This window comes from Ischnura elegans, chromosome 11 (genome assembly GCF_921293095.1).
Source record: "Ischnura elegans chromosome 11, ioIscEleg1.1, whole genome shotgun sequence".
Classification (NCBI taxonomy): Eukaryota; Metazoa; Arthropoda; class Insecta; order Odonata; family Coenagrionidae; genus Ischnura; species Ischnura elegans.
Genome location: NC_060256.1, coordinates 75,508,688 through 75,630,583, shown reverse-complemented (window position 1 = coordinate 75,630,583; position 121,896 = coordinate 75,508,688). Strand labels below are relative to the sequence as shown.

The 121,896-nt window shown below is 41.2% G+C and overlaps 1 protein-coding gene across 3 annotated transcripts; it reads right to left on the bottom strand.

Annotated features, from left to right (window-relative positions):
* Positions 1 to 1,727: 1,727 nt before the first annotated feature.
* On the bottom strand, positions 1,728 to 118,544 carry LOC124167864 (homeobox protein prospero). Of its 3 annotated transcripts, none has more exons than XM_046545915.1 (6): positions 118,476 to 118,544; positions 60,965 to 65,685; positions 53,588 to 53,742; positions 12,845 to 13,004; positions 10,731 to 10,906; positions 1,728 to 9,368 (listed from the first exon to the last, which is right to left on the bottom strand). In XM_046545915.1, exons 2-6 carry the CDS (start codon positions 65,321 to 65,323, stop codon positions 9,194 to 9,196), a joined length of 5,025 nt encoding a protein of 1,674 aa, XP_046401871.1. In that variant the 5' UTR covers positions 65,324 to 65,685; positions 118,476 to 118,544; the 3' UTR covers positions 1,728 to 9,193. The 3 variants fall into 3 exon arrangements, with proteins under 3 accessions (XP_046401871.1, XP_046401872.1, XP_046401873.1); XM_046545916.1 differs by having other exon boundaries at positions 12,860 to 13,004; XM_046545917.1 differs by lacking the exon at positions 1,728 to 9,368 and having other exon boundaries at positions 9,674 to 10,906.
* Between the last annotated feature and the right edge of the window lie 3,352 nt (positions 118,545 to 121,896).

Here is a 121,896-nt window from a genome sequence, read left to right as displayed (position 1 = left end):
TATGTAAAGTGGTATTTACGTTGGAATGCAATAAAGTAAAATAAAAAAACGAAATGAAAAGGGATGTCTTATAGCAGCCAGGTAGTGAGCAGGCAATTCGATTGGGCCATTTAGACATGGACGATGATGGTAACATAGAAATCATATTTGGAAGTATTGGAAATGTGGTTTAAAGAAGAATGATTAGGATTCAATGGATTGATTGAGTAATGTGTAAGCAGCAAGAAGAGTAGCTAATTTGAACTTGGGGTTAACTACAAGGACTTTGAGGACGTTTAAAATAAAAATTATTGGTAAATTTCCCAGGAGCATTCATCTTTTGAGAGTTTCCGACAGCAAAATAATAGTTAAAATAAGTGGGAGAATAACAGTAATTATGGAGAGGAAATTCGGAAATGACTCTTTTAATATGATATCAAATCAAATAGTTTATGCATAGGTAACAATGGTAATATAAATTATAAATAGGTAATAATGGTAGGTAATAATAGGAAAATAATAAATATTTTAATCACCGTCTTTGTCGACGGATACAAATTTTCTTTGTATTTAGTCTCTATCTCGTAGGATGAGCTCCTTTATCTTGCAGTTAACTAAACTCACCAATTGTTTCTCCTTACCTCACGGTTGATTCATCTAAACTGTCGTTGAAGATTACTCAGGAACACCTTCCATCCACTGTTTGAAGCCAAGGTCTTCGAAATGACCGGTGAGGATCTTAATGTTTGACGTATCAACCATGAAAGTTGCTTCCTTAAAGTTTGCAACTCTCACCAATGACGGCGTATTGCAGCAGTTTATCGCTTGATATACCAGGCTCATATAAATTAATGTCTATACAGAAGCCATGGCTTTTAGCCAGTAATTTCTTCCAAAGTTTAGTTCTTAAGTGAGAAATGGGATCGCACCCTGTTAAGTTTCATATGAAAATACCCCCAAAATGTAATGAATAAATCACACTTTGTTATATGCGTATACAATATATATCTCTGTCATGCCAGATTAACCAGTATAGTTTACTAACTTAAGGTTCAGTCGCATAATGACCTCCAACTCATGGTGCAATCACAAGAAGGTTATCAAAATCAAGCAAATAAATTTTCTTAAGGTAAACGAAGATTGCAATCAATATCAAGTAATGAATCCAGTACCATTTAAGCACCAAGTCGTAGACCCTTTACTTTGCAGTGCCCCCTATAGTGCAATTCGTAGTTGAATGGTCGCATATTCGACTTTAACTTTAATTTCGGCTCTGTTGATAGCCAAAGTTGAGTACTATAGATAAATTTTCACAGGAAAAAATAATGTTTAAATGGTGGATAATTTTCGACTGATTTTTTTAAATTCTCATTTTCTCGATCAAAACAAATTAACTGCAGAATTATCTCATAATTTCTGAAGATTAGTGACTGGCTACTGTTGTTATCCATGTTTTTACCCCTTAAATATTTTTCCAAATATGGACTTTTTACGTTCTTTGTTTGAATGATGTCAATTTTACAATTTAAAAAGGCGAGTATACCATTCATAGTTTTAAGGCTAACTTACAGTGGCATTTCACCCAAAGTTATTTTCAGTTTGGTATGACTTTATATATTTAATAAATACCATTCCTGGGTGGAGAAATGTAAAAAGTCTTAGGAATTAATAGTGCTGGGGGTTCTTGTTTTACGGAATGCGTTTTATAAAGATGTGTTATGCAAAATAATGGAAATTAACGAGTAAAATATTTTGAAATCTTTTTACAGCTTTATTACTGTAATCACCAATGTATTCACATTGATATCAACAACTCTCTCACGCAATAATATATGCAGACAACACAAACTTCCAAAAGAAACTTTTTGTTACATGAAATAGGCTTTTCATTTTAATCTAACATACATTGAACATTGGAACTTTCTAACAACAGTAATTGCACAACGACACGCTTTGATGGAATGGAACGTTTTCAATCTTGTTCGTCAAATTCAAATTTTTTAACACAACAAGATTAACATTCAAGAAAAGTAGTTCAAAACATTCACTGTATAGAAAATCTATACACTTTAAAAATTTGTACGTATTTCTTCTTTACAAAGTTAATGCCACATTTTGGCGACAGTGCATAATCACCTTATGTTCATGTACCATAATCTCATGTAAAGATCACCAGTATAAACAGAGTTCTCTGCTATTCTGTATGTATATTTATAAAAATGTGCATAATTTCCTTGACAGGAAAAGTCCAGTTTGTTGATTACTCACTCCCTGTTACTTCAAAATGACTATAACTACAACCATTCATAGGATCCTTCGCTTAAATTTGACACAAAAAAACAGTGCACACGCTTTTTTCCTCATCCAGAGAAGCACTTCACAGTTAGAAGCAAATAAAGTGAGAGAGACCAGATATTTGAAAAACAGATCTATCGGAGTAGCATATTTCAAAAGAGTGTCTTTAAAGCTAAATTTCTTGGGGTTTTACGAAAAATATTCCGATATCATCGGATGCAAGTCTCACACATTTACATTCACAATAATTGCAGGCCTTGCATAAGTTTTTTTCATTCCTAATAATGCACGAGATATCGGCACTTTGATGATTATTTCTCATCCCTAGATACAAACTCAATCAAAATGATCTCTAAACTACACAATCCCGGGCTAGCTATACACAGCGTCTTAATATTCGATCTCATGCAATCACCGCTCCTATATCGGTTTAAACATTCATCGTATCCCAAATGTAAACATTTAAGTATTAATAATTCATCGCCTTTTGTACAGAAACTGATCCTGAAGCGAAAAATTATTAATAGTCGGACCAAGAATAAATTCTCATCTCTGACCAACGAGTTTTTCTCCTATCCGACCCACTTATTTCCTCCTCATTACCAAACGTACGATTTGAGCCATTTGAAAAAATCCATATTTTCATTTGTACTCTTTGAGCTTAATCAGTCGCTACATCGGTAGACCCGGCGACAATCGTAAGCGATAGAATTCACTTTTCGCGGAGAATGTTAGACATTCCTCTGCAGATTTTTTTGAGTTATTTGTCTATAATTTTCTAGATATATTTATAAAAAACTTTCAGCACCAATCGCTTCACATTTTTCTTTTAAAAATATATTTACAAACACTATGGTCATAGTTTCCCTATGGAAGTAGCATAGTTCAGTCACGATAAAACGGATTTTTCTTGATAACTCATGCAAAACATTCGATCCTAATCTAACATTAGGGGTCTTATTGTGCGTCTAAATAAATAATGGTTATGAGATGTTGCCAAAATTGGCATTAACACTTACATTTGCTGAACCATTGGCTGCGGTTAATGGGAATAGCTACATGTTTTTGCTTAACCTAGAATTTTACATTTACGTTTGAATGACCAAGTCACTGCTTTCCGCCTATTGATTAATGAGCCTTGCGAATCATATCATCATTCATCCTACAGCGTAGTCCATTCACCAAGGTTTAGTTTACACTGTGAACGTGCGGCGATGTGTTTGTGGAAGGCATATGGGTCACCTTTTGCTACATCTCCACATGGATAGTTAAGAACAGACTATGACATATGCACATAGTTATGCTTGAAGACTTCAGAGTGTCTCTGAAATTCTGGGGAGTTTCATTACTTTACAATGACTTATATACCTGGAGGTGCGGGCTGCACAGATTTATGATTAACGATTCTATTATTTAGGGTAAAATTATCGCAAAACGTGGAATCATAACTAAATATTTCATGACATTATTTGTTCCAATAATAATATATTCCTACCATCTAGGATATTCCTAATCATAAATATATGATAACTCATGAAAAACAAACTTTGACAGTTAATTGTTCAAGTTTTAAACGAATATAATTAATTTCATTGAAATTCTCACTTGACTGTGGCTATTATTTTTCATGTATCTATCAATCAACATATTCAGATTTTCTTATCAGGAAATGTAAAACGAGCTCAAAGCATTTTTGCTTTTGGTTATCTGCATGAAGGCGAAGTGTTATCGGGATGAAAATGGTCTGTTTTGATGGCCAAACGGTTTTCGTTTTCGTATTTAAATCCGCGACTGAATGCCAGCTGTGACAGCTTGTCGGCCATGAGGAAGAACTCTTGACCTGCTAACGCCTGTGAAAAATGGGGCGGCTCTTTCTTACGAATTCATCAAGGGCCCTTAATATTTTTTCTTTGAAAAATAAGTAAATTTTAAAAAAGGATTTACACTTTTTCACTCATTTATCTTTTTTTTTAAATTCGAAGGCACTTTATATCGGACGCACGGGCCCTGTAAAAATGTTAGTACGTAAAGAGAGAGTTGATGTGTATGGATGAAATGGTGAAATGACCGTTATTGAATTGTCAACATGCTGTTTTAACGTTCGCTGAAGGTCATGTATTAGGTGAATCGACACCTATTTGAAATTTAATGAACATTTTTGGGTCCGGTTTAGAACTACTGTACTTTCCCTGTTATCCTTTTGGTCGGTATCTGCCTTCTGTTCCTGCTATAGTCACTGAAAGGTTTGTAAAAGTGAATTGGTGATTCAATGCAATCGCTATTAGGGCGAGCAAACTGTTTGAATTACTTCCCACGGTCAAGATGCATGCCACAGTGGCCTTTATATCCCTCGATTCCCGTCGATTTCTCCGCAATTTGCGAATATTTTTCATTCCTCAAACCTTTTCCCTCGAGGAGAATAGTGAAGTGAATTAGAGTAAGAAATACTGAGTTTATGCCAACAGCTACCTAATAAAAACATCTCACAATGGGCGGTGACGTCGCGCATACCATTCACTCATATGTATCCATTCACTCTCATTTACAAATTTACAGAGTTATTAAAAACTCAATAGGGGTTAAAATTTTTTCTAGAGCACTGGTATTTTGTCATAAGTTTTACCATCGTAACAACACTTTGAGGGGAATGTAGGTTAACTTTTGACAATCTGGGATACAAACTAGCATTATTATCTGTAGAACAAATGCCTTGAAATTATTTCATGTCCGATGTACAATCTGAGAGTTGATTCGAAAAAAGCCTGCCGGTGATGGGATGATAAACTTCACAATATCGAACTTTTTCTTCACCTAAGACTCGGTATAATACATGCAGTGAAGGTTCTGAATGGCCACATTGTAAGAGAAGAATAAAATATGCAAAGCAAACTACATTTACAGGAAAAACGATCTTCTGGTTACAAACGCAATATCAGCTTGTATTTAAAACCTATCCAACAATATTGCACACAGAATTCGATATGAGGACTTGTAGTCCATGGAATAAATAAAAGATTTTTTCGTGTTAAGGTAAAGCCAATGGGATTGATCAAATTATTAAACACTCGTACATGGATGTTTGAATAATTTAACCGTGTAACGTAACAATCATGGACTTAACAGAAACTCCTCCCATCCAACAACTTCTATGAATTCAGGCAAGAAAAACAAATTCAAAATCGCAATTAAAATAGCATTCCTACTTGCACAACCCAACATTTTAACAATAAAAAGGAAAATTTCAACTGTAATGAAAACAATTGATACTAACCAGTTTAGCAGAGTTGGTTGTTTTAAAATTAATTAGCGTTTAAGTCTTTCAAATTTTGATTTTAGTGTGCTTGAACGCTGGATTTGGTAACGTAAAAGAAAATTCCGGTTTTAATTCATTTTCTTAGCCTAATCCTGCGCTTATGCTTATAATTATTATTGTAAGAGATAATGGAACACGGCTTCACTAAAGTAGCTATTAAGGAACACTGAATTCTGATCGAAAACGTAAACATAACTGTCCAAGAACGATAGCTTAAAGAGCAACGATATCACAACACTTAAGTAATGTGAGTCTATCACCAGAAAATTATCTGAAATATAGCTAGTTGAAAACTTGAATTAATCATTTAGAAGAGGTGATCGGAAACAAAATCAGTGCCGTTTAAAGCATTTTATGAAAAAGTCACCCAATTTAACATTTTAATGGCAAAACTTTCAGTCTCATCGAGTAGTTCCACTTGTCAAAAGTAACATTGCAAATGAAAGACATAATAATATTTCACCTACTAAGTAATAATGGTTCTCAAACTAACATCGGAGAAGAAGGTTCATCACATGATGCAGCCTAAATGCGGAAGCTATATACACATTCTCACTCATTCAATTGAAATTTTCATTTCTCGCGCTAACTATGCATAATCGTTCCGTTCATCTAAAATAAAAGTTTCTGGGCACACCATAGTATTTCATAAATATGTGTATGTATACGCCATTTATGTACAATATATAGATCCCATTAAAAATTCACTTCAATGGCTTCTTCGATTTATCGATAGCTGCATTCATATATCTTTTAATATATATTCAATTTATTTATATATTTATAGGATTTGGAAGGCTTGAGAAGGCACTTCTTCTCATTGTCTTTTTATGCATACGTTTTCTTTTGCACACAAGTCGGAGGATGTTTTTTTATACTGAATTTCTTCAGTGTTTCAGAAAGGAAAGAGACACAACTTTTAAATTAGGGAATGAATTTATATATATATCAAGGTATATAGAACAAGGAGGGAAGTAGTTTCACTATCAACCATAGATATATATATATATATATATTTATACTTTTTTTGCAGTCCAAATCTGCCATGTCCAAATTTATATGCATGATTCAGTAAAAGCACTTCCTATCTTTGTCTTCTAGTGGCTGAAGTCTGCGTCTTCATGATTCCTCATCTCAGTTCATCAGACATAACCACAAAACAGCCGTCCATCACTTTTTTCTTTGACTAAAAGTGCCACACGTAAAGTTTCCACATTAGTCTTTTTTATTTGTCGATTATAAGTTATTCACGCACACGCTGTTTTTGACTACCCAGTTCACTCGCAAAACATTATAACCAGCATACCAGATCCGGATTCAGTTTATTACAGCAATGAACGGGCTTGTCATCCATCACTAAACCCGCCAAACTTCAAATAACACGGCAAACACAACGCAAAATATGCGTTCTCCTGTCTCAGGCACACACAAGCATTCTTATTTTTTTAAATTAAACAACACAAATGGAATGGTTTGTGTATATATATATAATTATATATGATATATATAATTTTGGTGAAATAATAATATACAGTGATAGAAGGAAAAAAAACAATAAAGAACCATCAGTAAGGTGCCAGTTCATACTTTTTTGTACTTTGAAGCTACCAAAGGACTCGTAAGGTATTATTACCCATAATGAAAATAAACAAATGTCATCTAGTACTTCACTGTACAAAAAAGTAGATGAGCTTGCAACCTTAAAATAATATATATATTTTTTCACGTGGTGAGTGCAATATTTCTTTAAAAATTTTGACACGCCACGGAGACTAGTTCAAAAAATTCAGTCACAAAATGAAACATAAGATTGCAATACAGAATTCGGACCGACACCTCTTCAGACTTGAGACAGTCAATAACCTCTTTAGTTCCTGATCCATTTTTTTCCATTAAAAAAAAAGAACCATCACAAGGCCTTTTCTTTCAAATAAGCATTCACTTAAGGACATATTTTTGAAAAACTTATTGGATCTAGACGGTTTAAATGAAAATATATATTTATATACTCGTTATTTACTTTCATCTTTGATAAAAATATTCACCCGAACAAAAATATCAAGTGAAATTTTTTTTTTTCGAAAAAACTCGTCTTCCTATTGCCAAAGTCTCTAACTCTGAGCAATGAGATGACCAGCTAAAAACAAGTGACTGCTCTTTTAAAATCTTTTCCGATTCATGAAGGCAATTTGATTTTTTTTTAAAAACCTCAAAAACCATCATCAACACACTCTTTTTATACAATCCACACACTCATTCACAAACACCTCCTCTACATATAATTTATCATATAATAATATTGATAATAATTAGGTAATGACAATAATAATATTAATAATAATAATCTTTGGTTGTGAACTTTTTCAATAAAAAATCTCTCACTCGCTAACTTTTCCATCAATCTGTCACATTCTCCATCTCCCTTCCGATAGTATTTCAGAGGATAATTGGACTACTGTCTTGTTTTTAAACGAAACTCATCCTTTTTCCCAATGAAAATAGTTTGTTTTACTCAACCATTTTACTCAAAAGAGGAGACGAGCTAGGTAATTCTATTGAGTGGAGGAAACAAACACAACGTCTAATCACACATTAAACAAACTATCTCTTCCACTGAAAAAATGGAGGAGCAATCATTAAAAACTGCTAATTTTTTGCGAAAGGAGCATAATGAATCGCCACAGTGCCTCCTTTTTTTTGCATCACTTCAGAAAACTCGTAATAGAATTCTCAAAATTTGGGAAATATTTCTTTTTGTTTGCAATGTTTAGGCTTGTCTAGTCTATCCCTGTTTGTGATCGCGAATTCTCCTCTTCGCGTTGCAGAAATTCGATTGATCCTTTTAAGACTCCAAATCGTCTTCGTCTTTGACGCACTACGTTCCGAGTCCAAAGACACCCGCTGCCAAAACGTTTCGGTAGGAAATGCGTGAAAAACTTGCCACTGTTATATCTGAACTGTTTTTTTTGCTGTCGTTTATCACTAGACGCATTTACTTTTTCACAGTATGCATCGTAATAAATAAGAATGCATGTATTTACAATTTCTTTCCTTTGCCCCACAACTTCCACAGTTATCTTTACGGAACCGTCATATGTTCCCACAAGACAGAAACATACCACGAGCCGTCCCGCATCCACGTCCCCATAGATATTCTATCATCCGGTCACCAAAAACGTTTTGCAACAGAAAGGCATCGCTCCTTCACTGGTGGACTCGTAGGAAGGGGATACCTTCTGGTGCGGAATTTTGGCGACGGTCTCTTGAAGGGAATGAATAAATAAGGGGCCTGTGTTCCGATTTAGGGTTCTCTGCGGAACAAGGGGAGATTGTTGAGGTTCAAAAAACCGTGGACAGGTAGGGAGGGGGAAGGTTGGTAGGGAAGGTCTGGAGCAAATTCTTTATACACCAATCCTGGTGGTCTTGGTGAGTCAAAGGCTGCTGGATCCCCACCAAAAGCCACTTCCCCAAACCCCCAAACACAGTGTGGGTGGCCCGCGAACCTTCCAGCTCCGGGATTGGAAGGTTGGCGCGGGGTGGCCTTCAGCGTTCCTCAGGGTCCGGCCTTGGTCTCCCGGGCGTCTGCAGAGGTGTCGTCTGCACGGCTCAGCCGGAGGATTCGTTCAGGCCTCCCCAGAGGCCCACTTTCATGTCTTCTTCCTCTTCTTTCCTCTCCATTCCTCCTGCACCACCACCTTCAGAACCCCAGCACTCCAAACGCCTCCTGCCAACCTTTCTCTTTTCCTCCAGTTCCCGATGTCGCCTCTCGAGCACGGACAATCTGCACGGCAAATACGGTTTGGCATTAATTTCTCTTTCCTCCCATTCCATCCCATTCACAACATTTCTTCAAAGTGATTTTTTTGTTTTGGTTTTCTCTCACATTATTTCTTTAGTTTAGAATTCATATTCAACAGCATTTTTTTATCATATTGTTGTGGTTCAAGGTGGTAGTAGAAGTTTTTGGTTTTTGCAGTTGTAGCATATGACACACATTTTGTTTTTTTTCGGAAGCAGGAAGATGAAGTGGCAGAAGTAGAAAGTTCATGAACACTTTTATGGTCTGTGCAATTTTTTTTCTGAATGTGACTACAAGACTGTTTTTATATATATTCTTTGGACATCACCTTGAGACCCTAGAAAGGTTCACTCAAATCTTGGTAACATGTGCATGGCGCCTTCTTGCGCACTGTGCCCGTAAGGAAATTTTCCTGGACTATGGAGAGGTCTTTGGGACATAACAGGAAAAGGAGAGAGATTGGATAAACCACAGTTTCAAAGCTAGAGAATTGTAGCCTCAGTGTTGTGGCCTTTTTAAGGTATCAAGATAAAAGAATGAGACAGTAAAACCAAGAAATAAAGGAGTTGCTAACCAAAACTAACAGCTCTTCATTTTTCAACCAAAATAAAAGCAACACCACAACTTTCATAAATTGAAGCTTATATGTTGAGAAAACCATTGCAAATAATGATAGTGAATACACTCACAAATAATAATTGCACGTATAAATACCACAAAAAATTCACCTAGACCTAGCACCATTGACAAGTGACAGATAGGAAAAGGGAATTGTTTCATAGAAAGATAGAGAATAGTAGCGATAGAGACAGATTTCAAGTTCAAAGCATAGCGAGTGAGAGCCCTAGACAGTGTTACCGCTGTTAATTTTTTTCAAAATGATTTTTTTCACTTTAATACAAACCAAACTTAACAGGTTATAATATTAGATAAGTTTACATATTTCACACCAAAGTGGATGGAAGGCATTGAACATACTCCACTCCGGTCACTGTTCAGTCCATGCTTTTTTAATGACTAGCCATAGAGTGTTTTTGACTGATAATGTTCTCAGTGGAATAGCATATGAAATCCACACACGCACATTCGACAAAGTTGTCATCCTGTTAACAGTCTCACTGTCTAATTACTATAGTTTTTCACAGGGCAGTGTACGATCCACTTAACTTATATGGAATGTTTGTAGTACTAATAGGAATTTGTGTTTGACTTGTCTTTACACCTCCCATTTCCAAAAGATAACGGGTTTGTTTTCTTTTGTCTGTTGCTTTCTCAGTGTGCTTGTGTTGTGAACGGCATTATTGTGTTTACTATGTCCATTTTCCAACAAACAAGTCTCCTTACTCTAGCTGTTCCAGAAAGTTTGGAGATTTGAAGTACTCTGGTACTGGGTCGTCCAGCCGAGAGATAATCTTGTAGATTGACTTCTTCCACGACTGTTCTGTGTCCTTTCCGGTTTGAATCGCCTTGAAAAACTCTTTGAGAGTCTGCTCGACAACATACCGGAAGTTTGAAGGGACCTGAAAATATACAAGACAAAAAAAATCAAGTCACGATTCACCCTATGAAATCACCGGACAAGGTATTAAATGCTAACTAGATAATACCTGGTATTTGCAAGTCATTTGTTCCTTTAGAAGCGTGAACGACAATTCAATCAAAAATTGAAAATAATATTATTGGATTGGAATTATAGAATAAGGTTCAAGCATTAATTTTTATGTGTATTTGCATAAGAAATTTTTGCAATAAAAGTAATTGGATCAGTCTATTTACATTTTGGATGCATTTTAAATAAATTTAGAGACAAAAATGAATTAGGTAAAAATCATAGTTGAACGAAAAGCTATAAAAAAGGCAGTTATAATCAAAAGGTACATAACTTATTAGTGAGGGTGGATTATGAGAAGTGAAGTATATATCATTATGTCCTAGAAAATATTCTAGCGTTACTTGCACAATTGGATTGGAAAGACATGTACAAATAATACAGAGTAGAATTCGATATTATGATAAAGCTATGCTGTAGAGAAGCGTGATTTCGATTAAATGATTTTGGCTTTATACAGTTCTGAACTTGGAACAGATGCGAGTTGAGAGCAAAGAAACAAATAATCGATCATTTATAATATGATAAGATGAGCATACAAAGAAGGAGAAGGCTAAATTTATTTCAAGAATAAGAAACTAAAAATACTGCGAGATATTTTGAGCAAGAATGTACACATTTCCCTAATCCTAATTGTGCACAGTGACTTTACGCGAAAAATACTTGCGTTAGTTTCTCTAATGGGATTTGAAAAAAATGTGAGAATGACCTATTTAAAATGGAGAGGAATGAATTGATGACTTTTACTCTCTTCAGAGGATAATGATGCCGATGGTGAATCGTTGAAAGTTAGCATTGATGGAACGTGAATAAATATTTACGACACTGCCGTCCGGCAAGACGTTTTTAGCGCTTGTAAAAGGACGTGGGTGGTGGCTCCCAATGTATCCGATTAAACTGACCGTCACCTCACCCCCACTTGCCAGGTTCCTTTCAAGGCGAACAAAGTGGCACTTAACGAGAAGAGCAAGAGTGGGGAAAATTGAGTGAGCTGACGGTGTAAAAGGTCGGTTGGAGGGCGCCAAGAAAAGACATCGCCTCCACAAAGGTGAGGAGAAAAGCTTCGTGAAAGGGTGAGAAATGGGAGTTTAAGTCCGGCCTCGTGGGAGAGGGAGGAATCAAACTGAATGCGACTAAGTGGACAGGAAGACCTCTCCTCTCTGTAAAGTCCACTCCATTTACGTGAAAGGACTGCCGCTCCCCTCCTCTTGCGACTATTTCCTTCAAACTTTCACCAGAGGGCAAGAGAGTAGCCTTTTTTTTATTAACAAAAATAAGGGGATTTGAACTGGCCGTCTTGAGAGAGAAAAATGATTACTATGCCATACTGATTCATTGCTCTCAGATCTACAATATCAAATGATTAAATCTAGTAATACTGATGACTTCTGACGTTGAATAATTCCTGACTCATTGCTTTGCATTCCTAACTTGGAGAGAAACGTGTATCTTATTGTGAGAGTAAGCGTTTAGTGCTTTGGGTATACATATGATCTCAAAGTATCCTTTTGATAGAGCTAAATAATTTGGCTATAGAAATCCTGCATTATAAAAGTGAGTCAGATAGTTATGAAAGCATATCGCCAACGACCAAATTTAGCTAAAAAAATCGTCAATGATTACGAAGAGGGATTGTAAAATAAAACACAAAAATATTTATGACACGAAATCGTTCAAACATGGTACTTGAAATCGCTTTTGAATTAATTTTACTTTTCGACTTCAATATGTGCAATTAGAAATTCGCGGAGGAGACAAAAAAACTAGATATTATACGTGCATGATTTGTATGTTTTAAGAGACATACGCGAGACAGACACTGAAGAGAGTTAATTGAGTTTTTTCGCACCTGTGGTCCCCATACCTCTATGTGATTGTTACGATTGTAGTGAAGATTAAGGACGCGGTAGATTTCAGATTCAAGGGTGACGACCAATTCTTCTGAAGTCTTCACGCCTTCACTCACAGCTTGTCTCGCATACTTTTCCATCTGGATGTAGTAGAACTCCCTGGAAAGAGACAAAAATAAATTTGTTTGAGAATCTTAAAAATAACACCGAAAATATCGTAAGTACCCTAGAATTGTTTGTGCAACAAATTTTTTTTAGCAAAATCAATAACATATTCAGGACAAAGAAATGGTACATATTGGTTAAATGAGACATAGCAATAAATCTACTGGATTTATTTTAACACGACGCGTTTGGTTGTTGAAAAAAACGTTATCATGATATGGAATGCGTCGTGTTAAAATAAATCGGGTGAGAATGTTGCATTGTCTGATTTAACTAATATTAAGAACGATCTCCACGTCGTGATGTATACCATATATAAGATACTTATACATGATATGCGGCATAAAATAATTATATATGATATGATATTTATAATATAAGATATAAAATGGTGCATAATCATCGATTCCCAACATAAATATATCATGATTACCTATGAAAAATTGCAAAAAAATGGTTAGAGCCCTACAGGATGAGCACATTATCGATTATATTTATCTACAGCTGGAGAAAAAGCATTCATAGAAACTCGTAAGTACAAATAAATTAAAACACCTTACTTCACATGCGTTCCCTCCCTGTAAATCCAAGCATTGCGCTCACCTTCTGAATCATGTATCCAAGTTTATGAACGACGAAACGATACATAACATCTAAGCATTGCGTAAACTCTAACGCCAATTTTTTTTAATCGCTGGCTTAAACATTCAAAGAGAATTGCATAATGCAGCAACAACATTGCCGATGAGGAAAAGAAGTTGGCAAAGCTTTCGCATTTTTTTTCGTCATAATTTTCGCTAGCTTCTTTTATGAGGAGCGAAAAATTTAATGAGGCGCGGTTCGTCACATCGAGAAGACGGACGGGGATAAACTGCACGTGTGACTTATGCGCAAGAACGCGACGGGAATAGCGCAACAAATGCACGCCCAAGCGCTCAATTAGGGAAAAATATTACGGGAGGGAGAGACAGAGAAAAAAACCTTGGGCGCATGTAAGGACTCAAAAACACACAGATAAAAACACAACACATTCCCTGAAGCATTCCTTTTTTTTTCTTTCAAATGCCTACTAAAAATGAATTTTCAGTGTTGGTTGGCTCTCAAACTCTTTTCGATGCCAACCATTCGTTAACCTGCCCCAATTGGAAAAATGTCTGGAAAGTTCCTTTCAGGACAATTGGGGAGGAAAATTTTTTGATATACTACTGCGAGAAATGAACAATTGGGATAATAAAATGAGTCATTAATCGTTTTGGCTGTTGGGAGTAACGGGATCAGCCAGGCTCAGCAATCTAAATTAAGAGTGGAAACGAATTTATAATTACGCAGTACTCACTTTCTCTAAAGACTACATCGCTCGGACCACAAGAATTCAACTGTCCGATACCAAAGATAATGGAGACTGCTCCTTAGTTTCTCGGCGAAATAAAAATTGAAGTCGAGCAAAAATAAATAGGGCATATTAGCACGGAGAGTACCTTATTTTAATTATATCTTTCCTCACGCTCCGGAAATAATTTGCTCAAAACCTTTGTAAAGTTTTCACCTTGTCGTTGCAAATGGCCGAGGGATACTCATTAAGCTATTAAGAACAAAACTCACGAATTAAAATCCACAGGAAAAGCATGATTTTTGAAAAAAATAAAAAGACGCCATACTTAAAAAGCATATGACTTAAGCACCCAGGAGAAACACCCGAGTAGATGGGATCTGAACATGAAAATACGAAACGTTTCCATTCCAACAACTCATTTTGCGTATCTTTTCATCATTCCATTATAAACCAATGAAAATTAATGGCAGAGCGAAGTTGTTTGCGGCTTAAGAGAGCTTCGAGTTCCCACTCATTTACCCCTGGAGAAAAAGCGAGTCTCGATACATATCGTTTATCCCATTAACTCATCCTGAAAAACATAAAAAAATCAAGGAAAATAAGCGACAAGGAAGGAGGGGTAAGGGAAACTTTTCTTCTTCCTTCCCGCAGCCACTCTCCTAAAAGACACCAAAAATTAAAACTCAGGCAGGACAAAGACAAAGGAAGCTTGACGCCCGAAACTTCACGGAGACCCATAATATTACGGAACGGTAGGGAGACCTCTTAATTCTCCTCCAGCAAATCCCCTTCATTTGTTCCCTGCCCAACCCCTAAGAGTCTCTGAAATCTTCTGCCAGATTCTTTCCCTTTGAAGGTGTAAGGGTCTCGTAATTAGCATTTTTAACAAAAAACAAACCCACCTACAGACTGCCACCCATTCCGCCTCCTTCACCTGTTCCAAGGAGTTGACATACCCTTTACGGAGGCCTTTCCCCTTCTCCGCACACAAAACCTTATTTCCCCCGCCTCTTTCTATTAATTAGTTGCGACCAATTAGCGACGAGAAATTAATGGACAAAAACACTGCCCCCCCCCCCCGTAACACAGGCCCCTTTTTCCAAGGAGTTCTCTCAGGGTCTCTTTTGGAACCCCTACAACACCCCCAGGTCGTGGGAGGCGTTCCTCAAGGCTCTATTTTTGTCATTAACTTCCTTCTCTCTCCAGCTATCTGGAGAGCGTCGTATGAGAATCAAATCTTGACTTTCCAACACCGCTTTTTCCTTTCAAAGGTTTTCATCACATTTTAATACACGCACTTACTCTTAGCTGAAATGCCTTGGCAAGCCTAAATACCATTGTGGCATCAGGCAGCGTAAAATTGAAAATAAGTTAAATTTAATCAAATGGGCCAAACAATTCAGCCGTAAAGAGCCTACAAAACTAGGTATTCGGAAAGCTTCTATTATTAAACAAATAGGGTATTACTGTAAAGAAGAGGTTGATTGAAATTTTACTACCTGTATTTTAATTCTCAACTATGGTCAGCAAGAAAATTCATGACTCAGCTATGGTTACCGGATCTTGGAGTTGTACTCCTCTGTAGTTCAGTAACGATTCCCCCTTAATAATAAATTTGCGCAAAAAATGAGCTTATTATTATCCAAAGACACCTGTGATAATCACGTAGAGGCTCGAATCTGATTCCTACACTAGAGCTAGCCTAGAAATACGGCCGATCAATCCAATTACCTCAGCAATTTGCTTATAGTCTCCCTACCTTTTTAATTTTTCGAGACGTTGGAAGGTGGGGTGGAGCTCACGGAAAAGTATGGCTATAATGGGTGCCCTGAGATAGGGTCGGGAGACAGAAACAACGAAAAGGTGGGGATTGGCTCGTCTCCCCATTGTTACATGCAGGGTACAACGGAAAGCCGAAAAAGGAAGGATTGCAGTGATACTTCGTCCCAGCAAAAAGGCTTGTCCCACAGAGTCACTTGGGGTCGGGCAGAACGCGAAAACTTCATGGTGGTACCGCATGTGCTCAGAAGAAAAAAATATTCGGAGGAAACAAAACTTCAAACCTACAGGTACCACGGCTTTCACCCTCAATGGGTGCCCCAGACAAGGATTATTTAAGCGGATGCAGTCGCTGCATGCAAAAAAATTTAAAGTTCCGAAAACGCCGCCAAAGGAAGGTAAATGTGAAGTTTGGACAGATTTTTTTACTACAGTAGGAGAGGTCCATTGCGATTTTAACTACCGGAAACCACGCCCAAGAACAGGCAAGCTGATGAAATGAATAATAACTAGGGTATTCTGTGCCGTCAAAGACTCATAAATGAGTTGGAGACAAGAGATTTTAGCACGAAAAATGGATTGATGGAAGTTATCTTCTTGATAAAATACACTGGTGGACCCAAAGTTAACCATCTCGTTGTACAAAGCTCGAACTTCATATTCCCTAAATTCTCCTTCATTATCTTCTCGCCCATTGCGATTTTCACCACTCAAAACCACGCCCAAGAGCAGGCAAACAGGAGAAATTAACTATGAATAGGGTAACCTGTGCAGTCAAACACCAATAATTGAGTTGGAGATGCGATTTTTTGTACGAAAAATGTATTGATGTAAATTCTCTTATTGATAAAACACACAGCAGGAACCAAAGTTGAGCACCTCGCTGTACTAAGCTCGAATTTTATCTTCCCTAAAGACTCCTGAATTATCTCCTTAGGTCCTTTTTCTTTCTCGCACTTTCGTTTTCCCTTACATTAATGAATCCTCTCGCTTCGTCCAACGTCCTTTTTCATAAAAAAAACAAACTGAAGAGTGGGACGGAATTCGTCCGCTACAACGGGACTCCAAATGAGGGGATCGATATGAGTGAGGCCGGTTGAGACATGAAGAAGAGCAGAAGGCAGAAGTGGAAGGAAGCCATCTTAAAAACCTTTCTGGACGAAAAGGAAAGGAGCTTGCAACCTTTTTCTCCGTAAGTGAAGAGAGGAGATTGAAAACATGAATAGGATGGAGACTCTAGAGGCTTACGGACAAATGAAAAAGAAGGCATTTAATTCATTTTATAGACTAAGTCTCCACTGTTATATCCCCTTAATTTCGAGCACATTATTAATTAATTTCTTCGGATCACGGTACGCGGAGGTAGAAGGGGGTGAATGTGTTCATTCTAAACATACCTGTACGTCGGAACCAACGTGAATTAATTGGTAGAAAACTCAGGGAATTTACAATGCTAACGAATAATTGAAATACCAAAGATATAAAATGAATTCTATACAGAGTCAGAAGACATACCAACAAGAATAAAGTATTAAAAGATTCCCTCGTGTCCTTTTCACCTAATTTGGAGCTATAGGCAGACTATTTTCTTTACGATTTCGCTAAAAATTACTCCTCGTTTAGGGACATTTTCGTGGCTAGAGAGCAGTTGAATCCACGTCCTCATATCTTCAACACTGTGGGCACAAGCTTTAAATAATTTTCAACAAATAAAATAAAAATTTGAGGAAGATATGAAAAACTACAGCCTCTCGCGGAACGACTTCGACCGTCCGTAGCTGTTCCATTAGTCTGCTGTTCTCACTCGTATACGCGCACGCTGTGCGGACAGACATTCGCCTCTCTTCCCCGAAAAGTATCTGGACGGACGCGAGAAAATTAAAACGTTGAGATATATATCTTCCCCTCGCTCTATTTGACTTGCGTGCACGCGTCTCGAGTGCGAGAGAATGTATGAGGCACGGGATGGATGGGTAAGAGCGTGAGAAATTCGGGTGTGGGAGGTCAAAATGCAGGGAAAAGGGATTTGGCCCGGGAGAAAAAAAAATTGAGGGCGTACGGGCGAAGGGTGATGTGCGGGGGGAGGGTAGTTTTTTTGGGGGAGGGAGGGGGGTAAAGACTGAGAGTGATATTGAAGGGAGAAGGAAAGAGATGAGGAATACAGAAGGGTTGATTCACGTCGAGTTTGGGAGTCACGGAGAGCAAAAAGCCAATAAGGTGGGACCTTGGGTAAAGGGCTAGCGCGCTTAAGACTCGCCGAATGTTTAAAGGGCAGCGGGAAATGGCAAGGGGAACGGGGAAGGCAAGTGAATGCAAAGCAGAGCACGGAGAATTTGAAGGTAGTGAAAAAGGACTGGTGGTTTAGGGCAAGGGAGGAAATAACCAAGCAAAGACCACGCTACTACCTCCGGGATAGCAGGAGAAAGCGAGCGAGCGGGCACAGATAGAAGGATACACGGGGAAAAGCACGTATTTGTATGCACGGATCCCGGTGGTGATGAGGGGACAATGTATCTGAGGTACGGGTGGATCGAAGAGCTTTACGGTTTTCTCTCAACGGTCGTAACCTGCTCAGATACAGCTCACAGCTGACCATGTTGTGCCAATGGCTGAGATAACACACTTATTAACATTTCTCTCCCGAAAAACAGCAGCTCACGTTAGCTTTTTCCTGTTATTTTTTATGAATACGATAGAACGATGCCAAACACTTATAAATTCTGAAAGCTATTAAATCACCAGGTACAAAAAGTAATTGAGATAAAAGTCAAAAAAGTGATTTATAATGAGAAGGTAAGAAAAAGTAGTTTTGAAACAAAAAAAAACTTGATTTTAGAGGAAATAGCAGCAGGAGGTTCTGACAAAAAATAACTTCTTACACATTGGTTGCTCAAGTATACTAGGTTTTTAAATGATCTCATAGATAAAAGAGCCACAATAATATTTTTTGGGGCCTTGCGGCACCATATTCTCCAAAACTATGAAAACGTTAATCTGCATAGCAATTAATTTCACTTAAAACACGATATTAAAAAAAAGAAAGTTTAGAACTCATTCTTAAGAATAAGTTTAGGATTTATTCTCAAGAATAGAAAATTCAATACTTCCTTAGAGGTCGAAAACCAAATCCTGAATAAAAACTTTCCATTTCGTCAACGAGATAGTACGGCTGCCTAACATTTCGCGGACTCAACCAAGCGCCTTTGCCAACACGAACTGCATACCACCCCCGCACCCGAACGCAAGAGAAATTAAACCCCGTGAAGGAGGCGAATGTGAGCTCGCTGACAGCCTTATCAAACCACCGGGCATCATAAACCCTTCACGAACTGGAAGCATCATGGGGTACCGCGGCCATTCGGATCCTGTCCACGTCAACGCGAAAAACTTGCAATAAACTTTCCGTCTCCCGCACGGGTTCGTTACACAGTGCTGATCCGGGGCGTGTAATGCCAACACACCATCTAAAGCGAGTTGCTTCGGAGGTAGATGCTGGTTGGCACACCCCCTCGGAAGGGGGAGAGAGCCGCTATTGGATGTATTTAAGTGAGATTTACCCCGGAGTCAAGGGGTAAAAAAGGTTTGAGGAGGGGGCATGACTCGTTATAGAGACAAGTGACAAGTACAATTGCGCCTGACTTGGAAGGGGGAGTTTAAGGATTGACGTAGTACAGGAGAAAGGGTTGTGGAAGACAAGGGTGGAATGAAATGGTGGAGGGCAGTTGATATCAGGATTGGGGTTTTGCATTTAGGAAGGGATCATGTGGGGAATATTTCAAACAATAGACTACGTTAAACATAAATTATGAAGAGTAGGATAGGCCCTAGAACTTTAACCTCAATACCAACGACTTTGCATGGAACGTAGACGAAATGCATGTATTTATACAAAAAAATTTAGCTTTGGTTGAATAGATTTCCAAAATTGGAATATTTCATACGGAAAAATTGGTAGAAAAAGAGCTCATCAATTTTATTCCCCACACAATTTAAGAATTAAGTAGCTCAAAATGTAAGAAATATTAATACTACATTTCACGATCGCTCTCAAAAATTCGGAAATAAAAAAAATTGGAACGAATTAAATGTTTAGAAACGGATTGCAATAGTAATACATATGCGCAAAAAAGAAGTTTACATTCACGTGACACATAATCAGCGAGAATATTTTTCTAAAATATTTCGAAAAGCGACGGTGAGAATGAGAGCCATATGTGGGCGAAAATTTAGGTTCATTTCACATTTTTCACCAATAGCTTTATGCGTGCAAATATGCACGATGTGGAGGAATGGATTGTTGCAGTGAAATATCCTCCAACATAGCCGGAGTTAGTGCTCAAAACTTTTGGGAAAAATCGATGAAGGCAGCGGGGGCGTAATAGGAGGTTGAGGGAAGAACTTGGAGGAGGTGGGGAGTAGGTATGGGTGGAGGCAAGTTGGTTTGTCCGTCAGAGGCTTTCAAAGCTGGAGCGGGTGTGGGGTTGTTGGGCATATAATGGGGGGAGTGAGGATTTGGGAGCGGTGGAAAGTAAAGGAAAAAGGGAACTCGTGGAGAGGGTGCGGATGGATGCAGATGAAGGTTGGAGGAAGGGGTATATATATAGAGGGTGAGGAGAAAGGAGGGGCCCGAACCAGGGTCTCGAGAATGCATGGGGAAGTTGCAGGAGTTTTTCCGCGGCCGATGGAGGAGGAGAAGGAGGTATAAAAAAAAACTCGGAGCGTGGAGTGGGTACGGATGCATGTGTGGTAATGGCGGGAGACGGTTGGTTTCGTGCGGTGAAGGGTGGGAAAAAATTCGGGATTTTTTCAAAGTTTTATTTCGGAAGCTTGCGAGCCGTGGAAACTCAAAATGGTAGGAGAATATTTTTTTCTTCACCCTCCACCACCAACCCACGGAACGGGTTGGAGTCCATGAGAGACGCCGGGTTTTTTCGGTTGAGGTCAGAGAGAAAGAAGGCTACCACCCTTTCCCCTCAATTCTACGCCATTTTTCCGACTTCTCCACGTATGCGTGAGGGAAGGGTAGAGGGATGCATTACGTTTTTGGGAGATCTACATGCTTTTTCCTTTCGACCGCTTGCACTTTTTTCCCCTCCCCTACTTTTCGGCGAAATTTTTAAGGGTGTGAGGGAATTAGGGTTTTACTCTTTTAGACATCGGGGGGAAAAGAGTTTAAATTTTTTTAAAATAGGGTTGGAAATATTTTTTTTCAATTTTCGACGAAGAAAAAAAAATTACCACCCCTTTCGGTGGAATAGATGCATTTCTTACCACCCCTACGCCTCCCTCATGGAATTTCAACCCCTCAGAGATGAGAATCAACCACCCTTAGCACCAAAACTACCAACCTCGCTGGTACCAATGCATTCCCTTACATCCCAACCAGAGGAAAAGTTTCCTAAAACACCAGCACCCCTTTCCCTGCCCCCTCCACAGGAATTAAGTTTCCCTTCCCGACTACTTACATGGTCCACCCCCTACTCTTACATTTCCCCCATACCCTCCCCCTCTCAGAACACAATCCTCCCCGCAGTCGAGGCGCATAAACTGCCCTCCTACCAGCCTCGGACGTTGCCGGTGCAAGGGGGATGATAAATGCATGTTCTCAAGCCTCCTTCCAATCGATGCACTTCCGTTATTACTCCCGCAAGCCGGCTACGGCTCTCCTTCGTCGCGAATGGCGTTCACGAGATCTCTTGCGGATGTGCCAACGCCTTGGGGCTCTTGAGATGGCACAAGCGAAATGGAGCGAAACGTCTATGGCGTTGTATTCCGCTGAATTAAATTCATCGCTCACTTCGCAAATCAAACTGTGACCTCTATACTAATCCTCAAGAGTTAGCAACATCATAAACCAAGATACAAATAAAATGTTAACACCTATTCCGTATAAAATATTCCCAATTTGATATCTTTTCAAGGATTTATAATATTTAAACGATGTAGGATAGGATAAAAGTCTAACAGGGATAATTTAAATAAATATTACTTTAGTGAATTCGTCAAAAGTTTGGGTACAATAAAGAAAATAGTTAAATAATAAATGAAAAATAGATATAAAATAGTTTTGCAATAATCACTATCGACCAGATTGCGACCGTGAAGAAAAAGTAAACGAAATAAATATATTTTCCAGCCTCTAATTCTATTTATCCGCAGGAGTATTTTAACCATGTTATTCCCATCAAAAATAATACTTTCTCCTCGGTAAAGCAGACAGTAAGTAGGAAAAATTAGCTAAAAGCAAGACATTTGATTTGATCCATTCTACTAAAACAAATCTTGCAAACGAATTAGTAAATCAAAGAAGTACTTACGAGCAAAAAGCATTATTAGTCTCACCCCTATAACGAGCAACTGATTGTATTCAGGCCGTTCCGAAATTTGACGCCTAAATTAATTCTATCATAGCATAGGGGGCGAATGAGAGATTCAAATATTTTCCATCTAGAGGGCGCTTAATGCCTCAATGAATATCCCCCGACCAGCAGTGGGAACTTTATTTCTCCGACCAACCCACCCACTCGGAACACATCGCGAAAGAAATTAAATCGCTTTAGGACCCCTTTAGTTCGCGCGCGGGGGGTACTGTGGATGGGGTTATTACCATTGGCAGCCTCTTTTTATTCCGAAGGGCGATTGGTTCTCACCAAAAGGCGAGATGGAATGAACCGGCTCGCCCTACAGACCCGCCCTCAAACATCGAATCGATGGACGGCAGGACATGGAGGCCTTATGAATCACCAGTTCAAGCGTGAGATGCAAGAGACAGATGCCTCGTAAGGCGAAGGGAAGGCCCTTTTCCTCTGGACGGTCTAATTTGATGGTAATGACAAAACGATACCAACATCGATTGCCGTCGACTTCGGGTTGGCGAATGTGAATGGAATTGTAATTTTAACCTTAAAAATATAAATTATTTTTAATGATTACTATAGTTTCCATGCTACCCTTTTATTAAACATGTATCATTCTCAAGTTCACTTTAGAGACTGATTAGCAGGCGTCTAGAATAAATAGTAGTTAAAAAGTGGAAAATTGATGTTCCATATGGAGATGGAACTAGATGTAATTGACAGCAAACAGTTTCATTGGGAATATCGATTCGAATTCCGATAGCCAAATGATTATCGAATAAAGACTAGAGATCTAATGACCACTCAAGTACAAACAAATAGAATTCATGGAGGGCACACCGTCAGGGACTATTTGAGGCGTTATGGAGGAAATATCAGTTTTACCGTTTTCTAGTCGGGGCTAGATGGACACCAGGGATTCAGGAAGTGTGGCTAGACCTCTTTTGAGACCCAGAAAACGGCATATGGGTCCATGGGTTGGTAGAAAGGACGACCCTTCCTTCCCCCTGGAGCCTATTCCTCCTTCCTTCGAAAAACTTGCAGATGCGCAGATGTTCTCACAATCCAATAATTCCCCATGGTGACACGACCCCGCAAAAACCCTACTCACACCCCATTGATGAATCGACAGGGGAGATTCCATTTTCTAGCGGCCTTTAACGGGAGGCCCATTGTTGTCTGAAGGCGGAAACATTTCGTGGCCACTGGACGCGTGTGGCTCCATATCGGGAAGAAATCATGGGAGGGCATATGGCCGTGGTGTAGGTCGGGAAACCAAAGAAACGGTTCTGGTCTCTTAAACGATTGCTGAGGATGTGCTACAAAGCGGAAGGTTGCAACAATTCCCAGCCTTTATCTCCGAAATTATTTACCGTAATCTCCCTAGTTTAATTACGTGGGACCAGAAATTTACTTATGGCCACTTTGGCATCTAAAACACTTGGTTTTTATCATGGAGTATCGTATAAAAAGAAAATAAATCTAACATCGTTCATATTATTTGCTATGATTCACCTCCAGTTTTACTGGTACTGTATTCATAAGAAAATGTTAATACTCTAACATTAACGCGACTCACTAATGATGTCAAACCAACTGCAATTTCTTAAGGTCATCGTTATACTTTCAGGACAAAGCATCGAACTTAATAGACAATTTTTCAAAGCTAGCAGATATTTCCATTGAAAAGTGATATTATCACGTAAATAACAGGTACCAGAAGAATGAATATTCCTTTTATTTTTCACAGTAGTACGCGTATTGAAACGCGTACAACTTAGACCAAAAACTGTGAAAGAGTACAAAAACGTCTTCCTCTTGTCTTCCACGTATCTATGCGTCCTGATTTCGACAATTACATAAAAGGTATCCAACTAAAAATATTTTTCCTAGCATCACAGCGATGTTAATTAACAAAAGTGCCATTGCGACAAGATATACGGTTAAAAGTATGAGTACGAAATAACCATTCTGCCACGGTAAAGAAGCGCAACACCGTGGACGCATCGGCGAGTTCACTTGCAATGCACGGTTCCATCCCACGCTGGCGCAATCCCTCTCCCTCCACGGAACAGGCCTCGCGAAGGGTGAGGGTCGGAGGGAGGGGTTAGGGGGAGAGTTTCGAAGGGTTCCTGGGTAAATGATGAAGAACGCCATGTTCCTGCCGGGCTTCGACCTCGGGGCCACTCCCCCAAGGGTCCATCCGCGGGAGCATATCGGGAGGAGGGATGGGAGGAGAGGTCCGGCCGACTCTAAAGGCTCCTCCTACTTCTGATTGGCAGGGGGAGGGCGGGGGGGGGGGGGGAGGGATGAGTGGGTGGTGACGTAGGAGGTGGGGGAGACGTAGGGAGGAAGGGGGAGGAGCAGTGATGCCAATCTCACGGTATTTTCTGCGGATTCACTCCCCACTTGCCGCGACGGTCGTGAATCATCCATTGTATCTCCGAACGCTTGGCCCTTCCGAATAAAATAAACGCGTTCAAACATGAAGACTGCCCTCGTAAACACTCTGAGATTGTTCAACCGATATAAGTAAGCGTTACAAGGGACACAAACTATATATAATATCTTTTGAATTTTAGCAGTTCATCCGAAGGGTGGAAAGTTGAACGAGGTGAGATGTGATACAAATTTTCTCTTTTTTTATGAATAAATAAAGATTAAACTTTGTTTTTTCCACAAAATTTTTACTGTGTAAAAACAAAGTTTACATTTTATTCATGAAAAATGTTCAGTAATTTCCATAAGTATCGCCAGAAACTTGAACTTTGAAGAGATTAGAATCAAAATAAATATACACATTCAATGCACCACGAAATTTTCGAGAGTGCAGCAGTATATTTATTTAGACGGAAATCGCGCTCCTTTACAAAATATATGATTCGCTTCCATTCGTGATATAGAATTGTATTGGCTTACGTGAGCGAAAAAGGATTATGGAATCTTTTAATAGAGATAATTCATTATAAATATATCATAGTTTGACAAGTATTTATAGGCTTAATGACACATGATGTGGTAGTATTTATGTGGTCATATAATTGTAGAGGCTTCCCCATTCGTGATAGCTACTGAGGGATAGGTCATCGGCTACGGAGAGCTCCAAGGATGAAAAAAAGGCAAAAGGATTAGCATGCGAGAGGTAGCATGCATGCACTTATGGGTACAAAATCGGATTTTAGGGTCTCCCAAGAGTTAAATTAGGCGAGACATGGCTCTATTGCTGGACTGGTAGCAGGGGGGGACAAAAGCGAGGGTTTCAGGGTTCAATGAGGGTAAAAGTGAGCGGAGAAAAGGTTGGATCATGGTCTGTTTTTGCACAAAGGGTCGTAGATGAATCCGTGAATGCATTATACGCTAAAATTTTCATTTATTGATTTTGCGAACTTTCGCTCACAATCAGTAGGAAAATAGCGTTGTGGAAAAACTATGGGCCATCTTTCGTTCATATCAAACCACAATTGTGTTGTTGCAACGGTTAATCTGCTTGTGTTAGAAGCAGTGTTCCGGTATAAAAGGATTATTCTCTCAAAATATTTATGAAAGGTTATTTCCTGCTTCCATTCACTCTTGTCGTTGCTCCTAGTTGCTAACAAAAAAAGTTAATCTCCAAATTAGCGTGCGGTTAATTTACTTTCTTTACCTTGCATAATGTACATCAGTACAGTTTTGTTCGGGATTTTTGGGTCTCTACAAGTCGAAATTAGTGAATAGCTTTTTGCTAATGCAGAGAAGAACTAATTTGTTGGCAAACTACTCGAAGTAGGAAGCGAGTAAAATTATTCTATCCGTTCGTTCCGCTAGATCAGTATGATTGTGCAAAGCATGAGCGAAATTTGCTGCCCAGCAAAATACAAAAAATGGCAATAATAAATGCCCCCACAATGGTAAAGAATCTTTAAGACCCCTGAAAACCTTCCAATGATGTGCAGCAAATTATAGACTGATTTATGAAGACAAACTCTGCGAGAATCCAACTCATACTCTACACCGTTCTCGCCATTCATATTATTCATTCGCACGGATTTAAAAGAGAAAATGGAAGAGAATTTTCAGTAGAAAAGAGAAGAGAGAAAGGATTCATACTCCCTCTGTTTGGAACGTGACGTCGGAGGTAATAGGATGGCCATCATTAAAGAGATGATAGGCGGAAGGTTTTGTAGGTATGAGTATGCATCGGTAGGATGGGAGAACGTGAAAGATAGCTGGAAAAACCGTATGAAGAATTCCGTCCCTTACGAGAGGTAGGAAAAAGGCCCCCGGTGGTGGGAGTTGGAACAGAATAGGCTTAAGTCTAAAAAAAAGTGATGAACGTATGTGCAGGATAGGATACGGAGAAGCATGTACGCAAATGGGATAGGTAGCGAGAGAAAAGAACAGTTGAAAGAGTTGAGCTCTAGCGGACTGATTTTCCGTCGGGTGCATAAAATAAAACTTGTCGGAGGGGATGAGAAAAAAACATCTGGGAAATAAGGGGATGTAGGAATTATAGGAAAGGGGTGGAGGAGGCTGATTAAGAGGGGTGGGGAAGTGCACAGGCAGAGCCCGGGAATAAAAAGCTCCGGGTTCTAGCCCAGGCAGTGACCACGCCGTAGGAGATACCTGGGCGCACGCAGCCGTGCCCGCCCGCGTATGTTCGCAATCGCCCTCGGTGCTTGCCTATCCGCGGGATATGATGGTTGATGCGGAGGCATGCATATATTCTTCCCTTCCTCACATCCACGTTCGCGGAAAAACTACCCAGAACCACACGCGCGCCGGCCACCGTATGTGAGCTTCGCATATGTGAGGTTAAGGGTAAATGCCGATCGCAGCAATTTTTATGTACACGCTCTCCATCACATGCCAGTCCACACTTTCATTTCTTCTCTCTCATAACTTCACCACATTCAAAGGATTGGTGATAGGTGGGGTTACGATCGCTGGGGTATATCATGAATGTTGGAGAGAAAGATGCGAAGGTCCAGCTAACTCACGGGAAACTGATGTTTGACCTTTATGAAGCTATGCTCAGTGTTTGGCGATGGTAGAAGCAATCAAAACCATCGCTCCGAAGCTATAGACAATGCAATGGTAAGTAATTCTGAATGCATTAGATAACCTAACATCGACGATTGAGTAAACCGATAGACAAATGTCAGCAGAAAAAATATCTTTCAAACGGTTATAATGCCAATATTCATTCGATAATCTATTTAAAATTCATGACCAACGAAAATCGAAGGCAACCAATGGTTATCGATATCCACCACTCAAAAGCAATGCAATATAAATCGATCTATGCGAAGAACTAAACCAAGATCGTTATCATATCAAAAAGCGTCAATCACGCTGATGAAATGGCAAAATATTACTGCTATGCCGGCAAAAAAAATATTAAAGCGCTTATATAATAACAAGGATCGCAATTGAGACCTATTCCGTAAAACCTATAAGGAAAATTGAAAAAAAAGATAAAGTTAAAAAAATTATTGCGTATCTGGTATGTGGAGTTCCTAGTGAGTTCTATTCCTACGAACGCATAATTATGTGAGTGGCGGCCTGGGAGTGGGAGGTGGGATAGGATAGGGGAAGCATCAGAAGCGGTGTAGGCAGGAGGAAATAACTCTTGATGGCAAGTCCTCCTTTTCATGACCGGCACACACACGGGTCAGAGCGGTCAATAGTAGTACTCTGCACTTGTATTCTGACGTTTTCAACTACTTACCCCCCTTCCCATTAACTCTCTTTCTCTCTGTGCTCCGAGATCATCCAAAGCCAACCCCTTCCCCAATGCTCCTACAAAACCTTCTATTACCCTTCACCGATGCAATACACATCATCACTCGTCTTTCCTACGGTACCGCCCAACTCACCCCATGCCATACGCCTCTTCTCCCCACCCGAAATCACAATCCTTTAAAAAAAAAGGAAGAAAAGGAGTCTAACTGCCATGACGGACCCCTCCCACGCATATCTATTTACTCTGTACGCACTCAGTACGTTGGTCTCAACGAACGCCCAGATCATTCCGCACCCTGATATACCAGCTCCCCTCCACGTTCAATTATTTCCCAATCTCTTTTTCTGTTGCTAGGTTACTTCCTTTTTCCTCAAACCTTTCACCTGCCCTTTTTTAAAGATCTCGCTACATTATGTTTTTGAAATGCTTCAATTTATTCACCTTCTTCCAGTGCGTACTTTGTTAATAAGTGGCTGAAAGGGCGTTTCCAACTGAAGAGCACTCCAAGAGAAGAGATAGTTGACATTTTGCAGTTTTATGGAAAAGGGTGATCATGGTTATTTCATTGGGGATTCAGCACTACATACCAAAAAGCCATGCACGGTATTGTTGATAAATTTATGCAATTGTCCTCAATTTTATCATGACTAACAGCCATCCTATTTTAATGAACTGGTGAAGGACTTCTTGAAGTTGGCATTATCTTGAGGAGATGCAATTTTTAAACGGAAAAGAGTTACGCTCACAATAGTCGGAGGCCATTCAATATTTCTATTGGCCCTGATTATACTCTTATTTAGCTTTTACTCTGCCACTAATTTTTAGCTCCTGCCAATTTGGTATCTGAACTTTCAATAATATAAATAATGATTGGAGTAAAAATTGACAGTAAGAAATTAACATGCGTATTCAAAATAAAATAGCAATGCCCTCAAGCCGTGTAGCACCTACCTAGTATGCCAATTTGATGCCTGAATTGTCTATGATTTTAATATCAATTGGAGAACAGAACGGCTATATGGAATAATTCGTTGCCCTCAAACTGTGGTGATGATTAATTACACTTAATTATGAACTGATAAATTCCATTCCCGGATTCACTGACGTTGATCCCCGCGAAATGGGGAACCCCTGGAAATCCCACGCCTTACCTCTAGAACTCCCCAAGGTTCTCCAATCGGATAGATCTCAGACCCTCCACTCGCCTAAGCGACCGTCGCAAAGACATCACTAATCGCCGCACCGTGCTGAAATCTGGATGAATATTTCACGGGACTAGAGTCCCTCCGCTAAGGGTACACGCAGTTTTGGTGTATCCAAGTCCATCCAAGGCCGGCCGATGCGATCCCTTGAACCCCATCCTACCTAGAACGTGGCCTCTCTCCCGGGGATACGATCCTCGAAGCCTCTGGGGGCACGGTTACAGCATTTCCGGATTCCGTTGGATTTGGTGTGGGGTTGTGGGTGAGGGAGGAGGGGACTCAAAAGTGATGTGCTTGGTTAGGGTAAGGGGGTGGAGATGGACCGCCAACACTGTGATTCGTGGGTGCGCCGATAGAGGCGGGGGTGTTCCCAAAGGATGGATGGTCATAAGTACAGATTGGCGTAGGAGAGAGAGAGAGAGAGGCAGGAGACTAACGGCCAAGAGTGACGTCCAGATGGGAGATTTGCATCCACGTCCGAAAGCGCATGGGCTTGTAAATGCACGTTAACGACTGACAACTACCCAAACAGAAGGCATGCATGCGTACCAACCCTCAAGGTTTTACACCATCCGACCCCTTACGAGGGATTTCTTGATGTGCCATGGGAAAAATTTGACGGATAAATTAATCTATAAGATTCGGATTGAAATTATATTCATCGAAAAATTGAATAATGAATAGAATATTTTCCATAGCCGATGAGGATGGATTATCGATGGGTTAGTGCCCATTTTCGTCGATAACAATTATTCGAAGACGATAATTAATCGTAAAAATTTATTCCCTAACATGTTTTATCAACGTCTTACCGATAAATAGTCGAGGGCATTCGATAATTGGTTTTGATAGTTTTCCGCTAAACACAACCGAATAACAAGGCAATAAGAAGCCATCATTAATCGGCGTTCATAAGCAGTTGAATAAATATTATTAGATAACGAATACAGAGTGACAAAATATTTCAATAGTTTTAAACACGGAAAATTTTTCATCTACCACTCCCTTCATGAGAACCCCTGAATTCTATCGTCCTGACCCCTGGCACATGCTAACTTCCCATCCCATAATCTCCAAAAGCTGTCCACTCCTTGCGGGCAACCCTTCCGCAGATCACGACAGGGTAATGAAAGGTCCTTGATTGATTCTGTCTTTGCATGGGTCTCGTCTGTCCGGTGACCAATATCCCAGAGGAGCCCTTGGGGAAAAACGACTAACCGGCTGAGAGGGCAATAGAGAAGGGTTGATCGACTGGTCTGGACTCCAATCTACGTGTACTATGCGGCTCTTCGGGGAAAGCATGAAGAAGGCATGATGCGATTCGGATACATTCGCCCAATAGAGGGAAGTGCACTCCAATCATTATTTTTTCCTGTACACTATCCAACGAAGTGACGAAAGACGATGAAGATTCAAGAAGCTAAAACACTACGGGGGAATATTTTCTCAATCGTTTTACCAAGGCTAGACTAAAAGGCTTAAACTTAGTCCTGAAGACTAAATACAAAACCACTCGTTCTCAAAACACGAAAGGCAATGACATAACTTTATGCTGGAAATTTTTTAGGTTCTTAAGTTACAACTTAGTGCTGAAGAAGATCGCATTAAGCCGTAATTTTTTCACGAGATATTTAGAAGAAAAAGAAGTTATCAAGTGAGCGAATTCGATTTAGAAACCTAATCTGGTCAATTTGAAATGGCAAATTTGCCGCTTAATTACGCTCAGCCCATGTTCATTTACAGTCATCGTGACCGCTGTAATAATACAATCAAATGCCATCATACGAAGAGCAAATATTTCACTTCCTCAGTCATGTTTAATGATTTTAGTGAATAAGACAGGTTACATAAGGTAATAACATGCTCGTTCTACAGGTGACGCGAGTTTAAGAGTGATTGCATGCCGGGAAACATAGAAGTGAGAGTGATTATACGGTAGATTATATTAAGAATTCTAACATATAATTTCGAAGACCGAAAAGAACAGATAAGAAAGGATTAGAAGCATGGAATTGATGACCCGTTTGCCGATAAACCATGAATAATTTCATCGCACCGTGGGTAGGGGGGGAGGGAAACTACAAGAGGAGAGACCACCTGTTATCCTCTCCGCAAAACCAGAAGCCATTGCGGTCGCTTGATTACGTCATAATCTCTCCTCGAGTAAACGTGTCCTGGGCTAACGCTGCTGGCCTTAATGCCGTCCTGAGTAACGTCTCCGCTTCCGGCCGCACCCGGGGTCGGGCGGAACGGGGAGAGAGGCCATCTGATCGCGCGGAGTGGGAGCGGCGGCCGGCAGCCGGCGGAGATGCACGGCTTGACCGCGGGACTCCAGTCCAGCCACCCGGCCTACCGACACACGGACTCCTAGGCGCCGTCGCCGGCAACAAGAATCGTAGGAGTTGAAGGAAAAAAAACTTTGCTTTCTCTAGATGGTGATTAACGTGAATAAATCACCACGTGGCTCACCAGGGGTAGTTAGTACAAAAATTATTTATTTTATACCACTGAAACGATATAATACGTACTAATTGGGCCTGTAACTTGTACTTTTTAAATTTAACTAGGATCACTTTGTAAACAGCTATCATAGTCACTAATATTAATGCAAGAAAAATTTTTTCATTTCACCAAATCGATTTTTTGCCCCGCGTAAAGCAAAGTTTCTATTCCTTCAACTCCTACAATAAGGGATTTCCAACAAGTCTCGCCCACAAGGCACAAGGCAACAAGAAAACCTGAATCCAGACGAGATTTCACTTAAAATCAAATTAAACGTGACCAAGCTCTAAATATACATCTAATCCTCGAATTCGATTAAAATGAGGTAAATATAATTTCAAGTGAAGTGAGTATCGTATGTTCTACTCTGCGTCCCATCGTTTTCGTAGTTTTGTGGGACTTAAAGATAAAGCTGAGATGCTGTAATACGCTCTAAGTGAGCTATAGCATGGACTTCATCATTTTATCTAAGATCAGTATGTAAACAACTATCACAGTTACTGAAATTAACGCAAGCAAATTGTGTTTTTTTAATTTACCAACTCTATTTTTATATCCACAGATTTACCGATAAGATAATTATTCGCAAGAGCAATATTCTACATCTAATTGCTTCATTAAATCTCACGGGATAGACTTATATTATTTATTCTCATGGTAGTAATTACGGCGAGAGTGCTAAGGGGGAAGTAACTCCATGCAAGACGGTAAAAATTCAATACTTCCGATGAAATCTAGGTGTGGCTGGACAAAATTTTTTATTCATTATTTTATAACATTGTAATAGATTGCAGGCACGAGATCAAAGGTGGATGGAAATTAATATCGGCCAGTCGTATGACAAGGGTAGTGTGATTTTTTTATGACTCGCGATTTTGAAAGGAACGTGAGAACCTACTGAGTACCCCCCTTACGAATATGAAACCAAGAGAGAGAAAATTTCAACCTTAATAAGTGCTGATTTTCTCTGCGACTCCATTTACTTGTCTACCAGTTACGATTCTCTTTTAGCCGTCCAAGAAACGAAAGACGACGGTACAGAAAAAACCTCTGGCTGACAAGGGACGAATACAAAACATATTTCACCGCTGCTCTCATTAAGAAAAAAATAACTCGGACCCTGGTGGGTATATTGCCAGGAGTTGGCTTTAATTCTGTACGGCACCCACATGCGCGCATGTGACCACACAAACACGTAAATAACCGCCTTTCCCATACGTACACGTGCACCTCGGAATGGACCCTTGGTTTTATTAAGTCACGACCACAACAATAGGCACTGAGTCGACGACAGTCGTTTTAAATTTCCTTGTCACCGGAGTGTGGGTATGAAAAACTTGCGGACACCAAAGTGGTCACTCGTTTTGCCAGTGGTGTTTTTTTTCCATTTACTCCGACGAGGATATCCCTGCCTACATTTCGTCACGTGCTCTTAGATGGCCAATGAGAACTGGTTCAGGTATTCTCACTGCCTTTCCTTTACAACCACCCAAACCTCACGACCAAGTGCAGCCTCCCTCTCAAGCCATTCAATGATTCCCGCGTATAAATATTTCCCTCTCTTACGCCCTTAATTTTTTTTTTCAAATCCACATTTTACCGAAAAATGTCGTGTCTTCGACTTCACCTTTTAATTTTCTAAAGCACGGCGGCTTTTTCTACCGTTGAAAAAAATTAACTTTATTCCGCGCCACTTATTACCGTTTCTCTTTACCTCAAAAAGGTGAATTTTTCCTTATTTTTCAAAATATTACCCCAAAGGTTTAAGTTAGAAAACGTTTCTGGTTCATTAAAAATCTTCCAACTAATTTCTTCGCCTTTATATGCAAGATCGGTCACAAAAGTGACTCTTTTGAAAGCCCTGAGGGAAAACGCACATGGTTCCAAAGCTGGGGACTTATTACGATGTTCATGCACCACGGGAACTATGAAAGGTTTCGGCGCGAACGAAGACTTCGTGAATGGAGTAAGGCACTCCTTTATTTTTGACGGGGAAATTAACTTCTACCGGGATGACGGAGGCCGCCTATGTAGCGTCACAAAAAGGAATGTCAATTAACGGATTAAAAGAAAACTTGCAGTCTTAGCCCAATCTGCGCCACCTGTATACGTCTTCATTAGGGTAGGCGCTATTCTACGAATCCGAGATATGGGTGAAAAATGTGAAACAAACGTTGACTCGCAGCCCACTAAAAATAAAATAATAAACCAAGACATGTGAAAATCAAGAGTCAGTAACGTTCCTTGTTTGAAAGATGAAATTCATTGTATTCTGAAAAAAATCATTTGAGGATATCCTTTAACATATATTTTTTTAATATGGGTGAGTAAAATTAGTCTGAGAAAATGTCAAAAATTTATGTACAACGAATTAATACGACTAAATGGAAATGAATTATTTTCATATTTCATATAAAATCTCACTGGCAATTGACCACCTCAAATATAACCTTATCTCTACGCATATATTCCTGAAAACTATTAAAAATGGCATTAATCCTACTAAGGATAACACTTTTTAAGCATGCATTAATATCATTATGCATGATGGTACAGTGTGGGCCAAACTTATTATTCTTGTAATAAAAATCACATGTAAACAAGGAAAGTCGAGAAATCAGTATTCCTTGAATGGCAAATTGTTCACAACTGGAGAATATTCATCGCCACCCGGTCTACAACGAAACTATAAGCTGCGAAAACACTGTCACCGATAAGATTACAAACGAGCGAAACAGCACACGACTTTGGGAAGCGATTTCTTTTTTCCCGAATCACCAAGTTGATCTGGTGGGCGCGAATTTTCCTTCGGTGCAGTCACGGAAACGGGAGGGGGGGAACTTTGCATCAAGTTCAATTTGCATCGACGCATCTTGCCTCTCTCCACTGTAGGAGAGAAAAATGCAAGTGACGATCGTGTGGCTCCACCTCCCCGAAAAAAATAAAATTAGGAAACAAAGAAGAAACGACCTACGTATCACCCGCTCAAGGCTAACGGTTGGGCGTCCTGCAGACGGTAACAGATGAGGGGGGCACGTTTTTTTTAAGCTTTCGCGACAATAGATCGGAGTCGAAGAGTAAAGATGCAGAAATCGTTCGCAAAAGAGGGAGCGGGGGTGCGGATGAAAAAAAGTGAAACGCGGGAAGAATGCACGAAACAAGAGCGGAACGAAATGCACCAGGTTCGCCTAAGGACCGGAGTTCGTAAGGATGACAAAAGGGTATCCACCCTCGATACCAGAATGATTTTCGAGAGTAAACGTTGGGCGCGGGAAGTTTTTCCCTACCGCACCTCGCGGAGCAATTTCTTAAAGGTGTCGAAATCGTGGAATTGCTCGGGAATTCCGCGCGATATATCGACGCGATTTGGATAGAGAAAGGGTGCATTCCGCGCCGTGGGTAGAGAAAACAATAGGGTGTGAGGGAAGCATAATGCAGTTGTCCCTTTTTGTCTGAGGAAGTGTTCCTGCTGGGGAATGAACGGTTTTCTCATCTGATCAATAGGCGAGGCTCACGAGGGAACTGCAAAGGTAACCATACCAAACTGTCTCTTTTTCCGAGCAAAATTCAAATCTCACTCCTGCCGGGGAATCGCACGGGCGGAGTAAGGAATTCTCACAGATTTATCGAGACGAGCACACGCAAAAATTCAAGTCACTACTTACATGAAGATGAGAAGTTTTTCCTCAATTAGTTATATGTAAATAGCGATGATATTTAATGGGGTAGTTTTTATCGCAATCTTCGGGAATGACAAGGAAGAAGGGATTTTTGATTAGTGACTAAAAGATATAATATATACCAATTGAATATTAGGATATTTGTCAATGATGACCATGAAAAATATACAAAAAACCAATTTAATTAAAATAAACTCGAGGATACCGCCTTAATTTTGTAGCCCAAACAGTATTTTTTCGCGCATCATGAGTAATAATTATAGAATAATACAAATATACAGTAAAATACAGTACATTTGCGGGAGCTTATAAAGTTTTAAATATTACAGCTGCAAAGGCGAATTAAAAAATTGTTTATCTTGCAATGAATTACTTGGCTGAATGGCTTAGTTCAAGAAAGACTCGAAGGGAGTCTTGAGAACGGCTTAATTTTTTTTCGATGCGACAGGGTTGGAAATGCAAGCACAAACCTTCGCGTGACCCAAGATCGTTCACCAGACACTATATCCAAGAAGTGCATGACCTTAAACGAGTCCGACAAGGTGGCCAGGATGGTGATTTTCCCGTGGTCTTCAACCGGAGAAGGAGCCGGAAAGTTTAATTAATCCCAAGTCATTCCGTTCGCCAATTTCCCCACATCCTTTTTCCCTCGCCAAAGATGTCTTAGGCAGGAAGGGCCACTATTCGGAACAAACATCACGAGGGAAAAGGAAGGGAACTTGGGAGGAATTGCAATCGATAAGCAAAATCGTGGCTCATAAGAATGATACCGTCCGACCCACGGACGAGATGTCAGAAGGTAAATCAGCCGTGAGGCCTTTGCTAATCACTTCGGCGCAAAACTTTAATTTTCCATCGTCATTTTTGAAGGTTTTATGTGTGAAAGTTCGCCAGTGAAATCTTTCATTTTCAATCTTAATGAGATAGGAAGGTCAGTATAGACACGGAAAGATAAAATGTTTAGCACCGTGAGAGCCAAGGAATATAATGAAAACCCAGTAAGAGACTGAAGAAATAAAGAAATTCTCAACTGAGATATTTGATAAGAATTTAACAAAGATTAAGTAAGAGTTCCAACTAGAAATTACTATTTATCTGCACTATTTCGATAGCTTAAACTCTTGCCTAAGATGTTAGAAAGATACGCGTAATTCCATGAAAAGGAGAAACATCAAATTTCTCTAACTATGGTAAAATATTTAGTAACCACTCAACCATAAACGTCTCTTGACGGTTTGGATTTTGGATTAACGCATGTATCTCAAAAAGCGTAATAGAACACGCGAGATGAATCAACCAAACTTCCAAGCAAGAGAGATACAGCCCTCGTGATAATAATGTGCATTCGTTGATACCAGTAACACAAATTTAACTAACTGATTTAGGAATAGTAATAATTTAGGAAAATCGCGAAGATTTCAATTTTCATTTATTCAATTTGATGAGGGCTCCCAAAATATAAATTAGTGTTTGAACTATTAGACCATCTATATTTCATCAGTTCTTACAATCTCGCGAAATAGGTGAAATCGTCTAAAGGAAGAGCTGAATTTACGTGCCTTTTCTCTCAGCCGTGCAAGGGAGGGTTGAAGAACACGTTAGGGGTGGGTTTACTAGTGAGGGTGAAACGTGGTATTTGACTCGACGTTTAAAAGGAATCAGCCATAGTAGAACGCCGGCGTTTGGGCCTTTCAAATTATGAGGGTGCGTTAGGGGGGGAGACGGGTGTGAAGGGCCGCGTGGGGCACAGAGCGGGGGTGAGAAAGCTACCGAAAAAGCCCGAGATATGTTTTCCATGAGTTTGTTTACAGGAATGAAAGAGTATGAGATTTGAAAGTCTTTACATCACAGGACAGCTCGAAGATTTACAGTATTTAGAAATGCATCATTCTGACGCATCGCAAAAAGTTTAAAGTGCAAGTACTTTTGCATTGGTTACAGAGGATAGAGTGGAATGAGTAAAAATAAAAATATTTACATTAAACTTCAATTGAAAAAATGTATATGGATTCGTATGATAGAGATGCTGAAAATAAATTGCTCTGAAATATCCATGGAAAGCTTAGACCTGTTCAGCCAAAGAGCTTCCTAAACATAATATAGGAAGTATTTCCTGTCGGCGGAATTCGAACACGAATCTCCTAAATTCTCGTCAGGAGTTACAACACTTAAAATATCAAGGCATCCTGTACTGAGTTGGGGGAGATCCGGGTTCGTATCCCGTCTAGGAAAACTATTTCTTTCAATGCGGAATTCTCGCATTAACGTTGACTTTTGCTTGACATCATCATCCTCTACCGTGTTTCGGGAGATCCGACTTCGTATCCCGGATTAGGAAAAATATTTTTCTACGTGGGACTTTCGCACTTAACAACACTTTCGGCTGACTCCAAAAAATTCATCATTGGCTAGTCGGCGTTTATTTCCTCAAATAAGGGTAATGAAAAGGCCAAAAAAGATATGAGGTAGCATGGGTTTAAAGTGCTTGCGGGTTGGATTTAGCTCTGGATTGCAACGGGCGCGCGTTTATGGCCGCTTGCAGTACATGGCTATGCGCACGTCTAAGAAGCGAAGGGCACACGGGAGAGTGAACCCGGCACGGCAAGGGGCGGCGATAAAGATGGTTGGATGCTGTGCTGGACCGCCGGGCGAGTGGTATGGGTGGCGTTAATGGTTAGGACGCCGGCGATGGCGAAGGGTAGCGGTGCAAAGGGAGACGAAGAAGGGCCGTCAAGAGACGCAAGAGAATCGGGGAGGTGGGGAAAGGAGGAAGCATGTTCACTAATTAGAGCCAAGTCGGTAATTAAGTAATTTTTAATTAAGTGACTCCTGACTTGGCAATTCTGCTCCTGCTCACGGTGAAAGGGTGGAGTGGAGGGGGAGGGTAAGGGGGAGGGGTTTTAGGGCTTGGGCAGGGAGAGAAAAGTGGAGGTTGGATTGAGATTTAAGGGTGGTGTAAATGTGGTGAAACGAAGAACCGTGGACTGGTTTCGGGAAGGGAATAAACGGAGAAGTGACGGTGAAAGATGCATTAAAAAACCCAGAGGGTTGAAAAATTGAAAAGTGTGGGGGGATGAGGAAAAGTGAGGAGGTATGAGGAGAATGTTGGATGAAAAATTTCGTTCCCACCTCGTAATACAGCAAAATAATATGGGAAGAACAGTGAGGGATGAATTTGTTATTCCTCAACGATGTTAAGGAGAGGGATCCTAGAAAGAGTTGCATGAGATGCGAGCAAGGTTTAGAGAAAAGATTAAAAACATCAATAGATGCGAAGAGAAAGTCTGAATGAAATTGATAGACAAGAGGCAATCGTCTTAGTGTATGGTGTACTCAAGCAAATGGAGAATTTGCAAGTGTTTCAAAATAATTTTCATAGATCATAAAGTGGTAAAATGGATTGACTGTTAAATAAGTCAATTTGCGGGAATGAATGAGTCCAAAACCGAAAAAGACAAGTTGGTCACGTTAAAACCAGAAAAGCAAAGAAAGTAGGAAAATTCCGAGGCTTAGAAATGCTTACGGAAACGAACTTATGGTTTTCATACAATTTTACAGGGAACTCTACTGGATGCTAGCGGTACTTTAGTCATATTTTTATAAGTTCAAACTTGTGAAATCTTATTCTTGTATTTCTGAGAAACAAAAAGTGAAATCATGCAACAAGCTAATACGGTCTAATATCTATATAAAATAGACCATTTAAGTTTTTTTATGGCGTAATATTTCCTTGTGATAAATGAAAAACCTGCATAACTGCAGGCAGAATAAGACGCGAAGGGAGGAGAATGTGAGTAAAACTCGGTTATGAAAGAGAAAGCCCTTAGACCTAGACGAAAAGCTGCACTCCCTTCCCTCCGCTTGGGACCTTAAGGACCGGCGGGACCGCAGATTTGCAGGGGCGATAAAATATTAAAATATTAAAGAAACCATTGAAGAAAGAACAGCAAATAAAAGTGGGAAGCGTTTTTTTTTTTTCAAATAACAGGGGTTGGAAGCAAGGAAGTCGAACAGAACAAAGTAATGTGAAGGAAAGACCGTGCAGTAGGAGGGTTACAAGAGGTGGGTTAACTCTCGCGAATCGCACGGAAATAGCAAAAGAATGCGAGGGGGTTGACGATTGACGATTCAGGAAGGAGAAAACGGTGTAGTCCGGAGGAGACGGTAGTTTTGAGGGTGCAAAAAATCTTTTTTTGCCATCATTCTCTCTTCATTTCAACCCCGTTTGGGGAAGAAACCTGAGCGACTTAGGAAAAGGAGAGGTGGTGTGGGAAGGTTAGAGCGCGTAACGGAGAAGGAAGGGGTTGCTTACCGCACGCAGTCGAAAGAACCGAGGGGTTTGTATCACGGAGTATTGGAGTGCGTTTACGCAGGTCCCTTTTTTATTACTACAAGACTACGGCGGCAAATCTGTAGAGGGTGTTCATGCCGAGGAGGAGAGGCGGTAGAAATATATGACGCGGAGTCGGATTGTCGATGAGAAGCTGGGTGTGGGGATAAAGAGTACCGTGGAAAGAAATTTCTGGGGGAGGTTATACCGCATAAGGGGGTTGGTTGTTCGAGGGTTGGTATTATTCGTGTTTTTTTTTATTCCTCGAAGTGGCACGGAGGTAGGTAAAGGGGGTTGAAAAAGTGCACAACAAAAGCGAACGAGGGTAGGTTGGGAAGGCTTATAGCAAGAGAGAAGGCAAGCTTATAAGGGAATACGGGTTCTCGGTCGTGAAGTCAGGGTTGAAATAGCGAGGAAGGTGAGGGAAATCTCAAGATCGAGCCATGTGATGTGGGTTAAGGGATCTAGCCTGTCTCTGAGGCGTAGGTACGCGCTCGTCTGAGGGGGTACTCGCGGAAAACCAGGTCGCCATAGGTTTTATGCTCGGGCGCAAACGTCTCAACGGAATGCTACGGCTTCGCGTCGATATTCGGGCCGCATAGGCAGCGGTGCTGGAAGAAAGGTTTTCCGACAGCTGTATTTCTGTAGAAAATAAATAGCTACTACTATGCTTGCCGCAGCGTCATCTCAATAAAAATGCTGTTGATCATTAAAAAAAAAAATCTCAAAACATCATATCTTCCCCGGTGAAGTTATAAATGGAGCCTTCTCGAGTTCGTGACATGGTTAGGATTTTTAAAGCCAAATTTAATAGGTAACTAACTTGACTTTTTTCATGATAAAGACACATTTGGCTCAAAGAACAGAAGGTAAGTTGCACACTCAAATGTCGACCAAAAATTGTTTATCACTATTTCAAACTCAAGAAAGTTCTTTTATCCAATAGAAAGTAGTTGAGTAAATAAATTTTTACAAGTTTAAAAGGAAACGCATGGTCACACAAAGATGTAGTAGAAGATATCAAATAGCCGACAACAGATAGAAACAATGTATATGATAAATTAGGCATTATTCCTTTAACTATAGTACATAAAATTTTAAAAGGCATCAAAGACAAGCTATTAAGAGGAATGCAAACTGAGTAATAAGTTCTTCCAGTGGGGAAATTCACAAAGAAGGTAGAGCCTGCACAAATCGATACGATACGACTACATGGAAGGGCAGATACACGCGGAATCTCCTATGGGATCGGCTGGGAAGCCTCAGATAGCAAGCAGTCTTGATATCCTTATTCTTACCTGAGCATAAACAAAAGAGGCATTCCCTTAGCGCCCTCTTGCCTGTATCCCGTATCAAACAGACACCCTCACCAACGCCTTCATCACAAACACTTAACGATGAAACAAGTGACTGACGCAAGGACCAGTTTTCCACTCGACAAATTCTGCCTCCGTCTCCTCCCATTCCGTCCAAAAGGTTGCTAAGCACCCTTCATCCGGCGGATCCCTTAGAAACGATACCATTCCTTGCGAAAGCTGAATCCCAGCCGCTTATCTAACGTTCAAGCGAAGCGGCATACTTAGCAGGCGAGGAATACCGAAGAGTGTCGCCTAAACAGCTTCCGAAAAACCCCTTCCCCTCGCGAACAGAGGGCTCGTGAGGAACCTCGCGGGTGCCGCCAATTTGCTTAACAGCTATGGGAAGCGCTGGAGCGTTATATATGTGCGGCGTGGAGCGGTTGAATAAATCGCGCCCTCCATCTCGCCGTACACGCAGGTAAAAAAAAACTCCCCGCGCGTCGGAAAGTCTGATTTTTTCTCAATGTTTCCCTCAAACCCCAAATGCTTCTCCTTCAGTTCACCCTAATCCCATGACACACCTTATATCCCCTCCCTTCCCTTCTTCCCAACATTCCAATGTAATCCCCGGAACGCCTTCAAACCACCGAGAAACCGAACAAGCGAACGCGGGTTAAACAAAAGAACAACGGCAATGTCTCGTCAAAAAAATATGACAGTATAAAAAAGATTGGCGATGCATTTTCAACTCCCACGTTGATATTACCCTTGTATATTTTTATTTTAAATTATGATCATTCCACCCCCTTTTCCCTAAATTTGAGAGATTCCTTCGTTCGCACGCCCTGAGTCATTTGTTCCCGCCTTTATCTCCTCGGAGGTTTTCGAAGTTTCGTCCTTTCCGCTGTCGATAGTGGAAAAGCGCGCGAACCCACGCCTCTGGGACAGTATGTATTTTCGGGAGACGCTCATAAAAATATACACCTTTGGTGGGGAGATGACAAATAATACGCAATCTTTGGTACACTCTTATACGGCTCCTCGCAGAGGCTTGGTCCGTAGAGACGACGGTTTCCAAACGACCGTGAAAATGAACCGGAGAGGAATCACTTCTCGTTTTGAATTCAACCTGCCTATCCGCAAGAGACCCCAGCGGTTTCTGCACAACAATTGAAGTATCGTCGAGACAGGTTTCCCAATATTGTTCGACTTATTTTTTTTTACTTCAAGCGCGCGACGGGTTGCAGCGCTAGGAAAGAAACAAAAAAAGTGAGGAAGGCGTGGAGAGATGGAAAAGTGGTATTTAAGAAACAACGATGGGGTCTTTAGATGTCGAGAGATTAGAGTGCGACAGAACCTCAGAGCTATTAAAACAACAATCAAAGATTGAATGGTGCTACTGATACTAGATTTCTTAATTTACAGCACTTGCATTCACTTTGCAAATAATTTTTAATGCTATTTTGAAATGAAACGTGTGAATTAAAAGTGAAAATGAAGTGGTAACTATAAATGAAAAGGTTACAGAATTTAACGAAATAGATACTGTCTTCTAATTAAAAATATTTATCATAAATCCCGAAGAAAAGATGCATACAAATATATAAAAATCTGATAAATGTAACATTTTTATAACCATGAAAATCTGTTTGACTTAAATTTCAAATTAATTTTTAAGGAACAACATCAACGATCCTTTACGATCTCAACGAATCAAGCCGCCAAAATGAGGTTATGCAGACTAAAGACATACGCCTAAACCAGAAAATAAGAAGCTTTTCATGCTCTTTGGAAATAAAACAAAATAACGTATTTATGCGAGGCAGCAGAAAGAGACGAACTTCTTTGCCCTATTCCATCTGGCCTCCTTTTTTTTATTATTTATCAAACCAGAAAGAAGCTGCGCAGCACACAAAGACGATGGGGAAGAAAAGTCTGCGGCCGACTTTGAGGAGGAAAGAGTTCAAAAGAGTTTTAGACGTCAAGGCGGGGCCTCGCAAAAACGCGAAGGCGCTGGCGGGGAATCGAGGTGGAAAAGGGAGCAAGTTCCCTCTACTGCCGCAAGGCGGGAACTCCGCCGAGGCGCTGGGATCGGGGAATCTCACACACAAACGGAGGTTGCGGTAGGGGTTGCGACGAAAGAAGATTCGGCTCGGAGCAAGCAGGCGGAGACAATGAGGGTAAGAAGAAGAAGAAGTAGGGTTTAGGGGAGACGAAGTCAGATTGCCCCGGGAACCCTTATGGTAAGCCACTTTCTTCCTCCGAACCTTTTCCCAAGCTTCCATCATTTTTCCCCAGGTAAACAAAACAAAAGAAGCGAGCGCGGGAAAAAATATTCGACTGTCTAAATAAAAGGTGCTTCCTCTTCCGACTCTTATAACTCTTTTGCCTTATTCCCACCCTTCATCACCTTTTCCACAGCATCTTCTCTCCAACCCTTTTTCTCTCTTCTCAACGTCTTTGTCTGCTTATTTATTTTCTTCTTTTCAAATTTCCCTCCTCCTTCCCCTACGGGCGCGACCAACCCCAACGACTCTCACCTCCGCAACTCATTTTTTTTTGTTTATTCCGATGCCCTTTTGTTTCTTCCACGCCGTGATTCCCACCCTGCTCCCCGCTTCACTCATTTCTTCAACCCCCTACCTTATCCTCTTCACGAAGATCTTTTGTGAGAACTTCTCTCGCTTACCGACTCCCCTCTCCCGCCACTGCAGACCTTAAACTTGGGGAGGGGAAGATGTGAAGTCTTTCTTTTGAGTTTTTCCCCTCCAAAAATCTCTACAGGAGTGGGAAGGACCCTTCCCAGTGAATATCAAGCCCAGAGTATGGGTTATTTCGCAAATTTTTTGCGAAAAAAATAAGAAAAATTAAATAAAATATGGTTGGGCTCACACACAACCTCAGTAACGAATTCTTTGAAAAAATCGTTAGAAATATTTTTCCTCCAAGTTGGTGAGAAAAGAATGGATGCTTGCAAAGTTGAAGCTTAGATTTCCGTTTAAAACTTTTGCAACCCATTTCAACTCCAGGAGCTTGGCCCATGAGGGCTATTTTTTCCCGAGGATGAGGAGTTAGAATAAAGTTTATAGTTTATTTTTTCCAAGCACAAGTTCTTTTCCCATTAAGGGAGGGATGCGAAAACTTTATGCTCGCAGAAAGTGAGAGGTGGTCTGGGAAGATTAAAAAGAAAGAAAATTCAGCTCCGGGAGTTGGTACGTATGCGCTGGGAGGAATGCCATACTTTTGCGTTCAGGGCTCATTCTTGTCTTCGGGAAGAATAAAGACGAAAAATAAAAAGACGAAACTCTCGCGGCTGAGGAAGGAACAATCCGAAACCCCTTACTCGTCTTTCGAGGCGCAGCTAACCTCCATTCAGAATCCGTTCATTAGTGAGTGAGCTCAGGTAATGGGGCAGGGGTGGTGCTATTCTTCTTCTCATCTCGCGGACTAAGACTTTCTCATTTCCACGACCTGCGCCTAATCTTCCACCACCCTCGGACTTGAGAAGGCTGAATATCTTCCGCAAGACGGGATGTGGGGAAAGATATCTCTGGAATAGACGCAGCAGATGAGGCAAAGAAGGATTCCTTATCCTCTTCTTACGGATAAGACGAGGAAAGCGCATCTCGAGAGATTTGCTACTTCTTAGGAATACAATGATGGAAGAAAGGGACATGAAGCGCGTTTTTGCATCATCAAAGTTTTGAGATACAGTTGAATATAAGAAATCTAATGAGGTTATGCTAAACAACATCATTTACATAAATTATCGATGAGTTCAAAATTTTAAGTGTGAAATATTTAGAGCTTAAACATAGAAGAAAAGGCTAACTTATACTTCAATGTTGTTTTAATGAGCTAAGACTTTGGTTTGGTGCCCCATCATTCATCATTTTATTCCTATTCAATACTGAAGTCATGAAATTACCGTAAACTCTCACCCTAAATTATCTGCAATAGTAAAATGTGCCTAGGATACACGTTTTCCTGTTTCATAAAATTATGCTTCATGCTTTTCACTAAAAAATAACGTTCACACAATTTACTGAAAGCACAATATTCGTAGAAAAATCTTCAAAGCGAATTTTATTATCAATTCTAGAGGTTGTAAATAGTTGGAAAGATAAAATATATAGCGAGTTCATTAACTAAATAAATCATATTTAAAAAAATCATATGTAAAAGTGAGCGTTAATTTAAAGATCAAAAGTGACAACTCTTTCCAATCGCGTATCATTCTGTCCTAATAATCGTTTATCGGAAAGGCATTAGTCATTTGAGCGTCTTCGAGGTGAACAGAGCTTTAAGTCTCGCCAAAGATAAAGGAAGACAGAGACTTCTTCGATTTATTGGACTGCATTGGGATCTCCTGACGCAAACGGAGCACTTCTCGCAGGCCTTTGTCTCATCATTGGAAAGCAATCGAGCACTCAAGGCAACGGGAGACATTCTTAACGACTATTGGACAGAAAAAAGAAAAGCGTTCGTACCACACTCCATGAGAAGTAGTTCGGTAGATTGAGGTGTTAAAATTTCGATCAAATTTACGGTTTTACGCTAGAATAATGCATCATAATGAAGATAAAATTTAAAAAGCATTTATCGCTCAAGGTTAACAAGATCCGATTGATTTTGAATAAAATCAATGGTTAATTGAAAACTTAATGCAATAACTATGAACGTCCTGGTTTAACAACCTACTTATTTAGGATCAGGTGAAAAAATGAAGAATCAATAACCAAGTACATAATTTTATGGTACGATAAACTGAGTGGGAAACATTAAAATTTACGGAATATTTTAGAATGAACTTAGCTACATCTAAGAAGAAGCCGTATTTGTTGGGCAAAAACCTGTGGAATGCGACAAACATCAAAATTCGAGTTAAAATTTATACTGGCTTTGATTTATAAGAGCACAAAAATGGCTCTAAAGATCGATAAGCCACGGCCGAACAGGTGGGGAGTAAAAAGTGAACACGATCGAAGAATCGAGGGGAGTAGGGATATTTATGACATCATTCGTCGCGTGAGTTTTTCATTATTCCCGTGCAACAATGCCGGATGCAAGGGTCACGCTTGGCTAAGTCTCTTTCCGCCGCTGAGGAAAATAATAACACACGTAATAGGAGAAGAATGAGCGTAGAAATTAACGATCCCCCGCTTCATCCGCGATTTATGGAATTCTTCAGCTGAAAACCTTCATGATACTGATAGCTAGACCACCGATCCCAAGCAGAAGTTCAGAGATGGGATGTATACCACATGGCAAGTGGAAGTACCTCCATTTATGCACGCCTTTGATCCGTTTGCCAACACCAACATAGCCGTTGCGAGAGTTAGAGTAGGGGTTGAAAGGTCTGGGGAAAAGAAATTGCCACGATAAACATAAAGAAAGATTCTACGGTGTTCAGATAACATGACTGGTTTATCATATCTCAATAAATGTGATATTATTTTTTTCCACCAGCGTTTTTGGATGGTCACTGTTTTAGCGTGTAAGTAAACCGACGGAAAAGAATTTTGTATAACTTTCTCTTCTTTTCAGAAGGCTACAGACTAGTTCAGAAAATTTTCTGGGGCAGGAGGATAAGGCGAAACGAGTATGATCATAATCATCGGGCCTCATACTTGGCATGACTCTCAGTCTTGCCCCAGAAATTTCCGACGAGGCCCGAGGCATGATCACTGAGGTCTTGTTTTCAATGAGGGGAAAAAGGACGGAGAATCCAGCAGTGATCAATTTCGGAAAATCGGAAGTTAGTTTTGATAAATTGTGATATCCTACCAGCGTTAAGCCACATTTCCTACACTTAACCATTATACCTTCTTTATTTTAAGTAGTTTCTATAAATGAGTACTAAATAGTGATCGAAGCTCAAATTACTTTGATAGAATAATGAAGTTAAATACTTGAATTATTAATATTGGACAATGAATGTATAAGTAATTTAGAGAGTTTCCTAAATTTAAACAAGAAAATATGCCCGCTATCGCATCTAAACCCTTACAATGTCACTTAGCAATCAAGTTTGATGAAATAACATTTGAAACATAAAAAACGTCGTTTGAAATAATAAAATCCAATTAACTTGGTATCCCGTTTTCGATGTATCTATGTTTCGCACCATGAATTACATAAGAAGGTAAAAAAGGATAACTTTTGGATAACACTACATAGGATAAAAAAATGAAGTACCTTCCCCAAGTAAAATCATGAGGGAATAAAACTGGCTAGTATTGAAACAACCCCAGAAAGCCATAGAGGGAACTTGGCTAACACAACGCTTCACCCGAAACTCCAGAGAAAGTTTTAATAGTTCCGTGTGCTCTGGCTAAATGTACTCGGTGGTGGTACTGGAAAAGCGATTATTTCGAGTGAAACAATTGCGATAAATCTTTACTTTTGCCAGAACTGTACGAAGGAATTTATGTTTACTGCCCATGAAACTAGGCCCTTGTATCTGTATCAAAACTCCAATGGTCCAAGACGTAAATTACGGAGAGTATGCGGAAGAAATGTCGTACACGTCGCAATAACCACAGGCAATAAATACGGGTAAATACTCTTTCCAAATTTTCTATGGTATTCCTACTAGTTACGAGTCAGTGCACTTAAAGAAGTGCGGAGGAAAACAAGTAATTTGGTGCAATCCGAAGCGATACAGTCAGTGGCCTAAGCGATCTTAAATTTTTCGCATATATATTTGAAAAGGATTTTGTCTTAGTTAAAAAAAAATATTTGGTCAGTAAAAGAATACCTACTGAAAAATAATAAATTTAAACAACTTAAATCATAAATTTCAGATGAATTTTCCCGTCTCTGCACTACTTCGGGACCACGATAATTAAAAGCTTAAAAATGTGGTTAATTCAAGTAAATTAAAAAGAATTTACATATGAATTAAGTAAAAAAACTTCGTGAGGCCGGATACTTGTAATTATACTGAGTGACCAACTAAGGGATCCATTGCATTCCCTCTAATGATGCTTGGAGTGCTTGAGTCCGGAATTTTAATGAACGGAATAATACAATAATTTCAAGAAGGGATTAAAATGTGAAACATGGATTAATTAACGACTTGACATGATGGCCGAGGGCACAGTTCCGCATTTATTTCGTGTTTTCGTAAAAACTAAATTCTCTCTTTAACATTTCAATGTAACCCTTAGGGACTGGTCATTTACACTGAGTTTCTGAGTCAGAATGGCCACTGGCCTGTTTCATTCCATTTGAACTTACAAAATAAGGGAGCCGAATTTTTACCATATCGCAGAGGAAAAAGTTATTAAAAGCATAAACTATAATATTGTTATTATTTAATTAAAGCTGCGATGATGGCCAAAGTAAACATTATTAAGGCCTTAAAATAACTTGAATGGTCTATTATGTTAATTTAAAGATTAAAAACTGAGAATATGAAACCAGATGCAACTCAGCATTTAAGAAATTATGCATTCTTAATTCCTTTCATGCATGAATAAGCTAAGAGAGGGAAATTTTACAAAACTTCGAGTTCATTGACTCGTTTATTGTCAACTATGCAAAGAGTATAGCCCTTCCTCGCGACCAAAAGCCATTCTTAAATCGAAAGGTTAGCTGCAGAAGATTGTCCTCAATGCTACAAACGTAGTCTATATCCTTTCATAAGGAGCGGTGAAAGTCTTTTGAACTATTATCCTCGAACTAAGTAATCATTCCCCTCAACGTTTTTGAGCCTACAACCTGATAGAGATGACTCGATCGAAAACGAGGGAGAACAGAAGAAGATCGGGATACGAAAAGGCTTGCGCATACCGCGGGCTACAAAACAATCGAGGATTGCAAAAAAAGGCCATCGTGACGTTAGAAATGCGAATAGAGAGAGAGAAAAAAATGTTTGGGGCCAGGATAGCAGCCTTGGGGGACTCCATCGAAGAAAGCAAAGGAGGGAGGGTAGGTTGGGTGGGTGGGGTAATAGGGGGGAAGGCAAACTTTTTTTTAAGGGGAAGAACATTTCTCCGGTGACGACGTGCCATTACGAGCATGTACGTTGGTACCGCATACACGCAGTGTACAGTACTATCCCCTCCTTCTTTTCACGTATGTAACTGCGGCTGGGCCCCAAGGGTACGCGACCTGCCTGCAGAGCCACAAACTCGGCAGGGAAGAGGGAGAAAGCTTGGGTTACCGGGAAGCACAAAGCGGTCCCGGGACGACACATTTTTTTGTGTCAAAGGTTCGGTTTGGGTGGGGTAGAAGGAAAAACGTGAACGACTGGGGAGTTAACGTTCCTTTTCTGCCGTTTCCGATACGCAAAAATATGAAAAAAATCGAATGCCAACTCGCTTTCGGTCTCTCATTCTTGTGAAACATTCCTTTGTTACCGAGCGCTACAAAGATGGACGCCTCCGATGACTTCTGCAAATATTGGATGGCAGGAATTCCGATTGAAAGGGACAAAAATATGACGATTGGCCGGCGGTTTTTTCCACTTCGCTGACATTCTGAGGCATAGAAATGTCAGAGAAAGAAAAGAAAGTTGACATATTCACTCCTATGGGCAAATTTTCTTTAAGAATACTATCAATTGGGGGGTAAACGCAGCTAACTGTATTGAAACGTAGAAATTTTGCGCCAATATTTTGTCATCCAAGGTAATGAGATGATTTGCACGCGTTAGAGTTTTTCAATCTTAGCCCCATAAAAATTTATCCCTGCTTCAACTTTTTCATGCATAAAGTCTGCTTCAGACCAGTAAGTTCCTTTATAAAATAAGCGCATCACAGAGTAACTATTGGCGACAATAAATAGAAAGTTAATGGCAAAAAAAAATATAACTATATTCAATTCTGAGAAAGAAACACCAATAATAAAAAAGCAACAACGAAAAGAGTCCACGAAATAGGAATAAAAAAAGGATCCCAGGTAAAAAAGCTAATTATATCAATTAATGAAGGTGGTTTCACTTCTCTGCGTACCATCTATAATTAAAACTTACAAATCCTTTGATGGACACGTGACGAGAGAAATAGCGTGGCTGGAGGGTGGAGGTTTAAAAGGGGTAAAAACAAATCAAAATGAAGAATTTGCCTTAAATCGGGCCAGGTTTGGCATTAAAATGACGGATGGAGGGAGGAAAGGAAAAGGAATAAGGAGACATTTCCTCGTAATCCGGAACCTATAATAATGGGAAGATCCAGGGATCACTGCTCGAGGGATGAGGGTAAAGGAGTAGGAGGGGGTACCCTGGAAGTTATTAAGGAGCAAAAGGGGAAAGGAATTGGAAGGAGACGCCAGGAAAAGAAAGTTGAAGGTTTTTTTTGAGATATTGGTACGGGGTGGTGGGGTTTGCATGGATTTTTCCCGTGGAAAGGGATTTAAGGGGAAATTGCAGGGAAGAAAAAGAAGACGGGGATGGGTTACAGGCACCAGACAGGGCACCCAGGGGGACGGGTCAGGATATATTGATATGAAGGGGAAGGGTGAGGGTAGAAGGAGTAGAAAAAAACAGAAGTTCTCGGGTACATCACCGGTGATAAAAAAAATTAAATCGCCCCAAGAAATTTAAATCGACGTTCATCAAGCTTACCGTGAACGTCGGATGAGAAGGTTATACCATCCACACCCTCTTCTCCGCCACCACCTGAAAAATACCCCCTTCCTTCCCCCCCTTATAAACCATTTGGCCTCCCACACCCCAAGGATCACTCTCCCTGGCTCTCATTAAAAGGCTTTCGTAGTCGAGGGTATGGGAGGTACGGAGGGGAGGGACAGGGTTCCAAAGTAGGATGTAAAAAGGAGGATGGGACCCTGAGGGTGGCTGGATACGCTAAGGCTAACGGAGTTGGGGAAGGTGGCGAGGGAGGTCTTGCCCGAAACGTCCGTGCATGTGACGCTTAGTAAAATATGAATGACCCTTTTTTATTTAGCGATGTCCGCAAGTCTGAGCGTGCCAACGGGCGCGGACTCTAGTGTCCACAAGCAGGAAACGGTCCCGTTAATAATATCGGGAGAGAAAACTGCATTTATATAAATTTGAAGATACGAAAAGGAAGTGAATTGACCAAAACCTTCGATATAGTAATGCATAAAAATAACTATTTTCGAAGATTATTATTAACCACGACAGTCACCCCAAGGAGATCTAATCTCAATGACGTTGAAAGTAATAGCTTTCATCTATGAATGGCTTTGAATTCTTTTGTACTTCATTAAATATCAACATAATTTTTTTCCGGATATTGCTACGGATGCATAGCAAATAGCATACTAAAGGAAAAATCGCGTTGTCTAAATATTATCACTGGAATTCATTCCAAAATAGCAAAGATTTCTACCACTGACAATTTGCAAAATCAACTACTTTACATTGATAGAAGTTCCCTTCAAATCTTCAAAATGTTGTATTTATCCCTTGGAATAGAAAATTCTTTTTTTATCTTCCACGAAATTAATTTATTATCGAAGGTGATTTCGAAACTTATGTGATTATCATGATTATACGGTATTACATAAAACCATTTCATTTTCATAAAGCGACGTAATGTTTGATGCCATGGCTGGTAGCAAATTGAGAGGGTGAAACGTGAACATTGAATTTTCTTTCCTGGTGTACTGGCTCCGCAAAATTGAGCCGCAGACGCTATGCAGCATAATACAAATTTACTCCTCAAAGGTATCAAAAAGTAATTCATTGAAGAAAACGTTGTCCGGGATGAATTCAGCCGCGGTCACTTGGTGCACTATTTCACCTTCCCCCACGACATGAGGTCTTAATACCACCAAACCCCTTCACTTGCCCCCCATCCCAGTGCAAAATAAAGAGAGAAAAAAATACGACAGCTCTCCTCCCATACCCTTTGTCTGCCTCATCATTCACACCGATGGCGTCCGAAGGGTGAGATAGATGCATTCTTAACTTCCACCTCCGGGCGGTTCCATCTTGCGAAAACGGATCGAAAATGACGTCATCCGCGGGGTTGATTTCTTGAGGGGAGAGGGTAACACTTGTTCCCTTAGGAGTGGGGAGAAGTTTAGGAGCAAGGATATCGCGGAGGTCATGGATACTTTTCCAATACAGCTGGACGAAAAGAACAGAATAGCGATCCTATATACAGCAAATTTGTAAAATTCGTAAATTAATTTTTACAGTATTTCTCAGAATTTCTAATAAAAAATGGACTTTTTTTGTATGTAGGTTTTCACAGCTTCTTTTATCAATGTTGGTGGTGGCTTTCGGGAAATGCTGCGTAGGTAACGTTATCTATTATCATCATGCCCATTCTCTTGAAAGCGATCCCAGTAGGAGGAGTGAAACGTCGAGCAGATAGTGCTATCTATGCAGCATTTCCCGAAAGCAACCACCAACATTAAAAACTGTACTTTTCCGATAACTATAATATGAATATTTATTTCCCTTCAAAGACCGATAAAAGTACCCATGTTACAAAGACATTCTCTCCCAGTATCTGAGTGTAAGTGACTGATATTTCTGAAGCGCAAGAAAAATCTACAAAGGACATGAATGCATCAGCTAAGCTATTATTAAAAGGAACTCAAACATCCTATATCCGAGGCGCTTTTCATATTTTACATCACTCTGAGTTCAAAAAAAACTAATTTTCTATTCCAAGAAGGTTTTGACGTCAGTAAAACGTTCTATCGCCTAGAACCTTAATAATTAAGCCTTTCCAAGGAAGGAATATTAAAAAAATACTCAGTATAGGCGCCATAATTGTAGTCACTGCAGTGGAAAACGTGGAGACCGTAGTTCATTTATAAATTTTGCTTTCCCATCGCCAGGGGGGGTCACATGTTTACTTGGGTCATGCACTTGAGAACGCAGGCTGGCATGCTAATGGGGGTCATAGGCTAAATCCTTTCCCGGTACGTATGTGAGGCGGGCAATGTTCAGTGACCATTAGCAGCAGGGTGGGCAACGTACGGGAAAGTATTAGTAAGGCATATTTTTTTAAGGAATCAAAATATTCCTCCACAAAAAAGCATGACCCAAATACAAAAAAATATGAAGGGGTTACTAGAATTCCTGATGCACGTTTTAACACAAGCCAACTGTTAATAAGTGACGGAAGAAGTTATGATTAATTACAGGATCTCAAGACTGAACCTAAAATTCAAACAAAATGTTCAGCATACCTTTTCTATATTTGTCGCAACATAGATTAAATAAAACTCACAAAGAATAAACCCATACACAAAACAACACGAACAAAATTCATAGGTTTTATAGAACCTTGTTATCCCGAAGATAGGAGAAATGGTAAACAAATAGCCAAATGGTATTTGATCTGTTCGAGGTAATAAATATTCAATCCCCAGAAGTTATGAACAAAAGGCAAGAATAAATAGGAGTAGAACTTGTTTACTACTTACCGGAAGTTGGAGAACCACTTGACGAGTTGTGCAGTGTTGTTCTTGTTGAACTTGATGTCTGGGAAGTACATTTTCAGCACCGCAGAACTGGGATACCGTACCCAGAAGAACATCAGCTTTGCTTTCCTCAAATGCATCGGCGTCAATGTTGAGGAGTGGGCTTCAGTTAAGGCAAAACGGGGAACACTTTGTAAAAATAACGCTAAATATTCAGGCAACAATAAATGCATATATAGAGAACATGATATGAGATAGTGACTCCCTGGTGTCATCACAGCAATGAGACAAATAATGGATAGAGGAGATTGTTTGTACAAATCTCATTTGGAATGTATTCACTTAAGAATATACTAATTGTAAGTATACAGCAAAGAAAAGGAAAATAAGAACTTCAAGTATGCCAAGAAACATGCACAGACAAGAAAGATTGCAGTCGTTGACAAACACAATGTTCTTGCAGACGAGTTCAAGGATATTGAATAGAGGTTAGCTGTCAAAGAAGAAATATCTCTACACAATGGCTACATCTAGTCGCTGATGAATGAAAATACCCAACTGTTTTTATGTATCCTAAAAATGAAAAAAAAGTTGCCAACATTCTCCTTTTGCGAGAATTAAAAATTTTACGCGTGAATTGTCCAACCCACGTCGAGGATATTTGACGTTAAGAAGTTGTAAATGTATTCGATGTGTCCGAGCAAATATTTCCCATGTGAAATTAGACTCAAATTCTCAATTATGACAGTAAATAAGATGAACCTCGAGTGATGAATGCTATTTTAAGTGCCATTCTGTGGTATCGTCACCTGCCGACCTTTGTTACGCAGTATCAACCCCGTTTGACCCCAGGAGATGACTTACAAATGCGTAGGAAAGAGCAGAATATACGCTCATTGCAGACGATCCTTGAGGTCGAGACGGGAAAACATAGAGGGAGAAAAGACTTGTTGGGGAGTGGGAAATTTTCCCTACGTAGTCCGACTCCCCCAACAATCCTATGGGACATTATATATCGTGGCCATCACTTGGCAGCCATCCTTCGGTTGCGAGGAAACAGAAACTGACACCCTATCTCTCCCCCAATCCACACCTTTATCTTCCCTCGTACGACTACCTACTGGATTTTCCTACCAAAACACCCTCTATTCCTTCTGATACCTTTTTATAAATACCTTCTCGTCTCGGGGCGAGAGTAGTAAGGATTCATCAAAAAAATCCTTTTTCCCTTCCACGAAAAATACCAGACAACGAATGGGGAGAGAAAAAATATAAAGAAACCAGTAAGATTACCGCAAACTGGGAGGATGTCGCAGACAAATTCTGCACGCTTAAACAAAAAATAGATTAATATCTCCGAGAGAGCGACAGAGGAAAAGGTGGTTCTGGTAGAATTGGATGGGATTAGACATTCAGTGGAACTATTCCGGATGCCAAGGGGTGCTTCCCTAGGGGAGAAATTGGTAAGGGCTGTCCCCACAAGGGATTCGGTAGACACCTCAGCGATCCCTTTTTACCCCTTCCCGACCTCCCCCCCCCCCATGGATTTTTGATAGGGCTTCAATTTAGAAGTCCCAGAGGTTGCGGCTTGCAGGAGGAAAGGAAATGGAATGTGATGAGAGGTTAGCCACGAAGGATACCACACGGAAAAAGGGAAACTCAGAAGATTGAGTAAGATTGTGCTGTGTCCTCACAGTGAGAAGGGAAGAAGCGAAGAATAATTTCATACAAAGTATAGATTGCAATTTTATCATCTAGATATTAAAAATTGATAATTAAAAAAGAGATCGATTAGAAAAGCAAATCTATTTCCGATTAAAACGGCAATCAATGAATGTAAATGCGAGCATTTATTGAAATCGCTCTACAATTATCTGACAAGACTTAGAAGTATTACTTACGTTCGTTTTACCTTAAGTAAGATATTTCCTAAGTTATTTTATCTACCCATAATTTTCACGCCATCATTATGAAAAGACGGATAAGATTTCATTCTTAAGAAAGATGTACCACTGTCCAATACAGTGTGTAGTGATGAGAATGCATTTCTACGATCATTCAAATTTGAAATTATTACGCGTATGATTTTATCGTATGCCTCCACTTAGGTCTTAATATTTATAATCGAATACTGCTTGCAGATTTTATCTTTTACGATTTGAAAATTAATTATGTATTACTTTGGTTTTCGAACCATGATATTTCATGACGCGACTCAGCGCTATTTATTCCCGCCTCCTCCGTCACAATGACTTCCATCTTCCTTCAACCTCCTCCGTTATACCCGCCAGGCAAATATATATCACCGCCCGTTCCTTCAGCTGGTCGAATCCACTTAGGAGAGACCAAAGCAAACAAACACCTAGTCCTCAGAGGAAGCCACATGAGTGACTTAGCTTCCGTGATCGGTTGAAAAGGTGGCCAAGAGGGAGAAGGAAGGCTAGGGTGAGGAGATGGTATTCGAGAGGTCACATGATATAAAACCTTAAGCGGATGGGAGGAGGTGGATTCAATGCCCCGAGTTGCAAGAGTCCAATGCAGGAGGGCCAGACAGCAAAATACATGGAGGACGTACAAATTGGATCAGTGTTGGTAATTTGGCAGGGAAAACATGTGATGCGGTAAATTATCAATCCTTATCATTCGCGGGATAAATTTCTTGAAGAAAAGCCATTTTCCTTACGTATCTACCCTTCCAAAAAATGGCACAAATTTGGCACATTTACATCAATCTCTCCTTTAACATTGAAGCTCTAATTTCTCTAAAATTAAGCTGTAATTTCTCTAAATGTCAGATAAACTCATTTATTGCAACGATTTTAATAATTAATTTGAATGAATGTCACTATGCACAGAGAAAAACTTAACGAAGCCCTAGAAGCGAATTCTGCAGTGATAATAGCTTAGAAAAAATATCAATTTGACTGAAAAATCTATACCTACAATTGCTTATTTGACGAGCACAACAGTTGAATCAGGGACGAATATAAAATATTCATTCTTCTATTATTAAGGGTTTTCTTTTTTTACTACTAGTACGAAACATTTTAAAAGAATTTGATATTAATGTTATCATAAATTGATGAAGGAACTGGAAATGGAAAAGAGTTCATAGAAACATAAATTCGATATATATGGCATTAAAAATGAATCAAAAATTATTAGTGACAAAACACAATGACTGTTATTTTTTTTCACCTTGATATCGAACATAGAGATCCAAGTAAAAATCTTTCGAGGCGATGAAGAACCAGCTAAAATTTTGAATAATAGAGTGTCTCACCCCTGCATAGCTCTCACTTGAATGACGCAATGAATGAAGAAGAGGAAATAAGTGAGAATGGCAAAGAGATGGAAGAGGGAGGTATGATGATTTTTCATTCCTCCATCGACCCAACCCCCCCCCCCCCCCGTTTTGGCCCCGTCCTTAAATTAATAATGCGTCAATAAACGAGTCATACGACCCAAAGGATGCAATCAACGTCTCACACCCGTCCAATTTTAATTTTTTCCACCCCCTCCCGCTTCTTCACCATCGACGAAAGGACTCTGCTGTGTGCCTCACGATTCACCCCTCTTAACAATTCCTTTCTCTCTCACTCCCCTACCCGGCAGCAATCTTCAGGATCGACTCACGAATCACCCCCTTCCCCTACGTAACCAGGAGTTCTTCAAAGACTCATCCTTGCCCCCCCCCCTCTTCTTCTATGGTGTCTTCCGAACATATCCAGCTGCCGCCCCTATTTTTTCCAGCCCTAGGGCCCCCTCAAGCCCCCCCTCTCTTGCAGACCCCACTCCAGGGACAAAAAAAACCTCTTCGATTCACTATACGCAGGCCCTCACTCCCATCGTTAGCCCTACGTCCTTGTGTTTTCCCCTTCTCCCCGACGACACCTTTCATTTATGCCACCTATTCCGAATGAAAATAAATATATATACAAAAATCGCGTGGAGAAATATTGCCGACCTTCTCCACGACCATTCTTGTGACTTGATCAACGGCAGGAAATAAAAGTGGCAGAAAAGACGAGTTCGAATAGGAAGACAGAAAAAAAATCGGCGATGCACTCTGCATTCATAGGAGGTGCCAAAAAACTGGAGTGCATTCAGTTGTTTTGAATGCTTGCGTGCACTTAACGCACCGTTATGCTCTCAAAAGGCGTGAAGAAAACGGGACACACTCCGGAGTTTATGGATTCAAACTGAGAAACGTTTTGGACAAAATGATGAGTGGGTATACTATTATGAAGACTGTGACTTGCAATTTTTATTGGTAGATGAGGGCGAGAGAATATTTTCCATATCACTGATTATCAAAATTTTAAAAAATTAATAAATTCTAGATGCGAATCAAAGTCAAAATGAATTGTTCCTAAGTATTTTTAGACACATAAAGGTTTATACAAAAGAATGAGTGATAATACAATGCTTTCTGCTTTTACAACCAGAAGTCGAGTCAATTTCGATCTGATATGTATACTATTCGTTCTACTACACTTGCTTGTCAGTTACATCTAGAAGTGATGTGTTTCATATGATTCAATGTGGTCTTCATAAGCCTACTGTTTTATGTAAGTAAAATTGCACTCATCTATTGATGACGTTCTGTGATGAAATATGCGGAGAATAGCGAGTATTAATGCTGGGTACCAAAATGAATTATTTTTGTTGTTGATGATTCCCGCGTGTTACAATGCCTATTATTGTAGTCTAGGGCCCTAGGATAGTTTTTTCCTCCCATAGCATTATATTTACCGGAGGGAGAGCGTCTTTTTAGCTTTGTCTTCTCGCCAGCGTAACCCCGACAACCCTTATCTCATCATTGCTTCGCCATGACGTGTCCTCCAATGAAGCGAACATCGACAGAGAGCCCGTGATTCGTGCACAGCGGGATTTCAAGAGGGGAGAAGGTTATGGAGTAGGGCAGGGGGTGTGGATTGGTAAATCAGGGTGTGTGGGGGGGGGTATGCCAGGATTGAGACGTCGTCTGTAGAAAAAGGGTACGAAGACCCACCACCCCCGCCTAACCTCAACCAAAACCATCTAACCCCTTCCAAAGTCCCCTGAGGGGGAGAGGCCGCCAAAACCTACCCATCCCACTTCAGACCAACCACCCCTCCCCAGAAAAAAATACAACCCCTTCTCAAAATACTTCCTCTATGCCACACTCCTTTCTTTTGTCATCGGGATGAAAAAATTGTCCCTTTCTCACCCCTACCCCTGTATGCTGTATGCATTTTAAAACGAGGACGAAGCCGACTTTTTATCCCTCCAAGCAAGATCTCTAAAATCCTTCTTCCTCCCCCTCCACCCTCACCGTGAAACGTAGAAATCATTATCGCAAATCATTTATTCCCTTTCCCGATCAAAGTCTATCATTAAATTTTCTGGCTGCCTCGTGGCTCAAATCCTCTCGACGGCGCTGAATAATGATATCTGTATGGCCACCTTGGGCACTCGACGCGCCCCTATAATAGCCAACAGTGCGGTCAAATTAATTTGTTTCGCACTCGTTGAAATATACACAAAGTATCGACCTGTAGGGTAACTTACCCCAATTGGGTGATGAGCGTAAGAGCGTATTATTAGAGTCATATATTAGCAATCACCCCCACTAAAAGGTGGATTTACGCAATCTCAGGAAAATTTAGTAGAAGTAACATGCATAAAAGTGTGCTTAAGATTGTAGAAGTACGTATGGTGAGTAAAAATAAACCTCGCCTTACAAAAAACATTGGTTTAGTATGCATTTGAGGCGGTGGAAGCTCAATTAGCACAAGATTACTTGTACTATATTAGGCCAAAGGAATCTCAGAAATTGTGTTAAATTTATCATTGAGTATCAGTGATGAAATAAACAATAGCAAAACTATGCCCTGATACAAATAATAAGTAATACAGATGAAGATTGAATGTAGATAGCAGCTAGTCAGACATAAGTGGACTCGTACACTTAATCTTTTTCTTAAAAAGTGATGCGATCTCCCTAGCAACTTTTATCCTCCCTTATGCGCCTGTTCAACATCTTTCCTCAAACAAAATCCTAACCCCCCTCATAGCTCTAGCGGTCTCAGTTAATCATATGGGTACATAAGGCTCGCAAAGAGGAGAATACTCATTCTACAACGACCAGTTTCTTCATGAACCCTACCTATTTATCTACATGATTTCATTACATCACACTAAAATTCTCCGAAAGCCCTTCAAAGATGGTGAAAAAAAGATAATGCAAGGATGTAAATGGAAAAGATAGGAGTGCTTACTTATCCCAAGACCCAAAGTGAGAGTGGGAAAGACAAGATTGTCAAAACCAATGTAAACTGACAACAGCTCTTTTATTACGAATGGGAGGGATTGAGCGACGAATATTGGACTGTCAAAGTGTGACGCCCTCGTTTGTTCACGGATAATGCGGCTTTCAGGAAACAAAAGAACCTTCGAAAGGCGCCATATGCCTAAGACATCATCCGATGTGCAAACGAATCAAGAGGTTGTGAAATGCGAATCTTAGGATTAAACTTCGAGAAAATCTTTATTTGAAAAAGGAACATGACCAGAATCCCAAGGTATCATTTACGAGGCTTTGAAAGACGGGTTTAATAAAGAAAATATGATTTTTCAAACCCAAAGTTGAAAGATAGTGTTGCGAAATTATCATTTGGCAAGTCATAGAAATATACGGAGCAATTTCGTCCATCAATTCCATTCGGATTAGTTATCCCTACTATAAAGACGATGCAAACAATTAATCATAATATAAAAGTTAATATTTATTCTGGTGCTCGTGAAAAAAACATGCAAGCACTGTGTATGAACAAAGTATTAGTGAATTATTAAAACATATTAGGAGTATAGAATAAATTGGCTACAGAGACGCTTTACTGAAAACAAGCTCAAGACAGATATGAAATATTAAAAAAATAATCTAGCAAGAACAATGAAAGAAGTGAATGTGAATTTCTAAAGGAAAAATTTGAAATCAACTCAGATGAATGTTTTCTTCTACCAATGCTACAACAATATTAGATAAACTTATTTACCCAGCTAAGATTTAGGAAGTAGTCATGTGTGTGATCATTACAATGTAGAATAGGCGTGACAAGGTAAGCATGAATAAATAAGTATATCTATTAGAGTAAAACATCACTACATAGCAAATTAAGAAACCGAGATGATGAACGGAATGAATATTCCGTGATTGAAAATTCGAGCATCACAATCAAAGCAAAAACGTGCGAGATTATTGCAATAAAAAAATGAAATATCTTTGTCTAGTGAGTAAGCAAAAACTGTTTTATGAATTTATTTGCATGCAAATAGATGGGCAAGAAAAAAAATTGGCAAAATATGTGAGTGTGAGAATTTAGCAGTAAAGGATATAGTAGGCGTAATGCCGTCGTATGGACCATCACCGGAATTGCAGTCGGAGACGCGGTCCACGCTGTCATTACCGGCAGCCGACGCGCCGATGCTGGTGCGGAGGTGCACATAGTCGGGCGAGCCGTGGGCCGCCAACAGCGCCGGGTGCAGCATCGAAGGCGGGTGCGGCGGGATCGGGCTGTCTGCATCTCGCGGCGGCCGCTCCGGAGGACTCGCGGTCGAGTGCAGAGGCCCCGAGCTGCCGGTCGTGCCGCCGACGGGCGCGGAGCTGCTCCCTCCGTAGAAGGGGGAGTAAGGGGAGAACACCTGCGACTCGTGCAGACCAGGGTTGGGGATGGCCACTGACGTCGGCAGGGAGACGGGCAAGATTGGTGGCGGCGGTGGATGGTAAGGCCTCGGCGAGGGCGATTCGCTGATGGGGCCGGACATTCCGCCGGGGACTCCGCCTGACATGGGCCCTCCGACGACGGAAGGCCCAGTGGGGTTGGGTGCGGCCACGCTGACGGGTGGCATGCCGGTTACGGGCATTGTGGTGCCGTTGGGCCCGCCGGAGGCCAACAGACTAGCGTACTTGCTCTCCAGAAGGTTGCTTGGCACACCGCTCGAGCTGACCGTCGTGGGGACCACGCTGGTAGGGGTGCTGCATACCTCACCACCGTTCGTCATTGCTCCTGCAGGTGGCGCCGAACTTCTAGACGGACTTTCTTGCGAAAGAATCCTGCTGACGGTCCTCGGGGTTATCCTCGTGTCCGTGACCTTATGCCTCTTCTTCTTCGGCGTCACCACTAGGCTGAGAGCTTCGTTTTGCTCAGGTGCACCACCTTCCCTGGGTGCTCCTGGAACACCTCCAGTGCTGGTTCCTGTTGGCGTCACCGCACCAGTGCTTCCGGAACCGCCCACGCTCCCTGCGCTTTCTCTACCACCTGCACCACCGCCGGGTGCGGCAGAACTGCCTTCAGGGATGCAGTAAGGGTTTGGCTGGGGTGGTTGGGTCATGCCGCTTAGAGCGTAGAGGGCGGATGCAGAAGTTGTGGTGGGTACAGTGCAGACGGGTGGTTTGGGGGGAGGGAACATTGAAGCCACGCTTGTAGGCGGCCTCAGGTGCTGCATACCCATCGGGTTCATCGCCTCCTGACCGTGCATCGAATTGGTCATTGCCATCGGGTAGGCCGTGCCGTTCACCCTTGGTGCGGCTTCACCCGGGATCTGCGCTCCTTCCGGATGTCTCCGCAGGCCCTCGGGTGCCGCCGGGGGTCGAACCCCGCTCCCCCTGTCGATCACCTTGGTGCGAGGGGATTTACGGTCCAATAGCTGCGAGGCCATCATGAGGTCCTTGTTGAGCTGCTCAGCGGCGGCGGCTTCCGTCGCCGCGGCCGCTGCTGCAGCCGCCGCAGCCGCGTGGTGGTGGTGATGGTGGTGGTGCTTGGCGTTCATGAACCGCCTCTGCTGAACGAATCTCGCTACGACCGAATCGATGAGGATCGCGAGCGATGCGGATATTTCTGATTTGAGGACGTCCGCGAGGCCTTCCAGGTCGGCGCCAGAGATGGGTGCGGCGGCTGCAGTGGCCGTCGCGGCAGCCGCTGCCGCAGCTGCGGCCGCGTTACGGAAGAAGGAAAATCTTTCGGAGAAGTCCGATCCGGGCTGACCGTGCGGCGGCTTCACCCCCATCGCGTGCTGCGGGGGTTGTGGGGGCGGGGGAGGTGGAGGCGGGGGTTGGACGACGGAGGGAGAGGGGTGGTGGTGCGGGAGGGACGGGTGCCCCGGCGCCGACAACTGGTGCGGATGGTGCGGCGGTGGGGGTGGTGGAGGTGGCTGGTGGTGAGGCTGTGCGGGGTGCGGTATTTGCGTGGGAAGGTGGGACATGGTCGGGTGCGGGATTTGACTCGCCTGTGGCTGGGATGCGGCTGCGTGCTGCTGGGCTTGTTGCTGCGCCTGCTGCTGTTGTTGTTGCTGAGCTGCGGCGTGTTGTTGTTGCGCGACCGCTTGTTGTTGCTGCTGTTGGTGCTCGGCGGCTACCGCAGCAGCTGCGGCCGCCGCTGCAGCAGCCGCCGCCTCCTTGGCCATCCGCGCCTCCTGCTCAATCATGAGCTTCTGGCTGACGCCGAGGTACATGGCGGCGTTGGGGGCGGCCGGGTGCCCGTGATGCGACGGCGGCTGCTGGGCTGGCGGGGGAGGGGGTTGGTGCGCGGGGTGATGTGGGTGGTGCGCCAAATGATGTGGTGGTTGCACTTGGTGCTGGAGGGTAGCCTGGTGCTGGGCAGCCGTAAGCGAGGGCACTCCACCATTAAGAGTTGGGTGCTGGTGCTGTTGGAGGGCGTGATGCAGTTTTGCTGAAGGGGGCAGCTTCGAGAGGGGAGACTGCATTACCACTGGGGGTTGGCAAGGAATTTCCTTCGTGGGGGTGTGTGGGACATGGGGTGCAGTGGCCGCAGCCGGTGGTGGAATAGGAGGGATTGGTTTTGTCATCACGGACACTGGTTTCTCGACGGGTGCGGGCCTCGGAGGGACCTCTACCTCGGAGATGTCTTGGTCCACAGTGTTGGATGCGGCTGCCGCCGCCGCAGCCGCTGCGGCCGCCGCGGCTGCAGCCAGCTCTAGCGAGAGATCGCTAGTGTTCTCATCCGGGCAGTCAGATTCCATCTCCATCCTGTTGCACAACTGCACGTATTTTTGTTGCATCTCGGCGAGTTGTTCTTGCATTGTCCTCAATTGGGTTTTGAGCGCGTCTTTTTCCACCCTCTTTTGACGCACCTGTGGGGGTTCCTCCTCCTCATCTGGACCCTGATCGTCGTCGTTGGCGGCGCCGGCGTTTGCCTGAGCCATCAGCTGCTCCTCATCCTCTTCCAAATCCTCCTCATCCAATTCCTCCTCCATTCCTTCCATCATTTCCTCCTCCTCGTCTTCGTCATCGTCGCTTCTCAACAGGAGGCCGGAGGCGTGGGAGGCGTTGGTGGTGGAATACCTGACGGCTCCGCTCGAGTCGTGCTGCTGTGGGTGGTAAAGTTTCCTTTTCTTGCACCCGTTGACCTGCTGCGCCCCCGTGACTGAGGTGGGCAGCAGTGAAGGGCTTGAACGCATTGACGACACAATGTTTTCGACACGTGCGCGTTTTAATTCCAACGTTTCCTTTTGCTCCTTTGGTTGCGTCGGTCCACCGCCGGGAAGGCTGGCGCCACCCGCGGGGTTCTGCTGCCCCACGGCAACGCCCCCCGGCACACCTACGCCCCCGCCGTCGCCTTCCTTGGGTGACTGGGGGCCGGGCGAGGGGGCGGACGAGTTGGACTCAGAACTTGTCCCCGCCCCGTTCATTGCATTCATACCTTCCTCCATTTCTTCCTCTTCGTCCTCCTCCTCACCGTTTTCCCTCTGCCTCTTGCTAGACTCGCGATTCATCTTTTCCAACGCGGCCTCTTCGTCATTCGAATCGTCCTCGACACCTAGACCACCGTTCACCGTCACTTGTTCCCTCTTGATCAGCCCTTCGGGCAACACGTCACTTCCGTCGGCGCTGAGGCCGTTCTTACCACTGACAACACCACCACCCACGACACCGTTTTTGAGTTCGTTGTTATTGTTGTTATTATTGTTGTGTAGGGCACTATTGTTGTTGGGGGAATTGGTCAAAAAGTCTCTCTCCGCCGCTTGGGCACTGCGGAGCTCGGCCTCGAGAGCCAAAAGTTCCTTCTTACGCCCCTGAAGAATGTCCCGGAGCATATGAGCGTTGTCCACCAACGTACCGGGGGCGGAGTGGGGTTGCGGGGGATGCATCATGTGGGGGATGACCGCGGCACCGCCTTGGGTGCCGGTCGGGGGCGGGCTGCCTCCCTCCTCCATGCCCCGCCTGATCACACTGGTCGCGTTGAGGCCCTCGAAGGCCTTGTCCGTCGCCGAAGCGGCCACCGCCGCCGAGACACTACCGGCAGGGGGTGGCGAGGAAGCCGCCGAGTCCGTGCGAGACACTAGGGCAGTACCGCCCGCTGAAGCCGCAACGCCGGCCGGTCCGTCGCCCGCGATCGCTACAGCCGCTGCCGCGTCGGCAGCCTTCGCTTGCCTGCCCAAAAGCTCGTTGAGCATCTTAGCGGGGGAGGCGTAGGCGGGGCCCCCAAAAAGGCCTCCGAATTGTTGGTGGTGCGCCTGCTGACCACCACCGAAGATGGCACCGTACAGACCACCGCCGGCACCACCTCCAGCTCCGCCCGCAGCTAAGAAACTCGGCCTCGAACTGAAATTCGGAATGGACGAGTAAGAATTCCTCGGCTCTCCTGCGTCCACACGCTGCCTCGTCCTCTTCGCTTTCTTCACTAGTTTATCTCCATACAACCCGAAACACTCGGCATCCTCCTCCGATGACATCATAAGAAAGGCCTCTCCTGATTGGACGAAGGTTTTTTCGGAGGGCCCCCCTCCACGCGGCGCAGAGTCCTCCCGTCTTCCCCTTCCCCTGGCTTCCTTCGAGACTCACGCAGCCGTGAATGGTGGGAGCGGGGGGGATGAGGAGTGGGGGGGATGGGGGGATCACGTGGCCGCTGAGAGCCGCCGTCGAGAGAAGAAGGGGCGAGCGGCCAGGGGTGGCAGCTCGTAGCGCGCTAGGGGAGAAGACGGAGCAGGAGGGCTGTCTCCTCGCTCGCATTCACGTCGGGCCCTGGCTGCGGGGCGTGTGTGCCGCACGCGGCTCGGTAGGTGCTGCTTCACCTACTCCTCTGCCTCCTTCCTCCAACCTAAATAGGGGAGAAAAAAATTGATTGCAATCATTACCTCGAAGGTTCACATATTATTTTTCTCTATAGTTTAAATAACCTACACTTTGACAATTGTCTAATTGATTGAGGCGTAACTTGGTGAAAGCGATTCATTATTAAAATTAAAAAGAAGAACTTTTTGCTTTCACATTAATATTTAGGAAATGTGTGAATAAATATTAATGTGAAAGCACAAAGTTCTTCTTTTTAATTTTAACAATTGTCTAATTGTCAAAGTGGAAGTGAGAGCAGCAAGGCGTTGTGAATAATGTCAAAAACCAGTTCCAGATTTTAGCATTATTCAGAAAGCCTTGCTGCATTTCTTTTCTAGAGCAATTCATGTTTCTAACTCGCTATTTTAAATTCTATCGTTATATTAGTGGCTGAAATTTTCTATAGGAATTTAAAAAATATACCATCACAAGTACAGTACTTCTAAATTAACCCAGAGATTCATTCATAAAGGAATATTGATTCAGACTTTCCATCTTAGAAATAAATACATTAAATGGTTAAACATTTTCAAATACCATGGTATTTTTTTTTCAAAAACTGAAATTATAACTTTCATCAATGATGTGATTAGGTTATTGATTGTTTTTTTAATTTATTTAGTTTACCATATTCATAGAAGTTATAAGAAAAACTGAAATTATTTTTATGAAAAAGTTTGCAATTATGTTTTAGGAGCTGCGTCTCGTATTTCATGTAGATACAATGAAGTACAACAGGAGGCTATTCACAATAATGAATCCAAGAAGAAAAACTATTATGAAACATTTAAATTACTCTTTCCTGACCAATTTCACTCTTTATTTGGGGCATTTAGTGATAAAAATACGATATAACTGTTCTTTTTTCACAATTTTTTTTATTTTGTAGTCTTCCTAGCAAATAATGCTTTAAGCGAAGAAATTGAAAATCTCGTAATTCTTTTACTATACAATTTAAATGTTTCAGCACACTTTTTCCTCGGCTCAGTAGAACCTTGATCATCCAAAAGAGCTTTCATGTTACTGCTACATGTGTAAGCTGTGGAAAAACAATTGAAATAGAAGGAAAATCATACAAATCGAAAATATATTTTATTTTTGTACTGAATTTCAAGTAAAAATTGAGCTTTTACATTTTCTGTGCGACTTTACAAACTTTTCATTAAGTCATGCCAATTAGAACTAAAACGGTAATTTCAGTAGAAATCATATTTCATTCTTAGTATTAAAAGGCAGAATAGGTGAGCCTAATATATGGCACTTCAGGCAATATAGCATGATGAGAGCGTTTAAATAATGAACTTGAAAAAATTGGCTTTCACCTAATTTCACTCATTTTTTTCAAACTTTGGTCGTATGCTCTTATCCGTAACGAACGCACTCGACCCTGAATATTTATGCAAAAAATACACTGATATTAAAATTGCTTCTGAAAAAGGCTTCCCGATGCGGTTGAAAAAATTAACTGTTATCATTTTTATCCGGATATTATGAATGAAAAGCACTCAAATTAACATCACATCGAGTTTCGCAGGAGAATTCTTAGAAAAATCCACAAAATCCGTTGGAAAACGAAAAACTCGGGGGGTAAAAAAAATTTAGGCTACCGGGTACGTGACGCAACAGATCGCTTGGATACGATATTCCCGATCAGTAAGGAATAAAAAAATTTTCCCTTTCAACCCCGAGAAGAGACGAAAAATCACCAAGAACCGTTCGGAAAAGCAACAGGAACTGTACCAGATACGATTATCTGAGGGTCGTCAGGGGAACAGTGGAAGGGGGTGGAAGAGGAAGGGGAGGGGGTGGAGTGGGGGAGCTTAGCACCTGTCCCGTGGGGCAGTGGGGTGAGGCACCCACAATTCAGCAGCGGAGAGGGAAGAAACTCCTGCCTGAATATATGTGGGCTTTTACCCCTCCCTTGAGGGTAGCTCAGCGCAATCCGCACACCTAAGGTTTATACGGAGGAAAGAGGGAGACCGCTCCACTAAGCTACCTTGAAGGAGACTCTTCCCCTCCGAGACTTCTGTCTCCAAGTTACCCACACCATTAATCCATCTGAACTTCTTTATACCCCCTACTCCTCTGATGCATCTCTTCGGGCCCCTTGCTTTTGTAGTGCGGGCCCCCCTAACGGCTGCACAGCAGGGCCTTCCTGAGCAGTCTCTACGCGTCAGGGGCCCTTGCAATGCTGCGAGTATAGGTGGTATGACTCCCGCCTTCAGAACCCCCTCAAACGCCAAATAAGTCCCCTACTCCGAGCCTGAAAGTTTTCTTTCAGCATTTCCCTCTTCCCTGACTGCATACAATGATGCTTGTAGATCAAATCCAAATCTCTCGCATTTCTCCTGGTTTCATATCGTATTTCACCTCAGTTTCGCTAATTCGCGTGCCAATGAGTCCCAATACTTGTCCGCAGGACTGTGGAGACGTGAGAAAAGAAATCATAGATTTGCGTTCATGCTAGCGGGTATCGAATTGGTTGGGTGACATGAGATGAAAGTACTTGTATTTTCAAGAGATACTAAAAATATATGAACAGAGTGCTAATAAATAAATTTCTATAAATATCACAAGGAATAAAATAATTCATTACAAGCAAGCCGCGAAGAACTTTTTTGCCTTTCACGGGTATCAGAAGAATGGCCAGTGGTTAGGAAATAAAGGCCCCCGCTCAAAACTATCAGTTATTTGACCGTCCACAATTCATTATTCTCCTCCAAACAAAAGCGAACAAAAGTGTGATATTACAAGCTAAACTGTGTTAGAAAATTTATAGTAAATAAATATTTTTTCATGGTATAAGTATGAAAAATTTCGATTAGTTTGGACTGAAGTTGAAAATTGCTTTTCAGATATGTTTAAATTCAGCGTTGATGTTAGAAATTTATTATTGCTGACATCAATGGTGAAGTTAAAAACGTTGATGAAATTTTAACACACCCCCAGCTTCATTTTGTAATTAGAATTTACTTTGAACAATGGGCAAATGGGCAGCAATGCATAGGGTACGATTCTAGTAAATGCCGTCAAAGTAAAGCAAATGGTAAAGCTAGACCGATTCATAATTCATTGATCATGCTCCAGAATAATCAATTGGAATAACAACAGGAGTTACCTGGGTTGCCATTATTTCCGAGATGAACAATAGGCTACGATTGGAGGATAATTATTTTTAATTGGCTCTGTTCAGTCCCTTTTAAGAGGTTGATAATGTCACTGAAAATTTACGCAATCCTCACACTAGTGGGAATACCCCCTTGAGGATGATATTAGGCATCAAAATCGCAAATACAGCGGGTCACGAAGTGACACAAGCAAAATTGATGGCGGCACGTCAATCTCAAAACTATTTGGGACAGCCTATTGCCTCCCACGAAACAGAAATGATTTACTTACTATGGTAAATTAATATACACCCATGCCGCAGATTAAATGGGCACATTGATAAGTCTGATGAAAACGTCTGCGAATATGAATAATGTGCATTTCCCATTCAGAAAAATAACCATACTGTTTTCATTTGGGACACCTCACTGCCTTGGAAAATGATGTGATTACAAACAATACGCGCGAATGATTTAATGCTAATTGAATTCACTAATTGCGAAAATGGAATACAAAATCTTCAAAAATTTTCATAGGCAGGTTTTCAATCGCATTGTATGACTCGGCCTAGGCCAAAAACTGTTCTCATGGATAACATTACCGTTGAATTCTCCACGGCATCGCGAGATATCATGGGAAAATACGCACTTCGCTGATGTTACTTAACTGGTTTCGCTTGACTCCGAAGCGCTCAAAAATAAGGACAACCTGACACCCTAAAAAAAAATTCTCGCGCGGCGACCTACCGAAAATTTCAAACTAGCGTGCAAGAGATGATTCCATACACGTGTATGAGCATTCTGCTCGTCGTCTAACGGTTTATCTTTCTAGGTTCCCGAAGAGTTGACTTTCCTCTTGGGCACCCGCGCGAAAAAACCTCGATGTGGGATGAGCGAAATTACGTTTGGTTAAAAAAATATAAAAACAAATGAGGCATGCGGGGCGTCCTAATTGGGCTTGATCTGAATTCGAGCTTCGCTAAGGTTGCAAAAACACACGCGACCCGGAGGAGAGGCAATGAAGGTGACAAGAAGCGTGTGAGGTGTGAGTATTATTACGAAGGAGGTTCGTGTGTGAGGAGATATCAGGGTATAGTCCGTGACTCGCTTGGAAGGAAAGGTTGAAAACCTTTCGACATATCCCCACCCCGATATCGCGGTCATTTAAAAAAAGGAAAACTCAACACGTCCCACAGTATCAGCTTTGAAGCGTCGTCACAGATTGCAATATCCCTCACTACCTTCACAACCTCCTTTAGCTTAATTAGCAAAATATAAATGCAGTGAGTTAGCTAAAAAAACGGTGGGGTATTACGAAAAATGTCAATTATTAGCATGGCGAACATGATAAACGAAATAATGTATAATTGAATGCAGATATGATCTTTCTTTCGTTTTATATTGAGTACTTCCTTGAGATCCTTTTCGGAGCCATACTATTGTGGGCCTTTCATTTATAAGAGCGAAATTCAATGACTAATCTTACGCAGTTCCATAAATGTATGCATACTGACTTGAGCTTATCGACATAGACGGTGCTGGCAACATATAGAGATATACGGATCCAAAAAATCTCATGGAGTATGATTTTTCGCAAGAGAAATGATCGTGCTTATCTCTACCACTACGCACTGCTACACGCTGGCACCTCAATTATTTTTTCCCAAAATAACTGGCTATAAAGCTAAGAAAAAACACCTATCAAGCAGAAAATAGACAATTTAGCCTAAAATTTCTTTCAATAGCAATCCTGTGACAGCGTTGAGGAGTAATACGTCATTAATAATGACACAAAGCATTTAAGACAATCCAACATTCTAGAAGGTAAAACTACACCCGGCTGTTCACGAGAACATTATTCCTCGCGTTCACGAAACCGCGGATGGGGGATGAGGTTTTCGCATTCGTTTTATCGCCGAAGCCGAGGCTGCCACGGAGCCCGCATCGAGAGCATTGAGGTGACGGCAAGAATGGGGATAGATCGGGGTTAAGAGGTGGGGAAGGGGAGGGGGTAGAAGAGCCTGGAGCGTGCGTTGTGGGGTGAGGGGAAAGGATGTGGGACCATCAGGGTTAGAAAGAAGGGACGGGCAAACATCTTGAAGGGCTTCGGAGATCGGTGAGGGCAAAAAATATTTAGGTCTGCAACGGAGGGAACTCCTCGTGTTCTGTCCTTACAGGGTTCCCCCTTGGGAATTTAAATGGCTGCAGGAGCTCGAGAAACAGCTTACGGAAGCCAATTTTTAACCACACGCGCTCTCGGCTATGTAAGTGCGACCGAAATATAAGTGTTTCCAGAAGAAAATCGAGCCTCTCGGAATACGACGGGAATAAATACGTTACGGCTGCGATCTTTCAATTGGAACGAAAAAAATAAGCGTAGGAGTAGGAAGCTGGGTATTTAACATAACCTTGGAGACTCAATTGCCCCATCAATTCGAGGTTATCAATTTGAATTGTTATTATTGACATAAATGTAAAATTTTCAATATTTCATAAGTTTTGCTGCAAATAAGCTCCCTTTCTTGAGAATTTACATTGATAATAAGGATCCTATGATTATTTTCGTCGAAAAAGTAATTCAAGTTCATTCGTCACTTAAATGGAATCCAAAATTTGCTGATAAAATCTAAAGCCAGCGTTGCGGACATGAATTTCTTCGATAAATATAGAGACAAATCAGACAACGGTATAGAACGCTTTGATGGGCAACGCAAGATTTAACTAAAACACTCGCACAACTCAAAGACACACAGAATTTTACAAACTTTTATGCACGTTAAAGATGTGAAAACTGTTTTTCTTCGTTATAGTTGACATTAAAATCCACATCCATGAGTAATACCAACTAACGAACTACTTAAAAACATGTATTCACGTAAGGAAATGTAAGCAAAATCCCTCAATTTCTATCTGTTCTATTTGTTTGTGATAGAGAGACGATTTAATACAATGCCGTTTTTGTACGCACTGGTCATTCTTATTCTCGGAGCATTACACTTCAACAGAACTCCGTCATGATACAGAAATCAATACGTTAAGTGAGTGCCACTCATATGAGTACGGTACAAACGTAGAAAATAGCCATACAAGGTACAGTCGGTTCGCAATCCTGGCCGTAACGAATTCCTTTTTTGCTTTCTGACCAACTTGATATTCACATTATTCCGATCATTCATTTATCAGCCATTTCTTCGGCACAAGAGCGTTCTTCGCTTGCACTATACAACTCCATTCACCCTATCATCCTATCAGGCAGTCGCCTCATTGGGGTAGTAATTCAAAATGGCAGAGCGAGGAAAAAAAGCTACATACTGAAAAGCTACTAAAAAGAAAACTACATAATGTAGAAAATGAGAAGTTCCATCGCAGAGCTTTGCAGGGATTAAAAAAAAAGGTTGCGCATCCTATCTTTCATTCTCTCTCGTAACAGAATCCCCTCTGTTTGCATCGAAAATTGATTGAAAAGTTCCAATTAGCAGAGATCTCTCCCCCACACATACCGGAACGGGTCTGCCCCGGGAATCGAACCGGACACACGAAGCAAAAAAGTAAATGAAATCGGGAAAAAAGAGGGGGAATTTTCAGAATAGAGAAAGAGATTGATAAAATAGCGAACAACTCGGGCCGAGAACTTTATGCGAGAAAAAATATAAATACATCTGGGTACGTATATGTTAGGGATGAGTCGATTCCAGAGGTCGATTCTCGATTCCACCGATTCTCGACCACGGAATCGGAATCGAGAACCGATCACCTATAGTCGATTACGATTCCATCGTTCCCATGAGGATAAATACTTTGAAAATGGACCATAAGCTTGGGGCATAAAGGCCGCCACACACCTGATCCATTGTACACTATTGTGAACATTATAAAAATTAACAATTTATTGAAATAGTTAAAGTCTTTATTATTTCATTAAAAATGAGAGTATATTAATACGACAATACTAATTCGCTATTTTTAATAAATATACTTTTTGGGCAACGTAATTGTATTCGTTAATATATTCGTAATTGTACTCGTTAATATAATTTGTTGTCCGCAATTTGTGCACTAAGGGTGAATGTATCATGAAGTTATCACCATGGCTATTCCCAGTGCACTTAAGTAAAAAAATATTGCATTCAAATCCAAAATTTTAATGACAGCAATGTTTCTGACAAATCAATACCCCATAGATAGTATGAATAAGAATCTATGGAATCGGGAATCGATTTGAAAGAATTGTAATTAGAATCGAAAAAAAATGTGCATATGCATTCTCCCGAGTAGAAGTTACGCCCACTGAAAAGTATAGGGAACTATTTCTCCTCCCATATTCGCCGCCCGCGCACACCCTTCTGGGGGGAGCAGCCTAGATACTTCGGGTGCGGGGTGCGGCAGGTTGGAGGAAAGAGGGAGGTGGTTTAGAGCGGGCGCCGCGCATGCGAAGGAGCCGAAGAAGGCGGGATCTCATACAACAGCCGCGCTGGCGATCCCGTGGAGTTTTCTGAAGGAGTTGCTTCGTAGGTGCAGCCACCGCGGTGGGCCTCTGGGAAGGCGGTAGGGGGAAGGCGAGGAGGAAGAAAGGCGTGCCAGATAGGGAGGAGTGGAAGAGGCGTGGCGGAGCGCGGAAGGCGTGGTGGTTTGCCCTGAGAGTGGAGGTGCTCTTTCGTAGACGCATGGGAGGGATGGAAAGTCCAGCGGAGTACCTTTTATCCAAGCCGGATTATAGAAAAAAATAAGCAATTAATTTTAATTCGCACTTTACGAAAAATTATCCTAATAGTTATCAGCTAGTTATTGAAAAAAATAACTTGTACTCGTCACTATAAGTCATTCTTATGCAGAAGTAAGCGATGTCCCTTCCCTCATAGTCGGATTATATTAAAAAAATTAGCAATAAAGTTAAACTCTGCATTTTACGAAAAATTATTTTAAATAGTTTTTGGGTAGTTAATGAAAACATTAACCCGCACTCGACGCCACGTATCATTTTTCTGCAGAAGTAAGAGATGTCCCTTTCCTCAATGCTGGATTATATAAAAATATAAAAAATAATCAATAAATTTAAATTCAGCACGTAACGAAAAATGGTCTTAACACTATTGAGACAGGTAATGAGAAAAATTAACTCATACTCGTCAAATTCGGCCCTTCTATTTGTCTCGCTGTTATGAACACTATTTCTATGCTCATATCAAACTCGAAATTATCATCCTAATATATGTATTCTACTCCAGAAGAAAGGATCACCAGTCGCTCACACCTCAGACCCTTCCTGCTGTTTGATGCCCTTTATCTTTTCAACGGACTCCAACGCTTCCAACCCCCACCCCTCTTCTTACGCTCCACGCTTCCTTGGCAGGACACACTCGAGTTGTCCTCCCCCACACCAACGCCTTTCTTGGCTCGTGCCGTCGCTGGGGGGAGAGGTGGGGTGGGTAGGGCTCGCGCCGTAATACCGTTCCGAGCCATCTCACAAGACGGTTATACAACCACGACCTCGCTCGGCTGACTCTGCACTCTCCCCCCATCAACACACAATGATTTCATCTACTCCACCTCCTTGAAGGAGTCTCAGCGGCGGTTGGGAATATTCCCCCAACCTCTTCTTCTTCCTCGCCCCCCCGCAGGCAAACGGTCGTGCTGGCGAGTCTTCCAGGCGTCGCGCGGATACGAACGTAACCATCCCTTCCCCAAGAAAGCGTTCGTGACTGTATACTGCATCGACCAACTGACACCACCCCCTCGAGAGTGTGCTACTCTAATATTTTGAATTGGACGTTTTATAGTCGGTGATAACGAGGCGAAGGAATTGCTTCCTACTCCTCTCTTGTTTTCCTTTACGGCTTCACATCTTGCGTTCCCTGATGTTTCGAAGGCGGTGGAAACTCGAAATGGTATAACCGTTGGAAAAGAAAAGTTTCGCCTCCCATGCGATGGCGATATAACGCTTAAGGATATTGCGGAATTTTTTGTCAAAAAATATGCTCACGAGGAAAACCTTACATATAGTTAATCTATAATCAATCGTATGAAATAAAACACGGCGCATTATGTAATTTTCTTTACTAATTGTAAGAGCTACAGATAAGGACGTATTACTGATTAGTGAACTTTCACCAAAATCAGAATGGTTACATTGAAGAAAACTACAATAATTATCATTGTTTTAGTTCAAATGAGCCTTTGATCAACGCATTAGCACGAGGAGAGAAAACTTTTAACTCGATGAATACCAAGTTAAGTATTGAGAAGAATTTCTCAAACATGTAGGTAGATAATATTCGAGGCAGAACCTGCTCTTTGCCTTGATTTGATGGGTTTTGTTGGTTCACAATAAACGCATCCAGGTAGAGCACGAAAAATTTGCTGAGCGTTAATGTTTAAAGGCTGTAGAAGAGGAGCTATTTCACAGCAAAGTATACTCTAAAGAACCCTCAAGAGAAAGAAGTCTCATTCCGGCCAGGTTATACCTCAAGCATGACTACGGAACGGCTGGGCGAAGCGAATACGACGTGAACTTCTCTGAGGGTCGCAGGGGATTTAAAATACGAAGGATCGGGGCAAGGAAAAGGCGTTGGGCCCGTGAGAGACGCAAAAAAAAGCAGCAGAAGAAAGAGTCCCCACACGAAAGCATTTACAGTGAACTCGTGATTCCAACGTTCTCTTCGGTCACGCGTGAACTTTCGAAACCGTCAAGACCTGCTGGCTTTCAAGCCAATTATTAAGAATGCTAATGATCAAATGACTTTGTTCGATATCCATATGGAAATCAGTTTAATATTACTTGCCCACATGCTGGATGGACAAGCGTGACCATTTATGATGATCTACTCGTAAATGAGGAAACGTTTATGAGATATTAAGTATTCAAATTACATTTTTAGTGAGAGCAAAACTTATTATACAACTGATTAATAAAATATGTGAGTGCTATAGAAAACCTGAAAAAATATTTGGGGCAAAGCGTTCTTTCGCTTTTTGGATTTTGCACTTGTTCGCTCATTGAAACAATTTTCATGGAGAAGTAATGGAATAAAACCATGGTAAAGTTGTCGTATGAGTTGCATAAAACATTGCTGAAATTTAAATCAACTAATTTTATTGCCAAAAACCAACAAATATAGAGTTTAGAAAAAGTATTTTCAAAATAAGTTTATTTTGCATAAACCAGGAGAAAAACAAACCATTGATCATTAGTTGGTATTTACAGCACAGGAATGTTTATCATTCGAGATGATTCTTTTCAGTCTTTCTTGATTTAAATTTTTACACGAAACAGTATTGAAACATCCTCTTGGAGCAACGAATGCTTAGAGATAAAAACTAGCAAAATCGTTAGCCGTCACGCAACTCGGCTAAAGTTGCGTATTTCAAGGCAGCTAATGCGCGACGTAGATGCATAATAAGCAGCTAAGATGGGGTGAAAAGTGGAATTCAAAGAAGACTCGTATGCTAAGGTACGGTGGGAAAGAAAATAGAAGTTGCTTAGCGGCAGAAAAAAATAAGACGAGCGCAGCTTTGGCAACCGGTTAAGACATGGATCGGGACAGGTTCCAAATATCTAGGAAGCTCGGAGTAAAATTTGCCGCACTAGCTTTGAAGCGGCGACAATGAATGCTCAGTGGACCTATTCTAGTCTATTTCTCCCATTGTGTTCCTCTCTTCGCGTAGTAGGGTTGTACTTGATTCTTTTTTCAAACGAAATACCGACAACGACTGCGGATTTTCGAAAATGTTCTAATTTGATTCGAAGTTTTTTAATTTACAGTACTTATCTAAATATGATATGCGACTAAATGTACCGCCTTCATATGCAAACATCCAAAGTAAATTTCTTGGTTCGAAGCTGCCCTCACTCCGAGCCTAAATTGAGTAGTATTGTCATACCATTTTTAAAGTAATTCTTGTTTTGTTTTCGTGATCACCAAAAACTTCTAAAATCTTAAATTTTAGACTCTTATGAATTAATATTGTATTTTGCCTCTGCATAGAATTTGATATTATTAACGAACTTGCAAAGCAAAGATATATTATAATATTGCATGCAATTAGTAAATTCCAATCCGATTGAATTAGGTCTCATTGTCAAGCAATTATGTGTATTTAAAACTGAATGTCACGGAGAAACATTTTTATAACAGAGTATCAGAAAAATATATGAATAAAAGCCTGTGCCAATTTTTTCTGAACACTCGCAAATTTGCACGTCAATCCTAAGCTAACTATCCTTTAAACGTCAGCCGTTATTTAAAAAATAAAAAATAATCCATAAGAATCAAACATAACCCCTCGATAACATCTCAACGACCGCAAGGCTGGGAACTACCTTATGCTCACAAACGCTTATCTACCTCCCCAAGTTTTTACCGTTGGCGACGCGCGCCAAGGCGGATCAGACTTTGAGACTTGGGATTTAAAAAAAGCCGACGATGGTGTGAGGAACTGTTGAGGATAAGGCTGGGAGGAATAGAAATCGTTGAGGAAGTTGAAGAATAGGGGGAGGAGAAGCTAATGGGCTCGTGCCGGTTGAGAAGTTGAAGTCGGAGACGTTGAAGCGTGCCGGTGGGCAACACCAGAAGGAGTCGCTGGAGACTATAAGAAGGGCGGCCAAGACTCTGGAACACCTTTCTTATGGGGGAGATATCGTAACGGTTTTTCCTCCACGGGCCTCGCCGCGTATCGAAGTCTTTACATTGAGCTGCTGCATCTTCAAAAGAAGGAGCACCGCGACTACCCCGCCCATCTTATTCTTCGTCCACCAGGGGAACTTAACCAACAGCACTGCAGAGGGGAAGACTAGGGTTTGAGGCCTTGTGCCAACTCCGATCGGGGAAGGGTGTGGGTATAACCTCTCCGCAGGAACTCTGAGAAGGAGAAGAACATCTTTTGTCCCTTTTCTTTCCAACAGAAAACCCCATTCCACCTCACCATTCTTCTGAGTAAAGGAGGAGACGGAGGCCGTTGGAGAACTACCCCTCGGCGGTGGAGGCAGAGAGGCAAGGTGGACCTTGCGGATGTAGGGGTGGGGAGGCTGTATAGGTATGGGGCATGAGGAAAAAATCCCCCGTGACACCTCCTTGAGACCTTTTAAAGAGGGGAAGCTGGCGGTATAAGACCCCCTGCAGGAGGGAAGTCCCCCTGTGGCCTACAACCTTATGCAAGGGAGGGGAGAGCTCTGAGAGTAAGAAGGCAAAAAGGTTAAGGGAAAAAGGGAAAGAAGAACATTACCTACGAGGAGACTCAGGTAAGGTCTCCCGGGAAGGGAAAACATAGATAAAAACTATCCTTTGGCCTCTAGTGGGTTTGGCTCATGGGTGTATTTCCTGCGACTTTTCCGGCGGGAAATCGTAAGGGGAAAAGAAACTAGGATGTCCGGATAAGGAGTCGTCTTCACGTCGGGGTTCTGACCCTAGGGTTTTATGCGTTCCTCGAACAAACCTGGTAGGGGTATATTTGGACCGCCCCACCTAGCCCATTCCCCCACGACATTTGGCCCCCGTTGTCCCCCGCCTCTTCCATGCCATACGAAATTCCTATGCAAGGTTGAAGGGTGATCTACCTTCGGATTCCCACACACTGGTTTTTTCCCTTTCACGACTCCACCTTCCAGCCAGTAGACCTACCGCCTTTTTCTCATAGCACGGATACCCCCCTCAAAGTTCCCCCCTGCAGTCCGTATTCCACCTGGCCCCGCCTAGACGACCTTTAAGGGAGATTGTGACGAGAAAATTTCGGGTCTCCTCGTAGGACACGCGTCGTATCGGCAAGGTCTCACGTCTTTCCGAGGAGCGTGGAGCCGTACCAGCATAACTGGTAGGACAGCTCGGTGCACGGGTGATATGAAGCTTTGGTGTGTGTATAAATGTATGTGTTACACGCGCGATAAGGTTTGGGTTCCTCTAACAGGATCTATAAAGTTTTGATCGGGAGAAGGCATAACATTATTAATAATGCCGAAGAAGCTATTCATGCCTCCGTTGATTCAAAATAATTTCAAGGAAAAAATATACGATACGAAAAATATATTACACAAACAAAACATTTCCTTAAAGTCGCTTATATGTACAGATTAGAGTTTGGCGATTTTAATTATTAAGAATAAGGAAAAGGAAAACCTTGAATTGCGCATTAAACCGAAAAAAATTAATGAACTTATCGGAACAATTTCGTAAAAATTGTTTTGTGAGAAAAACAATGTATTTTCAGGAATGTGATATTAAATTTTACTAATGTGAGTTTCTCTTTTCAAACATATTTTCTTTATTGTGCTACGTGGACGAAAAAAACTTCATTCAAGACACAAGTAAATGGTTTTAGTCTCGCAAATTTTATACTCGGCCGATACCAGTCCTGACCGTTTTTCGCAGTAAGTATATTTTTCGCACAATAAATTCTTAAACAGCCGCTGGTTGATTTTTCATTTGAAAATTATTTATTTTCATAAGTACTAAATGTAAATAAATGTCATTCAAATTTCTTTATTTTTTGCTGTATAATAAGTAATATTCCAAGGAAATCTGTAACCGCAAAAAAGTTGCCTTACGAGGCATTCAAAATCCTGATCACCCCCTTAGTTTCCGCAAGAGTGATTGGAATGCTGTACAATAAATATTTCCCGCGCTACCTATACCGGCTTAGGCGATCTATTAGAGTTGCCTAAACTCTTGTTCCGGACACTACTTCCCACTCCTAACCAAAACCACCAGTGTCCACTACCAGAATTTCCTTCAACCTCTTCCGCTCCTCACAGCATCCGAACACAAACTCCCATCTTCTTATTCTTGTTCCCGACTAACGGTCTTTTTTCCCAGCATCCCTCGGTATTCAACCAGATCCCATCCCATTCCTATCTTTCCCCTCCGACTTCTCCACCTCTCTTCCTAGCACTACTCCTCAGACCACACTCCCCAATTCAGTTCCCAAACATAAAAACCACGGCCTTACCAATCCTCCCCACTCCATAAGGCCTCCTCCAAAGCCCGAGTAGGACTGCTGTCGACACGAACTCACATGCGAGCGGAGAAACAACCATCTCTCCTTCTCCTCGAGACTCGTGATGAGAAGTGTCACTCAATTGCTTCTTTCTGTTCCCGGCTCGTCTAAAAGGAATCGCTCGTATTCTCTCTCTCTTGAAGGGTAGTGGAGGAATGAAATTAGGGGGGGGGGGATGAGGGGTGGTTTCAGAGCAGGGCGGGGTTCCTGGAGTCAGGGGCGAAGGAAGTCCTCACGAAGGGCCTTAGGAAGGGGCGCGCAAGACTTAACGGAAAAATCGTGTGCGGTGGAAGGGGTGGCGATTTTTCAAAATTCGAGCGAAAGTGATCTTCAAAGGAAGTGCGTTTGCTCAAAAGGAGATTTCATGGTCAAATTCTGATGAGTGAAATTAATTGAAAGACACCGAAAGCATCGATGACAAAAGCGTAACATCTTATTACGAAAAATAATATAAGAATCGTCTATCTTTATCGATTTTTGATGATCCTCCATAACCAATGCCATTTGATATCATATATCAGATCATCATATTTTCAGATTAATGAGGACGATCTCCAGTACTCAATCGTCGTCGAGACATTAGACTGTTGACATCATTCGATTACCGATTTAAGACAAGAGAATCTCATTTTCGATGATCTTCGATAGCCAATGCCATTCGGTAATCGTTGATTTTGAGATATATGAGGACGATATTCAATACTCGATCGTCGTCGAGACATTTCGACTGTCGACGAGCAACGATTATCGATAATGATAGAGAGGTTTTAATGCTCGATGATCTTCGATAGCCAACTGCCTCTTATTGTTATATCTTTTCTAATTTATCGACAGAAAATTTAATACTACTCTTCGGAGGATCGGTAGCAACCTACAACCATTACAATAGCCAGAGGAAATTAAAATAGATAAAAAATAGCTGTATCTAAAATCAGAACCACAAATTATTTTCAATCCGTTTCTATTCATGCTACCATTAATAGTATTCATAAATCTCATGGAAGGTCCTGGAAGAAAGGCGAATGGTTAAATTATAATGCACCGTCGAATTGTATTTTCTTCTCCATTGCGCGTTCTGACTTTTTCCTTCCGCAAACACCCAGCTCAAACTAACCCCTTTCTCACCGATTAACCGTAAAGAGATCCAGTCGAACATGTTCCAAACATTTACGTTTTTGCTTGCCTGAACAATCAATCAAACTTTAAATGGGCGTCCGTCCCTTTCAACAGCCTTGTCTTTTGGCGAAAAACATGTCGTATCCGGCAGTTTTGCACATTGAAATTATTGACGATACTCGCGTAAACATTGAAAGAATGAAGTTTAGAGAGATCACCAATTTTATGAGAAATCGATCACTTTTCGCCCAATTCATAAACTGGGGATCATAAAATCGCAATATTGTCATACTCAATGCTTAAACCTGAGATGAGATGCTTATTTATTTCCTCTACAGGCCAAAAATTGAACTGAGTCCATAGCAAAATGAGAAATAACAAATGCTTCCGAAAATAAATATTTTTATTAATACCTTTGATGGCCAACCTATTTAAACATTCATTTTTAAATTTTAACATCAATTAAACTTTTAAAACTATAGGGTATAGAGTCTTAAAATTTTCCAAGACAAAAATCTCAAGGTATATTAATAGCTAAATATATAAGCTATGATAAATGAAATCTGTGGTAGCATAAACAGTTATATTTGATAGTGAAAATATTTAGTGCCTCGGGACATGTCTGAGACTCCAAATCGCGCTCCCTATAATAGATAAAAGAAACATTCACGCACCATCGGCAAGCGACTCTTTGACAATAGCAATAGAGAAGAGCACAAAGACTGCTTTACACACAGACAGCAAGGGTTACTCAAAGTGAACCCTTCCGAATCACAGCCTCTTGTAGATTTAAAAGCGGCTCCCATCATTGGGTACGAGGTTATTCCGCCCTCTTAAAGACGCGTTGTCGTGAACGCTCCAGAGCTAGGCATGCACTACGCTGACGACAAACAATGAACCACTCACCGATGCCCGGGAGAACAGCAAACGATCGCAAATTACAGCCTTGTTCAAGACGATAAAAGCGAGTAGGAAGATGCAACGGAGCAGATAAAACGTCACGGGGGATGACTAGTACCAGATGGCAACCTATATGGACGCCCAAGGATGGAACTTCATGAATGGACTGATGACTCGGGGGTAGAACATTGATTCATATCGCTAAAAATGCCGATCGAATCTGTAGGTTAAAAAACCCTTTCCAATCCGCGATGCCAACTTCCTTTCCCTCACGCTAGAGGAGGGAGTAGGATAGCAGAAAGAATAACTATAATGCGACCACAACGGAAAAAAACTTCGAGCAAACATGATCGAAAATATGCTGTTGCCTTTTCTTTCCCTTATCTGCTGGGAGGCATCACCCTCTGTCCTAAGCAAGCTGCTTTTACTCCCTGGAAGAACGGCGGGTGGCTTCTGTATTTTTGAGCGCGTCACGGAGAGAGTGAGGAACTGATAAGACATTTAAAAAGGGCCGAAAAATGGGAAGTCTGATGCAAGGCCTTTGTGGGGGCTCTACTCGGTAGGGAAGTTAAAAAGTCGTTTTTCTTTTTTAAATATCCGCAAGCTGCCTGTGCTTCGACAGAATTCTCTCAGACGGTACCCTGCTGTGGTGTGGAATCCGCCAGTTCGTGATGGTTGCACATTCGGGGGATGTATGGTTAGGCGTAATGAATGGTTCCGAGTTCGCCACTGGGCGTAACGCGGACTTTCCCCTTCATGGTAACCCTTAGTGCCTTGGGAGGACGTTCAAAAGCCAAAAAAGCTTTCTCTGCCTCTCAGATCGTGCGAAAATCTTGAAACGAACCCTCATGTCAATGTTGTCTGGAGAACCTAATATCCCCCACCGTCTTTCTCCCTAATAACAGCCGCAACGGATTTCTTTTTATGCATAAAATCTTCGATTCGAATCTTCGAAACGAAAGAGTGATTGAGCTAAGAAAAACAACATATGTTATAGTAGAAACAATATTTTTCACAGTTAACGTAGATAATAATATCTCAGCTAAAGTCTTTAGACCCTTCAAAAATGCTAAAGAAATGGTGAGAAATTTTAATTGACGCAGAACGTGCTAACCCTGGGTGAAGTTGCAAATAAACAATATTTGACATTGCAGAACATTCTGAAATTGACTTAGGTTGAATGAATAAGTATTAATCAAATAAATCGGAGTTAGCGTTGCAAGCAAATTTAAAATTAGTACATCAGGAGTCTATAAAGTTGGAAAGGCAACCGTCAAAGCTTCGATGAAACTCGCGTGCCTCTTTGGAAGAAGTGCAGGGAATGGGATGAGGAAACGAGGGCGCGTATTCCTACTTTAGACGCGATAGACATGGGGAGAACACGACGGGACACTTCCTCTCGAAATAATAAAAAATGAAAGAGTTGGAGCGAAGAGAGGAAGGAGGGCGTCCTCGGGGAGTGAGGAGCATTGGTTCGAAGTCTATTAATCCCAATTCTCAAACATCCCGAGCACTTTAAACCATCCCTACCTTCCCTTCCTCCAATCTCCACCCGTAAGGGCACCAAAAAGCCTCCATCCTCCCCCCCTCGAAGAACAGGAAAGGAAATCACGGCCAGGCCCTCCTCGTATGCGTAAGTATAGGTTGCTCCTCTCCGAAAGGGAAACGATGGACAAATAAGGGTTATACTTCATCGACAATAGAGAAGCAAGTGGGGAAGTCAGTTGAAAAATAAATCATGGGAACTTGGGAGAAACACTGAGTATTTCATTGTTGTAACGACATTAGTAGAATACTTACGGTGGGTGAAATTTTAATTATTTAGCCCAGAGATCCTCATAGTTAGCAGGGAAAATTCCATCGTCCATTGTAACTTCTAGTTATGTTGATGATATAGTAGCCTGCCTGAAAACAGTTGGAATTTCCGCTCATGCAAAAATGATGATTCACTTTAACTTAAACTTGTACGTTTTACAGAGCTTCATAAACATGACATTACAAGACTTTAGAGTTCATTGAAAAATATGGAGGAGTTTTTCTGGGTGTACTTAGGTTAGCTAATGAGAATCAATTATTTCAAAAGCATATATCTTTTCCGTCGCGAATGGAAATCCATTAACGAAATAAATAACTTTGTTTTATTCCACACTTTATTTTAAATAGCACGACCCGGGTTTCAACTTCTAGTGTTATCATCAGGTTATTTTTCATTCAATAATGAAGGAATTCTACAAAATAACGCCTGAGACCGTGCCTTATACTAAATGGAAATCCAGCCTTAAATTTAGAAAAGATAGGTCATTTTTTTTTAGTTTTATGCAAAAAACGGTGGAATTTATTGAGGATAAGTCGGTAAAACTAATCATATAAATAGCGAAGTATTTACTCATGCCAAGTAAGATCTTACGGAGGACGTATGAATAAATTGATGCGGCTGATGGGGCCCATTTCACAGTGCAAAGGGAAACGGAAACTTTGAAATTAAGGAAGCAAGAATAAGAGTTTGTATTACAATATTGGAGCAACAGAGGATGTAGAGGAAGTGTCTCCTACGATGGGCGAGGAGTAGGAGGAGGCGAAAAAGATAAATTCACGTACGTGGATGAACGGATGGGTTGGGAGGGTGGAGAGTAAATGAGGAAGTGGTTGGGGGTGAAGGGGGTGGGAGGAAGGGGGTGGCAGTCATCTAGAAGAGGGGCTGCGTCCTTTCTGGAGAGAAAGAAGAGTGGATTGAGATAGGGATAGTGGATAGGGAGGTGTTCGGCAAGTGCGGAAGAAAAGGCACCAAGCTGAGTGGTGTACGTAGCACGCGGGCAATGATTAACATAGTGGCGTAGCCATGAGGGTGGACGCCAAACCCCACGGAGCGAAAGAAGGTTTTTGTTCTACTTATTACATAAAGTGGGATCACCCAGAGAAAAACATCAGTTTTTAGTGAAAGATTATTAAAATGGTTATTTTTAATATTAAAAGATTTCAAGTTAAAAAATTGGGCAATTAATACATATAATAATTAAAACTTATGATTGAATCTTTACCAACTATCACAAAGAACGATGTTTTGTAACCATTTCATAGATTTTTTTCGGCTACACTGCTATCACGTAAATGCTCAATACCTCCTCCTTTTCTCAAATGTATGTTTTTTTACCAGCCATTTGGAATGCATTTTTGGCTCCATACGCTCTTAATCCTGATGGTTGACATGAGGAAGGTTTATAGCATTCAGGCATTGACTAACGCGTGCCTAATCGAGCTTTACAATCCTATGCATGTAATAGTAAAATCCCCGATTAATTTTATTATTTAAAACTTCACTACTTAGTAAAAAATATCTCATTTATTTTAAATATAAAATATCAGGGTAAATGTTAATTCTAGATTTCTTACCTAACAACACATTGATCAGTGCCCTACCCAAAAATACATCAATACGCAAAAAGGCAAAAGGCAAAAAAACGTGGGAAACTCGTAGCAACGGTGAGAGAATGGAGAAATCGCGAACCTCGAGGGAAGAAGATGTCATTCCATTCAGAAACTCCATCTCGATGGAATCTTTAATCAGGAGAGGGAAGTGCATTTAAAAAAAACTTAAACACTTAATTTTCCTCTGGGACGATCTCGAGACAAGCCATCCGCTTCCTCAACCCTCAGACGCACACGCAGTCTGCGGAGGGCGGGAGGTTGCTCACGAGTCAATTACTTAAAAGATAGAGACTCCCTACACATCTCCCGGCAAACTCTGAAAGGAGGAAGGGATGAAAAAAGCGAACTCACGTGACTTGGAAAAAAATAAATTTCCTTTCCCCTCTCTCCCTCTATACCTCATCAAGCGCAGGATGCAAAAGGGTAAAATGTGGACGTCAAATAAAGTACGTCCTCCGAGATGTATACCATCTTCTCCCCTCTCCTCCAACCATTTTTCTGGCCCCTCCTAGGAATGGAACGTCCATACCGATATATCAGACTGCTTGAGGTTTTTCTGTCGATACATCGGGCGAATGAGTGGTAGAAAAATTGATGGAACATCAACTCGATTTTTTTAAACAGAGGGTTACCTGGGGGATTACATGGAGGAGACCCCTGTCTGCCACGCTGGAAGATTGATTCATGTGGCCTCTTAGGGTGAGTTTAATAGGTTTTCAAATAAACTCCGCTGCACGGCAAAGGTTCAGAGTGATTAATTTACTTCCAACATTTTCAATCGCGAGGAATATCAATGAGATGTACTAAATTTAATAGATCGTATCATCACTCGCATTGATATCGGGAATCTAACTACTTATAGCTTATTTGACAGTGAAATCATCATCTCTTTTACGCCAGAGATGCCATTTTTCTTCTTGTTTCAACCTATATAAATGCGACACATCACACGACAATGCCAAATTTATTTTACGTTTCAAAGTAAAAAATTGATGTTTTTGAGTGATTGATGGAAGCATTGATGTATTTATCGCAGTATTTAGAGTAACGTAGATGAATTCTTGGTGCGTTCCGCCCGATGTTTTCTATCAGATGTGTCATTTCCATCCCCTCCACGGATGCTTCTGCGAACCAGGAGCGTACAGAGAGCAGTGACGACAGCGAGATATCTCACAACCGCACCGGTTAAAAGGGAAAATGTCCTCTCCATACCCCACCACCACCGCGCGTAATATTTTTTCCCTCCTTCTCCCACCCACACTACGTTCACAGCCCATCCCCCTTCTGACCCCGCAGCAGTCGCCTCTGTTTTTTTCAAAGTGGGCCGCTAACACGAGCCCGTAGAGCGGAGACGGTAGACAGCGAGGGGCCTTTAAAATGGGTGCCCTCTTGCCCAACGCGCGCGGCTCCGAACCCATCCCCCCCTCCCGCGACTTCAATGTCTCCATCGCCTGATGCTCGTGTCTCCATTAGAAAAAGCACTCCTCCCTTCCTCGTTTCCTCGATTGGGGTATGGAACGAAATCAGTGCGATGGGATCGGCTGGTTCTCTATCCTCGCTTCCGCAACCTTCTTCATGGCTAGTTACGCAATGCTCCATCATCACCACTTTTCGACAATACTAAGATAGGAAAACTCCGCCAGTCTTGGGGGTACCGGGGTTAGAATTATGGTTAGGCAAACTTTTTTTTTCGATGGAATTTACGCATTTAATATATACTCACGGCTGACCACGTTAAGGTACAGCACTGGCTCGAATCTTATATTTATTTGAATAGCCTTATTTAATCCATTCATTTCTCTAATTTTACGACCGCAAACTTTGTTGTGACTATGTAAACTTTTTATCTAGCTGACTTCAAATTACCTTCGGGTTGAAGAGGCTGATGCTCGGAAAAATATCCTCACAACAAGACGGCAAATCGTGCTTTCTATTTTCCCTTTTTTATGAATCGTACTACAATAGTAAAGGTTGGTTTAGATATAAGAACCAAAATGAAGGCATTTGAACCGAATTTTATCCCGCTCAGTAAAGGCATAAGTTGAAAATATTTATGAAAATTCAAATCTTGGAAATGAATAAATGAGTTTCAATATAGTAACTAATATTTCTCCAATGGAACTCATCACTCTTTTGCCCTAATTGATAAGTGAGTTGTAACTGAGAAGATAAACTTAAATTAAGCTAAAACCTAGCAACCACGCTAGGAAACGATTAAAGCATTACAACGCGTTGAGAAAAACATCTTAATTTCCAAATTCCACACCCGAAACAACGGCCATAATTGCTCAAGAATTAATTTCTCCACATTGTGACTAAATACTATGGGAACGGAAGAGAAAAAAAGGCGGAAGATGACTCCTTAAATACCCTTTGCCATGTTTTCATTAAAACCCTCGCCTTCAACACCAAATATCTACCCCTTCCATCTCCGCTCTACGTCTCCTTCCTCCCCCACCCCCGTCCTCTCAATTTTCTTCTCCCCATCCCTTCCAGCCTCTCCTCCGGGGCTGGCAGACGCGGCCGTGGGAAACTGGCTCCGCAAGAGGAGGTTCAGTAGAGGATGTCGCCTATCAGGAAGAGACGGGAGGGGAAGGTTGGCGGAGGAGCAGGGCGGGGTGGGTGGGTCGCGGTAGGGGACAGTCTCCCCCAAGCGATGCGTTCTTTTTCAAAGAGGAAAACGCGGGGGTACCCAACTACTACGCCACCCGGCGTCCTCTAGGTGCCGGCGAACACCCCCCCCCCTCCCCAACACACAACCTCACGCATCGGACATCCTCGTGAGGAAAAATAAAATATGAGCGGGTGACTCACGGAGGCGTGGAAGACTGACGCACGAGCTTGGTCGGGAGAATTGGAGTTTTCCAATTGGCAATATTGTGCAATCCTCGGAATGTGTAACGTTCTATTTAACATCCTCCTCAGGTGATCGATTCATGAATTTTAATCGTCTCTCTCCAAGATTTTATTCATGCAACATTTTATTTCGTTGGGTGTCCGTAAAAATTGGATCCAATATTATATCACAATACTCAATAATGAATACGCAGTAATATAACACAATCCTCGAATTGAGATACGTTCTGTTTAACCTCCTCCTCAAAGAATTGATTTGAAGAATTTTAGTCGCTTCATTATAGGTTTTTATTTTATTATTTATAAAATTTAAATTACAATTTTTCAAATTTCCATTCATATTCATTTTCAATTTTACAGTTCAAATCTTCCACAACAAAACAAAACGATCAAACTTTCCATAGGTTAAATTCGCAATCCTGTGAGGAGTCGTCTATTGCAATGAATGTTTTAAGATCTTTTGATGTGCATGAGATTTAAGGATGAATACAATCGAGAGAATAATAAGCCATTTTTAATAAATCATACAATCAGAGGAAATAAAATTGTTTCCAAACCATCTTGGCGCATGTCGTTTATCCAAGGCATAGAAAACACATCCCACTCCACCAACTTTCGAAGAGTCGAGTGACATAATTCTTTCAGCCTTAGGGCAAACTTCCCCAAAATTCTACGAAGGATAAAGATTTTTTTCAATCCGAAGAAAGACCGTTGTATCTTCTCCGAGGTTTAGGAGCGGAAAATTTTCGAATTTCTTCACCTACAAGCAGGTACATTTCTTTTTTCCTCATGCAAAAAAAAGTGAGACAGCACTGAACGAAATCACTGTGCAAGATAGCGTAAAAGTGGACCCTGGGGGTTCAAAAATACGTTCGTACACCCCCCGCAGGTTCTCTCAGGTATATATACCGACCTATACATCCTACCATGCCGACCCCAGAGGCGATGCAAAGAACTACAGACTTCGATCTGATTTCCTTTCGCCCTCCAAAACTAGTCACACGTGAGTGAAAAAAATCATGCCTAAAAGCTAGATCTGGAACATCAACGCACGAAACGGTTTGACCATCTCGCGAGGGTTGTCCGGTTAACCCTGAGAGAAAGGGTTGCTACAATAAACAGGGTCGGAACGGAATGGTCTCATAGGAACATAACGTCAAAGACGCGCGGTGAAAAAATAAGGAAGTGGATGAAAAAAAATTTAGAGGCGATATTAAGAGCAGCGTGCCGCTGCAGGACAGGAAGGGTCTCCTTGAGGTCAGTAGTACGCGAGAAGTGGTCAGTGCTCGGCTTGCCCTTCCGACGGGTGAGAATAAGGACGCAGAAGGAGAAGGGTATAGGGGTAGCCTCCCGCTGGGATGTGTCGCGTGAAAAAAAATAAAGGAGAGACGAAGGCCCTTTCGCAAGAGACAAATCTTGCACAAATTCCACTCCACGGGCGAGGTATTTCAGCGAACAATTTGCAAGTGATCTATGTGCGCATAAGGTCAGCCAATTTCACTACGGAAAATAAGGTAATTCCCCTTTTTAATATTTAAATGAGATATTTGAGGGATGCGGCCTGGTGGAAAGGTTTCGTTTTGCAAAGCCCAAAGTAAACAGTAAAATATTTAACTTAGATAGCATTCATATTTTCATGGTTTAAAGACCTTTTTATTATGCTATATTTACATAAATTATTACAGAAAGATGATTGATATACTGTGATTGTTGGTTTCTCATAGTAATAAAATTCTCCGCCACAATAGTCTGCGTAAAAATAATATGGCGAATTTAATAAAAATAAAGCAATTTCGTGGATTGACAGTTATCCTAGCATTTAAGACTTCTTCGAAGTTAAGAAGCAAAAGGTACGCAGCTAATCTATGGTACACCCCGACGGAATTGGTGTACCTTAAGCCAGTTGACTTCAAAACCACACCTTAAGAAGCCTTCACCGACTTCTGGTTCGGTTAGCTTGAATTCTTAACGTAAAACACTTTTAAAAAAACCAGCTTGAACGAAACGCCTTCTCTTGAGCTCGCGACTAGGCGGAGAAAAGTGAGGAGGTCCTTTCTTCTGGAACGGTTGGATGACTGCACGAAGTGGGGGAGCTAAGGAAGAGAAAGGGTGAAGAAAAAAAACGGATCGCTGGAACAGAAAAGTCCTCACGAACCAGCGAAGGTGAGAGTGAAAACGGTATGTTGTAAGGATGTAGTGGGAAAAAACGGAGCGGGGATGGCTAGATCAGTTTGACCGTTACGTGGGACACTTAATGACCCCCTTCCATTTCGAACTCCTCACGCAACGTATCCCCCTACCCCTCCCAACCGGGGCCCTTTAAATAATAAAAAAAACCCTCACTCACCTATACACTCTCATCGAGACAGCGTCTTTTCAAACCACCTCCCGTCCTTTCTTCTGCAAGCGAAACCCTTCTTCTTTAGCGCTCGGGAAATTCCATTCTTTGACTGTTCTGCCCCCTCTCACCTTCTGTCTCTCATGGCAGTGCCATTGTTTAATCTTCCCGCCTCTCACGTTTGTTTGCAGCTCTCCGCCTTTAATGGCATTCCGATTGCCATTGAAGTTCGCGACGGTGTAAGGGTGAAGATCAAGTGCCTACTTGGATATACCGTTACTTGGGCATGGGAATTTCGGTCCACAGTTTCGAGCAATGTGACAACGACCACGTATTCTCTGATGTCCTGATAGAATTTAAATTTTGATAGGGACCGCGAAATTTCCCATCGTAGTAGGTAAGTAAAAAAAACGTTCGCTACCAATTAAAAAGCTGTTACTTTTACAGTCATAATTAAGCTCATCCTCCCGTTATATGCTTGAAAAAACTGTGCAGATAACTAATAGAAACGACTTACTACCTAATCCCTTAAAAACAACGCAGAAAGGCGCTGGAGCGTTAACCTATTATAGCCCCATATTGCTTCAAATCAACACCAAAAAATGTATACATTTTTAGCTCTATTCAGGTAATATTTAAACCACATGTCATTTTGCGATATAAAGTTTAATCGCGAAATATTTAGCTTCCACAATAATTATGAATGAGCAGAAAATTTGCACATTTAAAAAATGAAAAGTATTTAAATTTATTTTCTCCCGGAAGCAGCTCTGCGTTAGAAAGGGTCGGACCTCGGAAAAGGTTCATAGCATATAGGTTTTTATCGGCACTAGAAAAAGTCTATATCATCATGTCTAGGTACTCATATAATTTCAATTAAGTGCGTGCATGCGTTAAATGCGATCGGTGAATTAAGAGAGCCGTTGGAGCAGTGGTCAAGCCATTGCAGACAACAATGGATTCACCACACTCAGCGCGTGGTTCCGGCTTAAAATTCTTGGTAAGCAAGATTTCGTTGTAAAAAAAAACTCCTTTCCCCAATCGGCCGCAAGTTTTCCCGCCTTTTTTCTAGAAGGAAGCCCCAGCAAGCAAATGGGGGCAAAAAGGTGACCGTAGGAAGGTATTATGAGACGCAAAGTGCAGCGTTAAAGGTCCACCAGGAGCATATGCATGCGAAGGGCTTCGAATCCCTTCATTCCAGGAATTTAAAATACACCTACCTGTTCCTACTTATGCAGTTTCTAGGCGTGTCACAAAGTTCTTAAGCCACATCCTCTCTAGTTCCCTCTTCTCCTCGCCAATCCGGGCCCGTAATACTTGCATAACCCTTCATTTGATGAATAATTAATTTTTTCAGACCTTTCTCCGGACCTCCCCACCCAGCTCGCAATTTCCATGCACCCCAAAGGCAAGCTTGCATACACCCCGTCTACCTGTGGCTCGCCCTCGGTGAGAAATGTGCATATTTTATAGGGTTTCCCATAAACCTTTCTCCGTTTCTCGCCTTCAACCTCATCGTCCAAGATATTTCACCTTGGTCCAGCTATAGCAGCTACTCTAGTCCTTACTCGTCATTTACATTCCGTATGTCCACCTTGTTTCCTTCATCATCATTTCTTTTTGCATGTGAAAGGAAAATTTAAAATCCTTTTCCTAAGTCACCCAACTTCCCACGATCATCGCTCGGGATACGTATCTTTCTAAACCGCTTCGGAGAATATCTTAGCTCCTTCTTCGCATATCTGAGCTCTTTAAAGTTCTCAGGGTTTGCATCAAAACTATTTCTCCCTACTCTTTAGCCGGTACCTACTTATTTGCAAGGATTTCGGTTGGAATTTGGTGTCTTGATTATGTTCAAGGAACAGGTCTTGATGCTCAACGGTCAGTTACGCCTGCCTTGGAGCAAGGTGGTTAGTTCATCCAGGATATATAAAAACGAATGAAATTTTACGTTAAGGTTAAGCCTACAACTGCCAGCTAAGCCTTGAGAGCAAAGATTATAAGCAGATTCCTTGATTATAACTCTTATATTGAGATCATATATTTACAAAGGAAAGAATTAAGTATGATGGAAGCACGAGTAGAAAATAAGTGTAAGCCATTAGTAATTATTATGGATTTTCAGTAGAATTTATCGGGCTCTCTTAAAAAAATATTCACAATAGTACGATACAGGAAGAAAAGACATTGCAAAATACGATCCGCATTTGTTGTCTGATATTTTTTGCCTGAAAATCAACAATTTTAATGGTCGTTCCTGAGGTATATTTTTATGAGGCTTATGATATTATCTTGAATGAGCATTACTCAAGCGCTACCTCCTATGATCAACTATCATTTATCAAACATGTTCACTGCATGAATTCCCCTCTCACTATCACCGCAGGAGCACTAAAGAAACCACTTCTTCCCACTTCACCACCATGAGCTCCTCAACAATCATAAAAGCTCCTCCAATCTCCCTTGGATACCTCTTGCCCAATCTTCCACGCTAAGGGATGCCCACTCCTACTTGGTCTCCAAGGCTCCGGCAGATTCTGAATTTCAGATATTAAAGACCCATCGACCTAATCCAAGTGAAATGACAATTTGTGAAAATAATTAATTTATCCTCTGTTTCTCCTCTGATAAAAATTAAAAAAAAACTTACATTTATTTCTTATCTGATGAGGTTCCATTTGAGTGATAATGTACAAAAGCTATTCTTCAATATAATCGTGGTCCAAGATAAGTGAAAACCACAGCTTAAATATTCCTACTATTTCATAAAATTATTTCTTATAGAAGTTAAACTGAAAGAATTATTCATGACGGTGAAACTTATTGCTCTCATCAGTTAGAAATGTTAATTACTTTAATATATTTACATTTCATACCCGTTAAGTATTCTTTAGGCAAACATTATTCATGTGACTGCAGCAACTCATATTCTCGCTAACAATTCTAATCGTATTCCAACCGTTGGAACGGTAGGATTTGGTCCGTCAACTAATTTCCATATTTATGTTTATTGCGGCTATGTTTCTTGAAGAGGTGATTAGTTAGATGTGGTATTTTTCTATCACAAAAAACCCTTACTCGCTCGCCAGTCGTACTGTCGCCAATGCAGACCAAGGGAGTCGCAGGCATGGCCACAAACTCTCGACGACCTCAACCCCTAGGGGTTAGAGCCGCGCCGTTGTCGTTTTACAAGAAGTGGACCTCCCCCCTGCGTGACTGAAGACTTCCTCCTTGAGACAGGAATTGAGTGGAACAGGGGGCAGCAGAGGTGGGGGCGGAGGTGACGGAGGAGGGGGTGGTGTTTTTGTCGGGTCCTTGCGGTGGTCGGGGATCGCCGCAAGGAGGAAATGGCCAGCGGAGTGGGATTAGAAGACCCGAGTTGATGAAGACGTGAGCGGAGGTTTCGCCCAAGACAATATGAGAGCGCTTGCGGATCGAGAAAGCTCGTCTCGGCTCTCTTTCATGACCGGAGGAGATTGGAACAGGGCCAAGGGGGTCGCCCACCCCCCCATAACGACAAATATCCACCCCACAACCTTGAGTCAATCATCCTGAGGACTCGTACACGTTGAGCGTCAGCTTCAGGCGTCTTCCTCGTAAGAGGTTTCCGCAGATAAATGCTTTGATTTAAGGCGACCAAGGTTGCAGCGGCCGAGAGACCCGTTGTTGCCTTGATTCGAGCCTATTATAGCCTTACAAAACCCAAGACTAGAGCGTAGGAAATGATTTCATTGGTGCCAAGATAATGCCGTGTCCTCAATTCTATCTTGCCAATCATCCTTCTTTACTCCGTGAACTTAATTATTTTAAGTACCACTCAGCTTCGGTCCATCATTGCACACGGTTTTAACACAAAAGTGCGATCCGATTTAAAATATGTCATCTCTTCTCCACTCTCGCATTTCTGATAAGCGCTTTACTACTTCATACTTTTAATATTTACTATCCTAAGATATATAAAGGTAACATAAAAATCTCGATTACACATTCTACTTCTATACAATCTATTTCAAGCATTGACCGAGTTCCATGATATCAGACAAGAGCCAATTTTTCCTTGACAGATAATATGCAAGTTGGCAAGAAAGGCAAAATACATAATGAAAAAATTCATTTAAAAATATACCTTGAAACTTATTCGAGCAAAATAAACACCAGACGGAATGATTATTCTGCGGTGTGTTATTACATGCAAACAATCGTTTGGCTATTTTGACAGCTGCAAAATTGAAACATCGACTATTTCCGCCAGAGTAGGAACACTCAACATCTAACTAAGAAAAATAAGATATGCTCGGTGACTTTTATCACAGTGTAAATTAATGCCTCCTTAGACAAGGGTATTTATTCTTAAAGAGGGAGGGAGAACAGGACAAACTTAGTAATTTAGATCTTATTAACCTCTCCTTTCCGGGATATCTCTGACCTGCTGCTTATATGTAGAGGGGAGGGACCTTTCAATAAATAAATAAAAACGCAAGAAGACCTCCAACAGCGCAGAAGATTGAAGGAAAAGGAACTTGGTGATTGGTCTTTCAAAGGTAACTGATAGATGTCCCTCTTTCGACACTGTGACAACGGCGCCCGCATGAATTTGAACCCTCCTCCTCAGAACCACCCACTTCACCCCAGGCACAGTGTCGCTTCGTCGCCCCCGACCAACCTCCGCCCCCGACCCACCTCCGCCCCCGCGGCTTCCTGCCACGCTCTTACACTTCCTCCAACTTACCCCGGCCCCATGCAGCATCCTTAGCATTCTCTCCATACACTAGTCGCTCATAAAAACTCCTCGTCGTCAAAAGGGAAAGGAGGTCTATTCTGTACTTGATTTACAAAGGACGGGAAGACACCGCGTGCCGGTACGTTTCCTTACCTGCCAAGGTCTTGGAGTGAAAGGAGAAAAGTTACTTTCTCCAAGAGAATCTGAATTCCTTAAGAGGAATAAAGTCAACGTTTTCCGGAGAGATATCGTGGGTAAGCATATCGAACGATAAAGAAAGATATCGTACTGACCATTAATTTTAGTTAACAGCTCACAATACGTGTTTCTATTGCCCCGCAATCATCATCAGGTACTAGTTCCAAGTCCTTAAGAGGAGCTAAAGCGCCCTTTCGACAGGTCGTAGTTTGCCGCATTACGTGACAAATTACACGGTAAATCTTACGATATCATTTGGAAATTCATAGGGTGAGGAGAGTAAAATTTCGGCAAAAATGCCTGTTTCTCACATACATAAAAATGTGTTTCACTTCCTTCTCCAATCGAACTTTTATAAAAGCTTTTGTTCAGTAAAGACTATACGTTAAGTTTTGAATTAAACTGTATATTCGAATTTTAGTATCCCTGCATAGTATAGAACTAATCTACGGTCCTACCTAGAACACATGAGCGAAATAACATCCCTCTTACATTTCTCCTTCATTGAACCCCTGAGTGTTTCCTTCCGAAGCCAACTTGCGACGCGAAATACACACACAAAAGAAAAAGGAGACCCTTTTGTGCTCTTAAGGACACCGCTACGAGTCTTGAGAGAGAGAGAGAGAGAAGAGCTGAGGGTATCTCCTCCGGAAAAGGACGCATTTTTATGAAGGGACCAGGTTAGTTCCCTGGGAAACGGACGTCGAGAGGCCGAGAAGACGGAAGGAGTTGAAGATGGGAGGGGAAGAAGTCTTTCGGTTGTAGCAAGGTTTTGAGGAGAGGGATCAAGAGCCCATCCCACATCCTGTGCGGTGGTGCGGCAAGGTGAAGCATTCGAAGGCGGAGAGGGGAAGTCAGTAAGGAGCGGAAAGCTGGGAAGAAAGTAGGCGTGGCCAACTCCCAACTTCTTCGACGGACCACGCCCACTTTCTCCTTGCGTGGAAACGCGAGTCGCGGAGGTGTGTCTCGATCATGATGCAGAAAGCGTGCCATGTAAGACGCGTGCTTTTGACACTACGCACTCCGGTTTTCCAACAAAGGAAAGGTGGGAGCATATCATGAACTGTGCAGAGCAACAAGGCTCGCATCTAGGGACGGCGGGGTAGCAAGAAAACGACTTTAGGGTCAACCTGTCAAGAAGATGAATCATGTATGACTTTTATGTTGGTCACTGAACCTCAAACGGCGCACATATAAATATAATAAGCTTGAAATAATTAGATTTACACAAATGATTATAAAACTATAACACATTCATCAATTTCCAGCAAAATTATATATTTCCTAAGCTGAAATTTGGCCCCGGTGAAGTTTTAATCTAAAGCCAAGGATATGAATATTCCAGATATTAGTCTATTTAAAGGTTCTTTACCAGTATTTTGCTTATTTAAATAAAAAAAAATATTATTGAATAAATCTGACTCATACTACTACGAAAAAAGAAATCAATTATGAAGATTAAATAAATCAACCGTGAAAATGTGGAATGATATGAGATAATAAGTAGAGTGACATTGAATGGTGAATTTCCGTGAGTGTAACAAGTTAAGAACGAAGACACCTGCCACGAAAACACTCAAGGCTGAGGCTTAGAAATACGCTTAAAGTGATGCACGGAATAATCACGAAAATAAAAAAACTGAGTTGACAGGCATTGTCTTATCTGAGGGTAGCGACCGCGATGCCGCCAGCTGAGTACACTTTATCTCCGCAGATGGAATGAGGACCTAAAGACGGAAGGGAGTAGGAAGAAGCCAAACTCAAGGCAAGGAGACAATGCGGGCGGTAGAGGCAACTTGATACGGGGAAAAGTCGAAAGAAGTTCACACCTGACAGTTCCCCGAAGGCGGAAGACCTTCTTATGGAATTCCCGATGGCTTTTCCCGAAGCTGGCGGCTCTGTGGGATGACAGGGCTGTTTGAATAGATTAAGCGGTCTCGCTAAAATAAACGCCCCAGAGAAGCATTATGAACTTCCGTCCCATTTTCCTTTCAGGTGCGTAGGCGGTGGATTGGGATTAAGCAGTGAAAAAAATACTCTTTCCTCACGTATGTGGGCGCTGGAAGAGTGTTGGGCGAAGGCGACACACATTGAGCGTTTTTCATTTTCATGAAACGCGCGTCGAAAGAAAAGAATTTTACTATTGTACCTTCTTCCCCTAGTACTTATAAACCCTTTTTAACATTAAGAAACATCTCATTGATCTTCAAATTATTAGTGCATCATTTTCAAACTGTTAACATGAAACGCGTGTAGACGGAAAAGAATTTTACAACTGTACCTTTCACCCTTCTTTACATTTAGAACATCTCATTGATCTTTAAATTTTGGGTGCATCATTTGCAAAAACCGCCTCTGTTACTTGCAATATTTTGTCAAGGAACGGAAAGAATTACATAGATTTACTTTTTAAACGACTGTAAACTATGGAACTTCTCACTGATTTCATATTATGAGCGTATCATTCCAGACAATTTCCTCGCAGGAGTAAGCTAAATTTCTTAAAAAATAATATTTCGACAGCTTGGTCCATTATAAAACATACCATCAACGTAAAATACGAGGTATATATCGTAAGGGTATAAATCAAACATTCAAGCCTACCGTTTCCGTAATATACCACTTAAAACGAATATTCAAAATCTCATTCAAACGTTTTATTCGACCAAGCAAGTGGGCAAAAATCTGTCTATTAAACCAACTGATTAGCGTCAAAATATAAATAGGAGTCAGCAACCAGAATAAATAGCTACTTGTCAAGCTAGGCAGTGGCTTCATCAATGCAAAACAACCCTTTATGGAGGTAATTTCCACATCGCAGCGGAGGGACTGGGCCGATATATATATTTGAGGGTATGGGGTGAGTGTTCCTTCCGCAACTTCTTAAGGAAGAGGCTAATTCACCACTTTCAGCCCTGTTTTTTTCTCCCTTCAAGTCCTCGCATCCGGTTTTGTCTCGGTATCCTCCTGTTTTCACATTATAGAGCGCGTGTCCTAAGCGGGAAATTACTTGTCCGACGCAACCTTGGCGTTGCTAACTCCCTTGTTCACCCATTCAATACCTACAGCCGACTCGTGTCCTTTCAACCTAAGCGTGCTACCTGTCCACCCACTCTTGCTGAAGGTCTTGCAAGACTTGAGCGAACGGAAGGAGGAGAAGAAATGGGTTTGGGTGTTTGTTACGTCACTTCCTCGTTTTTTTCCCCCGAATGCGGTGCAGACAGTAAGGAAAGGATCCGGTCAGGGGATTTATCCGGGCGAGGGCGGAAACCACACCTACACCTGTTAGCTGGGATGAGGAAGGAAATTCATTCGTCAAATCCGGATTAAAAGCTAGCGATTTAAATAGTATGATATCAAAAAATAAGATCTCTAAGCGTTAGGGAATGAAGAAGAATGAGAGTAATTCAATCGACGAATTATATTGAACTCCATCGAGACTATTTAGTGTGAAACTATTGTAATCCCTCGAATTCACACATGGTAGGTAAATAAAAATTTAATATCAAGTTATGATTATTTATTCCATCCGTCTAAATAAAAATAAAATAAACTTAAATTGTTCCTGATGCTGGTTCTTAGATGCGACAGATAAAGGTATAATTTATGATTAGCATCAAGTGATATTTAGATGAAAACAAGTTTTTAATGAAAATTTTGCAGTCCCTTATAAATATTTACTAAGTTTAAGGTTTCTAAATTTAATTAAATGCAGTCAAATAAACTACTCAATGAATGAAAATCGTCTGGTACAATGCAAAATCTCACGCAAAACTAAAGTGGTAGGATGACGAAGCGAGATAACCTGTTACCAGTGGAATGCCTTCCATTTTTATCGCGATGGCAAAATAGTCTCCCATGTCATGTGTTGAGGAGTCATGGACGACCGAACACACCTGGAGCTCACGTAATGATCATCGTTGGCCGACTTAGCCTCAAACCTCCCTACAAACTACAACTCACCCATAATGATCGCAAAACGATGGAAGGGAGAATGAGTAACAGCACCGGAGACGTATGACGGACCATATCCGCCCCGTCTAGCCCTTTTAAATATGTCGCCGAATCGAATAGATTCTAAACATTGAACGGGGAAGGAAAAAAACAAATCCCCCTCTATAATTTCACGCTTCACCGGCGAAAAAAATATTCTAAAAATACTTATAGGAAAAAGATCAGAGTCGATGACACATCAGAAAATATAGTAGCAAAGTAATCGCAGAATAAAAAAATACCTATGACAATACACAATTACATGCATATTTTTCGGATGGTATATCTTCCGTAAATCGACGTAATACGCAATTTTTAAACAGGAGAAAAGCGTTTTACGAATGAATGTGTATGCAAGAGCCTATGTTTGATTAGTATACATTCCGTCCGCAGAAATGGTGCGTAAAAGTATAGATTTTTTATAAAAAATTATCGAAGAATTCAAAATAAGTTTTCAAGAGCGTACTTTGCAATATTTTTCACTGTATGTATTCGTATTAAATTATAATCTATTTTTATTGACACGGATAAAGAGTAATGTGAGTGAATACATGCCAGACCCATCCACGTTCCAATTATTTTAGGTGGGGAAAACCCTACGGATTTGGTCGTTGTGCTGGACTTGATCGAGTCTGGAGATAAGGAGGATCGCGGCTACGGGGTTAGCAGATCTCACAGGAAGGGGTGGGACGGACTGGAGGGAGGAGGGGTGAGTTATCTGCGACCCCGGAAGTGTGGGTGGTCAGCGGTGAAGTCGCGCGCTGCGCCCTTCGTGAGGGGAGACACGTATATTAAGAGGGCAGAGGAGAAAGAGGGAGGGGAGAAGACGGACATTACGGGGGCGGAAATGACGTGGTTCCGAAATGAGGGGGGTTGGGTTGAGGAAGTGTTTCCGTGCGACATTGTCCTGCGGAACTCTGGGAAGGTGAGGCTTAGATGATTCGTGAAGGGGGGTTATGGAGTTGTTCTCACGGGGGAAAGTGACAAACTAGTGGGCAATCTGCCTTAATAGTCAAGTTGACAGAGCAATATTTAAGCAGTGCGAAATATACGCCATAACTATTGACAAAACAAAAGGCAATAACAGCTTGCAAAATAATAGTCATCAAACTCACTCAGCGATTTAATCCGAATGTTGGTTTGGATGAGTGAGGGTAGAGCTCATCCCGGACTAAGGCAGAGGAAGAAAATTGCGTGGATTTTCGCGCAATCACGGTAGAGGAAGCAGCTCTTTTCTCCGGACCATCTCGTACTTTAAGGATGTTTTTGGGTGTTCGTAGTCCACCGAATAGCAAAAAGTCCACCTGGAAAAACGATTCGCCTGAACCTTGAGTCGAGCGATCATTCCGTGATTTTGCGTCAAGGGTACTAATTCATTGACATGAGTAGTATGTCAGATATAGAGTTGACATGCACTTGTAAAAGAAACTTTCTGCATTTAAATGTAAATTTGCAAAAGGGCAAGCCACCATTTATAGCTACTCAATTATAGTATAGACTTTTTGTGTTCTCATAAGGCTGTTATTGTCGCATTTGTATTAATTTATTAAAAATTTAAGGGCACAACGATGCTAAGTCTGACAAATAATCATATCAGAAATTCATTGTTGAATTAAAAAGAAACTATTAGCCTACCTAATTGGTAATCCTCATTACATGCAGGTGACTTACTGAACTAACAGAAAATAAGTGTGCAGTGAACTGGCAGGTTTCCTAATAACCTTCCCACACCTCCTTACCCAATCCCAACCCCCTCCTCCACTCCCTCTGATTTCTCTGCATGAGGAGACATCTACAGGATGGTGGCTTAGGCGTGGGAACACTGGACCGGGCGAGTAATTCCGTTTTCACTACTTCCTCCAGGAATCACGCTACGGAGGTTGCCGATTCCGGGCACGTGTTTGTGTGTGTTTGGGGCGGTGAGGTTTTTTAAAAGGGTTGGAGACCTATATTGTGTCCCCTCATGGGGGCGAGCTACGTGTTATCGGTGCGGTATTAGGACGGTCACGCCGGAACTGTTCGCCGAAGAGGAAGTCGGAGGATATAAGGGGGAAGGGTGCCATGGAGACATTTAAAAGGCAACACGAAAACACAGAGAACGCTTCCGTGGAATTACTTAGGTGGCATAAGAGACTTATAAAATATATATCGGAATGCTTTTTCATATGGGCATATGCTTTTACATATTTAGACCTTGGAAATGGGGAATAATTATCATTCTGCATCAATATTTTTCAATTTTAAATGCACTATGGCAAATTACATCACCATATTAGAGAAACTATGCTGTACAATCCCAGCGAAGTCGTCTTTTCCAATATCTTCCTCAAAAAATTTTACTCATATTTCAAGTTCATACTTACTAAAAATACTTAGATTAGCGAAATCATTAAATCCTATGTGAAATATAAGAGCTTAGCTGTAATCAAATCTCGTGGATTTAGCTATTAGAAATAACCTTATCATACCTAGAGCACATCATCTGCATTTCATCTAGAAATCATGGAATTTCACTCTCTTCAACATCCTTTTTTCTAGCCTATTATTCCACAATTTATTAACATACTATCTTTCTAAAATATCAAGTGATAATCTCACTAAAAATATGGAAGGAACTTGCTCCATAAAAATGTATTACGGATAATCACTTCAGAGAACTTATTTTAATTTTTAGACCAAGTAAACAAAGTGGCAAATTTGTTTGAGAATTAAAAATATCGAGGGACAAACAAAACGTATTGCCTTCTAGGCATTTACCTACACGAAGACCGATGAATCGTCAGGTGGCCGCAGGTGACAACAAAGAGCCGATGTCCTTCCAAAAGCCACAACAAACAACAGTTGCTGATGCAGATAACTTTCTAGCGGTAACGCTAACAGGTACTGCCACTGTGCTTTCCGCTTTTTTAGTAGCGGTCGGAAGCTATCAACTCTCATCCATTGATACGGTAAAAACAGCACTTTTCTCACGAAGCAGTATCTAAGCTCTGAGCATTCACTCGATCTTTGCAGTAGTACAAACTCCTCATCAATATAGATGTATGATATGATGATTCATATTTGCCGAGGTAAAGAAATTGATGGATGCTTAAAAAATGAAACGTCCATAATTCTCGCGGACGTGAAAAACATTAAAATTGCCAAGCTGTTTATCAAAAATTGGGCACTATTTTATAAATTTAAAATATTCTGCGAAATTTTGGAACTCATAGAATCCATACCGTGAAATCATAGAACAAGAAATTCTGTTATTAAAGAGCAAGAACGTACAGCGATACTATTAGTTTTAAAATAACAAGGAAAGAATTTAGTTCAAGCGTACTTCACTATTCTTTGAAGACATCAAATTATCAAAAAATATGATCATTTTGTTGACTTATCAATGTACAAAATTTATCCAAACTAAATTATGACATTCTCGATGAAGACACAATTTCTCCTCCCAGCCTCCGGAGAACTTATTATAATAATTATGTACTCCCGAATCAGGAAAATCACAGTGGTAGAGATGCTGGAACTTAAAAGGAATCGTTCAATGAGTCATTCATTTCTCAACGACAATAATAAGGAAACGAACCGTGCACGTAAAAGTGAGTCGTTAAAATCAGTTGTTACTCGAACGCTGTAGGCGGTCACTGATTGAACCGTTCCATTTGTGTATTCTATGTACCTCATGAACTATGTTGTATTTTGCATGTAACATGACATTAGCTTTCACTCAGTAGGTTTTCGCAGGTTTTTCACGCCCCCCTTCTTTTGTGGGCGTTTTCCTGCAGTGGGTTTTTTCGCTGAAGGATATTACACCCTTATCCTCATGTTTTTTCCCGCAAACATAAATCTTTTTTGCACAAATTTTTCACATATAGTTGTTTATATTTTTGACATTTCACAAGCAGTATATATTTTATATTATTTGTATTGTAAACGTTTTCTTACCAATTTTTAATATGTCTGCATTGACGTTATCGAGGGGTTAGGTGGAAGAGGGGACTTTTTAGTCTCAACCTCGCCCGAATAAAGGCATTTTATAATTATTATTGAACCTCCAAGCAATGCCCTTATTTGGCCAAATCTTTGACGTCATCAGCATTCGAGCGACGATTTGGATTTACAGAATAACCCCCGTGGTCGTGAAGGTGGGGATAGCACTTGCCTACTTCCTCCCGCATGATCCCTACCCCGGATCTCCACTCAACAGCTCCCACGAGCCTCAGTTACCGCTTCCTCGCACTCCCTCTTCACTTCCTTCCTCTTTGGACGACATTCCACTTTAGTTTTTTTTCAAACCCAACATCCCGCACGGTAAAAAAACGACCACACCTCAGATCCTTCCGGAACCCTTGGAACGAAACGTCCATTTCCTGAGGAGTCGCGGATAACTTGGCGTTTTCCACGCGCGCGACAGAATTAAATGGCTCCAAATCGACCTCATCCGCTGGCTCCACAGTTTGCTGTGGAATGAGGCCAGTTCAGAATCCTCCACGACGCGTTTACGCACTTGGAAGCCTCGTCCGAGAGCAATTCAACTAAGGAATACGATATTGGCCGAAATGTTGGGAATAACAATGCTAAGATTACCATGGTAAGTTTCATTATTAATTCAAGTCTTAGTGATACACCAACTTCCTGCCTTCCTTGTTTTGCTGTTAATTTCATCCATCTTTATTCGCACATTTATGGCTAAAAAAATGGAAGTTCGATGTGAAGTTCGAAGGAATGAAAAATATTGACTCTAATTTTATTGTATGTATTAGGCAAAATAGTTACATAGAGCTCTTCCATATTGGAAAATTTATGACTAGATTGCATTAAAAATTAATAACAATCGCGAAATGAATATTTGAGGATTGAAAGCGCAATAAGAATCACAGTAATATATACTAGTATTTGTATCTGTAGGTATATAATGGTTACGTATTATTTTTTAATGCTTTTGGAATGAAACTATATCGAAGTAGTACCTACTTTGTCTATGAATGGGGCAAGTATTGTACATAGTACTATAAAAATGTGGCGTCAAATGGGAGCAAAGCGAACACGGTTATTTCCCATGTGGTAGGACACAATCTAGCGATTCCAGGAGATCGATGACTCCTCTGATCATTAGCGGTCAGAGGCGAGTGACCCGTAAGCGCGCTGAGGAAGCTAAAGAATAGCGGAAGGAATCAGGGCCGACTGAACAGCGACAACGCCCACAGGATGATATGGATCTGAACTTAGCTGTGCACTATTTTCCAACATGGAAATGACGTCTTTACATCGTTCATCCATCGTTGACGGACAGATTGTGACAAATAGAAGAATTGCGGCTACAGAGCCAAAGAGACAAAGAAAAAATACTCCCTAATTTACGAATAGTATGCAGTTTTATTTCGAAATTGGATATGTAAATTTTAACTCAAAATATATGCAAATTACAGTGATTTGAGATACTGCTAGAGAAATATTAATATTTATTCAAATAGCATCATCACAAGTAGTGAAACAGGAGTCAAATCGCACATTTTACCAACAAAATTGTGAATGTAGTAGTAGTTGTAGTGCTCGAAGGGAAACAAGTAATTACGGCAAGTGACTACGCGGACACCAAAACACACTACCACTTGAGACATGACCAGTCGCGTACAATGACGACAAGTGTGTCACAGAAAAACGACTCAGCTCCTAAGAAAGGACGGAGTGATGCACGGTCCGTTTGGCAAGCGTGTACATCAGGGATCCGAGCTTGCACCCAAGTTGTTTAACGAGTTAAAATAAATCATAAAGACATCATTGTGGACGGCTGCACGTCGAGGGTATGTGGGAGAGGTTGCCTTTTCCACCCACTACACCACCTCATTCACAAACCAAGCACCAAGAGCTGGGCACGGAGTCTTAACACAAAAGTGGGCACAGGCCTTTTCAATTAAGGCGCCTAATTGCGGGATCGACATGATGGGGGTGAGGTGATGAAAGAGGAAGGGTATACAATATCTGCTTGCGTGCCCCTTCAAGCGAGTCAAATCCCGCGGAGGATCGAATATTAAGGACCTCCTCGCTTAGCCATGAATAATTTCCTTCGCGAATCGTTTTAAAGAGGGAGTTAAACACAAAGCGGGAATAGGAACGGCTGAACACATCCATCCTTCATCTCCCGAACTTTTTTTTCTCCCTAAAATGCTCCGGGATCCAACCATAATCTCCAGCCACTGAAAAAAAACACGTGTACACAGTACACAGTCAGTTAACGCACCGGTTTTTAACACACTATTCCATCCTTTACTCCTCAATCGTAAGGGAGTCCAGCTTTGGGACGAAGAAGAAGAAACACAAGAGTTAAAACGGGAGCCCTGAAAAAATAAACCCTTTCTCTCAACCCTGCCTGTCCCTGAGCTAATGAATAATTCTCTCCGTCTGGTATTGTGAGGGAAAAAGGGTTGTTTAACCTAGTCATGCCAATCGTAAGGGTTGAAAGACGTGGGGATGAGAGATATAGAAACTTAGTTGAGGTGATAATGAGGAGGAACCCACCACAGTTATGAATAGCCTCGAAGATACAGCGAGAAATATCGTATAAAATAAAGGGAAGATATATAATCCAAAAAAAGACATAAACAATGTAAGAATATTTGTTTAAAGTGCGCAGAATAAGCCTTGACAGAAAAAAGGCGAAGGTATTCAATCTGCTTTCGTTTACAAGTGAAAGAGAAAATGATATTCGAAGTAAGGCTCAGGCAAAATATTTATTCCATGGACTTTTGTCGGGTTACTTAAACCGAATTTCACAAATTGGAGCTTGACACCTTTTACTCACCAAGTCCACAGCGTAATGGCTTAAAGAATTTCAATTTCAACGACAAAAAATCTGGATTATGAAGAAAAAATTTTATGGATGGTATCCCAACTTAACCCTAATTATTATTAATTATATTTACATACATTATTATACATACACATGTTAAACATTAAGGGGCTTTCTGTATCTCGATTTTCTGCCAAATCTGTATTCTTTCTCGCCATGATACATGTGAACGTGAAAAAATTTCAGCACCTTCCTCCAACAATTGTTCAAAAACCGACATAAATTAGCGCTCAATTGCGAGCAATTCTTTGTCATACGATCAGACTTCCAGTAGACGTCTTTTTTTAAGGGGAATAAAAAAAACCACTCGGGTGTAAGACTGCGACGCTAGTGAAGAGAAGAGGAAGGGTTGGGCAATCTCGCGAAGAAATGAAATAACTCTTCCACCCCGCTCCTTACCGTCCTCTCAGTACACAGACAAGAAAAGAAACCCCCCTCGCGCGAAGGTCTCCCCTTATGCAAACCAAAAGATTTTCACGGCACATCATTACCCTGATCCTATAGACGAGGAGAGACCCGTCCGGTAGCAATTAGCCACGTCCTGAGCGAGGTAGGAAAAAGGAATCATCTCTTCGGAAGAAATCTTTTGTCTCTCCTCCGTTTGTCTCACAAAAAAATGCCTTTCCCTCCCGGAAAAAAGGAAATATACCCTCTTAACCCTTTTGTAGTACCCCTTCGTCATTTTTTGTAACCTCCCCTGTACTACTTCTGGAAAATACGCACATACCCTACCTTCTTCATTACAAATCCTGTCTTGCGTCGCCAAAATCTCGCAGTTAGCAAGTTCACACGCTAACCAAGTCCTAGTGTTAGTTGTAAGACTATAATGGAGCACCTATCATGACCGTCTAGTGCACTTGCACAATATACTGCGCACAGAATAAAAAAGTATGAGAAAATTTTACCTTGATAAAAATAATTAAGGCTATATTTATTTAAAAGTTAACTGAAAATAGAAAGAGTATCACCTCTGGCCACTGAGAAATCAGGTAAATGGGGCAAGACTTATTCCTTAGCTCTAAATTCAAATAATAAAATGGGATATTTCCCATGATACTACAAATGAGGTTAAATATTCAGTGCAATGAATGTTGTGACGAAAATATAAGGAAAATTTCCAAGTTAGCCAATAAAAAAATCAAATTCAGACTAGAAAATTATTACAAACGATCAAATGCCGTTTCCTAAAATTGTTAAAAAAAGGAAGAGTATTCATTTAAAAACTATCACTTTCTAGGAAATAACCCGAAAGAGTTCTTTCCGGTAAACATATCCGTCAACCGAAACTGTCGATTACGAAAGAAAGTTGGGAGTGACATCAAAAAGGGAAGATGATCACGGAAAAACAACCGCATCCGGACTTAGCTGTCTGAAGTTGGAGAACTGAAAGGGGGAAAAAATTCGATCGTAAAATATGAGGGGATATCCTCCAAACTCCGATTAGGGATCCCTCCCTCCTTTAGCTCCCAAAGTCTTAACTCCCACATCTCAAACCCAGACCGACGGATGAGCGAAAAAAAAAGAAAATTAGGCTGAAAAATATCCTTCCAGGGCGCCGAAAGTACAAGTCTCTTCGGCTCCGGCCCTTCGGAAGTCTCCCATTCTCAGAGGGCATCCCTAACAAGGCCAACTCCTCCGCCCGGGTCGAAAGAGGGGCCTGAACACCGGCTCGAGAAATCCTGAAGTATCGTGAGCGGTGGTTGCCTTGCGTGTAGCCACGGGAAGACTTTTTTGGCTCTGAGAACTTCCGGGAACATTAGAAAAGGGGAAGGATGGATGTGCAGGGTGAACAGAGGGAGAAAGAAGCGGGGTAGAAAGGAAATATAAAGACAGTGACTGATATAAGTGGTGAGGGCGGTGGACGATGCCACAAAACTACTTTTGCAGAGCAAATCATTTCTTTGCATATATTGCTGAAAGTAAAGAATAAATCTGGATGAATAACATGGATCAAGAATGAATATTGAACGAAAATTGTAAAGAATCAGAAAAAAAATGGGCAGTCTTGCAGCAATCACAAAATATTACCCGCTTTACCATGCTATTTTTCAACTAAATCATTATTTTTGCTCTTATTGTGAATATGCAATGAGTGTTATTGAATTTATAAATTAAATTTTTTAAATGTTAAAAACTCCTCAGAACTAAGATCTCACTGGTGGTCTCTGTAGCCCAATTCCACATCTAAGCTCTACAACTTTTCAATTGTTAATAGCCGTGGAAACAAACATTGCAAATTTCTTAAAAATTTCCCCGCGATAGTAGAGGAGAGTCAAAACAGTAGTAAAACACTATAAATTGAGTTTATGGTTGTTTTGTTGGCTATGGCATTCAAGATAATTTTCAAATATGTTCTTAGTCGTACAGAATAATTTCCTAATTGAATTTCGTAGCTCATTGCAATGGAGATTTAATTTATAAATTAACTAAAAACGGTCTTTAAGAAAACATAATCAATCCGAGAAACCATCAGAAATTTCCATCTGGATACTTAATAGAACGTTTCGAATCTCATTCAATAAGGGTGAAGATAATTAGCTGATAACGCACCAACGCTGAGGAATTGAAATCTCACATAGCTACATTCCTTTTCGATGCAATCAAACTCATCACCGACGGAACCTTTGAAGATTTTGACCGATGCATCGGTTCGATTCTCCAAAATTAGCGTCGAAAGACGAAACAGAAAAAATAAAACTCCCGGTCACCCGCAAAAAGGGAACGCCAAATTTTAACCGCGAACCCTCCCAGCAAAAATCTCAGAGCTCTACCAGAAACCCTCCTTGGAAAAAAAATAAAGCAAAACTTTTTTCTGCCAGCTCCTTACTTGCTCCCCCTGGTACCCCTGGTCTTCGAGAAGAGGGGGTTCTGAAGTCGGGGACGAAATGAATGAGGCAGCCACCCAAACCCTTCGCCGCTTGCTTCTTGCGAAATTCCCGCGTTCTCCGAGACAAACCCTCCCCTTTCACGAGGCATCTCCGGACCATTTCTTCTTCATCCCCCAACGACCATGCCTCACGCACAAATCACGAACCCTTCTTACTCCCCCAAGCACGGTTGAAAAAACTTCTCCACTACTCCTTCCTCCAGCGACCCCACGGCCAAAGAAGCCTGGGTTGAAGGAGGGTGAATAAACAGGGAAGGTTACGCTGGCAATATTAGAGTTATAAAAAGGCAAAAGAACAAATTTTTTTTGTTCTCAGTTGAATAGAAGTTATGGTGGCCGGTATAAACACGAATTTAGACCCCGAAAAGATACTAACACGCTTCAAGTCAACTATACAATATACTTACTAGCGTAGACTATGTATAAAGAAGTAAGTGAGGGTGACTACTTTAAAATATTTTCTAAAAACTTTTTAAGATGCCATCATTTACTCTACGCTTCTTTCGCTATCATGGCAGAATCAATTCGCAAGCATTAACTGAAATATTTAAAAGTATTCAATTTATTTTACTTTATTATGCATGCTCTTAGTAAGTAAGCAAAAGTTTCCATGCTAAGCAAATCACCTGAAGTTCTGCAAATCACACGAAATGGGAGTGAAAAGTAATAAATACTCTAAAAGTGAATTCAATGATGTGAAAAATTCTTTGTAATACCTTTAGAAATGACGATTTATTTTTTCCATATTTTTTTTGTTTTAATGCGCTCTGGTTCCTTAAATTATTTCCAATTCCCATCACTTAAAACGGACATTTTTTCATCCCGTTTCCCGTCTCAACTTCCCATCTCGCAGAAATATTTCTTATTACCCTCTTGCGGGGGACTACTGCCATTCACTTTCATATTTCTTCTCCCTGCTTGAAGCTCTCCCTACCCCACGTGCCTTTTACCAACATTCAACCCCATACTCTCCAACCCCGTTGCGAAAAAATATTTAAAAAATAAATAAAATAAAAAAACTCTGCTGCCGCCGCCACCCCCACTCCCTGAAGCCTCTTCGACACCCCCACCCTCCAACCTACTCAATCCCGCCCCCACTTCTTTTTCGCATCTCCGAAACCAACTCATCCAGCTTCTTCCACTTTATTCCCCCAAATGATTCACCTTCCAATCCAACTCCCCCCCCCCCTTCTTACGTCTCCCCCGCACGCTGCTGCTCAGAGAAACTCACTCCCTCCCTGCACGATTCTCAAGCTTCCACCCTCCCCATCCCCCTTCTTCTCCTCTCCTTCGAGCCCGATTCTTTTTCCCTTCGCAAAACTTCCGAGCTATCCAACCCCCTCGCTTTGATTTCGCGCGAGTGAAAAGAAGGGGGGTGGGACAGAGGAGCCGCTCCGTGGTGAACGTAGCGATGCTAAGCGATGCACACTGGGCCTCGCTAAGTGTTATCTCTTCGCTTTTTGTTGAAGTTTTCGATAACTTAACCAGATTAAACTAAAAACTGTTTAAATATAGTTGAAGAGATTAATTTGGTGGATATTCTGGCGGCATACGCATCCAATAAATAATAAAATGCATCCTTATTTCTTAACGTAGCAGTGTTAAGCGATGCGCAGCGGGCCATGCAAAGTGTTATCGCTTCGCTTTTCGGCGCAATTTTCGATAGCTTAACTACACTAAACTACGGACGACATAAGAGGTAGATTTGGTGGATATTCTGGTACTGTTCAAATCCAAAAAATAATTTTATCCAACTGATGCAACTGATAACTTCAGATTTAACTGTATGAAACCTTTCCATTACGGAAAATTAATAAATTGAAAATAAATAAAAAGGAAATTAAATATATTATTGAATCATACATAGTTAATTTTTTTTATTTTCCTTAGTAAAATTAATCCTGATCAACAAGATATCGGACATTATTTTTTCCATTTCACCTCTTGTATTTACAATAAGTTATAAGAAATAATTTAACACTTGCATGACAGCAAATAGAATTTTTACGTTCTTTTTCGTGTGGCAATTCCGCAGGGCACACGCACTGCTTACTATCACTCCAATCAGTAAAGATTGAGATATAGATACACAAAGCATTGACTGGTGCCTCGCTTAGCATCGCATTCAGCGGCTCTCAGCTCTCGTAACCCCATTCCAAACTCTATCCCATCCGCCGCCCCCAGGGCGATGTTTTCGATTTGTCGTGTGATGTCGATGCTCTGGCAAGAAAGGGATGCTTTGAAGAGCAGATTAATATCGGGGGTCATGTATCGGATGTCCGTAACGTGCCCCTGTAGGCTGTGAAGGCGACTTGGGGCGGGCAGAGGCGTTACATTTTTTTTTTAACGCGTGCAATACACCGAAGCCGGGGTTAGGATTTTATTTTTTTACCGCGTTCAGTTTACCGATTTCACTCAAGCTGATCTCATTAAAAGACATACCTTTGCTTACCATAAATGGATCATTCCTTAAGTATGTAACCAAGAGAGTCCAAGAGAATATGAGCGAGATGAAATAAACCTAGTTTTCGTGGCTATGCATTCCATGAACGAAAGAAATCTTGTAATAGCGACAACCGAGAACCTAGGCTCAAATCTAGTTTGAAAGTGTTGGCAATTTAAGGTCCAAACCGTACTCAATACCAGGTGATTATATAACTTAAAAGTATAAATATGCAACGAAAATAAAAGCTACAATATTAATTCCTCAGATTTTACAAAGAATTTTACCTTGCACAATTAAATATTTGTAGTATTTCTATGAAACACGTGACCTGCATGTGTACAGATCTTGTCCATTAAGAAAATACTGCGAGGAAAATTCAGAGTCATTACATGCAACCAATAAATTTGATGCAATTTACTAAACGCCCGCCTGGGATACACTCAGCCAAATAATTAGAATAAAACGCGTGGTTATTTCAACCGAGATAGCCCCCCAAAAAGCATAATTTTCACATTTAATGCGGTGAGTTCCCCCATCAGGACGCTCCGCAATTATATTTCACGTCCTGAATATAAAAACGACCAGACAAGGAAGTGCGTTCACGAACACTGTGAAGTGAAATAGCCAGGCTTCCCCAAAAACATCCCATAAGTCTCCTTGTCATCTTGTGAATATACATTTATATTCCTCGCCCTACCCTCAAGTTCTTCCAACCATATACTCCATCCAACTTCCTTCAAAACCGTCTCTTCTACGTTCCTCTTATTCACTAGCCATTTCCTCTTGTTCCATTACCCGAACCAATCCAACGCACTCCCACTCACAGATTCGGACGTCTAAAGCTACCCCTCCTTCTCGTGATCTACCGTCCTCGCCCCCTACCGTGAACAGTCATCCCCTCTTAGTTTTGAAAAAAAAAGAACCCGCCAACCCTAACCCCTTATACCCTACCTCCAAGTCTCCCCCTCTCACTGCCGGCAAACTTAGCAAATCCTTACCCCCCATACTCCCTTTTCCTCAATCTCAGGATTCATCCCCCAAGCGATGGATTTCCTTTACCCTTCTTTGAGACCTTAATTCTCCTCTCAACTTCATAGACGGATTCAGCAGTTCCAACCTCACAGTAGCCGTTCACGGAAAGCTCTCTGTCGTTCTCGATCTGAGCTTAAGAGTAAACATGCACGTTTTTGCAGATCAAATGCTTGTAAATTAATCTACTGTGACCTGTGGTACATTTTTTTCGTGAAAAGTTTACTTACGGTGCATTGAAAAATATAGTCTACATTGATATTCGTTTTCAAAACGACAGGCCAGGCTCAAAAGTTTGAAAGCAAAATCATGCTTTTCCCTCAGGCTTTCTGAATTGCATTTGACGAATTTGTTTGTAGACCTTTTACAAAAAATATTCGGTACCCGATAGTTAACTAAACGTAATTTGTAAAAAAATTATCAGCTATTTGTGTTTAGCAAACGCAAATCATCCATTTTTATTCTATATATCCCATTTGTGAAGCGAAAGAAAACAAAATTTGGAAATATATTCCCTGAAGGAGAAATACGACAAGAGTTGTAAACAACCGACGTATACATTATTTTAGGGATTGGATCCAGAATCTTTTGTCCAACCATGCAAGTTTCACCCGGTGAAATAAGTTAAATACATGCGTGTTCAAATATGTGTGGAGCCATATCCTCAATCTCCTCTACCGATCCCCCAACCAAGGGTCACGTGACTAACTCCTTACCCTCGCATCACCGCGGGCCGCGCCACCCTCCTTCAAAGGGCTGGGGTTGTAAGAAGGGGGCACCGTCTTTGTGAATCTTCAAAAAAAAAAAAATTCATCCGCACCCACCCCATTTCCCGCTATACTTCGCCTTACACCCCATACCACTCATCCCACTACGTCACCCCGGCGTTGGCAATCCCCACTTCCACCCCCTCACCCATGTAACCTCACTGACGTTCACTCAATCTTCCTTCCTTCCTCTTTACCCTCGCTTTCAATTCACAGTGGCCATTCGTGATGCTTCACCTCCCGCCATCTCTTATACACTCAACCAACGCACAAGTTTGCTTCCTTCTTCTTCTTCCTCCTCCCCTCCGCGCTCATTGCAAACAAATTCAAAGTCCCCCAACCAACCAGCGAGTGCCGTTCACTCCCCCATCTCGCAAACTGCCTTCTGCAATTCACCCACCTCCATGTTTCGTCTTTTCCTTCTCCCAACCACTTCTTTAGAACGAATACCCTTCCTCTTCCTCCTGCATTTCTCTTCCGCATCTTCGCTCACAGTGTCTCTCCTCCCTTGTCTGGAGATGACTTCCTTTTCCTTCAGTTCCCTCCCAGGGACACGACTTCTTACCCTTGCACGTATCACGAGGATACGTGCAAGGGTAAGGAGGGTATCCTTTTTAGCCCCTGGCAGATTTTGTTAGAATCGCGAGTGTTTCAGGTTTAATCTCGTGGAATTCTATCATGCCAATAAAATATAATTTACAGATAATTTTCTAGTAATCGTTTGATCTATCTGTTTCCTTACATTTTGTATTTTCTAGATTCAGATTGAAAAAATTCTAGCAACACGACCGCTATTAGCTTGAGATGGCTGCAAAATTATTGAGGATATGACTAATTGACACTAAATCGACGGCATGGTTACTTTCATTTCATTTTGGTCATCAAAATTCATTTACTATTATCACCAACACACAAAGGGTTTTAGTAGACTCAAATTATCCTATCTTATTTTTTATTTGTTGTTCTCGGTTGTGATGATTAAAATCCTGATGAGACTAAATATATAAACAACTCGTTTTATACCACAAATATAGAAGAATTGATGAAGGGGAATGATATTACAGCTCCAAAATCTGAGAAGTGTGCATTAATAATATTACGAATATTAAGTCTAGTTCTCTAACCTTATTCGCACAATTTTTGCTTACGTTGGACGCGATGTGCAAATAACAAATGCATAATGCATTGCACATATCGATATTGCCACCTATACCAAAGCCTCTACCTTAAGACCGCATTTAAATTCTTGTAATCAACGAAACCTGACTAATTCAATCAAGTGGTACAGTATCTTCCAGTCAATGCACTTTCCTTTTTCATGAGATGCGGACTTACGAGCCGCTCTACTTGCTGGGAAATTCACACAGAATAGAATGACAGTAAAAGGTTATTACCGCGTACCATGTACGTGACACAGAGAGTACCAATAAAGAGGTCGATACTCGTGAATCACTTCTTTTTGCACGACTCCCTTGCGAAACGCTATTGCTTCACTCAATTTTTCAATAACTCTCCCTGAGTGGTTTTAATCTTTCATGCTTCGAAAGTGCAAGGCTGAGAGTGGCATTCTACCAATAATAAGGGAAAATAGTTACCTCGAAGGTTGAGGAAAACACTGAAGACGAACATCAAACACTATATAGGTCGAATAAAAAGGGTTTGCTCACTACACGCGTGTGTTTTGCGGCAGGAGTGGGCAGAAAAAAAGAAAGCGTAAAGGTCAATTGATAAAAAAGAGCTATTGAAACCATCACCTGAGAAATCTTATCCGTTAAGTCAATGAGAGAGTGAAACATTACAGCCACTACTAAAACAATTCTAGCTGAAATGTTTTACCTAAAGTAAATACTCTATCGTAGTTACGAGTGTGTTAGTGATTAAAAAGTAGCCTCTTAAGTCGATGGATGCTCTCTATATATATGCAGTGTTAGAAACAAACACTCAAAATTGTACATAAAAAATATATTGATACTTATATAAATACAGACGTAAATTTCATTAAATGTGGCATAGCTCGACAAAATATGCGTCGGGAACTTAAAGTAAGTCAAGAACTCGACGTATTCAAAGAAGAAAAACCTAGAACCACGAATTTTCCTGTGAATACGGGCAATGGAGAGGGTGTTACCAAAACGAGAAAGACAGGCGACCGGAGTCCATCAAAGAACACGAGCGAATCATTAGGGACGTAGCCAAAGAACTTCAATTTTTTCCCTTAACTGCAAATAAACTCTCTCCCTCTCTACATTCGCATCAAACCACTTCACATTTCAAGCCTCCAGCACACACACCCCCTTCATGTCTTGCGAAAAAAAAGAAATCCCACTAATATATACACATATCTTAGTCTCTTCACACGTGAAACGAAAATAAATATAAAAAAAACTACCCTCCTCTCGGTGAGAAAAACCCCCTATTTCACCATACATTTTCCATCCCCAAGGTGTGTACCGGACCAAGCATCCCCTGGCAGCCGAAAAAAAACTCTGATATACATTCAAACGCATTCCCAACGAAAGCGAGTGAAAAGAGATTCCTGCTCTCGTGACCATGTGAAATATATTTTTTTTTCGGCACCACACACGCTAACTCCATTGCCCTAATGTGTGGCGGACCCCACGGAGACGCTCTTGATACCCCCTTCAGCCCTCGCGAAGCTCCCATTGGTTCATTTTCCTCTCGAGGAGGGGCGCGAGATGGGGATAAATTTGCCAGTTGCCGCCGTTTTTTTTAATTGCGTTCCCGTCTTTGATCCTTTTTTGTTTAATTCTCGAGCCGAAATTGGCAAAGACGTGAGGCGTCGCTATCGCCGAATTTGCACACTCAAACGTCATTGTGTCGGATTTCGGCCACCATTCCGGCCACAGTGGAGATCTCAAACACGTCGCAAATACATCGCACCGCCTTGAACGGACTTCGGCGGCAAACTTGAATGAACCGCTTTCGAGAAGATGTCTTTACATTCATAGCGAAAAGATCAACATTAGCTTGAGACGGCTGTTAACTTAATGGGAATATGAAAAATTTATACTGAGAATATAGAGCGTAATTATTTCAATTTAGATTTAGTCATCAAATAAAGTCAACTTTCTGAGGGGAGATATCGTGAAATAACATATTGAATGATTGACAAAGGTGTCATACAGCCCATTAATTTTATTTTAACAGTTTAAAACACGTGTTTTGATTGCTACACAACCATCATCAGGTACCTAATATAAAAATAGTGGGCATTACGATATCTTTGTTTTTCTCTATTTCTCAAAGTTTATTAACCATGATTACTAACATACAAAAGGTTTTAGTAAGCATAAATTATCTAATCTTATCAATGCATATTCTGCAAAATATTTGCCAAACGTATTACTACTAAGCCATGGTTGCAAAAAAACTAAAGAAGGTGTAGGACTAAAAGAGGTTTAAAAAAGAAAAGAAATACAAAAAAACATGGAAAAGAGCTCCTTGTGCCCATCACCAACTCTCAAGGTAAGATTCTTGGTCCTTCCATAGACTCAAACTCATTTTGAGAACTCAGCGAGTGCTTTCGACAAGTTCTCAGGACTATCTCAGCTCTCTTCCCTCCAACTACTCATCTTTTGCTACGCGATCTCATCTCTCCGCAGAAATAAAAAAAGAAAATCACGAGTCTTTCCTCTCCTACCACGACGAGTTACTCAAAATATCGCCGCAGCAGTTACAAGAACGGAGATTTTCTGGTTGAGGAGCGAAAATGGAAACTTTTAGCGACCGCGAAAGAGAATTGTGGAGAGTCGAGACGGGGAATTCAGTTGATAAGGGTGTGCGGAGAAAGCTGAAGAGATAAGGGCGAACTTTACTCCTGCACAGAAGACTGTTTCTCCAATCTGCATAAAAGCTTTCTCTGCTATCCAATGTTCGGTGCAGCGTGAAAGGCAATGAATTCAATGGAGGCCAAAGATGGGGCGGAATTGCTGCCCATATTTTTTCCTGTCTACACTGACAACGAATATTATTGGAATTTTCAGGATTATTTCATAGCAATATTATACTCGCAATACTTGTAGGATACATTACTGTTGCAATTACTTCTTCGATATCAATTAGACCACTACTTGACCATACTTTGTTATCCAATTTAAAATACCTATTATCAAGAGCATACAAGAAATGATTCCGAAAATTTATCGTGAGGTAACATGGAATATGGGCTTTCATATGATAGATTTCATCGAGATCAGGGGAAAATTAAGGAGCGAAACAAGAAAAATAATGAATAATGAATCGAGAGGTCAGTATGAATCACTAAAATAGAAACCTACATAAAGTGAGAAAAATATGAAAGTAAATCAACCAATTACCAAAAGAGGATTTGGAAACTTAATATGCCAGTATGTAGATGCATTTTTCCTTTCTCCATTCTTTGCTATGAGAATCAAGAAATATGTTACGGATATGGGTTAGATGCGGAGAATTGGTAAAAGAGGTATCTTCTCTGACATAAAGAAAAATAGCCGAGGAAACGGATTGAAAAATACCTTCGCTTCAAAAAGCGAACGCAGCATCACGCACGAGTCCTACCTCAGGTCTTATTGAGAGAAAGCGGAGATAGACGCCCGGAAACTTTAGTAGTTTTCCTCTCAGGCAGTGAGGTGGAAAAGGCAGTGAATCTGACTTCTTACTTTAGCATTTTTCTTTTGTTTTCCTCTCAGCCGAAGTAAAGAGCCTCAAAGGTCAACTCATTGCCCACAAATGGGAGTTACTTCACCCAAAGATACATAGATCCAATGTTTTCGAGGCACTCATCCTCGTCTACATTTCTTTCCTCTTAACGTCTCTGTTTTTCACCCCTAAAGGTCGAAAAAGAACTTTGTTGACCACCGTAATTTATTTTATTAAGCCCACAATTCTTCTGAATGATGAAATAAATACTTTTTTCCCGATTGTTTAACAACCTGAACGAGTAGGAAAAGAATTTTCATGAAAAGTATTACAATGTTGAAGGCAAAGAATAGACTCGGCGTAGTTGATAGGGTGTGGCCAATGCAAGCTTCACTCTTGTAAGAGTAGAAAATATTTGTCCGCCAAATTTCCTTAGCATAAAATATCATTGCTATAAGAGGCAAAGAGGAGTAAACGATTACTCTAATGATTACCTCTGCCTTCTTTGCACATGAAGCACATATTACTTACCTATATATTGAAGAAGGACCTCAGTGAATTCTGTCTCTTGAAGCAGCTGAGTCATCAATCTGTAAAGAAGAAAAAAGGAAATTATAGGAGTGATCTTGAAGTTAAATAGAATTTTGAGTGCATACATTTGTTAAGTACCGTCTCTCAAAAATGGATCCACTGCGCAGGTCTATACAACCATGGTAACTTTGATGCTCAAAATCAGTAGTTTAAAATACAATTAGTTACACCATCCAAGCGCTTTTAATGGTGCTGGCACTCGAAATAAGTTTGATCAAGCATTAGCATACGTATGCTCTCGGGATTATAATGCTCATATTCTCGATGCTTACAAATGAAACGAACAATTGAGCAACAACTTAAACAGCCATTCATTCGTGCAAGAAGCATGTTTTTTTTATGACACCACTTATCTTTCACAAAAAAATGAAGGCGGTATCGCTTCAAAGTAATTTCGAATTCAGAAGTTTCATAGCTGAGCACATAATAAAATGGGGAAACGATAATAAAGTTCGCATGCGTGGTCAGAGTTGAAAAAATAAATACGTAAATAAATAGAAAATTAAAATGACGTAAACTGTTTCCCTTTGACGTAATAACTTGAAACATTGAGAGAGGAAACGCGCAAGACATTTAGGAAATATTTTCAGTTTCCTCACGGATAGTATAAAAAACAAAACGACCAAAACAAAATGGCGGAATTGGAATGGAGAAACAATTGAAGTGCGCGACGCGAAAGTGGTAGGTAAAAGTTTAAAGAGCTCATTTGTTCTCCGATAAAACCTTCCCACAGCAGTTGGCATTGTGCGAAACCCTCCTATGAGTAGTTTTTTTTCGAAATAACTCAGTTTCATCGCTTCGTATCGTTTGCAGACGTCGGGCCGTTTTCAATGCAAACTTTCACCCAGCATAGTAGAAAAGCCCCGACTAAGCGTAGTTCTCAGTTTTCCACTCTCACCCGCATCACTTCAGTACCCACAACTCAATGTAGGTACACTTTCAAGGGCTTACACGCAATGTAAGATTCATGGCTGGGGAATAACGGTAGGCAACAATGCCGACAGTGAATTTTTTTCTCTCCCTAGGTTTCCAAAATCGTATTCGGGTAGGACAACCTTTGATTGCGGTAAGGTACCGAGCACCCTCGCGAAATTTGCACGAAATGTTTGAGGACTTTGCTTTTTAACCGTTTTCGACACCAAGGAAACAATTTTTATATTTTTTGTCAGAGAAATATACCAGTTATGCTCAATATTGATTGCTCAAAAGTAATTGCAGCGTTCAAAGCTACGAAAGCACTAATTTAGTCAAAGTTTTCATAGTACTTTTGATTATATTAAACTCTTTACTTAGTAATACAATCTTTCTCTCTCCTTTCTATTAATAAGCTCAGCTCTTTTTAAAGAAATCAATGCAATTATATAGTAATACTTTGAAATAATAGGTTAAGACACACTAAGCTTCTTCCCGCTAAGGTAAGGTTTATTTTATTCAATATGAATTAGTTTACCCAAAGCTCGGAGGTATCGTACTCATTCAAAGCAACTTAGCTAGGCGTAGCTTGACAATTTATAAACAAGACTAATTGAAATCTTAGTCCTTCATTCACACCAAAAACCAGGCAACAATCGTGAAATGACTTTGAAAGAACTTGCAATAGACATTATGCTCTACACGGACAAAATTCTCAGTTGTCACTGGGTCACATAGATTTTAAGAAACCTTTTTTCAACCAATGCCATAGTAAGACGAGAAGAGCTATTTTGAACTAATGTGAATTAAGAGAAACCCATTTTGACCTCTCATCACCATAGTTGGGTCAAGTTAAGTCTGGCGTTTAAGCCAAGAATCTCATGAACCAAGTTTAACTTGAAAATGCATCAATTCCGGATTGCTAACTGGATATTATCTATTGTTTCAATTATTTCCCAATAGATATTCTGGAGGAAAGGTAGTAATTCCTAATATCTCTTCGATTCGATGCATCCCATGGAGTCTAAATTTTATATGCGAGCCCTCAAGCTACCCCTATATATATCGCTCGACTTCCCGCAATAAAAATGAAAGTCAACCCTTCAAATAATCCTCACGATTCTTCGCCGCGGTGTCTACTCTCCCGCCGATCAAAAAGCGCAAAAAATTTGGCATTTCTCTTCACTTCAGACGAGGATGGAAGAGGAAAAGCGAAAAGTGCCCCTCACTTTTTTTTCACGTTTCGGAAGGCAATAATGCGATACCATATGGACGCATATCCATATATACCCCTGGCATCTTATCACGGCTGCAGGGAATATATTCCTTTTTTTCATGAAGATGCCCGCGGAGATAAAGAGCGATCGAGGCTGGATAAAGTCGCCGCTCATTGTGGAATTAAACGGCTTGGTATTTGAAAAGTAAGGAAAAATTCCATAGTTTCGTTTCTTTCCTCGGCGTTATTACCTCAATACGATTCGCAACCCTGGCCTGGGGGTATTACCCGCTCTCAATATCCCGAGAGAAAGATGGAAAAATTAGACGGAAGTACCATTAATATAGCTAAGGCGTATTTCTGCTCGTAACTATCGAATTAAATTCGAAAAGTTATGGTGTGTTAACTTATAGTTTACTACTACCATCAAATTGGCATTCAAAATTAATATTGAGTTCATACAGGAAATGCACTCAGATTTTCTATTTTTGGTAAAATGATGGACTGAAGTCTCGAGTTTTCGGTGATAAGCAATAAAATAATTGAAAAAAAAACTCAACAATTTTACTCCTCATACAGATAATTAAAATTGTAGCTAATTTGAACAATAGGTATGCCCTGTTTAGTTGGGAAGAGTAGCAAGAAATTCAATGTTGTTTTTCATATTTCTAGTCAAAACTTAACCTACATGTCGATTTGAAACTTTTCAGTGATTTTTATTAGGTCGCACCTGAACAGATGAAATAAAGAACGACTAATACCATTTCGACTTTAGCAAAATACGAACGAATGGCACAATGAAAATAAACACGAATTTATCAGGTTATCTGAGACCCTAATTAAGGTGGTACCCGCACAAAAACCAAGGGCATGACTGACAACACAAGGATGAAAATGGGCTTTACACCTCAATGGAAAAAAAAACTTGATTAAACACGGCACTTGGACTAAAATCCTTGGACAGAAGATGTCAAAAGATTTAGGCAGCGAGACGAGAAAGAAAGCAACACTCACTTTGTGCCTTCGGAGGGTCAAAAATTTAGCCACCTCCCCTGGGTATTTTAATCCTTCTATTTGTTCGCGCGGACGCACAAGGGAAGGCGACTGGAGATGGAATGATAGACGGAGCTCCTTCCCGCTTACTTACGCGGGAAAAATAAAATAAATAAATTAAAAAAAAAAACGAGGAAACCGACTTGATAATGGAAAAGAAAAAAAATTGAAGAAATTAGC

Bases quoted from the DNA above. Each gene is read 5' to 3' on its own strand.
- LOC124167864 (XM_046545915.1), bottom strand. From the start codon at position 65,323: ATGATGTCATCGGAGGAGGATGCCGAGTGTTTCGGGTTGTATGGAGAT. The intron at 10,907-12,844 runs GTGCGAAAAAAC...GTATATTTTCAG, and splicing joins TAGAGGTATGGGGACCACAG to GTCCCTTCAAACTTCCGGTA. The intron at 9,369-10,730 runs GTAAGGAGACTT...TTTGCCGTGCAG, and splicing joins AACTTTCTGGAACAGCTAGA to ATTGTCCGTGCTCGAGAGGC.